Source organism: Triticum urartu, chromosome 1, assembly GCF_003073215.2.
Source record: "Triticum urartu cultivar G1812 chromosome 1, Tu2.1, whole genome shotgun sequence".
Classification (NCBI taxonomy): Eukaryota; Viridiplantae; Streptophyta; class Magnoliopsida; order Poales; family Poaceae; genus Triticum; species Triticum urartu.
Window position 1 is genome coordinate 203,180,313 of NC_053022.1, and position 144,179 is coordinate 203,324,491.

The following is a 144,179-nucleotide window of genomic DNA, read 5'->3' on the forward strand; positions in this document are numbered from 1 at the left end:
GGCATAGATCGAGATTAGGATTTGTCACTTCGATAGTCGGAGAGGTATCTCTGGGTCCTCTCAGTATTGCACATCACTATAAGCCTTGCAAGCAATGTGACTAACGAGTTAGTTACGGGATGTTGCATTACGGAACGAGTAAAGAGACTTGTCGGTAATGAGATTGAACTAGGTATGATGATACCGACGATCGAATCTCAAACAAGTAACATACCAATGACAAAGGGCACAACGTATGTTGTTATGCGGTTTGACCGATAAAGTTCTTCGTAGAATATGTAGGAACCAATATGAGCATCCAGGTTCCGCTATTGGTTATGGACCGGAGATGAGTCTTGGTCATGTCTACATAGATCTCGAACCCGTAGGGTCCGCATGCTTAACGTTTGATGACGATTGGTATGGGTGAGAAGACGCATACCAAAATACCCATTAATGTTCTTCGGTATATGCCAATCGTACCAAGACTTCAACGTCTTTTCATGGTCAAAGAGACGGCCATACAGATGACATGGCAGAAAACGGGCAAACGAAGTGAACTAGATGTAGATGGGAATGTGATGATGGTGCACACATCGGATGGTGAAGCGTGGAAGCGCTTCGATGCATTACATAAGGAAAAAATGGCAGATTCAATGCATCCTCGAGTCGCCATCAGCACAGATGGGTTCAGTGTGTTTGGTCAGATGGCAACCGCATACAACTGTTGGCCCGTGTTTGTCATTCCACTCAATATCCCCCCCGGGCAGATTATGCAAAGAAAGAACATTTTCCTGATGTTGATAATTCCAGGGCCCAACTATCCAGGGAAGAATATGAATGTGTACATGCAGCCGCTTAAGGACGAATTGCAAGAAGCTTGGGATAATGGGTTCAAGACATACGATGCCTTTAGCAAAGAGAACTTCATATTGCGTGCCTGGTACATGTACTCGACGCATGACTTGCCGGCGTATGCGCTATTCGTTGGCTGGTGTGTGCATGGAAGGTTACCGTGCCCCACATGCAAGGGAGCTCTTGAGTTTCGTTGGCTGACGGTAGGGTGCAAGTATAGTTGCTTCGACTTGCATAGACCGTTTCTACATCCTGGCCATAAGTTCAGGAAAGACATGAAGAACTTCATCAAAGGTAGAGTTGTCAAACACTTTGCACCCCCTGTGTTAACAGGCCAACAAACTCTAGATCAGTTAAACACTCTCGAGCCAGATCCAGAGCATCGAGGGTATTTCAAGGGGTATAATAAGGAACATGCTTGGACTCACAAGACATGCTTCTGGGATCTTCCTTACTTCAAAGACCTCTTTTGCCCACACAACATCGACGTGATGCACACTGAAAAGAATATTGCCGAAGCCATTTTTGGTACATTGTTCGGCATAGAGGGGAAATCAAAGGATAATACTAAGGCTAGAGTCGATCAAGAGGAGCTATGTGATAGACCATTACAAAACATGAAAGAACCGAAAGGAAAGGGGAACTAGACAAAGCAAAAGGCATGGTTCAATCTTGGAAGGCCACCTATGAAGGAAATTATTTTATGGGTGAAAATGCAGTTGATGTTCCCCGATGGGTATGCAGCAAATCTAAAGAGGGGAGCGAGTCTTCAAAAATTGAAAATATTTGGTCTAAAAAGTCATGATTGGCACATATGGATTGAGAGGATAATGCCGGTGATGTTGTGTGGCTTCATCCCTGAGGATGAATGGCTAGTACTGGCAGAGCTAAGCTATTTCTTCTGTGTTCTTTATGCGAAAGAACTATCGCCTGACCTCCTAGAAGAAATGGAACAGTTGGCACCGGAGTTGATCTGCATGTTAGAGATGATCTTTCCGCCAAGCTTTTTTAATCCAATGCAACACTTGATTTTGCATCTCCTGACCGATGCACGATTTGGGGGGGGGGGTGCAAAATCGTTGGCGCTACTCAATTGAGAGTATACAGAAGATGCTTCGAGCAAAATGTAAAAATAAACGTAGAATAGAAGCATCGATGGAGAAGGCATTCATCACTAAGGAGGCGGCAAACTTTGTGACAGCACACTACGAAGCCAAAAAAACATCATTTGCATAATCCGAAGCCTCGGTACAATGCTGACGAACCTCAAAAGGGTCAATCCAACCTCAGCATATTCAAAGGGAATCTCGCACCAGCCAGTGGTTGGAAACCAATAAGGTTGGATGTTGAAGAATGGCAGACCATTTCGCTGTATCTCTTCAACAACCTAACAGAAGTGCAGCCGTACATCGAGTAAGATCGCGGACTTCTAATTCCTTTGAACTTCTCTTATTCCTGGATATTTGATACAGTCGATACATTGCCATATTCTCGTATGGAGTGGTGATCCAAAAGGATTCAGTCGAAGAGTATGAGCTTCTGGCAAAACAACGAGCCAAATATCCCGGTTTCATCTCTTCGTTCAAAAAAATGGAATTTCCATTTGACCCTTTCATTTCTTTGCCCAATTTGTGACTAATGCAATAATCCTTTCATATTAAACTTGTAGGATAATTCATAGATTATGGATGCCGAATTGAGACAAGTAGCTAATGGTTTTGACTATAAGGTCTGTTCATTTGACAAATACGACATCAATGGGTATCGCTTTCGTACCTATGGCAAAGAGCTATCTATGCCCGACCGAAAGTCTACAAATTGTTGTGTCTCTGCTATCGGCGAAGGAGGTATCGAGTATTATGGAAGAGTTGAAGCAATTTATGAACTTGAATTCTATGGTGAAAACCCACCAAATGTCGTAGTCTTCAGATGTTATTTGTTCCAGCCGAGGGAGACTAGAAGGACTCATGAACATATAGAGCTAGTCGAACTCAAACAAAGCACCCATTTGGATGTTCCCGATGTCTATATTACGGCTCAACAGGCAACCCAAGTTTTCTATCTACCGTGGGCCTGTCAAAGTGATCCAAATCTCAATGGTTGGGACGTCTTTTATGAAGTGCCGCCACGTGTTAGACCACCTCCCCCAATGAAAAGGATTATGAACCTGACATTAACCAAGACACATATGACAAAGGAGAATTCTTCCAAGAAACACGTCTTTCCAAAAAACGTTTCAAGAACCGCTCTACACCACCCCAGAACATTGAAGTAGACAACGATAGTGAATCCGACTTCACCCCTAAGCCGGAAGAAGAAGAGCTGGAAGAAGAAGTTACTGCTGCAGGTGACCTGTCAATGCTTGAACGATTACGTAAAGGTGGCCTTCCACATGATGATGCATTTATTAATGATGATGATGAGCACGTCCTTACCGATAGTGATGATGATGATGCTTTTATTAATGATGATGATGAACACGTCATTCCCGATAGTGATTATTAGGTATTCAAATTTTTATGTTGTACTTGATTTATATAGTTATTTGTATGATTGTATGATTTATATAGTTGGTATTTATAATTCTCTTACTTTGTATGATTGTTTCTTATACATAGTGCCATGGTCCTAATGTCCGTCCCGGTCGGCCCTCGCCCGCTTTATGATTCGAATGTGGTAAATTCTCTTTCATAACTATTTGTTGCATTTCGCATTGATAAAAATTATGGCCATCAAGTTGACATAGAGATATTTTAATCTAGGAGGTATGTGAACCGGAATTTGAAATGGACCCTCTTGTCGAGAAGTTAAATTTAGTTGAAAAAATGAGTATTTGAAAGAAAAAATTAAAAGAATTGAAGATGAGAAGATGACATTGGAGTTGTATGTTGCCGATGTAATCGATGATCACAAGATGAAGATGAATGCAATGCGCCCGAAGCTTAAGAAGATTAGAAAATATGCCATTGATAATGATGCTTGGTATCATTATGCCATTGGATCAATTGTTACCTTAGTTGCGATCTTCATCACATTTGTTGTGATCAGGGTAAGTTTTCTCTAGTATTTTGCTTTACAAATGGATACTTAGCTTATTTTCCTCCTAAATGGCATAATTACCTAAGTTAGATAAAAAATGAGCTATACTTAGCTTATTCAGTTCATTTATGACATACTTAGGTAAAAATGGCGTGATAATCTTTGTTAGCTCCAAAATGATATAGATTTAGCCTATTTGATTTGATGTACCGAAGGTTGTTCAGAACCCAGGATGAGATCACGGACATGACGAGGAGTCTAGAAATGGTTGAGATGTAAAGATAGATATACTGGAAAGCTATATTCGGACATCGGAAAAGTTCCGAGCGATTCGGGTATTTTTCGGAGTACCGGGAGTTACGGGAATTCACTGGGAGAACTAACGGGCCTTATTGGGCTTTAGTGGAGAGAGGGGAGAAGCGCCAAGAGGTGGCGCGCTCCTCCCCCCTGCCCAAACCAAATTGTACAAGGGGTGGGGGCGCAGCCCCCTTTCCTTCTCCCTCTCCCTCTCTTTCCTTCTCTCCTACTCCGAATAGGAAAGAGGAGGGAATCCTACTTGGACTGGGGAGTCCTGGTAGGATTCCCAACACCTGGCGCGCCCCCTTAGGGCCGGGCACCTCTTCCCTCCCCTCCTTTATATACATGGCCAGGGGCACCCCATAGACACACAAGTTGACTATTGTCTTAGCGGTGTGCGGTGCCCCCTCCACCATAATCCACCTCAGTCATATCGTTGTAGTGCTTAGGCGAAGCCCTGTTTCGGTAGCTTCATCATCATGTCATCACATTGTCGTGCTGACAAAGCTCTCCCTCGACACTCAGCTGGATCAAGAGTTCGTGTGCAGATCGCGGAGGTGCTATACTTTTGGTGCTAGGATCGGTCGAATCGTGAAGACGTTCGACTACATCAACCGCGTTGTCATAACGCTTCTGCTTACAGTCTATGAGGGTACATGGACAATACTCTTCACCTCTCGTTGCGATGCATCACCATGATAGATCTTATGTGTGCATAGGATTTTTTTCGAAATTACTGCGTTCCCCAGCAGTTACATTATACCACTAGATTTGTGGATGGTTTGAAACCTTGTGTTCGCATGATTGTTGCGGTTGAATGACCTACTAATCTAGACTCAGCCTATCCATTGCCACTGTTCAGGAAGAAACGGGAGAAATGGACCAGGATTTCGGCAATAGAGCTCGTAAGTTTGGTCTTGGTTCCAGTTATCGTCAGAGAAAAACATACAACACCAGCAGATCCCCTGATGATCTCAAGATACCTGAAGGGGCCAAAGGAAACACTACACCTGAGAATATGTTGGCGAGACTAAAATCATATCTATAAGCCAAAGGGCTCTGTTTTATGTGTGGCGAGCATTGGAGCAGAGAGGACATGTGCAACACTACTATCCAATTGCATGCAATGCAAAGAGATGCTTGAATTTTGTGCCTTGGATCAGCTTGAGTCTGAAGATAGTGTTGTGGATTTGATGCTATTATCAAAAGATACTCAATCTCCCACCGCAGGCTCCGGTTTCATTTGTTTGGACAGTCAGATAGGGGAGCACTCTGTAGTACTACTGCTTGACTCCGTTAGTTCCTATTTCTTTGTCAGTGAATGATTAGCTGCTCACTTATCAGGGGTTGAGTCCTTCTAGAAACAACAGCGGGTCAGAGTTCCTGGTGGAGGCCATCTTCTCTGTACTCAAGTGATTCCTGGTTGCAAATGGCGAGCTGGTGACGGAGAGTTTCAGAGTGATTTTAAGTTCCTTCCTCTGCAACATTATGATGGGATAATTGGAATGGATTGGTTGTCAACAAAAGGGACTATGCAAGTGAATTGGCGAGAGCAATGGTTAGCATTTGATTACCATGGGCTTCCTGTCTTTTTGCAAGATCCCCTAGAAAAATTTAGTTGCACTATGGTGGAATTGCATTTGTTGCATGAACATTTAGATACCAAGTCTATTGTACTCTTTCGACACCTATGCAAGAGATACTGGAACTGTTTTCTTCACTATTTGTACCACCTATTGGCCTTCCTCCTCAACAGGCGTGTTACCACCATATACCTCTCATGGAAGGAGCTTCACTCGTTAATGTTTGGTTGTACCGCTATTCTCTAGATTTAAAATAGAGATTGCAAAGCAGATAGCTGATATGTTGAAAGCTGGCATTATTGAGCCTAGTACTAGCCCCTTTTCTTCTACTATTATCATGGTAAAAGAAAAAGATGGACAGTGCCGATTATGTGTTGATTACGAGCGTATGAACTTGTTAATGTTGAAGACTAAGTTTCCTTTACTTGTTATAGGGGAATTATTGGAGGAACTGGTTGGTGCTTCCTGGTACACCAAGCACGATCTCCGAGCCGGATATCATCATACTCGACTGGCCCCTAGAGACGAATACAAGACTGCTTTCTACACAAACAACGGGCAATACCAGTTTAATGTGTTAGCCTTTGGATTGACACATGGCCCGCCCACATTTCAGTCAGCCATGAATGTCACTCTAGCGCCAATTTTGCAAGTTTATGCAGTGGTTTTCATTGATGATATTCTGGATTTTAGTAAAACCCTTTAGATCATATACAACAACTATGATGGGTTTTACAGTTGCTGGATCAACACCAATGGAAGGTTAAGGGCTCAAAGTGTTCATTTCCTTAGTGGAGTGTTTCCTATTTAGGTTAGGTTATCTCTGAACAAGGTATATCAGCTAACCTACGAAGATTTCTGTTGTGACATTTGTCCTGAACCTCAAAATGTGAAGGAACTCTGTGGCTTCTTTGCTTTGTTTGGCTATTATCAGAAATTTGTTCATCAATATGGGGTCAATAGTCAGCCTTTAACTCATTTGTTGCACAAGAATGTTCCATTTGTCTGGTCCTCTAAAACTCAAAAAGCTTTCGATCACCTGATAAAAGTACTCACAATTGTTTCAGTTTTGGCACTTGCAGATTTTAGTAAGGAATTTTTAGTTCACACGGATGCTAGTATGTCGGTGCAACAAACCTACATATATGTTTCCTAGACTGTACACAGGCACAACAGTAGGGGTACAATAGCAACAAGCTCCCAAGACAAAGCCAAGCCAGAGAGATAGCTCTTTGAGGAATCAATGTGCAGATCAAGAGGACCAAGACAAGCCAAGGAAACAAGATGTCACTAAGGAAAAACCTCCCTTACCGGGCAGGCGAGCTTGGTCAGGTCAAGGCCTCACCAAGAACAAGTCCTGATATTTCCTCGACAGGCTTGCCAGGGCCTCTAAGGGTGAGTCGCCCCGCCAAGACTCCACCGCTCCACCTCACGGCGACGCAAGTCACTCTTCAGTGTGGTGTCGAGCCCCCATGTGATTAAGTGGCTGTCATTTGGCACGTAGCAACCATTTGGAAGAAATACTCCCCCTAAATGACACCCGTCTAGAGGCGTGTCATGTAGGCAGATAGAAGATGGTTAAGCGGCTCGGCAGGCTTGTCGGGCTGCATCCACAGCATGACACCTAGCAGTGCATTTAATGCACTTTGTCCTAACTGCCAGAGTTAGGTATGATAGCACTGTTAGCTATCTAATCAGTATCAATGATTGATTTTCCACTATGGTAACCCCTTAGCCCATAAAAGGAAGACCATGGTAACCTAAAAAAGGATTCGGACCCTTGTACACCCACACGCACGTAGCTGCTTTCCCCAAGGCAACCTTGTTGGGCTTGAGCATTGCGTGTCCATTGCTGTCCTTCCTTCAATCCACCAAAGAAGGAGTAGGGATTTACGCTTCACAGCGGCCCGAACATGGGTAAAAATCACTAGTGTCACCCCAGTCGTGCTGTCCCATGGCTTCCGCTCATGGTGCAATGTGCCCTCCCCCCTTGCGAAACCACAAGGGGCTGTTGGCCCTATAGGTGATCGTGTTCCACCGCGACATCTTTGGCGCGCCAGGTAGGGGGGAGCACTTGCGCCAACCTGAGGTTGTGAACGGCGCATCAATCTTCATCATCATCTTCTTTGTCACTAGCTTCACCATCCATGGCGCCCAAGAAAAAGTCTTGCACAACAGCTCACCCTTCCACCTCGAAGGCTCCCTCACATGCGGCCATTAGTACTGTGGATGCGGTGGGACGTTGCGGGACGCAGGCGCCGTAGGGGACGTGACCGGTGCAGGCGGCACGGTTATCATTCCCGCCGTGACCAAAGTGGGGGCAGGAGACGTCGGATAAGGGAGGCATCAATAGCATCCCGACAGCTGTTTTCCACAAGGTGCGGGGGGAGAATGTTCAGTCTCCGCCTGCTCACCGCGCTGGAGGGCGCAGCCGTATCGACAACGCCCGCTGTTGTGCGAGTCGCGACACCCTATTGTCCCTGTTACGGGTGCAACTATAGGGTGCGCGCCTTCCCCAGGGCAGGGTAATCAGGACAAAGCACCAAACGGGGTCATCAACCGTACCGCTATGGCGACTCGCACGCGGGGGCGAGAGCAAGGCGCTGCAACTACCTGCACCGTGAGGAGTCGAGCGACGTCGCGTGCAGTCCGCTTCGTCGTCTATGCCAAGCACCGCTTCAGAATCATGGCATGAGCCCAACTCTGTCGGATTCAAGGCTCGACAGACCCAAGAAAAGTTCCAACTCTGGGCGTGTGTGAAGAACTCAACCTATGCAGCCAACCAGCCCCTTGCCCCACGGCCTAGCTCAATTCGCGTGAGCTAGGAAGAAGATGAACACAACAGTTTACCCAGGTTCGGGCCACCTTGTGGTGTAATACCCTACTCCTTCTTTGTGGTGGATTGGCCTCATGAGGGGCCGAGGATGAACTAGTACAAGGGATGAACAACCTCGCAAGGTCTATGGGTGAGGGTGGAAAAGATCCGATCCCCCTCCATAGTGGTGGCTAACCTATATGTATAATGGCCTCAATCCTCTTCCCCCAACACGTAGTCGGGATGGGATCCCATAGTGGCCAATTTGAAAGGGGACAAGTAGAACATCTTATCCCGACTAAAGGTGGTCTTCGCCTGAAAAGCTTCTGGCCATGATTCATTGGTGGGCTCAGTGAAGACACCCGTCCCGCCACGCTGGCGGTCTTGGTCTCATTGCACCGGAATGGAAACCTTTGCCTGATTCCTCAGGAAACCACGCTTGTCGTTGCTTCCTTAGCACCAAAGAGGAAACTGTTTTCTCTGCGGCTGCTGGCGCCCACCTGCCTTGGTCATCATGGCTTGCGTCATGGTAGCCTCATCAGGATGGATACCAGCATAGAAATCTCCGCTCCTCGGGAGGTCGTCTAGGGAGGCCGCTCCCTTGCCAGGTCCTGATGTTGTCCGCCCAGCGAGGCTTGGCCCATCGTGAGGGTCTTGTCTTGGTGGCCTTCTAGATGGGCCATACCATGCCGTAGATGGAGCCATGGCACGGGCCGCAGGCAGGCAAGTCTAGCTACCCTGGTTCCGAAAATGCCGACAGTAGCCCCCGGGCACAAGGCGCGCTCGGACTTGGCTTCGAGGCAAAGCCAAGGGGCAAGGGCGATGCGCCATGGGCTCCAATCGCATGTGGGCCAAGATGACGCGTGGCGCTTGACGGGACATGGGCGTCTCCGCTTCCCCATGCTGTGTCGACAACTGATCGGGCTGACAAAATTACTGGCGCTTGCTACCGCGCCATCATTGCTTCTCTTTCACCTCACTCCAGATCCTCTTTCTCCCAGCAGAGAACATCTCCAGATCCAATCGAGCTCGACCCCTCGTCCTTCTACAACTCCGACGTGGGTGACCTCGTCGATGGCTCCCAAGAAGCCATAGCCCATGGCGCACACCACAAGCTCTTCCTCCTCTCTTGCACCCGCGCTCAACGCGTCCTCCATCACCGAGGAGGGGTACCTTGCCCTCAGCCTCCCGTATACGGCGAGCGAGGAGAACGACTGGAAGGAGACCATACTCTAGGCCGGCTGCACCGAGTGGCGGACCCTGGCGCAGACAGTTTACACCTTCTTCCTCCATGGCATCTTCACGGGGCTCATGCCCCCTCTCTTCGAGTTCTTCACTGACGTCCTTTATCACTACCAGGTTCAGGCCCTGCACTTCCAACCTGTCTCCGTCCTCCTACTGTCCATCTTCGCCTTTTATTGCGATGCCTTCGTGGGCGTGAGGCCCTCCGTGCCCCTCCTCCGGCACTTCATCTCTCTATGCATGCAGGATCCGACCCAGTGTTCCGGCCGCATGTCCTTCATCGTGGTCCATAAGAACAGCGTGCTCATGAGGTCTGGGAAGAAGGTGGAGAACTTCCGGCATCGCTGGGTCTTCATGGAGACCTGAGGCCTCAACGAGCGGTTGGAGCTGCCGACCATGCTGCTCACATGACTCGAGAGGTGGAGCCACAAGAAGTTCTCTGACCCCCAGGCGGTGCCTGTCGAGAGGAAGATGATCTCGGACGTGGATGCCAGGGCGGAGACAGGGGGCATGCTTGTGAAGGAGTTCCTGAGGCAATGGTTGGCTCCGCTCCAGTTGCACACGTGCCCTATGTGGGAGCTCCAGGACGCGGAGGATGACATCAAGCTGCGTCCGGGAAGCCTAACAGGCGAGGAGCTGTACAAGGCCATGAGCATCCTGCTCGAGGGTGAGCCAGGGGACCTCCCAGAGGCCTACGCCCCATTGTACCACCTTGCCGATAGGGAGGCGTTGGTCGGCGCCATGCCCATCTTCAACGAACTAGGGCTTGTGTCACTCGACCCCCCCAACTCCTGGTTGCTGGTGTCCTCTGGCGACGGCGCCAGCGAAGAGGGAAAGGGGGACTCGGAGGCGACCGAGGATGACATGGTGGAGATCTCTCCCACCATCACAAAGTGAGCTTCTCCGTGGCTTCTTCGCCGCCGACGACGCCGACAAGCCCCCGATCATGGAAACCACGTGCTCCATCGGGGTCCTTACGAGGTCACGGGCTCCTCCTTAGGCCCGACAGAGGTCAGGCCAGGCGATCTTGAAGAAGAATGGGGTGGCACCCCCTCAGGGCGATGCCTCTGCCTCATGAGGCGATGATGCTACCCTGAGGACAGCCACAGAGCGCCCCGCTCACCCCCTAGGCACGACGGAGACTGCGCCCTAGAAGAGTAGGGGTGCCCCAGCCTTGGTTCGGAAGAGGGCGTACATCGACCCTGAAGAGTAAGTACCATACCTTGTTTCTGTCCAGCACATGTTCACATCATGCTCACAGTGCTCCCGCCCTGATGACCAGGGTGCGAGTAGAGAAGAGGAAGGAGGGTGAACCGACTCCGAAGGCGCCACCTCTCGTTGCATCCGTGGCGGCTCCGGCGCAGGTGGGGAGGCCATCCCCCATATTCTCGCGGTGGAGCATGGCCCTCAGGACGCCAAGGTGCGGCCTCAGGAGGAGCCGGTCCCTATGGGCCTGCAGGTCGCGGAGCTGTCTGCACCCATTGCGCCCGGGCGAGGTTCTGAGCCTGCGCCAACCAAGGCCGACCTCACCAGCACCTCCGGAGCTGCGGAGCAACCCACTGTGCTCACGCCGCCTTCTTCTCCAACCCTTGCACTTGCGAACTAGGGACCCTTGGTTAGGCCTGGGGCCCTGAACAAGGCCTACGTTGCGCTTGGCCATCTCCTGGCGGACCTTCGAGATGCTGACACATGCTTTGTGAGGGAGGGCCTGGGGCTCGTCTCGGGGTGGGACCAGGCCAACTCCGCCATTGAGAAGGCCTGGAGCCGGTCTGAAGCCGCCAATGCTGAGAGCAGGAAGGAGGCCGCCGACGCTAGGTCATCTCGCGACACGGCGCAGGCTGAGGCTGCGTCCATCGCGAAGCGCTGCAGGGAGGCGGAGGAGAGCTTGAAGGCCCTTCATGAGGAGCAAGCCGCGGCTACGTCGTGGCTCCGCCAACAGGAGGAGGGCCTCAAGGCCCGTGAGGCAAAGCTCGCCGAACGAGACACCAAGCTGGCCTAGGTGACCACCGACCAGGCGACGGAAGGCGACCGCTTGGTCAAACTAAAGGCGACAGCGGAAGAGGCCTAGGCATCCCATGCCCGGTATGTGTCCAAAGCAGCAGCCTAGCTGGAGGCCAGGGAAAAGGCCCTCGTCGCCACCAAGCAGAAAGCGGCCATGGACCGCGAGACCTTCCTTGCCCTCGAGCTTGGGTCCCGCGAGGCATTGTGTTCCATCAGTGGGGAATGATGCGAGGATTCGCTAGCGACCGTTGAATATGTCCTTGTAGGGGTCCTCCCCAAGCTTGCCGAGGCGCTCAAGGGTGCCGCCACTTTAGTGGACTCGTTCCTGGAGGTGGAGTGTCGCTCATATTTCACCGTGCCTGCGACGCGCGTCTTCAGCCATCTCTACCTCTAGGACCCAAGCTTGGACCTCAGCACGCTGATCCAATCGGTAACTCTTGATTCCCGCGATGCTGCTACAAAGGCCATGAAGGATCATGTGGACTCCCTGCTCAAGAAGTTCCTCTGCGCCCCCAACCCTGAGGCTCCAGCAGGGAGGTTGGGGGTGGCGGCGATGATGGTGGCAGCAACATCGACAACAGGCTTCCAGTAGCCAGAGCGAGCGGAGGTGATGGCCAAGGAGGTGTCGACGCTTCCTTCTGACTTTCTTCCTACAATCATTTACCATGCCTCGTGGAGGCATAAACCTTCTGCTTGAATTTGTGAAACACTGTGTGTTTTGTAATAACTACTAGAACTCCGCGGTTCCCTTTTCATGCTTGGTTTCCTTCGTGTTTGCCTTAGCGTTCTGCGTCGACAGGGCCAAGCCCCGCGCATACCTCGACCACTATTCGGGCGTCCAGATCACCAGGACGAGACTAGGGGCAAGGGGCTACGTGACTAGTGAGGCCCTTCAATCACGATGCGTAGGGGTCCCCCTACATGTCCGAACAAGCTCAATGTTCTATGTCAGCAGGGACCAGCCCCACGCATACCTCGACCGTCGTTCGGGCGTCCGTATCACCAGGATGAGACCAAGGGGCGATGGGCTATATGACTAGTGATGCCCCTGACTTGCGATGCTCAGGGGCACCCCTTGACATACGAACGACCCTCATGAAGGAAAAGCGAGCACTCGTCCAAGCTAAACAGGAGTCCTCCATACCTTTGCTCACCAGCTTCCACCTAGGGGGGACACGAAAAAACAGGTGTATGTAGTTGGTAGGGTGGGGTATGCCAGGCGTGGCCTGAACACAGCCCCCGTGTCCAGCCCCCTCACGCGATCCTCCCGAGGGGAAAGTTGTGGGGTGTTACCACACGAAAAGCCGAGAGGCTTTCCTAAGGTTGGCACGGCCACAAAGGTGCCCCTAGTTGTTTATTCACCAGCGCGGAGCATTGTTCTTCCACTTTGAAGTGCGCACAGTCGCTCCTCGACTGTTTTGTCCGCCAGTGCGGAGCATGGGGCTTCCAATGGTTTGTGGGCATAGTCGCTCCTTGACTGTGTCGTCCGCCAGCGGGGAGCATGGGGCTTCCACTTGTGAGTGGGTGGGAGTTCCCTCTGGGGAGACCCCGGGGCGTGTACATCCCCGTTCGTATGAGTGGGTAGCACGGAAAAACTTAAGGAGGTGCATCTGGGCACTCATGAGCCAGCGCGGGACTCATGAGGCCCTACCTCAAGGCGGGTTGCGCCTAATTTTTTTGGTGCGGGGCGTGCGTAAGACACCTATCGGGTAAACCCAGGCAAACGTCGGGCCAGGACGGGTTTTGGGCCGGGCATGGAAAAGCCCGACCTTCATTTTTCAAGTCCGCGCCCAGCCCGAAGCCTGAAATACTCTAGGGTTTCAAGCCCGAGCCCGGCCTGAAGTCAAGCCTGAAGCCCGAAAGCCCCGGCCCGAATGTAGTTTTTTAATACACGCACGTGCAAGCCCGGCCGATGCCCAAAATTCAAAAAAATAGAAGCCCGAGCCTGACCCGAACTATCTTTCAGGCAGCAAAACAAAGCCTGAGCTCGGCCTGAATGTCAAGCCCGACCCGGCCCGGCCCGGGTTTTTCGGGCCGGGCTCGGTCCTTGCTGCCCATGCTCGGGTTTACTGTCGGGCTATGGGGGGGTCCTGCGTCGAATGCCCCTCCGGAGGTTATCGCATGAGAAGGCCAGACACCAATGACCCCAGGAGGTGACGTATACGGGGCCGGCCAGCCAGCCAGAGCTCAACCATTGTTTTTATCGACGCTCCAGCGACGGACCCGACCACAGACGCTGTGCCAAGTCTTCTCATGCAACAGTCCCACGGAAAAACAACAAGTGCACAGCTCCCGCTGCGGCAAAGCGCCGAACCACGGTTGTATGAACCGGTTCGCGCGCCCTTACTGTCCCACACTCGATTAGCTCATGCGAGAACAAGGCACCAAGGGCCACGGGAGGTGATGCACACGGGAGCGAGCCAGCGGGACAGAGCTCGGTCACTAGGATTTATCAACGCTGCAGAGACGAACTTGAGCACATACGCCGTGCCAGTCCTTAATCATGAGGCGATTCCAGGTGGGTTTGCAACAGCACGGCGACATCATAGTGACGAAGCACCGGACATGCAGTTGAAATACTAAAGGAAATTCATGAAGGCAAAGCCTGTTCTGATACATGCACAAAAACGATACAGCTGCGGGGTTGGGCCCTAGCAGGCTGAGGATGATGCAACCCGAGGGGCGTGGTCAGTTGAACAAACCAAAAAGTCACCTGACACCGTCATTGTAGAAGCATTGGAGTAGCTGAAGACGCGTGCTGCAGAGATAGCCCCTCACGAGCTAGTTGACTCCTAAGGCCTGGAAGGCTCTTGAGGCCCGGAGAGCTCCCGAGGGTCCAGCGCCTCCTCCGTCAGGACCGCCTGGCGCCTCGCCTCATGATCCGCCAATGCTACTTGCATGAAGCGCTGGTACGAGGCAGCCATGTTCAGCAGGCCGAACGACATGTATACATAGCTATAGGGGTAGCCCCCGCTCCGGCCGAATCGGGACAGCAAGAACAGGCCCTGCGAAGTAGCCCTATTGAGGCCTAGGATGTTGACGCAGACGGGCAGCTCGCCGCCCATGTTAGGGGCCGCGACTGCACCAGGTGGTGCGGGGCGACGCTCGCCATGCATAGCTCATGCCTCTAGCAGCTCCTCGATGGCCTTGGTGATGAACTCTTGAGTGCCTGGTGCCTTGGTCCTTGCGCCTTTCTAACCGAGGTGCGTGTCGAAGCACGGCCCCAAGTGGTGCCCGAACGGCTCCTTTTGCACGCCAGTCAGGTTAGAGGCCCTCCAGAGGAGAGCCCCCGAGCCCGTCCTGAGGGGGGCACCGGGCGCACATTCCTATGGGAGAGGGAATGGTGCGCCGGTAGCTGGTGCGGTGCCTGAGGAACGGTTGGCAGGTGCCTCAGCCTCCCGACGGCCCCTGAGGAGGAGTTGCTTCTTCTTCTTGGGGATGGCCTCAGGGGGCATGATGGCACCCTCATTGTCAGAGTTCTCGACCGCCGCAGCCTAATAGGCGCGCTTGAGGGAGCACACCGCATCCTTTTCGCCGCGGGCGACCGTGATGATACCACCTCTTCTTGGCATATTGAGTACATTGTAGCCGTGGTGAGTTGCTGCCATGAACTTGGCGACAGCCGAATACCCGAGGATGGCATTGTACGGGAAGTTGATGTGGGCGAAGTCAAAGTCGATGAGCTCGGTGTGGTAGTTGTCGCGCTTGCCGAAGGTGACAGGGAGGCGGATTTTCCCTATGGGAACGATGGAGCCATCAGTCACTCCTGAGAATGGCTTGGTAGGCAGAAGCTGGTCGTAGGGTACTTGGACCATCTCAAACGTCTCGACAGAAAGAACGTTGAGCCCCGCTCAACCATCGGTGAGTATTTTGGTGACAAGGACGTTGGTGATGGTCGGCGTGCATAGCATCAGGAGCGCGCGAGCGGTGGCTGAGCACTTGAGTTGGTCCGTGGAATCAAATGTGATGGCGTTCTTGTACCACATGAGGGAACGCGACGCCTCAAGCTTGGGAAGGGTCGCGTTCACCTCACGAGTGAACTGCTTGAATACACGATGAGAGGCGGGAGCCTGAGCGCCACCTAGGATCTAGGCGATTGCACGAGGCTCTTGGAAGCCCCCAGCCCATAATATTGGCGGTTGTCGTCATTTCTCCTTGGTAGCGGCGGCGGAAGAGGGAGGCCGACATTGCCCTGAGGACGATCCTCCTGAGGTTGGTCCCGCCAGGGGCCATCACAGGGCAGGCCCTGCCAGTGGTCCTCATGAGGTTGGTCATGCCAGTCCTGGTGGGGGTCCCTATTGTCCTAGCGACCTCCACGACGGCCCCCTACATGGCCTTAGCCACGGCTGGTGCGCTCAGGATGCGGATTACCCTGAGCTCCTGGCAGTCGTTGGTGTTGTGGCTGTGGAGGTTGTGGAAGACGCGGAACGTGTGTATGCCTCTCGGGGGCTCGTCGTGGTCATGGCCACCCTTCATCTCGGGCTCCGCAGCCAACATGGCGGGACCTTTACGCTTTGCTTCCTTGGCCTTGGCCTTCTTGTCTTCAGGATCGGGCTCCAGGAGGTCGAGGAAGCAGAGGCAGCCTTCTTCAGCCCTTGCGCACTTTGTCATCAAGTTGAACATCTCTAGGGAAGAGCAGGTGTCGGTGTCAAAACCAGCGGATCTCGGGTAGGGGGTCCCAAACTGTGTGTCTAAGGCAGATGGTAACATGAGGCAGCGGACACGATGTTTTACCCAGGTTTGGGCCCTATCGATGGAGGTAAAACCCTACGTCCTGCTTGATTGTTCTTGATGATATGAGAATTACAAGAGTAGATCTACCATGAGATCAGAGAGTCTAAACCCTAGAAGTTAGCCTATGGTATGATTGTCTGTTGTCCTACGGACTAAAACCCTCCGGTTTATATAGACACCGGAGGGGGCTAGGGTTACACAAGGTCGGTTACAAAAGAGGAGGTATACATATCCGTATTCCCTAGCTTGCCTTCCACGCCATGTAAAGTCCCATCCGGACACAATATGAAGTCTTCAACCTTGTATCTTCATGGTCCAACAGTCCGGCCAAAGGATATTGTCCGGCTGTCCGGAGACCCCCTAATCTAGGACTCCCCCAGTAGCCCCTGAACCAGGCTTCAATGACGATGAGTCCGGCGCACAGTGTTGTCTTCGGCATTGCAAGCCAGGTTCCTCCTCCGAATACACCATGGAAGAGTTTGAATGCAAGGATAGTGTCCGACCCTTAAAATAAGTTCCACATACCATCGTAGAGAGAATAATACTTCCATAAATCCAATCTGCTGACATGTTTTGATAGTATGACATCACTTCATGGCCCGGTGATTATTCGAACCACTTTTCTCAACCAGCTCCGCACACATCGCGAGGCGGTTTTCTCGATATGTCTTGTCAAAGCAGAGATCGTGTTCCCCTTATCACGGGATTCTCATCAATACGGATGTGGGTAACCCAACTGCGCCATCAATTACGGCGCCTGGGGAATAAGCGGTTTTGCCAGGCAAGTGGGGAGACTCATCACCTCCTCCGCCCTTATAAAAGGGACAAAGATCTACTTTTTTCACCCACGCCTTCTTCCTTCTCGCTTACCCATTCGCGCACACTCGAGCTCTAGCGCCCAGCTCATGTTCTTCTTCTCAAACCACTCAAGCATGTCTGGAGTAGGAGGCAAGTGGATGGTCTCCTCCGTCATGGAGGAGAACATCAAAAAGTTATGGGAGGCCGGATACCTACCTGCGAACATCGCGTACCGGTTGCCGAATGTGGGACAGATCGTCCCAACGCCCGAAACCCATGAGATGGTAGTTTTCCTTACCCAGTTCGTCCGCGAACTGGGATTTCCTCTCCACCCGTTTGTCCGCGGGCTCATGTTCTACTACGGGCTGGATTTCCATGATCTGGCCCCCAACTTCATCCTCAACATCTCAGCGTTTATCGTCATGTGCGAGGCCTTCCTCCGCATCAGGCCCCACTTCGGCCTATGGCTGAAAACCTTCAATGTCAAACCGAAGGTAGTGGGTGGCCAGCAAGCAGAATGCGGAGGTGCCATGGTGGGCAAGATGCCTAATGTCACCTGGCTCGAGGGCACCTATGTTGATACCATAAAGGGGTGGCAATCGGGGTGGTTTTACATCACCCAGCCGCGCGACTCCAACTGGGTGGCGGCCCCCAAATTCCGATCCGGAATCCCCGCGCGGCTCACCTCCTGGAAAAAGAAGGGCCTGTCCTCGGGCTCTCCAGCAGAGTTGACCGGACTCTAGACCTGTATCCAGAACATGACGAGCAAGAAAATCAAGCTCGTCAACGTGGTCCAGGTTATGCTCTTCCGCCGGATCCTTCCGTGTCAACGGCGGGCATTTTTTTTGTGGGAGTTCGACTCGGCCAAGCACCAGATGCTGTAAGAGCTCTATGACACGACACACGAGGACGTCTGGAGGGTGTTGTTCAAGAGCGCCAAGATCCGTCGCCCCTCAACGAGGACCGCGGACTCAGCACAAAGCGCCGCGCCAACCCGGTAAGATTTTTAAATGTCTCAAGGTATTTGTTAGCCCCAGTTTAGTTGTGTGCTGGATCTGAACTTCCATGTCATTAACAGGACTGGATGGAGACGGCGGAGCAGCTCGATAGCCCAGCCCCGCTGCCCGAAGATCCTGCAGATGCTCTTCCGACAAAGATGCTAACTCCGGCACCCTATGAGGTGCCAGAAAAGACCAAGAAGAAGGCCGCAGAGACCTGAAAGGGTCTCCGGCGCAAGGTTGTATCGGAGCCATCAGATGGTGACTCTGACGCACACTCCTCCCACGGAAAGGAGGAGGAGAGAAGTTCTCCCCCCAGCCGGAGAGACAAGAAAAGGAAGGCCGACCCATCCGGGGAGGCCGAAGGGTCGAAGAAGGGAAGGACCCTCCTTCCGGACTCTGCCACGACGGCCGCCGAAAGCGGCGACGAGTGGCTACCCACGGACAAGCCCTTGGCAAAGTCGTAAGTGTCCAGACATGGTAGTACTTCATGATATGTTTTATTGTACTGCCTTTCCTCATGCCGAACATGATTGTGCAGTCCGTCCCGAGCTCATCTCGATGTACCCTCATCAGACGGCTCTTTGGACTCGTCAGATATGAACAACGGTTCTCTTCCGACCGCCTCCACCCCTCGCCCTACGGACAACGCCGAGGTGTTGTCTAAACAGGCACCGAGCCAAGGGGAGGTGGTCCTGGGGGCGCCTCGCGGTCACTTCCCAGACACTGGGTACCAAGGGAGCGAGGCTCCTACAGACTTCGAGTTCGGGCCCCAGCCGGACACTGCGCCAGAACACTCGATGGTTCCGGACTCTAGCAGGCGGTCCCCCATTAAGGGGGGCCAACCATTCGTGCCGGTGTCCTCTGTCGAACCAGAGGCACCGGACAACTTGCTGGAAGCAGTTCACAGCGCTTCCATCGATGAAGAACACCGCACTATCATGAGTGTGGTGGTCGAGAAGGTTCAGTCCACCAAAAACAGGCTTTGAGGTGAGCAATCAAAGTATAAGAAAATATACCGCATAGATAGTAGCCCTTGATGCTCTGTTCGGCGTTCGCAAAGAAAAGCCGAATAGAGGATCAAATGATAACTCAGGTGTCTAATTAGAGTATGTCTATGTATATACGCAGGCTTCACTACTGGCCACTGCCACACGTACCGCGGAGGTTGCTGCGCTAAAGCAGGACCTGAAGCGGTCCGAGGACGAGCTCGGCCTTACCAAGAGGCAGCTGGAAGAGAGCAAAGGTAAGAAATACCCCTGTCTATGTAGTTAAAAAGAAGTTTGGTTGTGAAGTAATAGGATCATCATGGATTTGTCAGGTCCACGACCGAGGTGGCGACCCTGAGGAAGGCGTTGTCCAAGGCCGAAGACAAAGCGGCCAAAGAACGCATTGAGCGGGAGAAGCAGGAAGCCCGAGTAGGCGAGGTGCAGCAAGAGCTCGAGGCTGTCGCCAAAAAGCACGAGTCCTTGGAGCTGGACTAAGACGCGAGAGTCCAAGCTCGCGCAGGTGCTTGAAAGCGTCCGGAGCGCCAAGGCTGAAGCCCACAAAGCCCTCCAGGAGATTGACGCGGTGAAGAAGATAGCAGCGGGTAAGGCATTCATTATGCAAAACAAGCACATGAAGGATACTTTCCTTTTTCTTACCCGAGTTCGGAGCTCTCCAGGAGCATTTGGAGATCTTCCCTGCAGTGTACTGGATGCTGCAGAGTTTTAGCGGGCTGAGGAGGGGAGCTCAACGGAGAAGTTGTCCTGGTCTCAGTATACTGGGACCGAACACCTCGTGCCCTTGAGCGACCAGCTGAAGCAGTTGGTCGAGCTTCACAAGGCGGCCGAACAGGCCATGAGGGGCCTTATAGTACGGATGTGGCCTGGCGAGCCCCTGTTCAGTAGCTACTTCGGCCTGGTAAGGCGGGTTGTGGAAGCTTGCCCGCGGCTTGAAGTCATCAAGCGGTCCGTCTGCATCGAGGGTGCATGCATGGCTTTTGCTCGGGCGAAGGTGCACTGGGTGAAGCTGGACGCCGTGAAGCTGGTGAAGGAGGGGCCGCCAGAGGGCAAGGAGCATCGCCACCCCGAGAATTATTACTAGGGTGTCCAGGAGGGTTCCCGCCTAGTGGCAGATGAGTGTGCCAAGGATGTAATTTTTGAATGAACATGCTCATGTGATCATGTAATATGAAACGAGTTCATTTGTGCCATGCGACGCTTTCTTAATTTAAAATATTACCTTCTATGCGGCCGTTTATAAAATCTGAGAGTTGGCCAGTCGTCGGCTTCTGCCCCCATGTAACTAGTACTGGGGTGTTCGGGGTAAATCTGAACACTCTTTACCCCAATTTTGGGTCCTTGAAGGGAGGTGCTCAACACAACGAACCAGGCAATCGGACGATAATGCTTTAAAACTCTTACTTAGCCATAGAAGTCTATGATTTTAAATTTTCGGCGAAGCCCCTAGTATTCGGAAGGCCGAATTTGGTGCTCTATACACGCCTAAGCCGGACAAGGCCGACTCCTCGCCTGAAGCGGAAAAAGTCTTTAAGGACTTGAGACCTCTCAAACAGCGACCAGTCTCTCGCCTTTTCATGACAGTCAGTTTTTGGCTTTCTCTACTGAGGTGCTCGTCCAGAAGAACCGGGACACAATCGCAGTAGTTCTCCCACCGCTACCTTAGCCAATATAGCGGAATGTAAGGTACCAAAGCATAGGAGCCGGGCAACCCAACATTTGACCTAAGACATGATTCGGAGGTGATGCATATAATGCTATAAGTTCGGGGTGCACACTGTCGAAAGTGTTCAGACTTCTTGCTCCGTATTACAGGGTAAACGAGAGCCCCTGGCGTACTGACCGTACCCGAGCGTGCAGGTGCGGAATGTCGTAAATGGACATATAAGAGAAAGAGAAAAACTTAAATAATGCAATGACATATTAATAACATGCATTGTTATTTGAATAATATGTCGAAGAGTACTGGTACAAGTAGTGCAATAAGCTGAAAGTAGGACAATTCGAAATGTCCCATCCAATGCAAGCTACGCATAAAGAGTGAAAAGAGGGTATATCAAGTATTACTAGAGACCACCTGGTGGTTCCCGTGTTCATCTTAGCTTCTTGCCGCATCGATTGTTGCTTTCGGAATGTGTCTGGTAGTCGTACTGCCGGATACCTTCTGAAGAGTTAGGCCCTGAAAGGGAAAAGGAATGTCAAAGGTATACAGCCCCTGGTGTGGTTAACCCACAATGCGGGGCGTGTCCTGATTGTGCCCCCGCCTATGTCCATGGTATTTTCAATGCATAGTTATGTACGCGCGACACGAATTTCGTTGCTGCACGGGGACTGGGACGGGGGCCGAATTGCTAGGCGAGGGCAGATCGCGCGGGGAGATCATGTTGCAGATTATTCCAGACTCGCTTGAAGATGTCTTCTACCGCCATCTTGATCTGGTGATACCCAGAGAAGGCATCCAAGAAGCATAGCTGGTCGCATTCCGCGGTGGAATCGACGATCTGGTCGATGCGGGAGAGCGGGAACGGATCTTGCGGGCATGCTTTATTGAGGTTGGTGAAGTCGACACACATGCGCTCCTTCCCTCCCTTCTTTGGCACGATGACATGGTTGGCCAACCAATCCGGGTATCGAACCTCGCGAATGACCCCATCGGCTTCTAATTTGCGGGTCTCTTGGACGATGAAGGCCTGCTTTTCTGTGGACTGCCGCCTGGCCCTCTACTTCATAGGGCGCACGTTGGGGCACACGTTGAGGTGATGCTCAATTACACTCCTAGGGATCCCTGCCAACTGGCCAGGCTCCCAAGCGAATACCTTCTTCTTTGTGCGCAGGAACCCGACCAGGGCCTCCTCCTGCTCGGGTTTGAGGTTGGCGCCTATGGTGAATGTGGCGTTTGTGGACCCGTCCTCATCGACTGGTATCTGCTTGGTTTCTGCCTTGTCTTGGGTGAATAACTGTTTCTTCTTGGCGGGTGCAGCCCCCTTGGGCTCGGGGGTCTCCAAGTCGGCGGGCTATGCCGACGCCGCCGTCTTGAAGGCGAGCTTGAGCACCCGCAGCGCGTCTCCGGTGTCCCCGTGCACGGTGAGGACACTGCTGCTCCTGGGCATCTTCATGAGGTTGTACGCCGGGTGCGTCGCGGCCATGAACTGGGCCAGCGCTGGGTAGCCGAGGATGGCGTTGTAGGGGAGGCCGATGGGGGCGATGTCGAAGTCGACCAGCTCCGTGCGGAAGTTTTTGTAGGTGCCGAAGGTTACTGGGAGCCGGATCTGTCCCAAGGAGCTGGATGATCCGCCCCCAACGCCTGAGAAGAGTCGGCTGGGTTGCAACCATTCTAGGGGTATGTAGAGGAGGTTGAACGCCTCGACCGAGAGCATGCTGAGGCCCGCACCGCCATCAATGAGAGTTCTGGTGACTGCCACCTGGCAGATGGTGGGGGTGCACAGCATGGGGAGCGCACCCGAGCAGGCCGAGTTGGAGGGGTGGTCCTCCAAGCTGAAGGTCAGGCCGGTCTCGTGCGCCGCCCGGTCCGGGAGAGCCCCCTGCCGCGTGGAAGCGGCGCTGACCCAGCGGATGAACGGCTTGACGTGGTGACTTGTAGGCGGCGCCTGCGAGCCGTGCAGGAGGGCCGCAATGACCAGGGGTGTTGGTGTAGCGCGATAGGCGGGGAAGAGGCTGCGGGGCTCTTCCCGTGAGGCCACAAAGGCTGTCGGCAGGTGGAGCAGCCATGTGCGCGGAGCACCGGTGAGGGTCATGGGGAGCGAGTTGGCCACGACCCTATCGTCACCATCGGCTTCAAGGAGGGCCTCCTCGCTCGCCAGCAAGAAGGCCAGCGGATCTGTCGCGCCGCCGTAGCGCGCGGCGTTGTTGGCTTGAACTTGTCCGGCCACCGTACCCATTGTCGGGCTGGGGCCAAGGCTCGGAGCCCCCTGGCCCCCGTGCTGGCGCCGGCGGCCGGAGCGGGCGACGCGCTACTCATCGCGAGGCAGGCCGTGGTGGTGGTGGAAGAGTAAACTCCGGCGCACCACTACCTGGCGCGCCAAATGTCGGATTTCGGGTTCCGGCAGACCCTTAAGGTTCGAACACTAGGGTGCGCACGGAGATTTCGCGTCCTACCTACCTGCGCCCCTCCGCCTTGCTAAGATCTGAGCTATGGAAAGAATAACACGAGGGACACAAGGTTTATACTAGTTCGGGCCACCGTTGTTGTGTAATACCCTACTCCAGTGTGTGGTTTGGTGGATTGCCTCTTGGGCTGATGATGATGAACAATACAAGGAAGAACAGCCTCGCGAGGGTCTGTTCTTGGCTGGGGGGATGAACCGCTGGGAGGAGTTCAGTCACCCTTCTCTCTCCCTCTCTCTCTGCCCCCCACCTCTCGTGGGTGGCTGGTCCTATTTATAGAGGCCCTGGTCCTCTTCCCAAATATCGAGTGGGAAGGGAGCCAACAACGGCAGGCTAATTTGAAGGGGGACAACTAGTACCAGCTATCCTGACAAAAGTAGTCTTCGCCTGCACAAAGCTCTAGTGGTGATGCCGTCTTGGGCTCCAGGATGACCTCCGTCTTGCAGTCCTCCTGGTCTTGGTCTTGTTGCACCGAAATGGCAACCTTTTCCTGATGCCTCGGTACTCCGCGGCTGCGCTTGCCCCCTTTGCACCAAAGGGGAAAGGAGGACACTGCGCGGGCTGGCACCCGCCTGGCGCCCTTGGTCGTCATGGCTTGCATCACGGGCATCTCGAACCGAGCCCTGTGGGCGATTCCCGAGCACCTCCGCCGCGTCTGTCCATGGCCGGCGGCCTAACTCCGGTGAAAATGCCATTAGGCACTAACCTAACGACCCCCTGAGTCCATGACAGGTGGGGCCAGCCCCTGTTAAGTTTTGGATTAGTTTAAATCTAAACCTAATCAGCACAGTGACATGGAATGTGGGACCCACAACTCAGGTTTGACCCCGGTCAGCTGTGTTGACCTGATGACATCATCTTGACGTCATGCTGACGCTGTAACTATTTTCTAAAATTTGAATAAATCAGAAAGGTTTAGAAAATTCCAGAAAATAGTTAAAACTTCTAAAAATCATAGAAATTCAACCGTAACTCCAAATAAGATAAATAATATATATGAAAAATGGTTAGAAAAATCCAATCTACCCATCGGTACCATTTTCACGCATGTTAGAACAACTTATGGCTACTGTTTAGGACAAATCAAATGAATGGCATTTAAATAACCATATGTGGAGTTTGAATTTGAACCTTGGGTTCAAACCAACTACACTTAATTGTGTTGCTACTTGAATTAGGCCAAATCACATCATATTGCCATGTCATGATCATGTATCATATTGTTGCATTGCATTGATTGTGTTCCCTCTTGTTTGCCGGTGGTTGTTCCCCCTCGGTAGGTGTATGTTTCGGCGATGAGTTCGATGACACTGATGAAGAGCTATATCATCTTCAGAAGTGCCAGGCAAGCAAAACCCCCTTCGTCATTCCGATACAATCCCACTCTCTCGCTCCTGCTCTCTTTTACTGCATTAGGACAACAATGTTTCAACTTTTACATGTTGCGGTAGCTGAACCCCTTTCCTTTGCATGACCTCTCATTGCCACAGTAAATAGATGAAACCCACTAGCATGAGTAGGAAATGTTTGAGCCCTGATGTGCCTACTCATTCATGCTTGTTGTCATGCCTGCTACTGCTTAGAGTTGAGTCAGGTCTGATTCATCGGGAATGAATTGGAACGTGGTGAACATGTCCTACCGTTGAGAGCTAAGTGTGTGAACACGATTTGGTAAAGGTAGCGGTGAGAGGCCATGTAGGAGTACATGGTGGGTTGTCTCATTGCAGCCGTTCTCAGGAACTAAGTTCTGTGTTTGTGATCCATGAACAGTTACTACCACACATTTGGTTCCGTTAACTCGGCCCCTCTCGGCTTATTAATCAACTCGATCTCTGTCCAGGAGTTGCAACTAGTTTCTGGTGTTTGTAGGTAGTGTTAGTAGTCTACCAAGTGGCACCCGGTATAGGTGGGCTTGGGACAGACTAGGCACAGTGGCACGGTGTACCAAGTGGCACCCGGATGGTGGGCTTGGGAACCCTGCACACATCATTTGGGGCCGTGAGCGACACTCCGGCCGGATCTCCTTGCGGATGGAACCCGAATAGGCGATAAACCTGGACTAGAGACTTGTTGGTTAGTCAGGTCATGGCCGACACCCTCGCCCGGCTTCCGCTTGAAGGTTGCCTAGGTACATGACATGTACAGGGCGATAAGTGGTGAGAGCGTGTGTGAAGAAGTACACCCCTGCACGGTTATCATTATCTATTCGAATAGCCGGATTCCTCGGATATGGAAACTTGTACCCCTTTCATAGTTCATAGACAAGTGAAAGTGGATACTCTAAAACTCGCAAGATAAGCGTGAGTGCTATGGATGGCTTTCTCGCAGGGAGACGGGAGCGGATCCGTAGTGATGTATTGGTCTGGTGAATTTGTGGACTCGTGTGCGCCACCTCAAAAGAGTTACTTGCAGTCGTAGTTCAGGTTAGCCACCGAGTCAAAGCTGGCTTGCTGAAGTTAAACTCCACCACCCCTTTGTTGATACCGATGCATATGTAGTTAGTTCTGATGTAAGTCTTGCTGGGTACATTTGTACTCACGTTTGATTATTTTATGTTTTTGCAGAGAGACTTCAGTCTCGCTAGTAGTTCCATGTGGACTTCGACGTTTAGCTTGATACCTCAGCTACGATCTTGTGCCCTCGACAGGATCTTGTAGATAGTCAGGTTTCTCAGTCGTTTTCATTTTGTAGATGTCTGTACTCAAACATGTTAAGCTTCCGCATGTGCTTTGACTTGTATGCTATGAATGTTGGGTCATGAGACCCATGTTTGTAATATCTCGCTCCTCAGAGCCTAATGAATAAATACTTTGAGTCGTACAGTTATGTTGTGATGCCATGTTGTATTTAGACATATAGAGCATATTGTGTGTATGATTGAAATGCTTGGTAAGTGTGGGATCCGACAACCTAGTTGTTCATCCTTGGTAGCCTCTCTTATGAGGAAATGTAGTCTTGTGCTTCCATGAGCCATAGTAGTCCGCTACAGCCCGGTTCACCGGAGTCCTGTTAGCCCAGTGCTAGAGCCCGGATAGGCACGCTGCTGACCAACGTGCTCGATGTTGATTCATGTATGCCTGTCCCCGTAAGTTAGTGCCACTTTGGGTTCACGACTAGTCATGTCGGCCCGGGTTCTCTGTCATATGGATGCTAGTGACACTATCATATACGTGAGCCAAAAGGCGCAAACTGTCCCAGGCCATGGTAAGGTGATACACGTGGGAATACCGTGCGTGAGGCCGCAAAGTGATATGAGGTGTTACCGGCTAGATTGACGTGACTTGGAATCGGGGTCCTGACACTTGGTTTGGTAGTTGGACACAAACGAAGTACATGAAGTTGCAATGGCTAACTTTTAACTAAACAAATCCCAAGGAAAAAGCTACTAGATGGATCTACTTATATAGGAGCAAGGGGTGGCGGCCAAGGAGGTGGAAGGATGTCACAGCCTAAAACTAACCCTAGGTCCTACCAGGCTGATGGGCCCAAGTGGAGGTGATGCAACACCTTTGGACTTGTTGTTTGAATTCTGCTGCAGCGTCAGATTGTTTCATCGATATCTCAATGCTCCGGACGAATTTGAAAGTGAATCCTATTGGGTTGGAAAGAGCACAAAATCTACTTTCCAACAAAAAAAGAATCACCCAATTCGGAGTCCGTATGAAAAAGTTGTTGTTGTTTTGACTTAGGTATGTCTGTGTAGTCCGAATCTGAATCCAGAACGTGAGAGACTTGGACTCTATATTCTCTTGGGCCAAAAGTGACGTGAGAGAACTTTTTGAACAACAAGTAAACATCTCTTTTTCCATTATCTTCATATGTGGATTGTACAAATGTCCCATACACCTGCAATTAGACAAAACACAAAAGTGTGTGAAGTATTTTTGTTCTGGATAACATAAATAGATTATTGAATAGTTTGCACTAGAAATCACCTAACAAATATGCATGTATGCAATATTTTTGGTCGTATCCAAGGTAGTAATGTCCTCATCAATGAGGCCTCGTGCAGGGATGGACAAGGCACCTGACGGGCGTCTTAACAATTTTTGCAGCTCTGTGACGCCTCCCAAGGGCAATGGCTCCTGAGCCAGCAACAAGGAGGGCTCATCAGGCGCCCTCACGAGACAGGAAACTACCCTAGGCGCATTCAGCTATGTTATCCTTCCATGTCTACATAAAGCATGAACGCCATAACGCAACATAGGAATGGCAAACATAGCACAAAGCAACATAAGCACTACGGTTCATTATACGCCCTCACGGGGCCCCATACTTGTTTCTTGTAAATGCAGGAGGAAAGGAAAAGACAAGCAAAAGCGCCCCCCATGACGCAGGTGCTCATGAGGATTGGCCTCCTTACTCAGCCGGAGCCCTCCTCGCGCTTCACTGGGGCACGGCGACGGGACGACCCGCCACCATCCCCGAAGGGAGACTGGCGACGTGGCCGCTGGTCGTAGCCGCCGCTACTGGTACTTTCGTCGGAGGAGGAGCTACCGTTGCCGAATGAGCCATGGTCGTTGCCGGGGGCAAGGCCGCCCTCTTCCTCGTCACGATAGTCGCCAAGGCCAACTGCCCCGTCGCCCTCGCTGTCTTCAGGGAAGCAGCTGGTGTGGCGACCATCCTCCCCGAACACCCTCATGAAGAGGATCGCGGCCCCGTTGTATTTGAAGTGGAGGGTGCACCGCCTACCCAGGCCGCACGCACAGGCAAATTTTTGCCAGCCGTGGGCTAGGGCTACATTGCCCACGACGGACACCTCCACCGCGACCCATGAAGCTTTGCTGCAGCAGCCATCGGCCTGCAGCCAGAGGCTGCCAGGACCCGAGGTCGGTAGCTCGTAAGCAAAGGAGCGTGGAAGCTGAAGCCAGGTGCCAGCCGGGTTCTCCGACCACACGACAAACTCCGTCAACACCTCCACCAAGTGGAAGTGCGGCCGGGGTGGTCGGGCGACCATTGCACGTCTCCCTTCATGGATGGGACTGTCGCATCTTGTGCGGCTCCCGCCGCGCGAGGAGATGCCGTCGCCACCGCTAGGAACGGCGCCGGACCCTGAGGAAGTTCAGATGTGCCCACAAGGGACCACAGCGGGGGTCGCCGCATGCTTGCGAGGGCGGCCATGACCCCGGTTGGGCGGTGGCGAGTCAGGCCCCTCATGGCGTGCCTTCCCCTTTTCCGCAGCCGTGAATCTCTTCGTCGGTGCCATAGGTGTCGCAACAAGGAGGAGGAAGAAGAAGCAAGCAGGATGGAGGAAGAAATGACAAATGGGGTCTCCGCCCCTTCCTCATTTATAGCCAAGGGAGGCCAACCGCCAGCCTCCAGATCTAAGGTAATGATGATTTTCTTCTGCATGCAGTAGGGTCTCGTCAAGCTGGGCAGTTGTCGAGGCAGCATGGGGAAGTGGAGATGCCCACAACCTATCAATCTCCACGCGTCAATCAAGGCTGCAGGCGGTTGGGGCCCACGGCACTCCGTGCTTGCCCTTTGGCTTTGCCTCGTAGCCAAGTCGGAGCACACCTTGGGCCCGGGGGATATTGTTGGCGTCCTGGGAACGGGGGTACCCAGACTTGCCTGCCTGCGGCCCAGGGCATGGCGCCACCAATGTCATGGTACGACCCATCTTCACCAGCAACCACTCAAGACTGTCGCGAGGCGGACGATGCCAAGACCTCCTCCGGGGCAGCCTCGCTAGGCTGGCTCCTGAGGAGCGGAGATATCTATGCAAGGTGCACCTCGTGAGCTCCGCGTGACATGAGCCACGACGACCAAGGCCAGGAGGGCGCCAGCGGGCGCAGGGTGCCAGATTGCTCTTTGGTGCTAGGGAAGCAGGCGCAGGCGAGGAGTCCCAAGGCATCAGGCAAAGGTTTCCATATCGGTGCAACAAGACCAAGACCAGCAGGATGGCAGGACGAAGGTCACCGCGGAGCCCACGACGGCGTCACCACCAGAGCCTTTGGCAGGCGAAGACCACCTTTTGTTAGGATAACTTGTACTAGTTGTCTCCCTTCGAAATTGGCCGTTGTGGTCTCCCTTCCCACCTAAACATTTGGGAAGTGGACCAGGGCCTCTATAAATAGGCCTAGCCACCACCGTAGTCAAGGATCGACTCGTCTTGGATCGGATCCACTCCAGCAAGGCCATTTCACCAGCTCATCAAACTCAAGAACACCTTTACTTAGGAGGCTGTTCGTCCACTATACTAGTTCATACTCAGCCCTCGAGTCAATCCACCACACCACACTAGAGTAGGATATTACACCACAATGGTGGCCCGGACCAGTATAAACTCTCGTGTATCTTGTTCCTTGGGTTCGGCGAGCTAGGCCTAGAGATTGTTTCGTTAGTGAGTGAGGGAGAGAGAGATCTTCGTGTAGACCACAGTGTTCGAACCTCAAAGATTTGCCGGAACCCACAATCCAATAGAGCCACTCCGCCGACGCGGCCCGTGAGTTCACCGCCCGGCTCCGGCTCCCGACACCTTCGCGGAGGAGCTGGTGGAACCCGTGCCTCTGGGCCTATTGCTACAGCTAGATGGCTACTGCAATGGCCCTTCCTGGGTGGCGACAGACTTCACCCCCTCTGTCTCCATATTCCTGAGGCGGGAGTGGAAGTCGTTCGCCCTCTCCCGCCGCTTGAAGGAGGGGCACATCCTCCACTTCGAGTATGATGGGGCCACTACACTCTTCATGAAGATATTCAGGGGCATCGGCTGCCGCCTGAAGTGCTGCATGGAGAGCGATGACAGCGACAGCCCCGGTGACGACGATGGCGACATGTCCCCCTTCGATGGAAGCGGAAGCAGCGATGACTCCCCCAGCGTCAAGAGTGAGGACGAGGACTCGGACTAGTGCGTAGTTGGTGCCCGGGCCGACATCCTGGGAGTGGCAGCCTTCGCGAGGAGGTTTCCTTTTGTTTGTTTTTCTCTTTACCTACATCAGAACGACATGGGCCTCGTTGGGGAATGTAAGAAACCGTGGCGCTTGCGCCTTTAATTTAATACTTTTGTGGCCCGAAATTAAGTTTGATATCAGTGCCCCTCGTTTGGTTTGCCCTCTTCTTCACGATCGCCTTAACACTCTGCATCGCTTGGACCCAACCCCGAGAAAGCCTCAGTCATCGCTGGTAGGTCAGGTCGCGATGCCTGGGACAAGGTCAGGAGGTGTGGGGGCCGAGGTCCGATAAGAGCTCATGTGGCGTGATACTCAGGAGGCCCCCCTTGATGCGCAAGACGCTCACGTGAGAGAAGAAGGTTCCGCCCTGGATGAGGTCATGAAGAGAGGGAACGCTACGTGGGGCGGTTAATTTAGCTTTTTGAGGCTCAACGCAAAGCGGCCATGGCTCATGGGAAATTCATGCGACGCCAGGATGTGTTCCTCCGAAGTTGCTTCTCTGTCTGCCTTCTATCTGTGATAGATCAATGTAAGCCCCGCGAGGGGTACATGAAAAATCGATGCCCTTTGCACCTCAACTAATGCCTTCATGATTTAAACCATGTATTCCCTCCCCATGTTTGCTCACGAGGCTTGCCCTCCTTTTCCTTGGTCACCAAAAATGCTCTAGTCTTGATGGCTCGGCCCTCGTCACTACAAAAAAAGACACATCTGTGACATTTTGGGCCAAATGAATTTTTTTTTCTGTCATACTTATGACACTTCTATGACGATAATAGTGACAAAAACAGGTACCATTATAGATGTGGTGGGCTCCTACTTCTATGACAAAAAATCATGATGGAAAATGGGCTTTTCATCCTGGGTGGGCCGGAGACACAGCTGCATGACATTCTTTGGGCCGTCCATGACGGAAAAATTGTGGTAGCAGCGAGGGCGAGGAAAATATCAGGGAGTTCCTGGTTACGGTGGGTGGTCGGGGCCGAGCGATGCACGGAGGGATTGCGCATTTCTCTCGTACATGTACGTGCGTGTGTGCAAGGCATTGGGCTCTAACTGAACACGAGCAAGGCGTTCTCCTACTGAACCCGAGCGATTGCACTAGCTACACGTTACTGAATCCGAGCTATCGATCGATCCCTGCGTGTTAACTGAACCTGATCGAGCGATTGAACGTACTTCTGCTACCTGAAGCCGATCGAACCTACTTCCTCTTGATGAACAATGAGCATTGTTGGGGGTTGGATGAATAGTTCTCGGTGGGGGCTGGATGAACAGGACCCCGTGGTAGTAGTGTAACACCCCGGATGTAATTTACCTTATATGTATCCCAACTCTTGCCGTTTCCGGCGCTAAGTTATTTTATTTTCCTCGAGTTCGGGTTTTTGTCTCCGTATGTTGTTGCCTTTGTCATGCATCTCATATCATGTCATCATGTGCACTGCATTGGCATACGTGTTCGTCTCATGCATCCGAGCATTTTCCACGTTGTCCATTTTGCATTTCGGCGCTCCTATCTCCTCCGGTGCCCCTTTCTACCACTTTTCGTGTATGGGGGTTAAATATTTCCGGATTGGACCGAGACTTGTCATGCGGCCTTGGTTTACTACCGGTAGACCGCCTGTCAAGTTTCATGCCATTTGGACTTTGTTTGATACTCCAACGGTTAACCGAGGGACCGAAAAGGCCTCGTGTGTTTTTCATCCCAACACCCTTCCATTTTGGCCCAAAACCCGCCAAAAACCCTTCCATCATCTAGAGCGTTCGATCACGATCGCGTGGCCGCAAACCGTGCTCAATTTGGATCCTCCTAGCTCCCTCTACCTATAAATATAGACCCCCCTCCGAAATTCCCGGGTCAAACCCTAACCCTTTCCCTCTCCTCGCGCCGCCAGACGAAATCAGCCGGGCCGGACGTGTCCGACCTGTGCCGCCGCCGCCACGTGGCAGCCCCTCATTTGCCGCCGCGCCGCCCCACTTCGCCGGCCCGCCGAGCCCACGCAGGGCCCTCCCAGGCCCGCGCGCGCCCGCCGCTGCCTTTGCCGCGCCGCCGTACGTCACGCTACCGCCGCCCTCGCCCGCCTCGCCGCCGGCCGCCGCTGCTATCGTCGCCGTGCATCACCCCGCTGCCTCACCGGTCAGATCCGCCGTGGGAGACGCCGCTCCGCCGTCCGGTGCCCCCCCTCGACGCCGGCGCACCTCCGCCGGCCGGATCCGCCCTTCTCCAGCCACCGCCTCACCTTCCCCTCGCCGGAGCAGCCACCTTCTCGCCGGAGTCCTTGGTTCGCGCGCCCGCTACAGTAAACCCTAGATCTGGAGAGGTTGACTTTCCCTCCCGCTCAATTATTTTTCTTGCAACTTCATCATGCCGTAACTCCGCATCTGTAGCTCCGATTTGAGTGTGTAGCATATCAAAATGTTCGTCTCAGAGAGTACATCATTTCATATCATTGCATCATTTTCATTTGAGCTCATCTTGATGCCCGAAATGCTGTTGGAAGAGGGCTATGTGGTTAAATTGTCAGATCTGTTTCATCAAATAGGTATTTGTCATTTTTTCCATGATTAATGTGTGCATGATCTGCTCCTGAGCTCTACATGTGTTTTGTTATATGCCATGCCATATTTATAGAGGTGCTTACCATTAAATTTTTTGACATGTGTGGTGACTAGAACAAGCTTGCAAAGTAGTGCATTCGTTAATGCTGATTTCAGGGACTTAGAGGTGCTGACCATGCCATATTTATAGAGGTGCTTACCATGTATTTCTGATTTTGTCATTATGCCATATGTTCATGTTGTTTCCTAGTGATCCATGCCTCTTTTGTGGATGATCAGTAAGGATGATTTGTTAACATTGTGGTGCTCTATCCATCCATGTCTTTGTTTGCATTTATGGAGCAACCTAGCCTGAGTCAATCAAGCTCTACTTTTGCTATTTTGTGAATCCTGGCAGATTGTTGACTTGTTAGCGATTTTGCCGAGGATGTTGTTATTGATCCGTGCATGCTATGTTGTTGTTCTTGCAATGTCTAGCTTCTATGATATGTATTCTTGATGGGTGTATTCTTAGTTTGTCATGCCATGCTCTGTAGTGAGTGCATCGAGCTCGTGAACATGCCTACTCGTTAACAGATTTGCATGCTCTAGTTTTTCACTAAGTCTGTAATCTGATTATGTTTTTGCCATGTTCACATGCTTGCAATTGTATTTTCTGATCCCTTTTGGCTCAAGGTCACTAAGGGACTTTTCTTAAGTGCTTTGAGTAGCTTCATGCCATGCCTGTAGCATGTAGTTTTCATGCTCCAAAGTGTGCTACCTGATGTTAAATTCTAGACTTGTGTTAATTTCACAAAGTCTGAAACCTGTTATCATTTGCACTTTTGCCATGCTTGTTTGAACCTGTTAATGGATGAATTATCCATAGCTCAGTGTTCATCTTTTGTCAAGTGTCATGAGTGGATCCCTGCCATGTATTTTGTTATCATGTTTGAGTGCTGTAGCATTATTATCTTGATGCATTTAGATGTTTACTTGCTGATTATCGCAGACCAGTGCCATATTTGTTTTGCTTGCCATTTCCAAACCGTGCATCCGATTCCGGTGATCTTTATATTGATTTCAACCGAAATCACCTCACCTTTCCAGTGGCACCCTTGGATTTCCATGTTGAGGCCAGGTTCAATCATTCCTTGTCAAATCTTGCACATGCATCACATATCGCATCCCGCATAGCATACCATGTTTGCATCATGTTTGTTTGAGCATTGCATGTGGTTGATTGTGTTCCTTTTGCTTGTTTGTCTTGTTTGGGTAGCGCCGGGAGACGAGTTCGCTAATGAGGAGCTCGTTGAGTTTGCTTACGAGGATCAAGTCAACTCTGACAACTTTGCAGGCAAGATGATCATACCCTCGAAATCACTTCTATCTTTGCTTGCTAGATGCTCGCTCTTTTGCTATGCCTATGCTACGATGCCTACCACTTTCTTATCATGCCTCCCAAATTGCCATGTCAAACCTCTAACCCACCATGTCCTAGCAAACAGTTGATTGGCTATGTTACCGCTTTGCTCAGCCCCTCTTATAGCGTTGCTAGTTGCAGGTGAAGTTTGGAGATCGTTCCTTGTTGGAACATTGTTTATTGTTGGGATATCACTATATTATCTTGTTATCTTAATGCATCTATATACTTGGTAAAGGGTGGAAGGCTCGGCCTTTTTGCCTAGTGTTTTGTTCCACTCTTGCCGCCCTAGTTTCCGTCATATCGGTGTTATGTTCCCGGATTTTTGCGTTCCTTGGTTTTACCATTTGCCACCTTGCCTCTTTTTTCCTTGGGTTTCCGCAGCCCAAGGGTCATCTTTATTTTAACCACCCCGGGCCAGTGCTCCTCTGAGTGTTGGTCCACCTCGTCAGCCGCCGGTGGCCACCAGGGGAAACTCTGGGCTGGCCTACTGGAAGTTTGGACAATCTGAGTGTGCCCTGAGAACATGATATGTGCAGCTCCTATCGGGATTTGTCGGCACATTCGGGCGATGTTGCTGGACTTGTTTTACCATTGTCGAGGATGTCTTGTAGAACCGGGATACCGAGTCTGATCGGAATGTCTCAGGAGAAGGAATATCCTTCGTTGACCGTGAGAGCTTGTGATGGGCTAAGTTGGGACTCCCCTGCAGGGATTTGAACTTTCGAAAGCCATGCCCGCGGTTATGGGCAGATGGGAATTTGTTAATGTTCGGTTGTAGATAACATGAAACTTAACTTAATTAAAATGAATCAACCGCGTGTGTAACCGTGATGGTCTGTTCTCGGTGGAGTCCGGGAAGTGAACACGGTGTTGGAGTAATGTTTGACGTAGGTTGTTCTAGGATCACTTCTTGATCATAGTTCTTCGTTCGTGCTTTGGTTTCTCTTCTCACTCTCTTTTGCGAACAGGTTAGCCACCATATATGCTAGTCGCTTGCTGCAGCTCCACATATTACCTTGCCTCACCTATAAGCTTAAATAGTCTTGATCGCGAGGGTGCGAGATTGCTGAGTCCCCGTGACTCACAGATTCCTTCCAAACCAGATGCAGGGACCGACGATACCGTTCCAGATGATGCGCTTGAGCTCAAGTGGGAGTTTGACGAAGACTCTCGCCGTTACTACATGTCTTTCCCAGATGATCAGTAGTGGTGCCCAGTTGGGGCGATCGGGACCGTGTCGCATGTTGGGGTTGATCTTTTATTTTGGTACCGTAGTCGGACCATGAGTGTATTGGATGATTGTAATGTTATTCATGTATTTGTGTGACGTGGCGAGTGTAAGCCAACTATGTACCTTTTTCCCCTATTATCTATTTACATGGGTTGTAGTGAAGATTACCTTACTTGCGACATTGCTTTCAATGCGGTTATGCCTCTAAGTCGTGCTTTGACATGTAGGAGATATAGCCGTATCGAGGGTGTTACAAGTAGAAGGCCGTTGCAGCTGGATGAATAGGACCCCAATCTAGGAGGCCGGTGGAGGGTAGATGAACAAGACCCCGTGGAGGCTCCATGTACATTAGCCGGTGGAGGGTTGATGAACGTGACCCCATGGAGGGCAGGTTGAATAGTAGCCGGTGGACTCTGCATGAACAGGACCCTGTGGATGAACAGTAGCTGGTGGAGGCTGGAGGAAGTCGACGGTGGATGAACAGTAGAAGGTGGAGGCTGGAGGAAGTCGATGGTGGATGAACAGTAGCAGGTGGAGGCTGGAGCGAGGCAGTAGACGGTGGATGAACAGTAGCCCATTGAGTCCTATTTTGCGGTATGCCACATGCCTCCCGATCAAGAGGACCCTGTTTCGACTATAGGCGCTCCAACACAAGTTGGTTTCCTCTGTTTTGCGGTACGCCACACCCCTCCCGATCAACAACACCCCGTTTCGACCATAGGCACTTGAACAGAAGGTCGTTTCCTCCGTTCCAGGGTACGCCAGATCCTTCCCGATGAACAAGACCCTGTTTTGATCATACGCGGTCGAACAAAAGGCCGTTTTCCTCCGTTTTGTGGTACGCCAGACCCTGTTCCGGCTGTTTCATCCAAGCCAATTGGCTCCCGATGAACATGACGCGTTTCGACCCAGTGGCTTCGCTCTCAATGAACAGGACACGTTCCGACCCAGTAGCTTCGCTCTCGATGAATAGGATGCGTTCAAACCCAGTGGCTTCGCTCTCGATGAACAAGACGCGTTCCGACCCAGTCACTTGGTTCCTGGTGAACACGTCACTGTTTTCCTCCATTCTGACCCAACCGGTTAGCTGCCGATGAACAGGACGACGTTGTTGCCGTCTGTTGCTTCTCCATGTACATGAGCCCTGAACATAATTATGCGCACATACACGTTTGAGACCCCGCCCATATGTATGTATGTAGCCGTATTTACTTTCTTGCAGCGTGGCTATGTGTACGTGTACATGATTTATACAGGACTGCCTCAACTGCTACGTCACACGTGTCGCTCCTTGCTCGGCCATGGTTCATTCTTGCAGATAGACCGATAGACCAATATGTACGTACATGTTTGCTACCAGAGAGACAACCCTATGATGTCATGGGAAACCACGACCACCTACGGGGCCATGAGTTTGTGTTTTGGCGGGGGGATGGGTACGTTGCACAAAGAGCGGAGAAGCGTAACACAACGCGACAGAGATCACACGTGCAGTTTACCCAGGTTCGGGTCGCCGTGAGGTGTGAAACCCTACTCCTGCTTTGGTGGATTGATGGTGGATTCTAGTGGGAAATGCACTGCTCTTGACCGACAGGGTTGCCTCGGGGCGAGAGCAACTACGCGCGTATGAGTATGCGAGGGTCCGTATCCTCTCTACGGTTGCCATGGGCCTCCTTTTATAGGTCAAGGGGCCACCACAATGTTAAATTAGTCATTACACACTGATTAGATAGCAAACAGTGTTATAATACCAAACTCTGCAGGTGGACAGAGGGCATTAAATGCGCCTCTTAGTGTCACATCACAGCGTGCACGGTAAGTTTTGCCAGCTTCGCGACTGCTTGCTTGACACATTTCAGGAAGGGTGTCATTTGGAGGTGTTTTCCGTAGGAAGTGGCTGCCAAATGGCAAGAAGTAGTCGCTTAGTAACTTAGGGGCTTGACACCGCACTGATCCATGACTTGCATCATTTTGAGGTGGAGCAGTGAAGCTTTGGTGGGGCACTGCCCTTGCTGTGCCTGGCAAGCCTTCCAGGGCGGTCTGGTGGCTTGTCTTCGGGGCAAACTCGTCGTCGCCAGGCTCGCCTGCCCGACAAGGGAGGTTTTTCCCTTAGAGATATCTTGTATCTTTGCTTGACTTGGTCTTCTTGATCTGCACATTGATTCTTCAAATAACTGAAGTCTATTGCTTGGTCTGATCTTGGGTGCTGCAATCTTGTCCTTAGGCCTGTGCATAGTATGGGAAACAGACCCAGGGTTTGTTGCACTGACAGGAGCCCCGCGCCTATCCCGATCGCGCTGCCGGGCATCGTCGGGGTAGGACTAACTAGTGCATAGGTAGGAGCGTAGAAGTGGCTCGCCCTTTGAGATCTTCTTTGCTTCTTCATTAACCTAAGCCCATATTAGTTTCCGGTTCTCCTGCGTGTCGTGTAATGCCAATTGTAGTTGGGAAGATAATGGGCCAGACCTTGCGGAGTACCCACATCCCATGTTCATGGGGCGGTAACTGCCATCCCATTATTCTTCCCATTCCAAGCGCTTCTGCCACGTGTATTGCATGCATTGCACAGGGCTGGTGGTAGATGCTGAGGGTACGGGAATGGGTGCCATGGCAGAAAGCCAGGCGCCATAGATTGGAGCAGAGGGTCGGCCTTGATTCTTCGAGCCGTTAACGGTGAGGAGGTGCCGGATTGGTCGAACGGGGCGGCAACCTCCACGAAAAAATCTATCCACTTCCCTCGCTCGTGTATAAAAGGACACGCGGGGCGAGACGCTTTCCTACACCTCCTCCTGCCTCCATTCTTGGCATAGTCTTTGGTGATCATGGTGAGTGGTCGGGGGTTTGGTGTTGCTCCAGTGGCAACGACAACTTCTGCTCAACAGCGCCTCCCTCCTACTGAAGATGCGGGGGCTGCGTCCGCTACGAGAAGAGGCGGAAGGGGACGTAGCCGAGGTCATCATTGTGTACGAGGCTGAGGAAGACATGGCGGCACCTTGATTGCGCCGACACCGGACGCTCCTTCCCCGATGGAAGGCCATGTCGGAGACCAACCCTTGGAGTTCGTCATCAGGTTGTGTAAGCCTCCGCACAGCTGTCTCTGCCTCCCCACTCCATTTGCAAGGGCGATCGATCTCGAGCAGCTGCGAGCATTGAAACTGCCCATGAGGGGCTGCCGAAATGGCATCATATGGGTGGATGTAGATTTCCTCGCCCCTCATGTCAGGTACTTCCATTGAGGATGGAAGACTTTTGCCTGCGCCCACAGCTTGTCGGAAGGGTACTTCCTCCATTCTAAGTTAATGGAGGTCGGTTTCCTTTCCGTCAAGGTTTTGGGGAGCTCGGGTGCTCTCTTAGGGTGCTGCGTGGAGAGCTCGACCAACGACGAAAGCTCCTCCTCGAGCGATAGCGACAAGGAGGACAGTGATGGCGATGACGACATCGCCGACTGGGAGGGCGATGACTCCGACTCCGGCTGAACACCAGCTGCACCGTCACCGTCATGGGGCGGCAGCACCATCTGCACCCGCATCTCTTCCCTGGCAAGGTGATTTGCCGGGGAGTTGGGTGTGGTGGTGGAGATGGCGCCCCGGCTCCTCCGGCAGGCTTCCAGCTAGGCCCCGGCAGGTTTCCTCGCGGGCTACAACTTCGTTCACCCTGTCGCATCCTACTAGCCCTGGTGGTGGTGGTTGACGGGTCGTCTCAGTCGATTTCTTCACCATGACCTTCGTCTACACCCTCCCACCCTTGCCGGCTACCTCTCCTGGAGCCCGACAGGGTCAGGCTTGGCTTCTGTCCAGGCGCCCAGGCGCCCTTTTGCCCTCTTCACATCCTGCCGCAGTGCCTAAGAGGAGAGGGACAAGAAAGGGCATCCCAAGGCACTTATCTTTTTTCAATCTTAAATCTGTAGTCACTTGCCAAATTTTAGTTCAAATTATGTAATCTCTTTAATCCATGTTTGTGTCCTGTAAGGTCAGTACTTTTTTGATTAGCATATTAATGAAAAAGATAAACCTTGCCGGGGACTCAGGGATGTGATATTTCCATGTAGAGGTGGGATGCCTCTATGCTTTTAATTAAACAAGTTTCCCCGGGTAGGCTATCCTACCGGCACCCTTAGTTTTGTTGCCGCGGAGTTAGGCCTACCAGGCACAAATCATAAAGCAGGGCCAGCTCCACGCCAGTCCTTTTTCACCAAAATCCACTGCCACAATCCTGACCGAAGCAAGGTTCGAGTCAAGGGATGGGAGCACCTAAGTTTCAAAGGCAACGAGGTTTTCTTATGCACAAGTCCCTACTTACGGAACACATATGGATAAGAGAAGGAACTTATCTGTTTGGCTTGCCGGGGATCGCAATGTATGCTCATCTTCTCTTCTCCTCTTTGCGACCAAGTCCACGACAAGAGCCTGCAGTTTATGCAGATGAAACTGATGCCAGATGCGATTTGATCTAAACGAACATGCTACGCTCATGATATGCTTATGCATGCATGCAATTTGTCGGGGCCCCCCAACACTTCATTTATTTCTCTATTTCTCAGGGTCTTCACTGGCTTTGTACGAGGGGCTACACGCAACTGAGGCAAATCCTGTACAAAAGGGTGGCTGCCGGGCAGGGCCCGACAGCCGCACCTTACGGGTAGAACTTGCGGAGATGCTCAATATTCCATGAGTTTTGCAACTAAATGCCATCTCCAGTCTCTAGACAGACTGCGCCAGGTCTGGTGACTCGTACTACCCAATAAGGGCCTTCCCACATCGACATCAACTTGTTTGCACCCTTGGCGGACTGAACGCGCCTAAGGACAAGGTCACCTTCCTCAAAACATCGGGCGTGAACCCTGCGGCTGTGGTAGTGATGCAAGGCTTGTTGGTAGCATGTAGCACGCGTACAAGCCCGGAGACGGTTCTCCTCAAGATGCACATTGTCATCATGACGGTGTTGTTCCTGCGCTACTTCATCGTAGGCAATCACTTGAGGTGTAAATGAGTTCTGTGGGGATAACTGCTTCTGCCCCATACACTAGGGAGATGGGAGTCTGCTTGGTAGCTCGATTTGGTGTTGTTCTGAGGGACCAAAGAACCACCAGCAGCTCGTGGATCCATGGCCTGTCGCACTTCTGTAGCTTATCAAATGTTCTTGTCTTGAGTCCTAGCAATACTTCAGCATTCGCTCTCTCAGCTTGCCCATTGCTCCTGGGATGTGCAACACAAGAAAATGAGATCTTGCTTCCAAGGGCATGAACATATTGTTGGAAATATGCCCTAGAGGCAATAATAAAATGGTTATTATTATATTTCCTTGTTCATGATAATTGTCTATTGTTCATGCTATAATTGTGTTATCCGAAAATCGTACTACATGTGTGAATACATAGACCACAACATGTCCCTAGTGAGCATCTAGTGTACTAGATCGTTGATCAATGGATGGTTACGGTTTCCTGACCATGGACATTGGATGCCATTGATAATGGGATCACATCATTAGGAGAATGATGTGATGGACAAGAGCCAATCCTAAGCATAGCACAAGATCGTGTAGTTCGTCTGCTAAAGCTTTTCTAATGTCAAGTATCTTTTCCTTAGACCATGAGATTGTGCAACTCCCGGATAATGTAGGAATGCTTTGGGTGTGCCAAACGTCACAAGTAACTGGGTGGCTATAAAGGTGCACTATAGGTATCTCCGAAAGTGTCTGTTGGGTTAGCACAAATCGAGACTGGGATTTGTCACTCTGTATGACGGAGAGGTATCTCTGGGCCCACTCTGTAATGCATCATCATAATGAGCTCAATGTGTCTAAGCAGTTAGTCACAAGATCATGCATTACGGAACGAGTAAAGTGACTTGCCGGTAATGAGATTGAACGAGGTATTTAGATACCGACGATCGAATCTCGGGCAAGTAACATACCGATTGACAAAGGGTATTGTATACGGGATTGACTGAATCCTCGACATCATGGTTCATCCGATGAGATCATCATGGAACATGTGGGAGCCAACATGGGTATCCAGATCCCCGGGTACCGAGCTCGAATTCGCCCTATAGTGAGTCGTATTACAATTCACTGGCCGTCGTTTTACAACGTCGTGACTGGGAAAACCCTGGCGTTACCCAACTTAATCGCCTACCGAATGTTTTTCGGAGTCCCGGATGAGATCTTGGACATCACAAGGAGTTCCGGAATGGTCTGAAGGTGAAGATCTATATATGGGAAGTCATCATACGGTCACCGGAAGTATTCGGGGGTTTGCCGGTATTGTATCGGGACCACCGAAGGGGTTCCGGGGGTCCACCGGGAGCGTCCACCTGCCCCGGAGGGCCCTATGGGCTGTATGTGGAAGGTACCCAGCCCCTAAGTGGGATGGGCGCCATCCCCCCTAGGGCCCATGCGCCTAGGGTTGGGGGGAACCCTAAAGGGGCGCCCCCCTTGGCTTGGGGGCAAGCCTCCCCCCTTGGCTGCCACCCCCCTCTAGATCTCATCTAGAGGGGCCGGCCCCCTTCCCCCTTCGCCCTATAAATAGAGGGGAGGAGGGAGGGCAGCAGCACCTCATCCAAGGCGCAGCCCTCCCCCTCTCCAACACCCTCTCCTCCTCCGTTGAGCTTGGCGAAGCCCTGCCGGAGAACTGTGAGTTCCACCACCACGCCGTCGTGCTGCCGGAGTTCTTCCCCAACTTCTCCTTCCCCCTTGCTGGATCAAGGAGGAGACGTCCCCATGATGCACATGTGTTGAACGTGGAGGTGCCGTTGTTCGGCGCTTATATCGGAATCAACCGCGATCTGAATCGCTGCGAGTACGACTCCTTCATCCGCGTTCTTGTAACGCTTCCGTTTCACGATCTTCAAGGGTATGAAGATACACTCCCCTCTCTCTCATTGCTAGTTTCTCCATAGATTGATCTTGGTGATGCGTATAAAAAATTTAATTTATGCAAAGATCCACAATAGTGGCATCATGAGATAGGTCTATGCGTAGTTTCTATGCACGAGTAGAACACAAGATGTTGTGGGCTTCGATTTTGTCAATTGACTTGTCGTTACTAGTCTTATCTTGATTCCGTGACATAGTGGGATGAAGCGGCCCGGACCGACCTTACACGTACGCTTATGTGAGACTGGTTCCACCGACTGACATGCCCTAGTTGCATAAGGTGGCTAGTGGGTGTTTGTCTCTCCCACTTTAGTCATATCGGATTCGATGAAAAGGGTCCTTATGAATGGTAAATAGAAATTGGCATATCATGTTGTGGTTTTGGCGTAGGTAAGAAACGTCCTTGCTAGAAACCTATAGCAGCCACGTAAAAACATGCAACAACAATTAGAGGACGTCTAACTTGTTCTTGTAGCATATGTTGTGCGATGTGATATGGCCAAAAGGATGTTATGAATGATTTATGTGATGTATGAGATTGATCATGTTCTTGTAATAGGAATCACGACTTGCATGTCAATGAGTATGACAACCGGTAGGAGCCATAGGAGTTGTCTTAATTTATTATATGACATGCGTGTCAATGATAATGCCATGTAATCTTTATTGCTAACCGTTAGCCATAGTAGTAGAAGTAAGAGTTGGCGAGACAACTTTGTGAAGACACGATGATGGAGATGATCATGGTGTCATGCCGGTGATGATGATGATCGTGGTGCCCCGAAGATGGAGATCAAAAGGAGCAAAATGATATTGGCCATATCATGTCACTATTTGATTGCATGTGATGTTTATCATGTTTATACATCTTATTTTCTTAGAATGACGGTAGATTAAATAAGATGATCCCTCGCTAAAATTTCAAGAAAGTGTCCCCCCTAACTGTGCACAGTTGCGAAGGTTCGTTGTTTCTAAGCACCACGTGATGATCGGGTGTGATAGATTTTGACGTTCGAATACAACGGGTGTAAGCCAGATTTACACATGCAGAACACTTAGGTTGACTTGACGAGCCTAGCATGTATAGACATGGCATCGGAACACGAGAGACCGAAAGGTCGAACATGACTCGTATAGTAGATACGATCAACATGGAGATGTTCACCGTTGATGACTAGTCCGTCTCACGTGATGATCGGACAAGGCCTAGTCGATTCGGATCATGTATCACTTAGATGACTAGAGGGATGTCTTTCTGAGTGGGAGTTCATTAAATAATTTGATTATGAACTTAATTATAATGAACATAGTCTAAAATCTTTGCAATATGTCTTGTAGATCAAATGGCCCATGCTAATGTTGCTCTCAACTTCAACGCGTTCCTAGAGAACACCAGGCTGAAAGAGGATGGTAGCAACTATACGGACTGGGTCCGTAACTTGAGGATAATCCTCATAGATGCCAAGAAAGCATATGTCCTTGAAGCACCGCTAGGTGAAGCGCACATTTTCCTAGCAACTTAAGACGTTATGAATGCCTGGCAGTCGCGTAGTGATGATTAGTCCCTGGTTTAGTGCGGCATGCTTTACAGCTTAGAACCGGGGCTCCAAAAGAGTTTTGAGCAACACGGAGCATATGAGATGTTCCAAGAGCTGAAAATGGTTTTCCATGCTCATGCCTGGGTCGAGAGATATGAAGTCTCCGACAAGTTCTATAGTTGTAAGATGGAGGAGAATAGTTCTGTGAGCGAGCACATACTCAAAATGTCTGGGTTGCACAACCGCTTGTCTAAACTGGGAGTTAATCTCCCGGATGACGCAGTCGTTGACAGAATCCTTCAGTCGCTCCCACCTAGCTACAAGAGCTTTGTGATGAATTTCAATATGCAGGGGATGGAGAAAACCATTCTTGAGGTATATTCAATGCTGAAATCAGCGGAGGTGGAGATCAAAAAGGAACATCAATTGTTGATGGTCAATAAAACCACTAGTTTCAGGAAAGGCAACGGTAAGAAGAACTTCAAGAAGGACGTCAAGGAAGTTGCCGTGCCCAGTAAGCCAGTTGCCGGGAAGAAGCCAAAGGATGGACCCAAGCCTGAGACTGAGTGCATTTATTGCAAGGGAAACGATCAATGGAAGCAGAACTGCCCCAAGTACTTAGCGGATAAGAAGGCCGGCAATACCAAAGGTATATATGATATACATGTTATTGATAAGCACTCGTAGTAGCTCCTGGGTATTTGATGCTGGTGCGGTTGCTCATATTTGTAACTCAAAACAGGAGTTGTAGAATCAACGGAGACTGGCGAAGGATGAGGTGACGATGCGCGTCAGGAATGGTTCCAAGGTCGATGTGATCGCCGTCGGCACGCTACCTCCACATTTACCTACGGGATTAGTTTTAAACCTCAATAATTGTTATGCGAGCTTTGAGCATGAACATTGTATCTGGATCTCATTTAATACGAGAGGGCTACTCATTTAAATTTGAGAATACTGGTTGTTCTCTTTATATGAGAGATATGTTTTATGGTCATGCCCTGTTGGTCAATGGTTTATTCTTATTGAATCTGGAACGTGATGTTACACATATTCATAGTGTGAATGCCAAAAGATGGAAGGTTGATAATGATAGTCCCACATACTTGTGGCACTGCCGCCTTGGTCACATTGGTGTCAAATGAATGAAGAAACTCCATGCAGATGGACTTTTGGAGTCTCTTTATTATGAATCATTTTGACACGTGCGAACCATGCCTCATGGGCAAAATGACCAATACTCCATTCTCCGGAACAATGGAGCGAGCAACCAACTTATTGGAAATCATACATACTGATGTGTGGGGTCCAATGAGCGTTGATGCTAGCGGTGGCTATCGTTATGTTCTCACCCTCACTGATGACTTATGTAGATATGGGTATGTCTACTTAATGAAACACAAGTCTGAGACCTTTGAAAAGTTCAAGGAATTTCAGAGTGAGGTAGAGAATCGATGTGACAGGAAAATAAAGTTCTTATGATCAGATCATGGGGGAGAATATTTGAGTCACGAATTTGGCACGCACTTAAGGAAATGTGGAATTGTTTCACAACTCACGCCGCCTGGAACACCTCAGCGTAATGGTGTGTCCGAACGTCGTAATCGCACTCTATTGGATATGGTGCGATCTATGATGTCTCTTACCGAACTACCGCTATCATTTTGGGGTTATGCTTTAGAGACTGCCGCATTCACTTTAAATAGGGCTCCATCGAAATCCATTGAGACGACCCCGTATGAATTATGGTTTGGGAAAAACCTAAGTTGTCATTTCTGAAAGTTTGGGGATGTGTTGGTTATGTCAAGAAATTTCAACCTGAAAAGCTCGAACCCAAGTCAGAAAAATGCGTCTTCATAGGATACCCTAAGGAAACTATAGGGTAAACCTTCTACCTCAGATCCGAAGGCAAGATCTTTTTTGCCAAGAATGGATCCTTTCTGGAGAAAGAGTTTCTCTCGAAAGAAGTGAGTGGGAGGAGAGTAGAACTTGATGAGGTATTTCCTCTTGAATCGGAGAGTAGCGCAACTCAGGAAGATGTTTCTGTGGTGCTTGCACCGACTAGAGAGGAAGTTAATGATGATGATCATGAAACCTCGGATCAAGTTGTTACTGAACTTCGTAGGTCCACAAGGACACGTTCCGCACCAGAGTGGTACGGCAACCCTGTCCTAGAAATCATGTTGTTAGAAAAGTGAACCTTTGAACTATGAAGAAGCGATGGTGGGCTCGGATTCCAATAAATGGCTCGAAGCCATGAAATCTAAGATAGGATCCATGTATGAAAACGAAGTATGGACTTTGATAGACTTTCCTGATGATCGGCAAGCCATAGAGAATAAATGGATCCTTAAGAAGAAGACAGACACAGATGGTAATGTGACCATCTATAAGGCTTGGCTTGTCGTTAAGGGTTACCGAGAAGTTCAAGGGGTTGACTACGATGAGTCCTTCTCACCCGTAGCAAAGTTGAAGTCCGTTCGAATCATGTTAGAAATTGCCGCATTCTATGATTATGAAATATGGCAGATGGACGTCAAAACGACATTCCTTAATTGTTTTCTTAAGGAAGAATTGTATATGATGCAGACGGAAGGTTTTGTCGATCCTAATAATGCTAACAAGGTATGCAAGCTCCAGCACTCAATCTATGGGTTGGTGCAAGCATCTCGAAGTGGGAACATTCACTTTGATGAGATGATCAAAGTGTTTGGGTTTACACAGACTTATGGAGAAGCCTGTGTTTACAACAAAGTGAGTGGGAGCTCAGTGGCATTTCTCATATTATATGTGGATGACATACTATTGATGGGAAATGTTATAGAATTCTTGGAAAGCATAAAGGCCTACTTGAATAAGTGTTTTTCAATGAAGGACCTTGGAGAAGCTGCTTACACATTAGGCATCAAGATCTATAGAGATAGATCAAGACGCCTCATTGGTCTTTCAAAAAGCACATACCTTGACAAGATATTGAAGAAGTTTAATATGGATCAGTCCAAGAAGGGGCTCTTGCCTATATTGCAAGGTGTGAGATTGAGCACGGCTCAATGCCCTACCATGACAGAAGATAGAGAAAAGATGAGTGCCATCCCCTATGCCTCCGCCATAGGATGTATTATGTATGCCATGCCGCCATAGACCTTTCTGTAAGTTTGGTAGGAAGGTACCAAAGTAAAACCGACATGGAACACTGGACAGCGGTCAAGAATATCCTGAAGTACCTGAAAAGGACTAAGGATATGTTTCTCGTTTATGGAGGTGACAAAGAGCTCGTCGTAAAGGGTTACGTCGATGCTAGATTCGACACAGATCTGGATGACTCCATGTCACAAACCGGATATTTGTATATTTTGAATGGTGGGGCAGTCAGTTGGTGCAGTTGCAAGCAAAGTGTCATGGCGGGATCGACATGTGAAGTGGAATACATGGCAGCCTCGGAGGCAGCACATGAAGCAATCTGGATGAAGGAGTTCATTGCCGACCTAGGAGTTATTCCCAATGCGTCTGGCCCGATGACTCTCTTCTGTGACAACACTGGAGCTATTGCCCTTGCCAAGGAACCCAGGTTTCACAAGAAGACTAGGCATATCAAGCGTCGCTTCAACTCCATTCATGAAAATGTTCATTATGGAGACATAGATATTTGTAAAGTTCATACGGACCTGAATGTCACAGATCCATTGACTAAACCTCTTCCACGAGCAAAACATGATCAACACCGGAACTCTATGGGTGTTTGATACATCACAATGTAACTAGATTATTGACTCTAGTGCAAGTGGGAGACTATTGGAAATATGCCCTAGAGGCAATAATAAAATGGTTATTATTATATTTCCTTGTTCATGATAATTGTCTATTGTTCATGCTATAATTGTGTTATCCGGAAATCGTAATACATGTGTGAATACATAGACCACAACATGTCCCTAGTGAGCCTCTAGTTGACTAGCTCGTTGATCAATGGATGGTTACGGTTTCTTGACCATGGACATTGGTTCTTGTTGATAACGGGATCACATCATTAGGAGAATGATGTGATGGACAAGACCCAATCCTAAGCATAGCACAAGATCATGTAGTTCGTCTGCTAAAGCTTTTCTAATGTCAAGTATCTTTTCCTTAGACCATGAGATTGTGCAACTCCCGGATACTATAGGAATGCTTTGGGTGTGCCAAACGTCATAACGTCACTGGGTGGCTATAAAGGTGCACTACGAGTATCTCCGAAAGTGTCTGTTGGGTTGGCATGAATCGAGACTGGGAATTGTCACTCTGTATGACGGAGAGGTATCTCTGGTCCCACTCGGTAATGCATCATCATAATGAGTTCAATGTGTCTAAGTAGTTTGTCACGGGATCATGCATTACAGAATGAGTAAAGTGACTTGCCGGTAACGAGATTAAACGAGGTATTGGTATACCGAGGATCGAATCTCGGGCAAGTAACGTACAGATTGACAAAGGGAACCGTATACGGGATTGATTGCATCCTCAAGATCGTGGTTCATCCGATGAGATCATTGAGGGAGTCCTGGATTAGGGGTCTCAGGACAGCCGGACTATATCCTTTGGCCGGACTGTTGGACTATGAAGATACAAGATTGAAGACTTCGTCTCGTGTCCGGATGGGACTCTACTTGGCGTGGAAGGCAAGCTAGGCAGTACGGATATGGATATCTCCTCCTTTGTAACCGACCTTGTGTAACCCTAACCCCCTCCGGTGTGTATATAAACCGGAGGGTTTTAGTCCGTAGGACAACATACAATCATACCATAGGCTAGCTTCTAGGGTTTAGCCTCTCCGATCTCGTGGTAGATCAACTCTTATAATACTCATATCATCAAGAATAAATCAAGCAGGACGTAGGGTTTTACCTCCATCAAGAGGGCCAGAACCTGGGTAAAACATCATGTCCCCTGCCTCCTGTTACCATCCGCCTTAGATGCACAATTCGGGACCCCCTACCCGAGATCCGCCGGTTTTGACACCGACATTGGTGCTTTCATTGAGAGTTCCTCTGTGTCGTTGCCGTTAGGCTTGATGGCTCCTACGATCATCGATAGCGATGCAGTCCAGGGTGAGACTTTTCTCCCTGGATAGATCTTTGTGTTCGGTGGATTCGCACTGCGGGCCAACGCGCTTGGCCATCTAGAGCAGATCGAAAGTTACGCTCCTGGCCGCCAGGTCAGGTTTGGAAGCTTAAACTTAACGGCCGATATTCGCAGAGACTTGATCTTCGACGGATTCGAGCCCCTACCTTGTGCGCCACGCGGTCACGATGAGTACGATTTAGCTCTACCATCGGACCGTATTCAGGAGATGCACCGACAGCCGCTCCGAGCCTCAATTTGGAGCCAGTTGCGCCATCCATGGACGGGTGGATAGACCCCATCACGGAAGCTGTACCCTTAGCGGCGATCATGCCGAATATCGACCTTACCCTTCACGAGAGCCGTGTTGCCAAACTACCGGATCCTTCTCCGGCCACGGACTCCGAACCGCCTGCACTCGTTCCTATCAAATCTGATTGGGCGCCGATCATGGAGTTTACCTTCGCGGATATTTTTCAGCACTCACCCTTTGGCGACATACTGAACTCATTAAAGTCTCTCTCCTTGTCAGGAGAGTCCTGGCCGAACTACGTCCGGCAAGATTGGGATGCGGATGATGAAGAAATTCGCCACCCACCCACCACCCACTTAGTAGCCACTGTCGACGACTTAACCGACATGCTCGACTTCGACTCCGAAGACATCGATGGTATGGACGACGATGCGGGAGACGAAGAGGAACCACTGCCCATAGGGTACTGGACAGCCACCTCATCATACGATATATACATGGTGGACACACCCAAAGAAGGCAATGGCGATGAGACAACGGAGGATGACCCCTCCAAAAAGCAACCCAAGCGCCGGCGTCAGCGGCGCCGCTCTAAGTCCCGCCAAGGCAAAAGTGGTGATACCGGCACCGGAGATAATAGCACTCTGAACAGTGCCGAAGACAACAACAATCCCCTCCAGCAAGATTTAGAGCAGGAGGATGGAGGAGCCAGCCCTCCTAAGAGAGCGGCAGATGGAGAGGCGGAGGATGATAATTACATGCCTCCCTTCGAAGACAAGGAAAGCCTGGACGATGACAAATTCGTCGTGCCTGAGGATCCCGTCGAACAAGAGCGCTTTAACCGCCGGCTTATAGCCACGGCAAATAGCCTTAAGAAAAAGCAGCAGCAGCTTCAAGCTGATCAAGATTTGCTAGCTGACAGATGGACTGAAGTCCTGGCGGCCGAGGAATATAAACTCGAACGCCCCTCCAACAGTTACCCAAAGTGTAGGTTGCTACCCCGACTAGAGGAGGAAGCACCGAAACCTACATTCCCAACGTATGAAGCGGCTGATTGGCCACCTCGTGGCTGCGACAGAGAGGCATTCCAGCCAAAAGCTCAGCCCGCACCCCGACGCCATTCAAATAAAAAGGCATGGGGAAATACACCAGACCTGCGAGACATATTGGAGGACAAAGCAAAACATGCAAGATCGATCTATGGATCACGAGGGTGCGCCACTATGCGGGACGATAATCGTCACACCGGATACAGTAAAAGTAAGTCCGGCTGGGCTGAACACAGCGGCCAGGACTCATTCGAGCTGCGTCACGACATAGCCCAGTACAGAGGCGCCGCACACACACTATGCTTCACGGACGAAGTAATGGATCATCAAATCCCAGAGGGTTTCAAACCCGTAAATATAGAATCATACGACGGCACAACAGATCCTGCGATATGGATCGAGGATTTCCTCCTGCATATCCACATGGCCCACGGTGATGATCTACACGCCATTAAATACCTCCCACTCAAGCTCAAAGGACCAGCTCGGCATTGGCTCAATAGCTTGCCAGCAGAGTCCATTGGCTGTTGGGAGGATCTAGAAGCCGCATTCCTCGACAACTTCTAGGGCACTTACGTGCGACCCCCAGATGCCGATGACTTCAGCCACATAATGCAGCAGCCAGAGGAATTAGCCAGGCAATTCTGGACACGGTTCCTAACAAAGAAAAATCAAATCGTCGACTGTCCGGATGCAGAGGCCCTAGCAGCTTTTAAGCACAACATCCGCGACGAGTGGCTCGCCCGGCACTGTCGGTGTTTTGGGAACGGGGGTCCCATGACTTGCCTGCCTGCGGCCTGCGGCGTGGCTCAAAGGGGGGCCTAGCGCGGCCCATCTTCACCAACACAAACCCAAGACCCTCGCGAGGGGCCAAGCCTCGCGGAGCGGACGACACGGAGCTTCCTCAGGCACGGCCTCGTAAGGCTGGCTCGTGAGGAGGCGGAGAGATCAAGGCGGGGTATATCACGAGGTGCCCGTGACGCAAGCCATGACGACCGAGGGCGCCAGGCGGGTGCCAGCCCGCGCAGTGTCCTCCTTTCCTCTTTGGTGCAAAGGGGGCAAGCGCAGCCGCGGAGTACCGAGGCATCAGGCAAAGGTTGCCATTTCGGTGCAACGAGACCAAGACCATGAGGACTACAAGACGGAGGTCATCGTGGAGCCCGAGACGGCGTCATCACCAGAGCTTTGTGCAGGCGAAGACTACTTTTGTCAGGGTAGCTAGTACTAGCTGTCCCCCTTCAAATTAGCCCGCCATTGTTGGCTCCCTTCCTGCTCGATATTTGGGAAGAGGACCAGGGCCTCTATAAATAGGACCAGCCACCCACAGAGCAAAGAGAGGTTCAAAGGGGATAGAGGGATCAAAGGATAAAAGGATCAGAGAGAGAGAGAGAGAGAGAAAGGTGACTGAGCTCCTCCCGGCAGTTCATCGTCCCAGCCAAGAACAGACCCTCGCGAGGCTGTTCTTCCTTGTATTGTTCATCATCTTCAGCCCAGGAGGCAATCCACCACACCACACACTGGAGTAGGGTATTACACCACAACGGTGGCCCGAACCAGTATAAACCCTGTGTCTCTTGTGTTGTTCTTGCCATAGTTTAGATCCTTGCAAGGCGGAGGGGTGCAGGTAGGCAGGAGGCGAAATCTCCGCGCGCAACCCAGTGTTCGAACCTCAAGGGTCTGTCGGAACCCGAAATCTGACATTTGGCACGCCAGGTAGGGGTGCGCCGGGATTCGTCTTCCACCGCCCCGTTCTCCTCCGACCATCACGCCCATGTCTGACGCCCGTCGGGCCCGCACGGAGCGCCGGGCCGCACTCGCTTCCCGTGTCACCCAGACGGCCCCTGTCAGCGGGCGTCGTCGTCGTTCCCCGTCACCCGCCGTCAACGCCGCCACCAGCCCGTCGTGTGACGAGCAGCAAGCATCGTCCCAGCATCTGTCCGTGCGGCAAGATGGCCGCACCGCAACTCCCTCGCTCACCCGAGCTGGTTCTTCGTCCCGCGTGCTCCGCGCGCCCATGGAGCCCCGCAACCTCTTCCCCGCCCATCACGCTGCACCAACACCCCCGGTCATCGCGGCCCTCTTGGGCGGCTCGCAGGCGCCACCTACACGTCACCATGTCAAGCCGTTCATCCGCCGGGTCAGCGCCTCTTCCATGCGGCAGGGGGCTCCCTTGGACCGGGCAGCGCCCGATACCGGCCTGACCTTCAGCTCGGAGGCCCACCCCTTCAACTCGGCCTGCTCGCGTGCGCTCCCCATGCTGTGCACCCCCACCATCTGCCAGGTGGCCATCACCAGAACCCTCATTGATGGCGGCGCGGGCCTCAGCATGCTCTCGGTCGAGGCCTTCAACCTCCTCCGCATACCCCTAGAACGGCTGCAACCCAGCCGGCCCTTCTCAGGCGTGGGGGGCAAGTCGTCCAGCTCCTTGCGACAGATCCGGCTCCTTGTATCCTTCGGCACCTACGACAACTTCCGCACAGAGCTGGTCGACTTCGACATCGCCCCCATCGGCCTCCCCTACAACGCCATCCTCGGCTACCCAGCGCTGGCCCAGTTCATGGCCGCGACGCATCCGGCGTACAACCTCATGAAGATGCCCGGGAGCAGCGGTGTCCTCACTATGCACAGCCCGCCGACTTGGAGACCCCCGGGCCCAAGGGGGCTGCACCCGCCAAGAAGAAACAGCTGTTCACCCAAGACAAGGTAGAAACCAAGAAGATACCCGTCGATGAGGACGGGTCCACCAATGCCACTTTCACCATAGGCACCCACCTCAAACCCGAGCAGGAGAAGGCCCTGGTCGGGTTCCTGTGCGCGAACAGGAAGGTATTCGCTTGGGAGCCTGACCAGTTGGCAGGGGTCCCTAGGAGTGTAATCGAGCATCACCTCAACGTGTGCCCCAACGTGCGCCCTGTGAAGCAGAAGGCCAGGCGGCAGTCCACAGAAAAGCAGACCTTCATCGTCCAAGAGACCCGCAAATTAGAAGCCGCTGGGGTCATTCGCGAGGTCCAATACCCGGATTGGTTGGCCAACCCTGTCGTTGTGCCAAAGAAGGGAGGGAAGGAGCGCATGTGTGTCGACTTCACCAACCTCAACAAAGCATACCCACAAGATCCTTGGAGCTGTTCAACCTGGCAACCAAGTGTGCCAGGGCCGAGGAAGGGCGTCTCTCCCTCCTCGAGCTGCCTGCCACAGACCCAGAAAAGAAGAAGCCCAAGGCCAAGGATGTGAAGCGCAAGGGGGCTGCTGTGCTCGCAGCAGAACCAGACACCAAGCGGGGCAGAGATCAGCCCGAACCTTCCAAGGGCAGCCGGTACTGTGTGTACCACGACCTCCACACCCACAACACCAACGAATGTCAAGAGCTCCGAGCCGTGCGAGAAGGAAGGATTGGCCGTCGCCCTGACCGCGGTGACCGGGGCTACGGTCGAGGAGGAGGAAGGAACGCATGACGTTGGGAAGACCGTGGCCGGCGCCAAGGGTGGCGCGATCAACCTCGCGAGGATCGCTGGCAAGACCCGCCTCGCGAGGGAGACTGGAGGGATCAGCCTCGCGAGGATTGCTCGCAAGGCAACGCAGGCCTCCCTCCGCTGCCGCCGCAGCCAAGGAGAAACGAGGACCGCCACCAGGACGAGGGGGCTGGGGGCTTCCAGGAGCCGCGCGCGATCGCCTGCATCCTGGGCGAGGCTTAAGCCCCAGCCTCTCAATGCATCTTCAAGCAGTTCGCCCCTGAAGTGAACGCATCCCTCCCCAGGCTCGAAGCTACGCGCCCTCTCAGGTGGTCGGCGTGCGCCATCACGTTCAGCTCAGCAGATCAGCTCAAGTGTGCGGATACAGCCGGAGTCCTCCCTATGCTTTGTTCCCCAATCATCAGCAACGTGGTGGTCACCAGGACCCTCATGATGGCGGGGCAGGGCTCAACATCCTGTCCGTGGAAACATTCAACAATCTCCAAGTGCCCTACAGCCAGCTTCACCCAACCAAGCCTTTCTCTGGCATCACCGACGGCTCCACGGTCCCGATTGGGCAGGATCGCCTCCCTGTCACCTTCGGGGCACGCGACAACTACCGCACCGAGCTCATCGACTTTGACGTCGCTCACATTCGCCTGCCTTACAATGCCATCCTTGGGTACCCAGCGCTGGCCAAGTTCATGGCCGTAACTCACCACAGCTACAATGTCCTGAAGATGCCAGGAAGTGGCGGAGTCATCACGGTGCCCTGTGAAGAGAAGGACGCGGTGTGTTCCCTGGAACGAGCCTTTCAGGCCGCGTCACTGGAAGACCCGGATCACGGAAGTAGGAGGCCTCCCGAGACAGCCCGTAAGAAGAAGAAGACATCGTCCGGCCCGACCACTCAGGAGGCAGGCCCCTCTGGGCCCGTGCCTGCCCAGGGGAACCTCCTTCCATCGCATAGGAAAGCGCGCCCGGCGCCCTCCTTAGGCAGGGCTCGGGGGCTCTCCCCTGGAGGGCCACCGACCTAGCTAGGGTCATGAGGGAGGCGCTTGGGCACCACATGGAGGCGTGTTTCGAAGCACGTTTCCCTCAAGAAGGAGCAAGGCAAGGAGAGCCAGACCCTCAGGAGTTCGTCAGCAAGGCCATTCAGGAGCTACAGGAGTCAAGAGTCATGAAAGGCGGCCGCCGCCTACCAGCAGTGGCTCCCCATCCAGGCGAGGATGGTGGGCTGCGCGTCTGCATCGACATACCAGGACTCAACCGAGTCGCCTCTCTGGAGCGGCTCTGGCCCTCGCGAGTGGGGCGCTGCGGAGGTCCATCCCACAGCTACGTTCGCATGCCTTACGGCTTGCCGAACGCAGCTGCCACGTACCAGCGCCTCATGAGGGGTATCACGGAGGCACGAGAGGCCAGGCGTTCCGCAGCCCTGGCGGGGATGGAGATGGTCCGTGAGGAGCCGCCAGCGCCACCGGAGCTTCCCGAGGCCCCTAGGCCTGGGGGCTCGTGAGGATCGTCTTCCGCAGCCCACCAAGTCTGCTACACCAACGCTCCTTCGTCCTCAACGTCATCAGGTGACATCTTTCAAGTTTCATTTCCAGCTGGGAGCGCCCCCCCAGGGCTGCATTATTCCCAGGCTGCATGGGTCCGTCCCTGCAACGTGTATCCCTTTTTATTTCATGTTGTTAGCTTACCTTGTTGGGGGCGCCCCTCGGGCTGCATGATCCCCAAGTCGCTCGGGCCAGACCCAGTGATGTCCGCCTTCCCAGCTCCTATTTAAGTGAATCCACTCCTCCGCGGCTAATGTGCTTGACCTAGTTGCCCGCTCAACTGACAGAACTGCTCCCAAACGGCACGACGCTTGTGCATGGGTCCGTCCCTGCAACGCCGACAAACCTGAATGGCTGAGCTCTGGCCGTAGCAGCCCCGCATGGCGCCACCTCGTCAAAGCCTTCAGTGCCTCATTACCCCTCGGAAGCAACCAACGGCTGACTGTCAATTTTCATGGCAACCCCCTTGTTTTTTTTCTATGAGGGACTTACAAGACCTCCTGAAAGAGCTGCGTCAGGAGAGGCCCTTGCGGTGCCTCCTTCACTCTCGTCCGCATGAACCTCTTGCACGTTAAAGGGGGGGTGCCTGAGCATCGCGACTCAGGGCTCCTACTGGCTCTCCAGCCGTAACCCTCTGGCCTTGTCCACGGCATCGCGACCTGGCATACCAGCGAAGGCTGAGACTCGCTCGGGGGCCGGGACCCAAGGACGTAGAGCAGAAAGGGGACCAAAGGCGAGAGGGGAGGGACACGCGAGGACCTCGCCAAGCAACCTCATGCCTGTCGATGCACGGACCCGGCGACACACCAGAAAGCGGCCCCTGATTCTCGAGATAAGTCACCACCCGAAAGCACCAGCTACCGTGGCATCATCCCCGCACCTAATGCAATCCCATGTTAGCGACGCCGCTCTCCTTTCTCAACGAACGACGGCTGCTTGAGCGCCAAAGGGGACCTCCTGAGCATCGCGACTCAGGTGCTCTTACCGGACTCCGGGTCGCTCACCTCCTGGTGTTGACCACGACATCGCGACCTGGCATACCAGCGACGGCTGAAGCCGCCTTGGGACTGGGACCAGTCGGCGCAGAGCACCAAGCCCTCGTGAGGTTCGAAAGGGAGGACTGGGCTAAAATGGAATGAGCAACTCACACAATTCTATGACAAGGGTTATAATAACAAAACAGGATCACAGGGACCTTACAAACCCCCATGGGACGCGTCTTTGATTCCTCGTAGGGAACAGATCCTAAAGGGACACAAACTACGCGCGTCTCTGCAAAAGACGCCATCATCAATAGTGAGCCGTCAAGCACCGACGCTAACCCCATCCAGATCAGAGTCGGCGGCGGCTTGACGAGCCCGCCCTGCTCCAGGAGCGGCGCTGGCTCGGGGGCTCATAGCTGTCGTCGCTCGTCTCCGGAGTCGCGAAGAGCTCGCCAGAGTCGCTGGAACCTCCGATGCCTCCACCGCCTGAGGAGCCGCCAAGGGAGCGGTTGGCGGGCCCAGTCCTCGTCGCAGCAAGGTCCTGGCCACCTCTCCCGGGGCAGCACTCCAGCCGGCGCCCGCTCGCACCAAGGCCTCGACACCACCTAATGGGCCCCCTCATCCGGGCCACGGAGGACGAGCCGTTTCTTCGGTGGGAGCGGGTCTGGTTCCTCCCGGGGAGCCTTTCGCTTCTCTGCCGTCGAGAACCGGCGGAACGGAGCCATCGCAGCAAGACGGAGCATGGACCGAGAAGAAGGAGAAGCAAGGAGGGATGGACTGGAAGGGCGCACGTTGTTCCGTACTTATAGCCGGTGAAGGCCAACCGCTGACCTCCACGATTGCAGGTAATCATGACCTACTTTGCATGCAGGGACTTGTCCAGTCCGTGCAGTTGCCGAGGCGCCATGGGGGAGTGGAGGCGCCCACGTCCAATCAACCACCACGCAGCGCCCAAGGCCGCAGGCTGTTAGGGCCCGCGGCGCTTCGCTCTTGCCCTTCCGCCTCCCTGCACGGACAAGTCCGGGCGCGCCTTGGGCCCGGGGGCTACTGTCGGCGTTCTGGGAACGGGGGTCCCCAGACTTGCCTGCCTGTGGCCTGCGGCGTGGCTCAAAGGGGGGCCCAGTGCGGCCCATCTTGACCAACACAAACCCAAGACCCTCGCGAGGGGCCAAGCCTCACGGGACGGATGACATGGAGCTTCCTCAGGCACAGCCTCGTCAGGCTATCTTGCGAGGAGGCAGAGAGATCAAGGCGGGGTACCTCATGAGGTGCCCGTGACGCAAGCCATGACGACCAAGGGCGCCAGGCGGGTGCCAGCCCGCGTAGTGTCCTCCTTTCCCCTTTGGTGCAAAGGGGGCAAGCGCAGCCGCGGAGTACCGAGGCATCAGGCAAAGGTTGCCGTTTCGGTGTAACAAGACCAAGACCGGGAGGACTGCAAGACGGAGGTCATCGTGGAGCCCAAGACAGCGTCACCACCAGAGCATTGTGCAGGCGAAGACTACTATTGTTAGGATAGCTGGTACTAGCTGTCCCCTTTCAAATTAGCCCGCCATTGTTGGCTCCCTTCCCGCTCGATATTTGGGAAGAGGACTAGGGCCTCTATAAATAGGACCGGCCACCCACGAGAGGTTGAGGGGCAGGCAGAGAGAGAGGAAAGGCAGAGAGAGAGGGGGAGGCAGAGAGAAAAAGGGAAAGGAGAGAGAGAGAGAGAGAGAGAGAGAGAGAAGGGTGGCTGAACTCCTCCCAGTGGTTCATCCCCCCAGCCAAGAACAGACCCTCGCGAGGCTGTTCTTCCTTGTATTGTTCATCATCATCAGCCCAAGAGGCAATCCACCACACCACACACTGGAGTAGGGTATTACACCACAACGGTGGCCTGAACCAGTATAAACTTTGTGTCCCTCGTGTTATTCTTTCCATAGCTCAGATCTTAGCGAGGCAGAGGGGCGCAGGTAGGTAGGAGGTGAAGTCTCCGCATGCACCCCAGTGTTCGAACCTTAAGGGTTTGCCAGAACCCTAATCCGACAAGCACCTTGGCCAGGAAAGACGAAATCTGTGGCAGCCCTAACGACACTCATGACCCGCTTTTGTGCGGGAGAAGACAGCTAGCTGGCTCGCAGCAATAACATATCAAAGAACCATGGTACTTCGGATACTAAGGATGGCAATGGTAGGTCACATCGCAACAAACACAAGCGCCGCATTAACAACGACAATACCGAGGATACGACAGTCAATGCCGGATTCAAAGGCTCTAAACCCGGTCAGCGGAAAAAGCCATTCAAAAGAAGCACTTCAGGCCCGTCTAGTTTGGACCGTATACTCAATCGCTCGTGCCAAATAAACGGCACCCCCGACAAGCCAGCCAACCACACCAACAGGGATTGTTGGGTGTTCAAGCAGGATGGCAAGTTAAATGCCGAAAACAAAGATAAGGGGTAACATAGCGATGACGAGGAGGAGCCCCGGCAGCCGAACACCGGAGGACAAAAGAGGTTCCCCCCACAAGTGTGGACGGTGAACATGATATACGCAACCCACATCCCCAAGAGGGAGCGGAAGCGTGCGCTCAGGAACGTATATGCATTGGAGCCAGTCGCCCCAAAGTTCAACCCATGGTCCTCCTATCCGATCACCTTCGATCGCAGGGACCACCCCACCAGTATCCGTCATGGCGGATTTGCCGCACTGGTCCTAGACCCAATCATTGACGGATTTCACCTCACTCGAGTCCTAATGGACGGCGGCAGCTACCTGAACCTGCTTTATCAGGACACAGTATGCAAAATGGTTATAGACCCCTCAAGGATCAAACCCACAAAAACAACCTTTAAAGGTGTCATACCAGGTGTAGAGGCCCATTGCACAGGCTCAGTCACACTGGAAGTGGTCTTCGGATCCCCGGATAACTTCTGAAGCGAAGAGTTAATCTTCGACATAGTCCCGTTCCGCAGTGGCCACCATGCACTGCTCGGGCGAACCGCATTCGCGAGATTCAATGCGGTACCGCATTATGCATATCTCAAGCTCAAGATGCCAGGACCTCGGGGGGTCATAACAGTCAATGGAAACACAGAGCTCTCTCTCTGCACGGAGGAGCACACTGCGGCCCTCGCAGCAGAAGCGCAAAGTAGCCTCTTATGGCAATCCACTAGTTCGGCGATTAAGGACCCGGACACCTTCAAGCGCGCCTGGAGAAATCGGCAACTGGACCTCCTGGCATGTTCAGAGCTCGCATAGCAATGCGGCCCCCACCCCGGTGCCAGCCAAACGGCAAAATCTGTGCCACGAGCACATAATTACGCATTAAAAATACCATGGGCACAGGTGGGGAGGGGGGAACGACTATGGCACGCCCCAAGACACGGCTTCAGCCGCACTAGGGGCTTCCCGCTTTGTTATTTTACTATTTCAGGACTTTAATCTCTGGAAACCCTGTCTAGCAGTATGATTGCCGAACACATGATGCAGCAACCAAGGAGGCAGAAAGCTACGTCACACCACGGAACTCCTAGGTGGATTACGAAAACGAGTGAAATATTTGCTTTAATACTATTTCTCAGCTTGCCCTTGGAAGGGACATGTCAAACAGTCCTACTTTTTGCTTATCGCACTACTTGTATCATTCTGCTTTAACACACATTTTTGAATAAGCAATGCATAGCATTAAGACTATTATTGCATTCTTCCTTTCTATATATATATATATATATATGTTCATTCATGACATCTAGCACCCGTACACTCTGGTACGGCCAATACGCTAGGGGCTTAAACATACCCCAGAATACGGCGTGAGAAGTCCGAACACTTTCGACAGTGCGGCACCCCAAACTTATAGCATTATATGCATCAGCTCCGAATCATGTATTGGGTAAATAGTTGGGTTTGCCCGGCTCCCATGTTTTGGTACCTTACGTTCCACTATATCGGCTAAGGTAGCACTGGGAGAACTACTGCGATTGTGCCCTGTTTCTGCTGGGCTAAGCACCTCAGTAGAGAAAGCTAAAACTAACTGTCATGATAAGGCGAGAGACTGGTTGCTGTTCAAGAGGTTTCGAGTCCCTAAAGACTTATGCCGCTTAGAGCGAGGAGTCGGCCCTGTCCGGCTTAAGGCGTGTATTGCGCCCCGAATTCGGCCTTCCGAATACTAGGGGCTTCGCCAAAATTTAAAATTATAGAATTCTATGGCTAATTGAGAGTGATAACGCATTATATTCCAATTGCCTTGTTCGTTGTGCTGAGCACCTCCCTCGAAGGACCCAAAAATGGGAATAAGAGTGCTCAGGTTTATCCCGAACACCCCAGCACTCGTGGCGTGGGGGCAGAAGCCGACCATTAGCCATCTCTCAGATTTGATAAACAGCCGAACAGAAGGTAATATTTTAAATTCAAACAAGCGTTGCATAGCGCATATGAACAAGTTTTCATAATACAGGATTACAAGAGCAAGTTTACTCAAATATTACATCATTCGTACACTCGTCCGCTACGAGACGGGCACCCTTCAGGACACCCTCATAGTACATCTCGGGGTGGCGATGCTCCTTGCCCTGCGGCGGTCCTTCCTTCACCAGCTTCAGGGCGTCCATCTTGGCCCAGTGCACCTTCGCACGGGCGAAAGCCCGGCGTGCACCTTCGATGCAGACGGACCGCTTGATGACTTCCAGCCGTGGGCAGGCATCCACAAGCCGCCTCACCAGGCCGAAGTAGCTGTTGGGAAGGTCGTCGCCAGGCCACATCCGAACTATAAAGCCCTTCATGGCCTGTTCGGCCGCCTTGTGCAGCTCGATCAGTTGCTTCAGCTGGTCGCTCAGAGGCTTCGAGTGTTCGGTCCCAGTATACTGAGACCAGAACAGCTTCTCCGTTGAGCTTCCCTCCTCGGCCTCGTAAAACTATGCGGCATCCGACACGCTGCAGGGCAAATCTACGTAGACTCCTGGAGAGCTCCGGATTCGGGTAAGTAAAAAGTAATTTTTTTTTCACATGCTTGCTTTGCATATAGAATGCCTTACCCGTCGCTATCTTCTTCAGCGCATCAATCTCCTGGAGGGCCTTTTGGGCTTCGGCCTTGGCACTCTTTGCACTCTCAAGGGCCGCGGCAAGCTTGGAGTCTCGCGTCTTCAAGTCAAGCTCCAACACCTCGTGGTTCATCACGAGAGCGTGGAGCTCTTGCTGCACCTCGCCCACCCGTGCCTCTTGTTTTTCCCGCTCGGTGCGCTCTTGGGACGCTTTGTTTTCGTCCTCGGATAGCGCTTGCTTCAGGGTCGCCACCTCGGTCATGGCCCCTGGCACATTTACGACGATCCTATCATTTTGCAATCGCATTCTTTTTATATATATCCATAGACTAAGTACTACTTACCTTTGTTCTCCTCGAGCTGCCTCTTGGCAAGGCCGAGCTCTTCCTCGGACCCTTCGAGGTCCTGCTTCAGTGCAGCGACCTCCGTAGTCAGTGCGGCAGAGGTCAGCAGCGAAGCCTGCATACGCATATAGACATACTTATATTAGACTCCTGCGATATTGTTTAATCCTCTATTAGGCTTTTCTTTGTGAACACCGAACAGAGCATCAGGGGCTACTATCTATGCGGTAATATTTTTCCTATATTTCAAATACTTACCTCAAAGCCTGTTAGAAGGCTGGCACAGGCTTCAGTCAGTCCGCTCTTGGCAGACTGAACCTTCTGGATCACTGCACTCATAATAGTGTGGTGCTCTTCGTCGATGGAAGCGCTGCGAAGCGCTCCTCAGCAGATTGTCCGGTGCCTCTGGATGGACAGAGGTCACAGGCACAGGCGTCTTGCCCCTTTGGAAGGAGGCCGCCTGCCTGAGTCCGGAACAACTGGAGGTTCCGGCGCAGTGTTCGGCTGAAGTTTGAACTCAGAGCCCTCGGGAGCCTCCCTCCCTATGCTCCTGGAGTCCGGAAGGTCGCCTTGACGCGCCTCCAGGATTGTCTCGCCTCGACCCGGTGCCTCTTGAGACAATACCTCGGCATTTTCCGTAGGGCAAGGGGAGGTGTCGGTCGGAAGTGGATCTCTATCCAAGGAGCCGCCCGACGAAGGTACGTCGATACGGGGTTGGGGTCGTGTCATGGTTCTAAGTCTGACAGTAATGCAGGGGGGTAAGTATGGAGAGGCGAGGTCTTAGCTATGGAGAGGTTGTAAGGACGCAAGGTTTACGAGTTCAGGCCCTTCTCGGAGGAAGTAAAAGCCCTATGTCTCGGAGCCCGGAGGCGGTCGACTGGATTATGTGTGTATGAGTTAAAGAGGTGCGAACCCTTGTCTCGGAGGAGGGGGGTGGCTTATATAGAGTGCGCCAGGACCCCGGCCAGCCCACGTTACGAAGGGTTCAATGTACATTAAGGCAGGGCGTTACTGATAACGCCAGTAATAAAGTGCTATGATGACTATAAAGGCTACTTAATGACCGACCGTTGGCGTGCGGAGTGACTTTAGGTCTCCTGGCCGTCGAGTGGTTGGATCTTGGTCGAGTAATTGCTTCTTGGTCGAATTTCTTCGAGTCTGTCGAGTGGAGCACCTCCAAGTCGATTGAAAGGTGATTTACTCTGGAGGTGTCCTTGGGTAGGGCAGTTAGGACAGGTCCGTGACCCTACCCTAGGTACATAGCTTCATCATTAGCCCCCGAATGGATCGAAGTTTGAGTGGGGATGGAGTTGAGGACTTCTCCGACTCGTTTTCTATGTCGTGAGCATATCTTGTTTCGGATCGACGAACCTGAGTGATGACAGCAACTCCCTTTTCAATCGCCTTGATCCATTCTTAATTCTTCGCCGAGTGAGTTTCTTTAGTTTTAAGGCTCCGAGTGATGGTGCGGAGGAGATCTTTGGTCTGACTTGCTGCCCACGGATTTAGTGGGATCCGAATTTTGGGAAGCGCGCGGGATGGGGGAGGCCGTAGTAATCGGACGGGATAGAGCGGAGCCGCCTCGATCCCTGCGCCATCTTTTTCGCCATGTATCGCTTGCGCGGTCGTTACGGGATTTGACAGAGCCATCTGGGCCTACTTGTCAGCCACTCGGTAGCGGCCTCATATAAGGCGTTGGACCAGAGTCTCCCGAACAGTGAGCCCCATTATCTCTTCTCCTCCTCACGCCTCTCCTCTGCGCTCGCTCTCGCCCCAGCGCCACCGCACCACACGTGTCTCGTCGGCGACAATGGTGAAGGAGAAGACAGCGGCTCTGGAGCGGGCAAAGAAGGCGACGGCGAGGTCGAAGGGGATGGCGATGAGCCGGGGCGGATCTTCCTCGCGGACTGGCCTGCCAAAGGGTTGGATCCAGGGCAATTGGATCCACTCGAGGATCTCCCAAGAAGACCTCGACGACCTGGCCGAGGGAGGGCTGATCCCCTATGACTCGGCGCGGCTTCCGGGGAAGGAATCCGAGCCACAACCCCGGGAGGGTGAGCGCGTTCTTCTTGCCACCCACGTTGACCGTGGGTTTTCCTTGCCTCCTCATCCTTTCTTCCGAAGGTTTCTGAACTACTTTGGGTCTCAACTCCACCATTTTACCCCCAACTCAATCGTTTATCTTGCCGCGTTCATTTCCTTGTGTGAGAACTTCTTGGGTTGTCGACCTCTCTAGGGTCATTTCAAGCATATTTTCACTTGTCGCTCCCAGACAGTGAAAAAGGCTAATCCGAGTGACGAGAGGACCCAAGTGATCCAGATGTGTGGGGGTCTTGGTATCCAGATGAGGGGAAAAAGCTCTTTTCCGGCCATGATTCTTCCTGATTTAGTTCGCGGATGGCAGTCGACCTGGTTCTACTTCAAAGACCAGTTGACGCCAGGGCAATCGACTGGCCTCCCTCCCTTTACGATGGACCAAGTGGAAAAACCCTCCCCTTTGAAGGTGCTCCCGGAGGAGAAGGCGCACGTGAAGGTGTTGGTCAACCGAGTGGTCCAGCTCATTCGCGACGGGGTCACTGGTATGGATCTCTTGGAGGTCTTCCTTCAGCGGCACATCCAACCTCTCCAAGCCCGAGACCACCCGATGTGGATGTATTCGGGTCTAGAAGACTCCACTCGGATCCACCCGGAGGAGGTCGATGATGACACGCTGGAGAAGTGGCTGTCGAGCATTACCGGGAACAAGGACAATCCCAGAGGAGCCAGGAGAGTTCCCCCATTCGACCAATCGCGTGCACTAGAGCAGGTCTGATTCTGAGTTTTTGCTTGTAACCTGAATTCACTCGCGTAGCTATCTGTATTGCGTCGACTGACTTTGTTCTCCCTGCTTTCTTTCAGGCCATTATTGAAATGTATTCAATGCCCAACGGGGAGCAAGAGCAAGCTCTGGAAGGCGAGGCGAGTGGTGGCGAAAGTGGCGAGTGGACTTCCGATGGTGAAGGGGATGGAGGAAGCGACGACTCAAGTGATGGGGAAGAAGTCGAGTCGCCTCCTCGCATAGAGAGACGATCCAAGCTTGACCAAGAACGGTCGAGTGCCCGCGCCAAGGCAACTGCCCAGGCTGGTCAGTCTTCGAAACGTCCTCGGATCTCTTCACCAACCCTGACTGAGAAGGCGCCAAAGCACCCCAATGTTGCAGAGCCGAAGACTTGGAAGGCCCTGCCAAAAATCAAGATCGATATCCCTGTCGCCTCCACTTGAGTGTCTCTCCTTGTATTCACTCGATGCTCCGCATTGTTTGTTTTTCTTGTTTTAACTGGGCGAACTTTGGAATTGTCAGCGCTGCCACTTCCGGGACCTCAGCTTAAAGGGATGATGATGAGGTGATGGAGGATGTGGTCACTTCTAATCCGGGTATGATTTCTGCCATACTATCTTTCTTCGGTCGATTCAACTGCATCGTGCATCATTGGGTGATGTGATTTTGGCAATTTGAACTTTGCACAGCTCCCAACATTATTGACCTCCCTGATGATGATGAAGAGCCCGAGAGGCCTTTGATGAGGAAGAGTAGGCGAACTCCTGTATGTGAGGCGCTACAGTCGACGCCGAGGGCGAAACCAGTCGTTCAGGACACCGGTGACGTCAATCGTGGTTCTGTTACCTTCGCGGAGCCCCTGTCGAGTGCCTTGCCTTCTTCTTCGACTGCTCAGGCCCCTGTCGACCCGCCTTCAATTTTTGTGACCCATCATGTCCTAGAGGACGAGTTGAATGCTGCTAGGGAAGCCATACACCAGGCGGGCATTATGATGGAGAAGATGAAGATGGTGCGGGACGCTAGCCAAGCCGCCTATGATGCCAGCTCGGCTCTCCCGAGCAACGTTCAGGTTAGTCGGCTATCTGAAGATTCTTTCCATAAATCTTTGCATCTGTACACCCACTAGGTGCGTCGATTGAAGTTTTGGACTAGTGGGGGCACGCTGAGTGCACCCACTGGGTGTAGTCCCCGAGACTACGGTGGACTGCTGGCAGTCGACTGTAGTCTTTTTTTTGCCGAATGTATAAACCAAACTAGTAGTTTGTCTCTTCCACTCGACTTCGGCGGGTTGGTCGAGTGGAATCAGAACCGGTGGGGGCATGCTAAGTGCACCCACTGGGTGTAGTCCCCGAGACTACGGTGGACTGCTGGCAGTCGATTGTAGTCTGAGTTCCACTTTTTTTTTCTCTTTTTTTTGGACTCGAATTCGGCGGGCCGGTCGAGTGGAATCAGAACCGGTGGGGGCACGCTAAGTGCACCCACTGGGTGTAGTCCCCGAGACTATGGTGGACTGCGGGCAGTCGACCGTAGGCTTAGTATTTATTGCCTTTGTTGTTTTTTGCTGTAAAAATAACTTCTCCCCTTTGATTTTGGAAATCTTGCGATCTTGGAGCTCGCTTTGCTTTCATGGAGAAGCAGCAGATTCAACTGAACCTTGATTTGGAGATCGCCAGGACAGAGCTGCAAAAGGTCAGAGACGGCGCCGCAGGTAAGACGATTTTGTCGACTGGTTAGTTTTAGCCTTGAGTACCCTTCTGCTATTTCCGAATCAATCATCATTTCTTTGCAGAAAAACTGAGAGAAGCTCTGGTGAAGAAGGATCAGGAATTGGCTGCTGCTCGTAAGGAGGCTGACGACAAGACCGCTCTGGCCGAACAGAAGCTGGCTTCGGTCGGCCAGTTAGAAGAAGAGAATACCAGGCTGAAGACCGCTCTGAATGAAGCCAACAGGGAGTGTACACGCTGGAAGAAGGATAACCTCAACCTGAACGAAAAGATGGAAGGCATCGCTCGCAGGAGGGACGATCTGGAGAGCTACCTGAGGAGCCTTGCCAAGAAGTTGTACATCAAGCTTGAAGGTGCACATTTAGTTCCGACCGTTTTTTTTTGTGTCGACTCAGTGTATGAAAATTGACTTATCCTTGGATCGTGAATGCAGAGTTTTGCCAGAACTTTGGAGAAGAGACTGGGCGGATCGAACCAGGTTTGGATCCAATCAACTCTCCCGTGAAAGATGAAACTGCCATGAATCTGCTCCGACTGGAATCTCGTATCGACGGTGCCGTGGACTACTTGGCTCGACTGAAGGTCGCCATGTCACGGATCGACCCGGCACTTTGGCCAGAGGCTTCGCTCCAAAACGATCTTGAGTCTCTGATGACTCGACTTCACGGAATCCCTGACCGAGTGCAGGAGTGGAAAAAGTCTTCTGCTCATTGTGGCGCTAACGTGGTTCTATCCTTGGTTCGTGTCCACTTCAAGGAGGTGTGACAAGATAAGCTGGCCGCAATCAAGGTCGCAAACACCCAGAAGCACGACTTCCGAACTTTTATGGAGACCTTCATAGCTGCCGCCACTCGGATTGCCGATGGCGTCGACCTGGATGAGTTCGTCGAGCCTTCCAGCCCTCCTCCCGCGGAGTGAACAAACTCATATGTCCTACATTAAATTTGCCTCGGAATGCCGAGTGGTTTTTGTAACCATTAAACTTTTTCGGGATGCGTGCCCGAGTACTTCGATCTGTGATGCGGAACCTTTAGAATTTATCTGAACTTGGTCTATCGTTGAATATCTTTATGAATCTCCTGCTGAGTGAACCCATTCTTTATTCGAGACAACTTTCTGTATTCGCAGCGCAGCTCCGAAGGAGGGGGAAGCAGTCGACCCATGTCTTGTATTTGTGGCGAAGCTCTCCAGGGGAAGGTGGCGGTCGACCCACACCCTGTTACTGCAGAGTGGGACGGAGCGCACATTGTATTTGTGGCGAAGCTCTCCAGGAGAATGTGGCGGTCGACCCACACCCTATTATTGCAGAATGGGACGGAGCGCACATTGTATTTGTGGCAGTCGACCTGCCCCTCGTCGTTCTTGAGGATTGAGATGTGTTTCGAACTTAGGCGAGTACTGGACTACAGCTAAGCCCCCGAGTGGGAGGATAGCTCTCCACTCGGTAGGATTTTTTCAAACTTAGGCGAGTGCCGGACTGCAGCTAAGTCTTCTAGTGAGAGAACTTAGGCGAGTACTGGACTGCAGCTAAGCCCCCGAGTGGGAGGGTTGCTCTCCATTCGGTAGGATTTTTTCAAACTTAGGTGAGTGCCGGACTGCAGCTAAGTCTTCTAGTGAGAGAACTTAGGCGAGTACTGGACTGCAGCTAAGCCCCTGAGTGGGAGGATTGCTCTCCACTCGGTAGGATTTTTTCAAACTTAGGCGAGTGCCTGACTGTAGCTAAGTCTCAAGTGAGAGAACTTAGGCGAGTGCTGGACTGCAGCTAAGCCCCCGAGTGGGAGGATTTCTCTCCACTCGGTAGGATTTTTTCAAACTTAGGTGAAACGGATTCGCAACTAAGCCCCCAAGTGGGAGGATTGCTCTCCACTCGGTAGGATTTTTTCAAACTTAGGCGACTGCTGGACTGGAGCTAAGTCTTCTAGTGAGAGAACTTAGGCGAGTACTGGACTACAGCTAAGCCCCCGAGTGGGAGGGTTGCTCTCCACTCGGTAGGATTTTTTGAAACTTAGGTGAGTACTGGACTGCAGCTAAGCCCCCGAGTGGGAGGGTTGCTCTCCACTCAGTAGGATTTTTCAAACTTAGGCGAGTGCCGGACTACAGCTAAGTCTTCTAGTGAGAGAACTTAGGGGAGTACTGGACTACAGCTAAGCCCCCGAGTGGGAGGGTTGCTCTCCACTCAGTAGGATTTTTCAAACTTAGGCGAGTCCCGTACTGCAGCTAAGTCTTCTAGTGAGAGAACTTAGGCGAGTACTGGACTGCGGCTAAGCCCCCGAGTGGGAGGGTTGCTCTCCACTCGGCAAGATTTTTTCAAACTTAGGCGAGTGCCGGATTGCAGCTAAGTCTTCTAGTGAGAGAACTTAGGCGAGTACTGGACTACGGCGAAGCCCCCGAGTGGGAGGGTTGCTCTCCACTCAGTAGGATTTTTCAAACTTAGGCGAGTGCCAGACTGCAGCTAAGTCTTCTAGTGAGAGAACTTAGGAGAGTACTGGACTGCAGCTAAGCCCCCGAGTGGGAGGGTTGCTCTCCACTCAGTAGGATTTTTCAAACTTAGTCGAGTGCCGAACTGCAGCTAAGTCTTCTAGTTAGAGAACTTAGGCGAGTACTGGACTATAGCTAAGCCCCTGATTGGGAGGATTGCTCTCCACTTGGTAGGATTTTTCAAACTTAGGCGAGTGCCGGACTGCAGCTAAGTCTTCTAGTGCGAGAACTTAGGCGAGTACCGGACTGCAGCTAAGCCCCTGAGTGGGAGGATTGCTCTCCACTCGGTAGGATTTTTTCAAACTTAGGCGAGTGCCTGACTGTAGCTAAGTCTCAAGTGAGAGAACTTAGGCGAGTGCTGGACTGCAGCTAAGCCCCCGAGTGGGAGGATTTCTCTCCACTCGGTAGGATTTTTTCAAACTTAGGTGAAACGGATTCGCAACTAAGCCCCCAAGTGGGAGGATTGCTCTCCACTCGGTAGGATTTTTTCAAACTTAGGCGAAACGGATTCGCAGCTAAGCCCCCGAGTGGGAGGCTGGCTCGCTACTCGGTAGGAAACTGTTTTTACAAACTTAGGCTAAGCGGATTCGCAGCTAAGCCACCCACTGGGGGATTTGTTACGCAAACAAAAACAATAATAATCACTGGGAAAATTATAACGCTATTGTCTTTGATAAATAAACTACAGGAGTTTTTCTTATTACATCTCATCCGAGTGAGAATTCAAGTATAAAAGGGGCGGAGTAGCTCCGCATTCTAGGCTCGTGGCTCATCAATCTGGCGATCGACATTGTAGAGGTGGTATGCTCCATTGTGGAGGACTCTGGTGACTATGAAGGGGCCTTCCCACGTAGGAGCGAGCTTGTGTGGTTTCTGTTGATCCACTCGAAGGACTAGGTCTCCTTCTTGGAAGGCTCGGCTCTTCACGTTTCTGGCATGGAATCGACGCAAGTCTTGCTGATAGATGGTCGATCGAATTAAGGCCATTTCTCTTTCTTCTTGTAGGAGGTCAACTGCGTCCTGCTGGGCTTCTTCTGCTTCCTCTTCTGAGTAGAGCTCGACTCTGGGAGCGTTGTGAAGCAGGTCACTCGGTAAGACTGCCTCGACTCCGTAGACCAGAAAGAATGGGGTTCTTCCGGTCGATCGATTTGGGGTTGTCCTCAATCCCCAAAGGACTGATGGGAGCTCGTTGACCCATGCACCTGCTACGTGCTTGAGATCGCGCATCAATCGGGGTTTCAGTCCTTTGAGAATTAGGCCATTTTCCCTTTCTGCTTGCCCATTCGACTGGGGGTGAGCGACCGAAGCATAGTCGACCCGAGTGCCCTGAGAGGCGCAAAAGGCCCTGAACTTGTCGGAATCGAAGTTTGACCCATTGTCCGTGATGATACTGTGCGGAACTCCATATCTGAATATCAACTCTTTGATGAAACTGATAGCGGTGCAAGCATCGAGATTCTTGATAGGCTTGGCTACAATCCATTTGGTGAACTTGTCGACTGCTACCAGCACATGAGTGAAGCCGCTCCTGCCTGTTCTAAGTGGCCCAACCATGTCCAGCCCCCAAACGGCGAAGGGCCAGATGAGTGGAATGATTTTCAGGGCTGACGCGGGTTTGTGTGGCATATTGGAGTAATACTGGCATCCTTCACATTTGTCGACTATCTCTTTTGCCATCTCATTGGCCCTTGGCCAGTAGAACCCCGCTCGGTATGCTTTAGCCACAATGGTCCGAGAGGACGCATGATGACCACAGGTCCCCGAGTGGATATCGTTAAGGATCATCTGACCTTCTTCTCGTGTAATACACTTCTGGCCGATCCCAGTCACGCTTTCTCTATATAACTGCCCCTTTATGACTGTGAAGGCTTTGGATCGACGGACGATCTATCGAGCCTCTTCTTCATCTTCTGGGAGTTCTATCCTTAGGATGTACGCGATGTACGGTTATGTCCAGACGGGAGTGATAACCAACACTTCCATGATCAGATCGACCAGAGCTGGAACTTCAACTTCAGTCGGATCCGTGGCGCTTTTTGGCTGTGGGGCCTCTTCAGTGAAGGGATCCTCCTGGACTGAAGGTGTGTGGATGTGTTCCAGAAACACATTGCTGGGAATGGCTTCTCTTTTGGAACCTATTATTGCCAAATCATCAGCTGCTTGACTTTTCAGTCGGGGTATGTGGTGAAGCTCTAACCCCTCGAATTTCTTCTCCAACTTCCTCACTGCATTGCAATAACCAGTCATGGCTGGACTTCTGACATCCCATTCCTTCATCACCTGATTAACCACCAAATCTGAGTCACCATAGACCATGTGGCGATGGACGCCGAGTGAGATGGCCATGCGCAACCCATATAAAAGTGCTTCGTATTCTGCCTCATTATTCGAGGAATCGAAGTGGATTTGAAGAATATATCTGAGTTTATCTCCTCTGGGGGAGACCAACACCACTCTGGCACTGGAACCACTCAGCATCTTGGAGCCGTCGAAGAACATAGTCCAATGCTCCGAGTGAATCTGAGTCGGTAGCTGCTATTCAATCCACTCGGCGACGAAATCTGCGATTGCCTAGGACTTGATTGCTTTCTTTGCCTCAAACTTGGTATATAGGGGAAGGAATTCAATCGCCCATTTTGCCACTCGACCGGTTGCATCCCTGTTATGCAAGATCTCTGACAATGGAGCATCGCTGACGACTGTAATGGAATGATCAGAGAAGTAGTGAGCAACTTTCTTGGTGGTCATATAAATCCCATATACAAGCTTCTGATAGTGAGGATATCTTTGCTTTGATGGGGTCAAGACTTCAGAAATATAATATACTGGGCGCTGAACTTTGAAGGTTTTCCCTTCCTCTTCCTGCTTAACCGTAAGTACCGTACTGACGACTTGTCCTGTGGCTGCAATGTAAAGCAGCAAAGGCTCCTTGCTGATTGGGACAGCAAGCACCGGCTGGGTGGAGAGCAGAGCTTTGAGCTCTGCAAATGCTGCATCAGCTTCAGGAGTCCACTCGAACTTGTCGGACTTCTTCATCAATCGGTAAAGAGGCAATGCCTTTTCACCGAGATGAGATATGAATCGACTTAGGGCGGCCAAGCAACTAGTAAGCTTCTGGACGTCGTGCACTCGCACAAGGATTTTCATGCGGAGTATAGTGCCAACTTTTTCTGGATTGGCGTCGATTCCCCGTTCAGAAACGAGAAAACCGAGTAACTTTCCGCCAGGGACTCCGAATGTGCACTTTGATGGATTAAGATTGATATCATACCTCCTGAGGTTGGCAAAGGTTTCAGCAAGGTCAGTCAGCAGGTCAGAACCCTTCCGTGACTTGACCACGATATCATCCATGTATGCTTCTACGTTTCGACTGATTTGAGTGAGTAAACTCTTCTGAATCATCCTCACGAATGTAGCTCCGGCATTCTTGAGGCCGAATGGCATGGTAACATAACAGAAGCACCCGAATCGAGTGATGAAAGCTGTCTTGATCTCGTCAGGTCCATACAGAAGGATCTGATGGTACCCAGAATAGGCGTCCAAGAAAGACAGTCGCTCACATCCCGCGGTCGAGTCGACTATCTGGTCGATGCGGGGGAGAGGAAATGGTCTTTCGGGCAGGCCCGATTGATATGTTTAAAATCAATGCACATGCAAAGTGACTTGTCCTTCTTGGGGACCATGACAACATTGGCGAGCCACTCGGAGTGGTAGATTTCTCGGATGAACTCCGCTGCTAAGAGCCAAGCCACCTCCTCGCCAATAGCCTCTCTCTTTTGGACGGCGGACCATCGGAGATGTTCCTTGACAGGTTTTACTTTTGAGTCGACTCTCAGGCGATGCTCAGCCAGCTCCCTGGGAACACCTGGCATGTCAGAAGGCTTCCATGCGAAAATGTCCCAGTTCTCACGGAGGAACTGGATGAGCGCTTCTTCCTATTTGGAGTCGAGTATTGTCGAGATATGAGTCGGAGCAGCGCTGGGGTCGGTCGGGTGGATGTGAGGTGTCTTCGTATCACTATTCGACTGGAAAGCTGACTCTGTAGCGGGCTTCTTGGCTGGCAACAAATCACTTGGGTCTGCAGTCTTATGGCATTCCTGCAACTCCACCACTGCCATCTGCGCGTCGGCGATCTTCGAACCTTTCTGAAAACATTCTTCCGCTTTCTTCCGATTGCCCGTAATGGTGGTCACACCTATGGGGCCAGGCATCTTCAATTTGAGATACATGTAACATGGTCGGTCCATGAAGCGTGCATAAGCCGGCCTGCCTAGAATAGCGTGATAGGCACTCTGGAAGTCCACAACTTCAAACAGCAGCTTTTCTTTGCGGTAATTCTTGGAATCACCGAAAACCACATCTAGAGCAATCTGGCCGAGTGATTCAGCCTTCTTCCCAGGAATTACCCCATGGAAACTCATGTTGCTGGCACTGAGTCTGGACATCGGAATGCCCATCCCTTTCAACCTCTCAGCGTATAATATGTTCAAACCACTGCCGCCATCCATCAGGACTTTGGTCAGTCGAGTGCCTTCAACAACTGAGTCGACCACCAAAGCTTGCCTCCCAGGGGTGGCGATGGGTATTGGGTGGTCGGACTGGTCGAATGTTATGGCAGTCTGAGACCATTTCAGGTAACTAGGTGTCGCCGGAGCGACCATATTCACCTCTTGGTTAATAACTTTCAGTCAACTTTTGCTCTCAACATCAGCAAAAATTATAAGGGTGGAATTGACTTGAGGGTATCCGTCATCACTGTCCTCTTTATCCTCGACCTTGTCTGACTCCTTTTCCTTACCCTTGGGCTGCTTGCCCTGGAACTGCTGGATCAAGAGCCGACACTGCCGAGTGGTATGTTTCGGGTAAATGAAATTACCCTCTTCATCTTTCTTTGTGTGGACGAGACATGGTAAGTCCAACACATCATTCCCCTCCTGGTCTTTATCCTTTTTGGGATTCCAAGGCCCTTTAGGTTTCCCTTTAGACTTTCCTTGGGCCAAAGCTAAGGCTTCCCCGGGAGCCGCTGGCTCGGCTTTCCGCTTCAGTTTCCGATTGGAATTGCCTCCGGTTTCTTGGGCGACTGACTTGATCTTGCCACTTCTGAGTCGATCCTCATCGTCACCATTAGCGTACTTGGTGGCAATCTCCATCATCCGATTCAGGGACATATCTCCGGTTCGACCGAATTTCAAATTCACCTCTCTGTACTTGACGCCTTCCTTGAAGGCACAAACTGCTTGGTGGTCGGGCACATTCTCCACCGAGTGATGTAACGTGATCCATATCTGGATGTAATCCCTCAAAGTTTCATTCGGCTTTTGCACACAAGACCACAGTTCTGTCAGTCCTGATGGTCGCTTGCATGTGCCCTCAAATGTGGTGACGAACACTCGGGAAAGATCTTCCCAATTGTAAATGCTTCTAGGCGCTAACTGGTTTAGCCACGCTCTGGCCGAGCCCTCCAACATGAGAGGCAGGTGCTTCATGGCCACTTCATCATTGCCGCCGCCAATCTGGATGGCCACTCGGTAGTCCTCAAGCCATCTATCGGGCTTGGACTCGCCAGTGAACTTACTGACTCGAGTCGCCAACCTGAAATTGGGAGGAATCACAGCAGCCCTGATGGCTCTACTAAAGCACTCTGGCCCAGAAACATGTACTCTGCTGCTGGCAGGCACATCTCTGTCATGGCCTTGTCACACCCTAGCTAGTCCATGCATTAGAGTGTGCATCATGTTTATTTTTCATCAGAAACTTGAAATGGGGAAGGCAGAACCCCCAGCACCCCTCTTGAAATCAACTAGGGTTTACTAAAAATAATTTCAATGAACCTGAAATGCCCTTCTAAAATGTTCACCCTCTTTGCCTTGGGTTAGAACCTCTGGCAAAATAGGTGCACAATTTTCTAGGTCAACAGAAGGTCATTGAATTAAATCATAAGTATTTGAATTTGGGCATTTAAATGCTATAAAATAATTTAAATGCTCAAATAATTCTAGGAGTAAATGTTTCCTGTTGGAAATAAACTAAACAGAGGCCACATTTATTTTCAGGATTTTTGTAAATGTTCTAGTATTTCAAATAAAGATAAACAGTTGCAGTTTAATAGAAATCAGAAAAAAAAGAAAAGAGAAAGAAGCCCACCTGGGCCTTACCTGTGCTGGCCCAGCCACCTGGCCCGGCCCAGCCTGCTGGCACTGCCAGTCGTCGTCCTCCTCGTGCCAGAAGGACGCGGAGCGCGTGCTCGCGCGCGCCGGCCACGCGCCGGCCACCTCCTGCTTCCGACGACGCCCGGGAGACGCCCTGAAGTGCCACGCGACCCCCACGTCTCCCTCTCATCCTCTCGCACTCTCCCCCTCATCTCTCTCACTCTCCCCCCGCGACGGCCGAGCACGTCCCTCGCCGCCGATCGCCGTAGTCGCCACTACAATCACTCCCTCGCCCCTCCGACGAGCCCATTAGCTCTGCCTCGACTCCCTCGTCCGCCCCACCGAGCCACGCATCGCCGCCTTCGCCCTCGTCTTCAACCTCGGGCACCCGAGCCATCTCCGGTCGATTCGCCGCTGCCAGGACCTCCCCGAGCTCGCTGACCCCCTCTCCGACTTCGATGTGAGCTCCTCTTCCTTTCCCCCTAGCTCCCATGCTCGATTACGCCCCGTAGCCACCGCCCCCTTTGAGCCCGAGCGCTCCTCGCCGCCGGCCATGGCGCAGCCGTGGCCACAGCCGTGCAAGCCCACAACGGAGTGCCTCACCGTGCTCAGTGCAGCACCAGGAACCCGTAGCCACCCCCAGTTCTCCCTCCCGTGCACCGTAGCGTCAAAACCGACCTCGCCCGAACTCCGGCCACTGCCACGAGCTCGATTCCAGCGAGCTCGCTCCACCCCAGCTCCTCACACTTGCTCCTTTGGATGCGCGAGAGCCTGGGCTTCGCATGGGTGGTCTCCGCGCGTCGATTTGGTCGCCTGAGGGCGTTTTCCGAGCCGTGCCGCCGTCTCGGGCCTCGCCGGCGTCGAGCCGCCGGCGAGTTGACCCAGTTTGACCCTTGGGTGGGCCCAGGTAGGCCCCCCCTGAGTCTATGATAGGTGGGGCCAGTCTGTTAACTAATTTAGGTTTAGTTTTAATTAATTTTAATTAAATCAGTCACTGACATGTGGGCCCAGGCCCCACTAACCACTAATTAGTGTTAATCTAATCTTGCTAATTAGCTGAGAGGCTGACAGAAGGGGCCCACCAGTCAGGTTTGACCTGGGCTGGCGCCTTTGACCTGCTGACGTCACCCTGATGAATTGCTGACGCAGTAATTGATTTTCTGGATTTATTTTTATACAGGAAATTCCAGAAAATAGTTCAAACTTCAAAAAATCATAGAAATTCAACCATAGCTCCAAATGAAATAATTTATATATGAAAAATTATCAGAAAAATTCAATCTATCCATCTGTAATGGTTTCATGCATGACAAAACAAGTTTACCTTGCTGTTTAGGCAGAATAAGGAAATGCACTATTAAGGCCATGTTTAATGAGCTAATATTTGAATCTTTGATTCAAATGAGTTCATTCCTTCCTATTATAACTTGCATTAGGCCAAGACACATTCATATTGCCATGTCATAGCATGCATCATATTGTTGCATATCGTCATGTGTTGATTGTGTTCCGATGTGTTCTTCGTGGTAGGTTCTGCCTCCGAGGATATTCACGAGTATCCAACTGAAGGGCAGTATCCCACTACCACTCCATCAGGCAAGCAACCATTGATCATTCCGATACAAACCCATGTTCTCGCTTCTGCTCTTGTTTACTGCATTAAGACAACGCGATTCAAACTGCTGTGTGCTACGGTAGTTGAACCCTTATCCTCTGCATGACCTGTCATTGCCACAGTAACTAGATGAAACCCACTAGCATGTGTAGGAGTTGATTGAGCCATGTATGTGATTCCTACCTTGCTATGCCTGCTATGCTTAGAGTTGTGTCAGGTCTGGTTCATCTGGGTGATGGGCCAGAGTGAAATGCTTATGCGTAATGTGAGGGATGTGTTGAACATGTTTTGGTAAAGGTATCGATGAGAGGCCATGTAGGAGTACATGGTGGGTTGTTTCATTGAGGCCGTCCCTAAGAACTGAGATCTGTATGTGTGATTTAAGATTCAGCGTACTACCATGCATTGGGATCCTTAATTGACCCTCTCGGCTTCTTAATCACCCTAGTACTCTGTCCAGGAGTTGCAAATAGTTTCTGGTGTTTGTAGGTTATGTGTTGGCGGCCGTGCGTAGCGCTGACCCTAGGGGTGGGCTATGTTGCGGTAGATACACCATGGCCGGGTATGCGGGCGCCCGTTTGGCGTCTCGGGACCCTGTTCACATCGTTCGGGGCCGTATGTGGAAACCTTGGCCGGACTCCTGCGGATGGAACCTGGATAGGCGATAAACCTGGACTAGAGACTTAAGTGTTTAGGTAGGCCGTGGCCGACACCCTCGCTGGGCTTCCGCTTGAAGGTTGCCGAGTACATGTCGTGTAAACGGCGGTAAGTGGTGAAAGCGTGTATGACGAAGTACACCCCTGCAGGGTATAATATTCGAATAGCCGCGTCGCGTGGTAAAGGACTACTTGGTTGCCTATACAGTTCATAGACAAGTTAATGGATACTACTAAAAGACTCAAGATAAGTGTGAGTACCGAGGATGGCCCTCTCGTAGGATGACGAGGGAGGATCCCCGGTGGAGTATTGTGTTGGTGAGTAGTGGACTCGTGTGCGAAAACTATTTTACTGGTGGAGTTCCGTAGGATAGCTTAGCCAAGAGTCAAAGCTGGCTTGCTGCAATAACCCCACCACCTTCTTGAGAATAAGCATGTATAGTAGGTTCTGATGTAAGACTTGCTGAGTACCTTTGTACTCATGTTTGCTTAATTACTGTTTTCAGACGACAACACGCCCCCTCCGATGGGTTTTATAGACCTTGATGTCGACGAGTGACTAGCCACCCAGGTGGTGATCCTGGCCATGGAGGGCCCTATGTAGATAGACAGGCTTCGAGAAGCCTTCTTTCTTCTAGAGTCTGTACTCAGACTAGTTGCTTCCGCATGTGCTTGTATGATTGTATGACTTGAGTGTGTCATGTGACCCCTATTGTATGAACATGTTATGTATGGCTCTCTGGAGCCTTTTAAATAAAGTACTTGAGTTGTAGAGTTTTGTTGTGATGCCATGTTGTATGTACTCATATCGGGCATATTGTGTGTATGATTGAAATGCTTGGTATGAGTGGGATCCGATAATCTAGTTGTTTATCCTTGGCAGCCTTTCTTATGGGGAAATGTAGTTTAGTGTTCCTCGAGCCATAGTAGTCCGCTACAGCCCGGTTCACCGGAGTCCTGCTAGCCCAGCACTACTGTTCAGGACACTTGACTGGCCGGCATGTGTTTCACTTCGTCCCTATGTCTGTCCCTTCGGGGAAATGTCAAACGGTGACTTCCGGAGTCCTGTCTAGCCTGCTACAGCCCGGGGTTCCCCGGAGTCCTGTTAGCCCAGTGCTACAGCCCGGAATCACTCGTTGATGACCGACATGTTCGATGTGATTCATGTATGCCTGTCTCCATAGGTCTGTGCCGCTTTGGGTTCACGACTAGCCATGTCGGCCCGGGTTCTCTGTCATATGGATGCTAGCGACACTATCATATACGTGAGCCAAAAGGCGCAAATGATCCCGGGCCATGGTAAGGCGACACCCGTGGGATACCGTGCGTGAGGCCACAAAGGGATATGAGGTGTTACCGGCTAGATCGATGTGATTTGGAATCGGGGTCCTGACAGCGTTGGTATCAGAGCCGGACTGCCTGTAGGTTCGTTGAGCCAAACTGGTCGATGTCGAGTCTAGAAATGCTTTAGTTATATGTAGGGGAATTGATTGTGGGAGGGAACGTAAGGTTCTTTTACTCCTTTCCCTATGCCTCTGATCTGAGTCATTCTCTCCTCATTCAACGTGGGTTAAGGACTAGGCTTCTCTTCCTCTATCAGGTTCACGTGTTACTAATCCATAGCAGCTTATAGGATTGTTGTTACAAGTCCCAGTTCTGTTTCTACTATTCTCAGTAAGTTGCTAATTGAATCAGAACCTTGATATGATGTTGTTGAGTGGTATTGTGAACTGTTGTGGATGTCTCAAATCTTTTTCTGAGCATTTACAGCCGTTATGCTGTCCAATTTTCCCTAGAAATTCTAATGTCTTTGCATTGTGGTTGTGCTTTCAGATGGCCAACCATGTTCAAAACCAAGTGGTTCACCTGACCCGGTGCCTCGACGTGCCCGGTCATACTGCTATGCTAGTTCGGGTAATGATCGAGACGGGCTACCGTTGGTATCCCGAATACACCGTCGAAGAGCAGTTCCACGACTTTAATCAAAGCCAATATCTCTGCACCGTCAGGATATTTCCTTCTTATCCTGGATCTACCGAGCCCCTTCACTGTTCCTATGGACTCGGGGTTACTGTTGAGATGGCTGTGCAGGATGCTGCCTATTCCATGATGACCATCTTGTGAGTCCGGACTGGCCTGCTTCGGAACACCGACTTCCGTTACATGCCAGCTTCACTTCCGGGAGCGCAAGGGTATCTTTAGGCTATCTATGCTGACTCCACTTAGGAGGACTCATTAACTCGTACCACTGCCGAGTTGCTCGAGGATAAGGACCGAGAGAATCGGGCCTTGAGGCTAGAGCTTTTCAATACCCGTGCTGATCATTGGGCCACATTGACGCGGTTTGCACCTGCGGTGCAAGCTGGATGTATTGATACAAGGGATCTGTATCCTGTGAGATCAGCTCTGCCAGACATGGTGGATTGGCATGATGTAGGAGGCATCACCCCACCCCGTGGTCCCCACAGGCCACCGTTTGTTGGTCCAAGACCTCATCCTAGCCCTTTGGTCCACAGGCTTCTCAGGACTGTCTGTTCCCGGATGGTCATGTTGAACTTCCAGGCTACAGAGGTGACTTCTATGAGAACTACTACGGAGCTGTCTGAGTTAGTAGTAGTACCACTAGTATTGTAGTAGTTGTATTTCCACTGTCCTGCGTGACTTGTGGAATACGACTTAGTGTATAGTCAATTCCGGAGGTGTAGGCAAATAATGTATAGGAGCTTGGAATGCCTCCGATGAGATGTAATGTCTTTCATCATAGTTGTACTGCAGCCTGGGCTTGTACTGAACTATGTATGATGTGTATGATCGTTGGTATATATATGGCAGTTTTATATTACCATGACATACGGATGAACATCTCCGCATTCCGTGTTGTCCATTACATTCTGCACTCCCTTGCTAAGTTTGAGCCATCCTTGTCTAAACCATTGTCTTGTTTTCTCCTAGGATGGTCAACACCCGCAGCAACCCTGCTGTCCCGGAGCAGGGGGAAGCCAGTGCAGCTAGAGGTGAAAATCTGCCTCACCCGCCTTCTCTGGCCGAAGTGATGCTAGAGGTGGAAAGAAACAAGCGTGAGACTAACCGCCTGCTGGAGCAGATTGAGCAGAATACTGTACGCCACCCGCGAAATGACTTGGTGTCAATCAATGACTTTATCAAGCTGTACCCACCAAAGTTCAACCATTCCGTCGAGCCCCTCGACGCGGATGACTGGCTTCGCCGCATCACCCACAAGCTATGTTCTGCCAACGTAGCCGAAGCCGACAAGGTTACTTATGCTGCCTATCACCTCGAAGGCCCTGCTAGCCTTTGGTGGGAAAACTTTGAAGCTATGCGCCCGGTCGGTCAAATCACTACTTGGGCTGAATTCAGTGAGGCTTTCCGTGAGCATCACATTCCGGAAGGTCTCATGGATCGCAAGAGGGAGGAGTTCTGCAACTTCACCTACGGAAGACTGACTGTGCATGCTTACAGTCGTGAATTTGGGAATCTGGCACGTTATGCTCCTGAAGAGGTATCTACTGACGCTAAGAAGCAGGCAAGGTTCCGCAAGGGACTTAGCCCTGAGCTTCGCCGCAATCTCTGTCTGCACGAGTGCACATCCTTTCAGAAGTTGGTCAATAAAGCCATCAGTGCTGAGACAGGCCAGGCTGATTATGACGCTTCACGCAAGCACTCCCGTGATTTTGGCTCTTCATCCGGCTCTGGAGCTTAGAAGCGCCGGGTGTGGATTCCAAGCACGACACTGCCACCTAGGTTCATTCCGAGGCCATCCTTTGAGGCGCCTCGTCCCAACCAACAATTTGCACCGCCCAAGCCCTATGGTGGCCCCGCTGCTAATGCTGCTCCTCGCCCCAATGTGGTGACATGCTTTAAGTGTGGAGAGCCGGGTCACTATAGCCGAGAGTGTCCCCAGAACAAAAACCCCAATCAAACTGGAAAGTCCGTTAGCCGTGGTAAGCCAGCGGGGAAGACTTTCTACGCCAAGCCGGCCACCACTGCACGTGGCCATGTCAATTATGTTTCAGCCGAGGAGGCTCATGAGGATCCTAACGTCGTCCTTGGTACGCTCCTTGTTAACTGCCATCCGGCATCTGTTCTTTTCGATACTGGAGCATCTATTTCATTCATATCCGAGAGCTATGCTCGATTGCATAACACGACATTCTGTGACATGCCTTCTACCATGGAAATTCAAACCCCTGGCTCTAGATGGCAAACTTCTAAAGTAAGCCATGGGAACGAAATTCTTGTCGATAGACTTGTCTTCCTTGCATCCTTAATAGCTCTCAAGTCCACGGACATAAAAATCTTCTTGGGTATGGACTGGATGTCAGCTCATTACGCTAAGATTGATTGTGCCACTAGAACCGTTCAACTTACTCACCCATCGGGCAAGACAATTAATATCTTAACTCGAGTGGCCAAGCGCCAGCTTTACTCCCTAAATGCCAACCCCCTTCCAGACCTTGAAGATGTTCCGATAGTCCGAGACTTTCCGGATGTCTTTCCAGAAGAACTGCCAGGTGTTCCACCTAACAGGGATGTAGATTTTGTGATAGATCTTGTTCCAGGAACCGTTCCAATTTCTAGAAGACCCTACAAGATGGGACCCTTAGAACTAGCCGAGATTAAGAACCAACTCGATGAGTCCTTGAAAAAGGGTTTCATCCGTCCTAGTTCCTCTCCTTGGGCTTGCCCCGTCCTCTTCGTTAAGAAGAAGGATGGAACGGATCTAATGGTTGTGGACTACCGACCTGTCAATCTGGTCACCATCAAGAACAAATACCCGCTTCCCAGGATCAACGATCTGTATGATCAGCTCGTTGGATCCTCAGTCTTCTCCAAGATGGATTTGAGGTTGGGCTACCATCAAATCGAAATCAAAAATGGGGACATTCCCAAAACGGCCATTGTTACTCGTTATGGCCAATACGAGTACACCGTCATGTCCTTTGGTTTAACCAATGCCCCGGCTACCATCTCCCGGTTAATGAACTCAGTCTTCATGGAGTACTTGGATAAATTCGTCGTAGTATACCTCGATGACATACTCATCTACTCCAAGAATGAAGAGGAACATGCCGAACATCTAAGGCTGGTATTGATGAAACTTCAAGAGCATCGCCTTTATGCCAAATTCTCCAAGTGTGAATTTTGGTTTCCAGAAGTGACCTATCTAGGCCATGTAATCTCTGGTAAGGGTATTGCTGTCAATCCCGAGCGAGTTCATGCCGTCCTTGATTGGACTCCACCTGAGACGGTCAAGCAAGTTCAGAGCTTCCTTGGCCTAGCGAGCTATTGCCGCCGCTTCGTCGAAAATTTCTCCAAAGTTACTAAACCTCTAACTGAACTCCTCAAGAAAGATAAAAAGTTCGAGTGGACTCCATAGTGCGAGTTCAGCTTTCAGGAACTGAAAAGATGCCTGACATCTGCTCCCGTACTGGTACCACCAGACTTCTCCAAGGACTTTATTATCTATTGCGACGCCTCGCGACAAGGACTAGGTTGCATACTCATGCAAGATCGTCAGGTAATTGCCTATGCTTCACGGCAATTACACCCACATGAGGAAAATTATCCTACACATGATCTAGAGCTTGCAGCTGTAGTCCATGCACTTAAAACCTGGCGACATTACCTTCTCGGTAATCGTTGCGAGATCTTCACCGATCACCAAAGTTTGAAATATATCTTCACTCAACCAGATTTGAATCTCAGGCAAAGACGTTGGGTTGAGTTGATCTCGGATTACGACTTAGGAATAACTTACATCCCGGGCAAAGCCAATGTCATGGCTGATGCGCTAAGCCGTAAGTCCTATTGTAACAACCTGATGTTACAACAAAGTCAACCATTTCTCCATGAGGAATTTCGTAAGCTAAATCTTCACATTGTTCCTCAAGGATTCCTATCCACCCTGGTGGCGAAACCTACCCTCATGGATCAAATCATAACCGCCCAGCGGTATGATAAGGGCATAGCCCGGATTAAGGAAAACATCGCTAGCGGAGTTGCTAAATGTTTCTCCATGGATGAGCGAGGTGCTGTTTTCTTCGAAAACCGTTTGGTGGTTCCCAAGAAACAACATATGCGCCAGTTGATCCTTAAGGAAGCTCATGAATCCCCTCTCACCATTCATCCCGGTAGTACTAAAATGTATCAAGACCTACGCCAGAGGTTTTGGTGGACTAGGATGAAGAGAGAAATCGCTCAATACGTTGCTAGCTGCGACGTCTGTCGTCGTGTTAAAGCAGAGCACCAACATCCTGTTGGCACGCTTCAACCTTTGGCTATTCCTGAATGGAAATGGGATAAAATCAGTATGGATTTCATCACCGGGTTTCCCAGGACCAAGAGAGGGAATAATGTCATCTTCGTCGTGATCGACCGACTTTCCAAAGTAGCCCACTTTCTACCTGTTCGTGAGAGTATCACCGCTAGCCAGCTAGCCGATTTATACATCTCCCGAATAGTGGCTCTTCATGGTGTTCCATTGGAAATTAACTCAGACCGTGGGAGTCTCTTCACCTCTCGATTTTGGGAAAGTTTCCAAAATGCTATGGGAACTCGTCTCTGTTTTAGTACAGCCTTCCATCCTCAATCAAGTGGTCAAGTAGAGCGAGTCAATCAAATCCTGGAAGATATGCTCCGAGCTTCTGTTATCTCGTTTGGAATGAGTTGGGAGCAATGCCTTCCATTCGCGGAATTTTCTTATACAATAGTTATCAAGCTAGCTTGGGCAAAGCTCCTTTCAAAGTTCTTTATGGACGAAAATGTCGAACGCCTCTTAACTGGTCAGAAACCAGGCAAATACAACTCTTTGGCCCGGATATGATTCAGGAAGCAGAAGAGCAGGTTCGCGTTATTCGTGAGAAATTGAAAACAGCCCAATCTCGTCAAAAGAGTCAATATGATCGTAAACATAAGCCTATGACTTATGAAGTCGACGAGAAGGCTTACCTTCGGGTTACTGAATTAAAGGAAACCCATCGTTTCGGTATCAAAGGCAAATTGGCTCCTCGTGACATTGGACCCTTTCGCATTCTTGCTAAACGAGGAGAAGTTGCCTACCAATTGGAACTACCTCCGCATCTTTCTAGAGTTCACGATGTCTTCCACGTTTCACAACTCAGGCGTTGCTTCGTGGATCCCATCTGTGGAGTGGATCATGAAACGCTTGATCTACAAGATAACCTTTCCTATCGGGAATGTCCCGTTCGTATCCTTGATCAAGCCGAGCGTACCACTCGACGTCAGAATATCAAGTTTCTCAAGGTTCAATGGTCACACCACTCCGATAAAGAAGCCACTTGGGAAAGGGAGGATCGTCTTCGACTCGAGTACCCCACCTTCTTTCCAGAGGATCCTAAATCTCGGGACGATATTCTTTTGAGTGGGGGTGAGTTGTCACACCCTAGCTAGTCCATGCATTAGAGTGTGCATCATGTTTATTTTTCATCAGAAACTTGAAATGGGGAAGGCAGAACCCCCAGCACCCCTCTTGAAATCAACTAGGGTTTACTAAAAATAATTTCAATGAACCTGAAATGCCCTTCTAAAATGTTCACCCTCTTTGCCTTGGGTTAGAACCTCTAGCAAAATAGGTGCACAATTTTCTAGGTCAACAGAAGGTCATTGAATTAAATCATAAGTATTTGAATTTGGGCTTTTAAATGCTATAAAATAATTTAAATGCTCAAATAATTCTGGGAGTAAATGTTTCCTGTTGGAAATAAACTAAACAGAGGCCACATTTATTTTCAGGATTTTTGGAAATGTTCTAGTATTTCAAATAAAGATAAACAGTTGCAGTTTAATAGAAATCAGAAAAAAAGAAAAGAGAAAGAAGCCCACCTGGGCCTTACCTATGCTGGCCCAGCCACCTGGCCCGTCCCAGCCTGCTGGCGCTGCCAGTCGTCGTCCTCCTCGTGCCAGAAGGACGCGGAGCGCGTGCTCGCGCGCGCCGGCCACGTGCCAGCCACCTCCTGCTTCCGCCGACGCCTGGGAGACGCCCTGAAGTGCCACGCGACCCCCACGTCTCCCTCTCATCCTCTCGCACTCTCCCCCTCGTCTCTCTCACTCTCCCCCCGCGACGGCCGAGCACGTCCCTCGCCGCCGAGCGCCGTAGTCGCCACTACAACCACTCCCTCGCCCCTCCGACGAGCCCATTAGCTCCGCCTCGACTCCCTCGTCCTCCCCACCGAGCCACGCATCGCCGGAGGCCCTGCATCGCCGCCTTCGCCCTCGTCTTCAACCTCGGGCACCCGAGCCATCTCCGATCGATTCGCCGCCGCCAGGACCTCCCCGAGCTCGCTGACCCCCTCTCCGACTTCGCTGTGAGCTCCTCTTCCTTTCCCCCTAGCTCCCATGCTCGATTACACCCCGTAGCCACCGCCCCCTTTGAGCCCGAGCGCTCCTCACCGCCGGCCATGGCGCAGCCGTGGCCACAGCCGTGCAAGCCCACAACGGAGCGCCTCACCGTGCTCAGTGCAGCAACAGGAACCCGTAGCCACCCCCAGTTCTCCCTCCCGTGCACCATAGCGTCGAAACCGACCTCGCCCGAACTCCGGCCACCGCCACGAGCTCGATTCCGGCGAGCTCGCTCCACCCCATCTCCTCACACTTGCTCCTTTGGATGCGCGAGACCCTGGGCTTCGCACGGGTGGTCTCCGGTGTCGATTTGGTCGCCTGAGGGCGTTTTCCGAGCCGCGCCGATGTCTCGGGCCTTGCCGGCGTCGAGCCGCCGGCGAGTTGACCCAGTTTGACCCCTGGGTGGGCCCAGGTAGACTCCCCTGAGTCTATTACAGGTGGGGCCGGTCTGTTCACTAATTTAGGTTTAGTTTTAATTAATTTTAATTAAATCAGTCACTGACATGTGGGCCCAGGCCCCACTGACCACTAATTAGTGTTAGTCTAATCTTGCTAATTAGCTGAGAGGCTGACAGAAGGGGCCCACCAGTCAGGTTTGACCTGGGCTGGCGCCTTTGACCTGCTGACGTCACCCTGACGCATTGCTGACGCAGTAATTGATTTTCTGGATTTATTTTTATACAGGAAATTCCGGAAAATAGTTCAAACTTCAAAAAATCATAGAAATTCAACCATAGCTCCAAATGAAATAATTTATATATGAAAAATTATCAGAAAAATTCAATCTATCCATCTGTAATGGTTTCATGCATGACAAAACAAGTTTACCTTGCTGTTTAGGAAGAATAAGGAAATGCACTATTAAGGCCATGTTTAATGAGCTAATATTTGAATCTTTGATTCAAATGAGTTCATTCCTTCCTATTATAACTTGCATTAGGCCAAGACACATTCATATTGCCATGTCATAGCATGCATCATATTGTTGCATATCGTCCTGTGTTGATTGTGTTCCGATGTGTTCTTCGTGGTAGGTTCTGCCTCCAAGGATATTCACGAGTATCCAACTGAAGGGCAGTATCCCACTACCACTCCATCAGGCAAGCAACCATTAATCATTCCGATACAAACCCATGTTCTCGCTCCTGCTCTTGTTTACTACATTAAGACAACGCAATTCAAACTGCTGTGTGCTACGGTAGTTGAACCCTTATCCTCTGCATGACCTGTCATTGCCACAGTAACTAGATGAAACCCACTAGCATGTGTAGGAGTTGATTGAGGCATGTATGTGATTCCTACCTTGCTATGCCTGCTATGCTTAGAGTTGTGTCAGGTCTGGTTCATCTGGGTGATGGGCCAGAGTGAAATGCTTATGCCGGTAATGTGAGGGATGTGTTGAACATGTTTTGGTAAAGGTATCGATGAGAGGCCATGTAGGAGTACATGGTGGGTTGTTTCATTGAGGCCGTCCCTAAGAACTGAGATCTGTATGTGTGATTTAAGATTCAGCTACTACCATGCATTGGGATCCTTAATTGACCCTCTCGGCTTCTTAATCACCTTAGTACTCTGTCCAGGAGTTGCAAATAGTTTCTGGTGTTTGTAGGATATGTGTTGGCGGCCGTGCGTAGCGCTGACCCTAGGGGTGGGCTATGTTGCGGTAGATACACCATGGCCGGGTATGCCGGGCGCCCGTTTGGCGTCTCGGAACCCTATTCACATAGTTCGGGGCCGTATGTGGAAACCTTGGCCGGACTCCCTGCGGATGGAACCTGGATAGGCGATAAACCTGGACTAGAGACTTAAGTGCTTAGGTAGGCCGTGGCCGACACCCTCGCTGGGCTTCCGCTTGAAGGTTGCCGAGTACATGTCGTGTAAGCGGCGTTAAGTGGTGAAAGCGTGTATGCAGAAGTACACCCCTGCAGGGTATAAAACTATTCGAATAGCCGCATCCGCAGTAAAGGACTACTTCGTTGCCTATACAGTTCATAGACAAGTTAATGGATACTACTAAAATACTCAAGATAAGTGTGAGTACCGAGGATGGCCCTCTCGTAGGATGACGAGGGAGGATCCCCGGTAGAGTATTGTGTTGGTGAGTAGTGGACTCGTGTGCGAAAACTATTTTATTGGTGGAGTTCCGTAGGATAGCTTAGCCAAGAGTCAAAGCTGGCTTGCTGCATCAACCCCACCGCCTTCTTGAGAATAAGCATGTATAGTAGGTTCTGATGTAAGACTTGCTGAGTACCTTTGTACTCATGTTTGCTTATTTATTGTTTTCAGACGACAACACTGCCCCCTCCGATGGGTTTTATGTAGACCTTGACGTCGACGAGTGACTAGCCACCCAGGTGGTGATCCTGGCCATGGAGGGCCCTATGTAGATAGACAGGCTTCGAGAAGCCTTCTTTCATTCTAGAGTCTGTACTCAGACTAGTTGCTTCCGCATGTGCTTGAATGATTGTATGACTTGAGTGTTGGGTCATGTGACCCCTATTTGTATGAACCTGTTATGTATGGCTCTCTGGAGCCTTAAATAAAGTACTTGAGTTGTAGAGTTTTGTTGTGATGCCATGTTGTATGTACTCATATCGGGCATATTGTGTGTATGATTGAAATGCTTGGTATGAGTGGGATCCGATAATCTAGTTGTTTATCCTTGGCAGCCTTTCTTATGGGGAAATGTAGTTTAGTGTTCCTCGAGCCATAGTAGTCCGCTACAGCCCGGTTCACCGGAGTCCTGCTAGCCCAGCACTACTGTTCAGGACACTTGACTGGCCGGCATGTGTTTCACTTCGTCCCTATGTCTGTCCCTTCGGGGAAATGTCACACGGTGACTTCCGGAGTCCTGTCTAGCCTGCTACAGCCCGGGGTTCCCTGGAGTCCTGTTAGCCCAGTGCTACATCCCGGAATCACTCGTTGATGACCGACATGTTCGATGTGATTCATGTATGCCTGTCTCCATAGGTCTGTGCCGCTTTGGGTTCACAACTAGCCATGTCGGCCCGGGTTCTCTGTCATACGGATGCTAGCGACACTATCATATACGTGAGCCAAAAGGCGCAAACGGTCCCGGGCCATGGTAAGGCGACACCCGTGGGATACCGTGCGTGAGGCCGCAAAGGGATATGAGGTGTTACCGGCTAGATCGATGTGATTTGGAATCGGGGTCCTGACAGGCCTTCTCGGTGAGCTCTGTTCCTGTCGACCAGGCCCTGGACGAGGATGGATCTCGTGTCAAAGCCTGGCCCTCTGGGGTCGACTGGAATCCTTCGCCCACCACTATGAGGGTGTAACGCCCTCAATGCGGCTATATCTCCCACGTGTCGAAGCACGACTTAGAGGCATAACCGCATGGAAAGCAATGTCGCAAGTGAGGTAATCTTCACACAACCCGTGTAATACAATAGGGGAAAAGAAACATAGTTGGCTTACAATCGCCACTTCACACAATTACATGAATAAAGCATTACCATCCAAATACAAACAAGGTCCGACTACGGAACCAAAATAAAAGAAGAACCCCAAATGTGACACGGTCCCCGATCGACCCCAACTGGGCTTACTGATCAACTAGAACGAAACAACACAAAGGACAAGATCTTCATCGAGCTCCTCCTGAGCTTGGTTGCGTCATCTGCACAGACTCAACGGCACCTGCAAACTGGTTTTGGAAGTATCTGTGAGTCACGGGGACTCAGCAATCTCGCACCCTCGCGATCAAGACTAGTTAAGCTTATGGGTAAGGTAAAAGGTATGAGGTGGAGCTGCAGCAAGCGACTAGCATATATGGTGGCTAACATACGCAAATGAGAGCGAGAAGAGAAAGCAATGCACTGTCGATAAAAGTATGATCAAGAAGAGATCTTAAAACAACCAACGTCAAGCATAACTCCAACACCGTGTTCACTTCCCGGACTCCGCTGGAAAGAGACCATCATGGTTACACACGCAGTTGACTCATTTTAATTAAGTTCAGGTTCAAGTTATCTACAACCGGACATTAACAAATTCCCATCTGCCCATAACCGCGGCCACGGCTTTCAAAAGTTCAAATCCCTGCAAGGGAGTACCAACTTAGCCCATGATAAGCTCTCACGGTCAACGATGGAATAGACCTCCTCTCGAGACGTTCCGATCAGACTCGGTATATCGGTTCTTCAAGACACTTCGACAGGTTAAAACAAGACCAGCAACACCGCCCGAATGTGCCGACAAATCCCGATAGGAGCTGCGCATATCTCATTCTCAGGGCACACTCAGATGAGACTAGCTACGAGTAAAACCAACCCTCAAGTTTCCCCGAGGTGGCCCCGCAGGCAGCTCAGTCGGACCAACACTCAGAGGAGCACTGGCCCGGGGGGGGGGGGGTTAAAATAATGATGACCCTTGGGTGCGCGACCCCCAAGGGAAAATAAAAGGCTAGGTGGCGAATGGTAAAACCAATGTTGGGCATTGCTGGAAAAGCTTTAATCAAGGCGAACTATCAAGGGGTTCCCATTATCACCCAACCGCGTAAGGAACACAAAATCCGGGAACATAACACCGATATGACGGAAACTAGGGCGGCAAGAGTGGAACAAAACACCAGGCATAAGGCCGAGCCTTCCACCCTTTACCAAGTATATAGATGCATTAATTAAATAAGATATATCGTGATATCCCAACAAGTAAACATGTTCCAATAAGGAACAACATCTCCATGTTCCAACAAGGAACAAACTTCAATCTTCACCTGCAAGTAACAACGCTATAAGAGGGGCTGAGCAAAGCGGTAACATAGCCAAACAATGGTTTGCTAGGACAAGGTGGGTTAGAGGCTTGGATCAACAATATAGGAGGCATGAAGCAAGTGGTAGGTATCGAAGCATAGGCATAGAAAAAGAGCGAGCATCTAGCAAAGCAAAGATAGTAGTGATTTCGAGGGTATGATCACCTTGCCTGAGATCCCGCCAGGAAGAAGAATGAGTCCATGAAGAAGACAAACGGAACATAGACGAATGGGTCCTCAAAACGCGACGTTAACGGAACCAACCCGAAGAAGCAAACACCGGAAAAGAAGCACACAACATAGTAAACAACCAACACATGAACATGAGATGATATGCGGGATGCGGTATGTGATGCATATGCATGATTCGACAAGGAATGAACGAACGTGGCCTTAACTTGGAAAAACCAAGTGTGCCACTGGAAAGATGAGATGAAATCGCTTGAAAACAATATAAAGATCACCGGAATCGGAGTTACGGTTTGGAAATGGCAAGCGATTCAAATATGACACCGGTCTGCGATATACAGCAAATAGCCATCTAAATGCAACAAGATGAATATGCTACAACACTCAAACATGACAACAAAATACATGGCAGGGATCCATTCAAGAAGCTTAACAAAAGTCTAGCACTGAGCTACGGCCAATTCATCCACTAACAGGTTCAAACAAGCATGGCAAAAATTCATATGGTAAACAGATCTCAGACTTAGTGACATTAACACTCGTCTGGAATTTCAGATCAGGTAGCGCTCTTTGGAGCATGAAAACTATAAGCTACAGGGCCTGAACATGGCAAAGTAAAGCATGGCATGGAGCTACTCAAAGAGCTTAACAAAAGTCCCTTAGTGACCTTGCGCCAAAAGGGATCATAAAATGCATTTACAAGCATGTGAACATGGAAAAAACATAATCAGTTCTCAGACTTAGTGAAAACTGGAGCATGCTGAAACAGATATCAAGTAGGCATGTTTACGAGCTCGATGCACTCACTACAGAGCAATCCATGACAATCTAAGCATACACCCATCAAGAATACACAAAATTCAAGCTAGACATGGCAAGAACAATAACATAGCATGCACGGATCAACTACAACATCTTCGGCAAAATCGCTAACAAGTAGACAATCTGCCCAGATTCATGAAGTAGCAAACGTTGAGCTCGATTGATTCAAGCTAGGGTGCTCCAAAATTGCCAACAAAGATATGGATGGATAGATCACTACAATATTAACAAAACATCCTTACTGATCATCCTCAAAAGAGGCACGGATCGCTAGGAAACAACATGAACATATGGCAATATGAGATAAACAGGTCAAGGACTTAGTGGAAATGCTAAGTCCTAGAAATCAGCATTACCAAGTGCCTCACTTTGCAAGCTCGTGCTAGTCAACACACACATCACAAAAATACATGGGTTGCACCTCTGGATAGATGGCAAAACCCTTAACAAAACAGATGTAGAGCTCATGGGCATATGATGCACACAATAATCATGGCAAAAATGACAAATAACTAAATGGAGCAGCAAATCTGACAATTATCTCAAGTAGCACTCTTCTAACAGCATTTCGGGCATCAAGATGAACTCAAAAGAAAATGATGCAATGGAATGAAATGATGTACTCTCTGAGACCAACATTTTGATATGCTACACGCCCAAAACGGAGCCACGGGTGCAAAGTTATGATGCGATGAAAAATGCTAAAATAATCCGGGACTTGGCAGAAAAACGACCTCAGATCCAGGGTTTGTCGGGCACGCGAACCGAGGCGGCGACGGATCTCACCGGAGTTGCCGAGGACGCCAGAGTTGAAGTCACCAGAGTGAGGGGGGATGGATCCGGCCGGACCGTGGCCGGATCTGGCCGGAGCAGAGGTGGCCGGCGTTGGGCAGCGAAGCTCCGGCCGGATGCGGGACGGTGGAGGCGCGAGCGGCGGAGCTTGACGACAGCGGCGGATCGCCGGAGGAAGGCGAGAAGCGGCGTGGCGGCGGGGAGGCGTGCAGCGGCGGAGATCCAGCGGGCGGCGGAGCTTCGGAGTGGGAGGCGCTCGGGACCAGGCGGCGGCGGAGCGGTCAGTCCCGATGGGCTTCGCGGGCTCGCCCCGGGCCTGGGCGGGCCGCGCGGCTGGGAGGCGTCGGGAGGACAGGTGGCGAGCGAGGAGTGGGCGAGGGTGGCTGCTGCGGTGGCGCCGGCCTGTGGCGGCGCGACAATTGGCGGTGGTGAGGTGGAGGGGAGCGGTGGACATGTCCGGGCACGGTGGGGATTTCGTCCGGCGGCGCGAGGAGGAGGAAGTTAGGGTTCATCCGCGAATTTTGGGAGGGGAGCACATATTTATAGGTAGAGGGAGCTAGGAGAGTCCAAATGAGGTGCGGTTTTCGGCCACGCGATCATGATCGAACGACCGAGATGATGGAGAGGGTTTTGGTGGGTTTTGGGCCACTTTGGAAGGGTGTTGGGCTGCAACACACACGAGGCCTTTTCGGTCCCTCGGTTAACCGTTGGAGCAACAAACGAAGTCCAAATGGTACGAAACTTCACAGGCGGTCTACCGGTAGTAAACCAAGGCCGCTTGGCAAGTCTCGGTCCAATCCGGAAATGTTTAATCCCCACACATGAAAGAAAGGTAGAAATGACCACCGGAGGAGAAGGAGCGCCGGATTGCAAAACGGACAACGGGGAAAATGCTCGGATGCATAAGATGAACATGTATGCAAATGAAATGCACATGATGACATGATATGCGATGCATGACACGCAAGCAATAACAAGGCAACAGCAGCGAATAACTGGAGGACACCTGGCACATCGGTCTCGGGGCGTTACAACACTCCACCACTATGAGAGGATCTCGTCCCGAGATCTAGAATGGCACCGGAGGGACAACGGAAAAGAAAAGAAGAGGTAAAACTAAGTTGCTTCATTGACAAACGAGTGAAGGCACGAACCTTGAAGAGGTTATGCAAATATGAGAAAAGAATACAACGGAGATGAACAAAATTGAAAACACACCGATAGAGAGGAGGAACAAAGAAGAACAATTTCGTATAGCGCTCCGGTTGAAAGAGATGCAAGACTTGATAAGATGAAAAGAACTTGATCTTGACAAGAACAAAAAGAAAAAAATAGAAGAGAGCCACATCAAAATGCCTCTGGAAGAAAAGAGAGAATGAAAAAGAGTGAACGAAGGGGAACACGATCTTGAGGGAGCACACTTACAACAAATACTAGAACGGAGTTGTTGAAAATCCAACAACGAAAAGAATAAGCTTGATATGGTGTTATGGAATACATCTCAAATTATGAGGTGACAACCTGCCATTCACGGGAAAAAGAATTGGATTGATAAGAACAAGGAGACGAGAAGCTATCTCACCGGGAGGATAAAGAAGAGCTTGGGTCCTTTATAAGCACCATAATTAGCAACAATCCTTAGGGAAAGTTTTAGGTGAAATATAACCCAAGATAACTCCAATGACGAGATGATGGATTTAAAATATCTCATTCTTAACAACATGTGAATCGTGAAAACATGAACTCAAATATCAAGAATGATGTAAAACCACCTCCAATGATATGGTAGAAAGAATTGCACTCCGGATTGCAAGATGAAGAAAGCTTGAGCTCCTTAGAAAAGAAACTCAATGAAAAACTTCTAGACGGAAATAAATCCTTGATGAACCATCATGAATAGCCTCCATGAAGAACTCCAGTAACAAAAGAATAAAAAGAAAGAGAAATTGAAAACACAAGGTGAAACACAAGGTGAATCCTTGCAATGGTTTAGATGGATCTCCGTGATAATTAGAGCTTGGAACTCCGGGAAAGGAAAGATAAAGCATCTCGAACTGAGAATATGATATGATGAACCACTCCGGAAAAAGGAATTAATCACTTGGATGGAACAAGAATAAGAATTATGTTATGCGTATCCTTCAACAATTTAATTGCTAACAAGCAACGGATTTGGCATACTACTTATCCTCGTAGAAAGATTAAGATAGATATAGCGCAAACTTGAGAAAGTCTTCAACGATCCACCGGTAGAATTGAAACCATGAATGAATTGATACGGAAGAGAAATCTTGAACGAACCACTGTAAGAATTAAAAATGAACGAAGAGAATATAAATTAACACCGGGAAAAATTAGCAAGCGAATGAAGATGCTTGAGAGGATGGCAATAAGCTGGAATAACGAATCTTGAAGAGAATGGAGCAATATATGGAGGAACAAATCTTCTTCGGTCTTCAAAATCTAAGAATGACAACGAGAAACACCACCAAGAATTGTTGGGACACTCCGGGATAAAAATGGAAAAGGTTGAGCCAACGATGAAAGAATTTGACAGATCTTGGAGAAAGACATATGACTGCTGAAAATTTAAACTTACATCAAAATTTGAAATGAATTTGAGGATAACTCCGGAAAAATTAGAAGAGTCAGGTAAGACCCTGGGAAAAGACCTGTGGGTTAGGGCCCACTCAAAAGAAACACCGTTGACCGATTTAAAAGAGAGAATGCACCAGTTGAATTAAAAGGCTTGAATGAGATAGCATCCTCGAAAGAGCTTGAACGAAAGCAGAGTGGAAAACACGAATCTTCGAAATATCTTGAGCACTCCGGAACAATAGAATAGCGAGAGGTGAACGATTAAGAATTGCACCGGCATGAGAAAACATTGAAATTCGGAAAAGAATATGATCAACACTGAAAGCTTGAATTGGTTCCACCGGAGAAGAAAAAGAATGGATAATGGTGAACTAGAAACTTCATTAAAATCTTCATGAGCATCACCGGGTACGAACATGAAGGAAGAAGAATGGAGAGACTTCCATAATAAAATGGATACTTGATAAAGAAATCCGAGTCCTAGGAGAAAAAACAAAGGGAGGGAGGGTGGGAAAAACAAAGCCAACTTGGAGATGGATGAAACAAACAACATTGAGAAGAACTGATACTTGATCTTGCAGATGTTGCAATGATCGGATCCACTTGACGAGAAACACGCCAGTTGAAAAGAAATTGAAATGACAAACTCGATGATCGAGAAGGATTGGTATTCACATAGGAATATGAGAACACCACTTGGAAAAGGTATGGAATCAACATTTGACTTCGAAGCAACTCGAATACCACAACTCAAAACAAAAACAAAGGGTTGGCTTGCAGAATAAGCCGGAACAAACATATGATAGAGATTTCGTCCGAAGTTTTCATGGTGGGGCCTACACGGGCTCGATCGTATAGCACCATCATGTATAAGGCAGTGCACATGACATACGAAGCGTCCCCGAGTTGGCATAGCCAAGGACTCTTTAAGACACAAGGAGGCCACTGTAAAACCGACCGCGAATAGGCGGACCACTAGACAAGAGCTACTTGAATTCCCACTTATAAACTCCCGAAACTTTTCGGTTATGCAATCAGGTGTTGGGGATACAGGGGAAGCATAATATCTCATCCAAAACTAGCAAATCCTACATCCAGCTGTATCCATCCTTCAACACATAAGCAAGAAACCTTCGGAAATCGTCTACCTCAACCTTCGAAAAGCATCCGTTATACAAGTTATGGCAATACTCCCGAACTCCCGCCCCAGTACTGGGTGGCGTCGAGGTTATCTCACCAATGAAATGCATAAAAGAGATTTTCGATGTCGGCGTACTAAACTCAGGTATTCCAGAACTGCAACGATAAAATTATGACGACAACACCTCAGAGCTCAAATCCCCGGGACACTTCCACAAAACCCCTGACATGAGGGACCAAGACAATGTTCTCGTCACAAAACCCTCGGAACGATTCCAAGATACCCGCGTGATCCTAAAATTTTTTTTGGTGAAATTTGAGAAGATAAGAGTCAAAACTCTACGTCAGGATGCCTTACCAGAGTGATGAAGAGACTGGGAAATAAAGAGAATTCCTAAACTCTCCGATATATAATTCCTAAATGACTCAAAACATTTTTCTAGACACAACTCCACCACTAAAAACGATCAAGCAATGGGGCTCCTAAGGTCGGGGAAGGCTCTGATTACCAACTTGTAACGCCCTCGATGAGGCTATATCTCCCACGTGTCGAAGCATGACTTAGAGGCATAACCACATGGAAAGCAATGTCGCAAGTGAGGTAATCTTCACACAACCCATGTAATACAATAGGGGAAAAGAAACATAGTTGGCTTACAATCGCCACTTCACACAATTACATGAATAAAGCATTACATCATCCAAATACAAACAAGGTCCGACTACGGAACCAAAATAAAAGAAGAACCCCAAATGTGACACGGTCCCTGATCGACCCCAACTGGGCTCCACTACTGATCAACTAGAACGAAACAACACAAAGGGCAAGATCTTCATCGAGCTCCTCATGAGCTTGGTTGCGTCATCTGCACGGACTCAATGGCACCTGGAAACTGGTTTTGGAAGTATCTGTGAGTCACGGGGACTCAGCAATCTCGCACCCTCGCGATCAAGACTATTTAAGCTTATGGGTAAGGTAAAAGGTATGAGGTGGAGCTGCAGCAAGCGACTAGCATATATGGTGGCTAACATACGCAAATGAGAGCGAGAAGAGAAAGAAATGCACGGTCGATAAAAGTACGAGCAAGAAGAGATCCTAAAACAACCTACGTCAAGCATAACTCCAACACCGTGTTCACTTCCCGGACTCCGCCGGAAAGAGACCATCACGGTTACACACGCAGTTGACTCATTTTAATTAAGTTCAGGTTCAAGTTATCTACAACCGGACATTAACAAATTCCCATCTGCCCATAACCGCGGGCACGGCTTTCGAAAGTTCAAATCCCTGCAAGGGAGTCCCAACTTAGCCCATGACAAGCTCTCACGGTCAACGAACGAATAGACCTCCTCCCGAGATGTTCCGATCAGACTCGGTATCTCGGTTCTTCAAGACACTTCGACAGGTTAAAACAAGACCAGCAACACAGCCCGAATGTGCCGACAAATCCCGATAGGAGCTGCACATATCTCGTTCTCAGGGCACACTCAGATGAGACTAGCTACGAGTAAAACCAAGCCTCAAGTTTCCCCGAGGTGGCCCCGCAGGTAGCTCAATCGTACCAACACTCAGAGGAGCACTGGCCCGGGGGGGTTAAAATAATGATGACCCTTGGGTGCGCGACCCCCAAGGGAAAATAAAAGGCTAGGCGGCGAATGGTAAAACCAATGTTGGGCATTGCTGGAAAAGCTTTAATCAAGGCGAACTATCAAGGGGTTCCTATTATCACCCAACCGTGTAAGGAACGCAAAATCCGGGAACATAACACCGATATGACGGAAACTAGGGCGGCAAGAGTGGAACAAAACACCAGGCATAAGGCCGAGCCTTCCACCCTTTACCAAGTGTATAGATGCATTAATTAAATAAGATATATAGTGATATCCCAACAAGTAAACATGTTCCAATAAGGAACAACATCTCCATGTTCCAACAAGGAACAAACTTCAATCTTCACCTGCAAGTAACAACGCTATAAGAGGGGCTGAGCAAAGCGGTAACATAGCCAAACAACGGTTTGCTAGGACAAGGTGGGTTAGAGGCTTGGCTCAACAATATAGGAGGCATGAAGCAAGTGGTAGGTATCGAAGCATAGGCATAGCAAAAGAGCGAGCATCTAGCAAAGCAAAGATAGTAGTGATTTCGAGGGTATGATCACCTTGCCTGAGATCCCGCCAGGAAGAAGAACGAGTCCATGAAGAAGACAAACGGAACGTAGAAGAACGGGTCCTCACAACGCGACGTTGACGGAACCAACCTAAAGAAGCAAACACCGGAAAAGAAGCACACAACATAGTAAACAACCAACACATGAACATGAGATGATATGCGGGATGCGATATGCGATGCATATGCATGATTCGACAAGGAATGAATGAACCTGGCCTTAGCATGGAAAAACCAAGTGTGCCAATGGAAAGATGAGATGAAATCGCTTGAAAACGATATAAAGATCACCGGAATCGGAGTTACGGTTTGGAAATGGCAAGCGATTCAAATATGACACCGGTCTGCGATATACATCAAGTAGCCATCTAAATGCAACAAGATGAAGATGCTACATCACTCAAACATGACAACAAAATACATAGCAGGGATCCATTCAAGAAGCTTAACAAAAGTCTAGCACTGAGCTACGGCCAATTCATCCACTAACAGGTTCAAACAAGCATGGCAAAAATGCATATGGTAAATAGATCTCAGACTTAGTGAAATTAACACTCGTCTGGAATTTCAGATCAGGTAGCGCTCTTTGGAGCATGAAAACTATAAGCTACAGGGCCTGAACATGGCAAAGTAAAGCATGGCATGGAGCTACTCAAAGAGCTTAACAAAAGTCCCTTAGTGACCTTGCGCCAAAAGGGATCATAAAATGCATTTGCAAGCATGTGAACATGGCAAAAACATAATCAGTTCTCAGACTTAGTGAAAACTGGAGCATGCTGAAACAGATATCAAATAGGCATGTTTACGAGCTCGATGCACTCACTACAGAGCAATCCATGACAATCTAAGCATACACCCATCAAGAATACACAAAATTCAAGCTAGACATGGCAAGAACAATAACATAGCATGCACAGATCAATCCATGACAATCTAAGCATAGACCCATCAAATCGCTAACAAGTAGACAATCTGCCCAGATTCATGAAGTAGCAAAAGTAGAGCTCGATTGACTCAAGCTAGGGTGCTCCAAAATTGCAAACAAAGATATGGATGGATAGATCACTACAATATTAACAAAACATCCTTACTGATCATCCTCAAAAGAGGCACGGATCGCTAGGAAACAACATGAACATATGGCAATATGAGATAAACAGGTCAAGGACTTAGTGGAAATGCTAAGCCTAGAAATCAGCATTACCAAGTGCCTCACTTTGCAAGCTCGTGCTAGTCACCACACACATCACAAAAATACATGGGTTGCACCTCTGGATAGATGGCAAAACCCTTAACAAAACACATGAGCTCATGGGCATATCATGCACACAATAATCATGGCAAAAATGACAAATATCTAAATGGAGCAGCTGATCTAACAATTATCTCAAGTAGCACTCTTCTAACAGTATTTCGGGCATCAAGATGAACTCAAAAGAAAATGATGCAATGGAATGAAATGATGTACTCTCTGAGACGAACATTTTGATATGCTACACGCCCAAAACGGAGCCACGGGTGGAAAGTTATGACGTGATGAAAAATGCTAAAATAATCTGGGACTTGGCAGAAAAACGACCTTCTCAGATCTAGGGTTCGTCGGGCATGCGAACCGAGGCGGCGACGGATCTCGCCGGAGTTGCCGAGGATGCCGGAGTTGAAGTCACCGGAGTGAGGGGGGATGGATCCGGCCGGACCGTGGCCGGATCTGGCCGGAGTAGAGGTGGCCGGCGTTGGGCGGCGAAGCTCCGGCCGGATGCGGGACGGCGGAGGCGCGGGCGGCGGAGCTTGACGGCAGCGGCGGCTCGCCGGAGGAAAGCGAGAAGCGGCGCGGCCGCGGGGAGGCGCGCAGCGCCGGAGATCCAGTGGGCGGCGGAGCTTCGGAGTGGGAGGCGCTCGGGACCAGGCGGCGGCGGAGCGCTCGGGTCCCGATGGGCTTTGTGGGCTCTCCCCGGGCCTGGGCGGGCCGCACGGCTGGGAGGCGTCGGGAGGACAGGTGGCGAGCGAGGAGTGGGCGAGGGTGGCTGCTGCGGTGGCGCCGGCCAGTTGCGGCACGTCAAGTGGCGGTGGTGAGGTGGAGGGGAGCGGTGGACATGTCCGGGCGCGGTGGGGATTTCGTCCGGCGGCGCGAGGAGGACGAAGTTAGGGTTCATCCGCGAATTTCGGGAGGGGAGCACATGAGGGAGCTAGGAGAGTCCAAATGAGGTGCGGTTTTCGGCCACGCGATCGTGATCGAACGACCGAGATGATGGAGAGGGTTTTGGTGGGTTTTGGGCCACTCTGGAATGGTGTTGGGCTGCAACACACACGAGGCCTTTTCGGTCCCTCGGTTAACCGTTGGAGCATCAAACGAAGTCCAAATGGTACGAAACTTGACAGGCGGTCTACCGGTACTAAACCAAGGCCGCTTGGCAAGTCTCGGTCCAATCCGGAAATGTTTAATCCCCACACATGAAAGAAAGGTAGAAATGACCACCGGAGGAGAACGGAGCGCCCGATTGCAAAACGGACAACGAGGAAAATGCTCGGATGCATAAGATGAACATGTATGCAAATGAAATGCACATGATGACATGATATGCAATGCATGACACGCAAGCAATAACAAGGCAACAACAGCGAATAACTAGAGGACACCTGGCACATCGGTCTCGGGGCGTTACACAGGGCGCCTGTCATCCTGATGGCGAGGCACATATGACCCGCTCCTCGGGGGAGGCGTGGGCACTCGACGTCGACCGTCACGATCAACTCGGTGATCATACTGCTCATGGTTCCCATACTGGTCATGCCGGTCTCCACGTCCCTCACGCCTCAGGGGCGATGTCGGGCTGTGAGCCGACTGGACTGTGTCCGCGGCAACGGATCTGCTGTGAATTCTGTTCCGTGACTAAGAAACTGCGGAATTCTGATCTCCTGCTGCCCGGAGTAACGCTCTGATCTACAGCAAGCCTCTGCCAGCCTCCGACTGGGAAGGCTGAATCGACTCTGCTATACGGGCCGTAGCTGCTAAATTCGGAATCGGAGTCTGATATACTTGTGGGGCCGGGAAGAGCTGACGTCGACTGGATTCGGGAACCCGTTGTCGCGCACACTCGTCGAGTGCTCGCTGGAGGTTCTCCAGTCGAGTGCACTCGGCCAAGTTTTCCAGGCGCGCGTCCTCCAAGGCGCGAGCCTCGGGGGTTTCTCCAACGATAGGAGTGTGCAGCGCATCCATGTTCCAGCGGCGAAGTTCTTCTCTCTGCAGTGACGTGAGAGGCTCGGGAAGATACTCATGGGGACGCGACGGCTCGCCTCCTCCCGCGCCTCCGTCGGTGCGGGTAAAACCGGGGGGACTGGGCGGCCCATCGACCATCAGAACCTCCGCCACCGGATCGCTACTGTCGCACTCGGATGCAGTCTCTTCGGAGCCAGTCGACAGGTCGAACAGGCCGTAGAGGGATTCGTCGGGCTCGATCGCCGCGACTTGAGGGGTGGCCGACTGACGGGCCACCGCGTGTCTCACCCACCGCTGTAGTCTCGACCGACCAGAGCACTTGCGCCGGCGGGAAACGGGGAGGGAGGACAGCATAGGAGCCGACCGGTAGGGGGTCGACAGTTGCCGCAGGAGAACACCGTGGACGCACACGCTAAAGTGCGTTGCCCCGCGGACAGGGAGCGCGTCCACGTCGAGCGGAGCCTCCTGAAGCCAGGCGAAGTCGTCGGCGATGAACGTGAGCGCGCCGAGACGGATCTCGCGGCCCTCCACCAAAACTCTGTTGAAAACCATGATGATTCACATTGGAAAAGATCGCAACTCCTCCAACAAAACGCTAAAACACCGGCCCCACGGTGGGCGCCAACTGTCGTGGTTCTAAGTCTGACAGTAATGTAGGGGGGTAAGTATGGAGAGGCGAGGTCTTAGCTATGGAGAGGTTGTAAGGACGCAAGGTTTACGAGTTCAGGCCCTTCTTGGAGGAAGTAAAAGCCCTACGTCTCGGAGCCCGGAGGCGGTCGACTGGATTATGTGTGTATGAGTTACAGAGGTGCGAACCCTTGTCTCGGAGGAGGGGGGTGGCTTATATAGAGTGCGCCAGGACCCCGGCCAGCCCACGTTACGAAGGGTTCAATGTATATTAAGGCAGGGCGTTACTGATAACGCCAGTAATAAAGTGCTATGATGACTATAAAGGCTACTTAATGACCGATCTTTGGCGTGCGGAGTGACTTTAGGTCTCCTGGCCGTCGAGTGGTTGGATCTTGGTCAAGTAATTGCTTCTTGGTCGAATGTCTTCAAGTCTGTCAAGTGGAGCACCTCCAAGTCGATTGAAAGGTGATTTACTCTGGAGGTGTCCTTGGGTAGGGCAGTTAGGACAGGTCCGTGACCCTACCCTAGGTACATAGCTTCATCAGGTGGTCTACATAATCATATTCGGCGTTAGGAGAAGCAGTGCGACAAAGGTATACTATGAGTTACTCTGGTATCCGAATACTTACGACTTTGCCAGGGGCTTGGCCCTGAGCAGCCACTCGTCTTCGCCTTCAGCGGCGGTGGTGGAGTAATCCGGAAGGAGGGTCCTCCCCTTCTTGGACCATTCGCCCCCCCCCCCCGGTCGGGGCGGCCTTCCTTTTCTTGTCTCCCCCGACTGAAGGGGGAGCATCTTCATCTTCCTCCTCATCTTCGGGGGAGGAGTGCATCGCGGAGTTACCGGACAATGAGTCCGATAGCACCTGGCGTTGGAAACTCTTTCAGGTTCCCTTGGCCTTCTTGGTCTTCTGCGGCACCTTGTAAGGAGCCAGAGTCAGCATCTCCATCAGAAGAGCGTCCGCAGTGTCTTCGGGCAGAGGGGCCGGACAGTTAATCTGCCCCGATGTCTCCACCCAGTCCTGTCAAAGGCATGGAGCTCAGACCCTGCACATGATTAAGCTAGGGGAAATAAATATCCTACTAGATGTATAGAACTCACCGAATGGGCTAGGCGCTTCGCGCTTAGCCCGCGGTCCTCGGTGAGAGAGGGAGGGACCTCAGCACCCTTGAACAGCACCCTCCAGACGTCCTTGTGCGTCATGTCGAAGAGCTCGCTCAGATTCTGGTGCTGGGCTGGGTCAAACTCCCACAAGTTGAAATCCCGTTGTTGACACGGGAGAATCTGGCGGATGAGCATGACCTGGACTATGTTGACAAGCTTGAGCTTCTTGCTTGCCATATTCCGGCTACATTTCTGGAGTCCGTCCAGTTCCACCAATGAACCCTAGGATAGGCCCTTCTCTTTCCAGGAGGTGAGCCGCGTGGCGATTCCGGATTGAAACTCAGGGGCCACCACCCAGTTGGTGTCGCGCGGCTCGGTGATGTAGAACCACATTGATTGCCACCCCTTTATGGTCTCCACGAAGGAGCCTCCAAGCCATGTAACATCAGGCATCTTGCCCACCATGGCTACGATGGGTGGTCGGGGGCCGAGCGACGCGCGTTTCTCTCGTACATACGCGGGTGTGTGCGAGGCGTTGCGCTCTAACTCAACCCGAGCGAGGCGTTGGGCTCTAACTGAACCCGAGCAATTGCACTACAGGCTACGCGTTACTGAACCTGAGCGACCAATCGTTCCCTTGCTATTAACTGAACCCGAGTGATTCCTTCGCTACTACTGCTAACTGAAGCCGATCGATGCTTCCTCTTCATGAATAGTGAGCATTGTTGGGGGTTTGGATGAACAGTTCCCGGTGGGGGGTTCGATGAACACTGCTACCTCTTGAGCACTGCATTGGATTTCCCTGAAGAAGAGAGGATGATGCAGCAAAGTAGCCTAAGTATTTCCCTCGGTTTTTGAGAACCAAGGTATCAATCCAGTAGGAGGCTACGCACGAGTACCACGTACCTACACAAAACAATAGCTCAACGCAACCAACGCGCTTAGGGGTTGTCAATCCCTTCACGGTCACTTACGAAAGTGAGATATGATAGAGATGATAAATAATATTTTTGGTATTTTTGGTATAGAGATGCAAAGTAAAAAGTAAAAGCAAAGTAAAAGAAAAGCAATAATAAAGTGATGGAGATTGATAGGATGAGAAAGAGACCCGGGGGCCATAGGTTTCACTAGTGTCTTCTCTCAAGAGCATAAGTATTCTACGGTGGTTGAACAAATTACTGTTGAGCAATTGACAGAATTGAGCATAGTTATGAGAATATCTAGGTATGATCATGTATATAGGCATCACGTCCGAGACAAGTAGACCGACTCCTGCCTGCATCTACTACTATTACTCCACTCATTGACTGCTATCCCGCATGCACCTAGAGTATTGAGTTAAAAACAGAGTAACGCCTTAAGCAAGATGACATGATGTAGAGGGATAGTTTCATGCAATATGATAAAAAAACCCCATCTTGTTATCCTCGATGGCCACGATACAATACGTGCCTTGCTGCCCCTTCTGTCACTGGGAAAGGACACTGCAAGATCGAACCCAAAGCTAAGCACTTCTCCCATGGCAAGAACAACCAATCTAGTAGGCCAAACCAAACTGCTAATTTTAAGAGACTTGCAAAGATAACCAATCATACATAAAAGAATTCAGAGAAGATTCAAATATTCTTCATAGATAGACTTGATCATAAACCCACAATTCATCGATCTCAACAAACACACCGCAAAAACAAGATTACATCGAATAGATACCCACGAGAGAGGGGGAGAACATTGTATTGAGATCCAAAAAGAGAGAAGAAGCCATCTAGCTACTAACTATGGACCCTAAGGTCTGAAGTAAACTACTCACACTTCATCGGAGAGGCTTGGATGATGATGTAGAAGCCCTCTGTGATCGATGCCCCCTCCGGCGGAGCTCCGGAATAGGCCCCGAGATGGGATCTCGTGGATACAGAAAGTTGCGGTGGTGGAATTAGGTTTTTGGCTCCGTATCTGATCGTTTAGGGGTATGAGGATATATATAGGAGGAAGAAGTACGTCGGTGGAGCTTCGAGGGGGCCACGAGGCAGGGGGCGCGCCCTCCACCCTCATGACCGCCTCGTGGCTTTCTTGACGGAGGGTCCAAGTCTCCTGGATCTTATCTGATGAGAAAATCACGTTTCCAAAGGTTTCATTCCATTTGGACTCCGTTTCATATTCCTTTTCTTAGAAACCCTAAAACAGGCAAAAAACAGCAATTCTGGGCTGGGCCTCCGGTTAATAGGTCAGTCCCAAAAATAATATAAAAGTGGATAATAAAGCCTAATAATGTCCAAAACAGTAGATAATATAGCATGGAGCAATCAAAAATTATAGATGCGTTGGAGACGTATCAAGCATCCCCAAGCTTAAGTCCTGCTCGTCCTCGAGTATGTAAATGATAAAAACAGAATTTTTGATGCGGAGTGCTACTTGGCATAATTTCAATGTAAATCTTCTTAATTTTGGTATGAATATTCAGATTCAAAAGATTAAAGACAAAACTTCATATTGACATAAAAATAATAATACTTCAAGCATACTAACAAAGCAAATATGTCTTCTCAAAATAACATGGCCAAAGAAAGCTATCCCTACAAAATCATATAGTCTAGCTATGCTCTATCTTCACCACACAAAGTATTTAAATCTTGCACAACCCCGAAGACAAGCCAAGCAATTGTTTCATACTTTTGACATTTTCAAACTTTTTCGATCTTCACGCAATACATGAGCGTGAGCCATGGATATAGCACTATATGTGGAATAAAAGGGTGGTTGCGAAGAAGACAAAAGGAGGGGAAGATAGTCTCACATCAACTAGGCGTATCAATGGCTATGGAGATGCCCATAAATACATATCAATGTGAGTGAGTAGGGATTGCCATGCAACGGATGCACTAGAGCTATAAGTATATGAAAGCTCAAAAGAAACTAAGTGGGTGTGCATCCAACTCGCTTGCTCACGAAGACCTAGGGCATTTTGAGGAAGCCCATCATTGGAATATACAAGCCAAGTTCTATAATGAAAAATTCCCACTAGTATATGGAAGTGACATAATGAGAGGCTCTCTATCATGAAGATCATGGTGCTACTTTGAAGCACAAGTGTGGTAAAAGGATAGTAACATTGTCCCTTCTCTCTTTTTCTCTCATTTTTTGTTTGGGCCTTCTCTTTTTTATGGCCTCTTTTTTTCGCCCGGAGTCTCATCCCGACTTGTCGGGGAATCATAGTTTCCATCATCCTTTCCTCACTTGGGACAATGCTCTAAAAATGATGATCATCATACTTTTATTTTTCTTACAACTCAACAATTACAACTCAATACTTAGAACAAAATATGACTCTATATGAATGCCTCCGGCGGTGTACCGGGATATGCAATGAATGAAGAGTGACATGTATGAAAGATTTATGAACGGTGGCTTTGCCACAAATACGATGTCAACTACATGATCATGCTAGCAATATGACAATGATGGAGCATGTCATAATGAACGGAACGGTGGAAAGTTGCATGGCAATATATCTCAGAATGGCTATGGAAATGCCATGATAGGTAGGTATGGTGGTTGTTTTGAGGAAGGTATTTGGTGGGTGTATGATACTGGCAAAAAGTGCGCGGTATTAGAGAGGCTAGCAAGGTGGACGGAAGGAAAGTGCGTATAATCCATGGACTCCACATTAGTCATAAAGAACTCATATACTTATTGCGAAAATCTAGAAGTTATCAAAGCAAAGTATTACGCGCATGCTCCTAGGGGGATAGATTGGTATGAAAAGACCATCGCTCATCCCCGACCACCACTCATAAGGAAGACAATCAATAAATAAATCATGCTCTGACTTCATCACATAACGGTTCACCATACGTGCATGCTACGGGAATCACAAACTTTAACACAAGCATTTCTAAAATTCACAACTACTCAACTAGCCTGACTCTAATATCACCATCCTCATATCTCAAAACAATTATCAAGCAACAATTTTTTCTTAGTATTCAACGCACTCAAAAGAAAGTTTTACAAATCTTGAATACCAAGCATATTATTATTAATAAAATTACCATGCTATTAAGACTCTCAAAATAATCTAAGTGAAGCATGAGAGATCAATAGTTTCTAGAAAACAAATCCACCACCGTGCTCTAAAAGATATAAGTGAAGCACTAGAGCAAAATTATATAACTCAAAAGATATAAGTGAAGCACATAGAGTATTCTATCAAATTCAAAATTATGTATGGCTCTCTCAAAAGGTGTGTACAGCAAGGATTATTGTGGTAAACTAATAAGCTAAGACTCAAATCATAAAAGACGCTCCAAGCAAAACACATATCATGTGGTGAATAAAAATATAGCTCCAAGTAAAGTTACCGATAGAAGTATACGAAAGAGGGGATGCCTTCCGGGGCATCCCCAAGCTATAGATTTTAGGTGTCCTTAGATTATATTTGGGGTGCCATGGGCATCCCCAAGCTTAGGCTCTTTCCACTCCTTGTTCCATAATCCATTAAATCTATACCCAAAACTTGAAAACTTCACAACACAAAACTCAAAGTAGAAAATTTCGTGAGCTCCGTTAGCGAAAGAAAACAAAAGACCACTACAAGGTACTGTAATGAACTCATTATTTATTTATATTGGTGTTATACCTACTGTATTCCAACTTCTCTATGTATTATAAACTATTTTACTAGCCATAGATTCATCAAAATAAGCAAACAACACACGAAAAACAGAATCTGTCAAAAACAGAATAGCCTGTAGTAATCTGTAGCTAGCGAAAGATCTGCTACCCCAAAAATTCTAAAATAAAGTGCTGGACGTGAGGAATTTATCTATTAATCATCTGCAAAAATAATTAACTAAATATCACTCTCCAAATAAAAATGACAGCAGTTCTCGTGAGCGCTAAAGTTTCTGTTTTTACAGCAAGTTCAATAAGACTTTCCCCAAGTCGCACAAACACTAATTAAACACAAAAAACACAACCAAAACAAAGGCTAAATAATTTATTTGTTACTAAACAGGAGCAAAAAGCAAGGAATAAAAATAAAATTGGGTTGCCTCCCAACAAGCGCTATCGTTTAACGGCCCTAGCTAGGCATAACAAGCAATAATAGATCTAGGTATTGCCATCTTTGGTAGGCAATTCTTCAATGAGGAATCTATCTCCCTTAGGAATTTCTTTATTTCTAGTGATTATCAAACTCTTAGGCATAAGATCGAAAAATTCATTTGTAGCAATTGGTTCCTTAATGATAGCAAAAAGATTGTGATGAATACTTATAGATTTAAGATCCGAAGTTTCCTTACTAGAAGATTCACCCTTATTTTTAGGAACATACATGAGCTTGGAAATTTTATAGGAGGACTAGGAGTATTCTTTACGGAAGAAAAAGCGGTTCCCAAGTTTGTAATGATACCCTCAAGTTTATCGATTCTAGTAGAATCTAAGTTTATTTTCTCATTGACTATGGGTTCCTTTTCCTTAATATTTTTCAAAGTCATTCTTACCTTAGATCCATATTTGGTAATATGATTGTGGATCTTTTTATCTAGATTTTCAATTAATTCAATAGTAGCAACTTTATTTTCAATAATTTCAAGTCTTTGCATAACATGCTCCAATGTTAACATAGTTCCATTAACCAAAAGAGGTGGTGAGCCAAATAAATCTAACATAGAATTATAAGAATCAAAATTATGGCTACCCAAGAAATTCCCTCGAGTAATGGTATTAAGGATATATCTATACCAAGGACTAGCACCTACATAAAAATTGCGGAGAAGAACTGAAGTAGATTGCTTCCTGGTAGATCTATTTTGAGCATTGCAAATTCTATACCAAGCATATTTTAGATTTTCTCCCTCCCTTTGTTTAAAATATAGAACTTCATTCTCGGGAGACAATGGAGAAGATATGAGACTAGCCATGACGACAAGCAAAAAAACTAACACACGAGCAAACAAAAAGCAAACGGGCAAAAAGAGGCAAATAGAGAAAGAGAGGGAGGATAGAGAGAGAGGGCAAATAAAACGGCAAGGGTGAATTGGGGGAGAGGAAAACGAGAGGCAAATGGAAAATAATGTAATGCGGGAGATAGGGATTGTGATGGGTACTTGGTATGTTGACTTTTGCGTAGAATCCTCGGCAACGGTGCCAGAAATTCTTCTTGCTACCTCTTGAGCACTGCGTTCGATTTCCCCGAAGAGGAGAGGATGATGCAGCAAAGTAGCGTAAGTATTTCCCTCAGTTTTTGAGAACCAAGGTATCAATCCAGTAGGAGGCTACGCACGAGTCCCTCGTACCTACACAAAACAATAGCTCAATGCAATCAACATGCTTAGGGGTTGTCAATCCCTTCACGGTCACTTACTAAAGTGAGATCTGATAGAGTTGATAAATAATATTTTTGGTATTTTTGGTATAGAGATGCAAAGTAAAAAGTAAAAGCAAAGTAAAAGCAAAGCAATAATAAAGTGATGGAGATTGATATGATGAGAAAGAGACCCGCGGGCCATAGGTTTGACTAGTGGCTTCCCTCAAGAGTATAAGTATTCTACGGTGGGTGAACAAATTATTGTTGAGCAATTGACAGAATTGAGCATAGTTATGAGAATATCTAGGTATGATCATGTATATAGGCATCACGTCCGAGACAAGTAGACCGACTCCTGCCTGCAACTACTACTATTACTCCACTCGTCGACCGCTATCCAGCATGCATCTAGAGTATTAAGTTCAAAACAGAGTAACGCCTTAAGCAAGATGACATGATGTAGAGGGATAGTTGCATGCAATATGATAAAAACCCCATCTTGTTATCCTCGATGGCAACGATACAATACGTGCCTTGCTGCCCCTTCTGTCACGGGGAAAGGACACCGCAAGATCGAACCCAAAGCAAAGTACTTCTCCTATGGCAAGAACAACCAATCTAGTAGGCCAAACCAAACTGATAATTCGAAGAGACTTGCAAAGATAACCAATCATACATAAAAGAATTCAGAGAGGATTCAAATATTCTTCATAGATAGACTTGATCATAAACCCATAATTCATCGATCTCAACAAACACACCGCAAAAAGAAGATTACATCGAATAGATCTCCACGAGAGATGGGGAGAATATTGTATTGAGATCCAAAAAGAGAGAAGAAGCCATCTAGCTACTAACTATGGACCGGTAGGTCTGAAGTAAACTACTCACACTTCATCGGAGAGGCTTGGATGATGATGTAGAAGCCCTCTGTGTTTGATGCCCCCTCCGGCGCAGCTCCGGAACAGGCCCCAAGATGGGATCTCATGGATACAGAAAGTTGTGGTGGTGGAATTTGTTTTTTTGGCTCCGTATCTGATCGTTTGAGGGTACATGGATATATAGGAGGAAGAAGTACATCGGTGGAGCTTCGAGGGGCCCACGAGGCAGGGGGTGCACCCTAGGGGGGCGCGCCCTCCACCCTTGTGACCGCCTCGTGGCTTTCTTAACGGAGGGTCCAAGTCTCCTGGATCTTATCTGATGAGAAAATCACGTTTCTGAAGGTTTCATTCCGTTTGGACTCCGTTTGATATTCCTTTTCTTCGAAACCCTAAAACAGGCAAAAAACAGCAATTCTGTGCTGGGCCTCCGGTTAATAGGTTAGTCACAAAAATAATATAAAAGTGGATAATAAAGCCCAATAATGTCCAAAATAGTAGATAATATAGCATGGAACAATCAAAAATTATAGATACGTCGGAGACGTATCAAACACCATGCCATGGTGTTGCTGCTAGATGAACAATACCCCATCGATCGGGCCGATGGAGGGGTGGATGAACAAGACCCCGTGGAGGGCTGGATGAACAGGACGACCCCGTGGAGGGCTGGTTGAACAGTAGCCGGTAGAGGGCTGGATGAACAGTAGCCCATGGAGGGGTGGTTGTACAGGACCCCGTGGAGAGGGCTGGTTGAACAGTAACCAGTGGAGGAACTCGTGGTGGAGGCTGGATGAACAGGAGCCAGTGGATGAACAATCTCAGGTGGAGGCTGGAGGAGGTCGACGGTGGATGAACAGTAGCCCATGGAGGCTGGAGGAGGTCAACGGTGGAGAAGAACATTATCCCGTAGAGTGCTGTTTTGTGGTACACCACACCCCTCCCAATGAACAGGACCCCCGTTTTGACTATAGCGCTCCCACACAAGTCCGTTTCCTCCATTTTGCGATACGCCACAGCCCACTCGATCAAGAGGACCCCGTTTTGACCGTAGGAAGTCCAAGAGAAACCTGTTTCCTCCGTTTTGCCGTACGCCAGACCTCTCCTGATGAACAGGATCCCGTTTCGACCATGGCTGGTCGAACACAAGGTCGTTTCCAACGTTCTACGGTACGCTAGGCCTCGTTTCCATTGCCTATTCCGTCCAAGCCGGTTGGCTCTCGATGAACAGCACGCGTTTCGTTTCCCCCTGATGAACACGACGCATTCCGTTGCCTCCCCATGAACACGATCCCTGGCCGTACGTATACGCGAGTAGGTGTTCGAGACCCTGCCTGTATGTACGTACGTGTACATGCTACGTGCGCGCCTCTACTACGCCACTTGCATGCCTCTACATCGACCAGTATGTACGTACATGTTCATGGCCAGAATGACAACGCTACGTACGCTTCGACCAGGTGGGTCCTGACTATCAGGCACTTCCTTCCGTGCGAAGATGTAGCTGGTGGGTCCCAGCTGTCAGCAAGGAAAAGTTTTTTTCGTCAAATATGTTGGCCCGTTCGGTGGGTCCCTGCTGTCAGGTGGAGGAACAATTATTTTTGCGCGTAATAAGGAGGCACTTCCTTGCTGCTGCCGGGGACCCAGTTGTCAGCCTCTCCACGTACAATACTCTTCTGATGAAAGTCGTTCCTTGACCACGTTGACCATGCCGCATCGAGAGCACCAGGGCGGTGGACGACAACAAGGCCTAGGAAGGGGACGACACGGAGCCGAGGAAGATGTGCCAGTGGATGCCCACACAGAGAGGAGTACGAGGGTTCACTAGTTAGGCTTTGGTATGAGGCTGCCATCACCGCAGGGCCTGGCCAACGGTGGGAGTAGTAGGAGGTGATGAGGCCTCCGTGGCATCACAGCCGGCCACGGGAGGCAGGAACACGCGGCCCGAACGGCGCTGCTTTGGGCGGCTGGAGCAAGAAGACCAAAGGTTGAAGAAGCACTATGGCTGTTGGATGGACATCGTACGGTCACTGTAGCAAGAATCGTTCATATTGAATAAGTCAACAAAGCCCTCCATTCGCGTCAACTTAGTAGGCCCACAATTCAGCCTCCCACTATGGTGGGTCCCAGCCAGTAGGGGGGGTATTCATTTTTTTTGTGGGTAATAAGGAGGCACTTCCTTGTGTGCGAACATATAGCTGGTGGGTCCGAGATGTCAGTAGGAGTATTCATTCTTTTTGGCGTAATAAGGAGGTACATGCTTGCGTGCGGCTATGGACCATGTGGGTCCCAACTGTCAGCCTCTCCATGTACATCCATCTTTCGATGTTGTCATTTGTTGACAACGTTGACCACGCCGTGCCGAGAACACCAACGCGATTGACGACGGTGAGACCCAGGAAGGGAATGACCCGGCAGCGGTGAAGCCACAACAATGGAGGGATGTGGGTGAGTAGAGGGATGGCTTGGCCAGCGGTGGGAGTAGTAGGGGGCGGTGAGGCATGTGCGGCAGCACAACTGGCCACGGGAGGCGGGAGCAGGCGGTCCCGCTGGCGATGGATTTGGCAGCCGGAGCAAGAAGATCAGAGATTGAAGAAACACGATGGTCGTTGGATTCACATCCAACGGTTACTTCTGCTAGAATCATTTGTTGACGTATATAATAAGTAAAAAAATCTTGCATACGCGTCAACTTAATAGGCCCACAAGTCAGACCATTCCCTAATTTTTTAATAATTTATATATAGCTCATTGCAACTTCTTATGAAATTTATTGCAGTCCATTTTTTGTTTGCTAGGGCCAGGGTTAAAAATTTAAACGAAAATTCGCATATTTCTGTGGGTTCTAAACTATTTAGGACTCACCACACACCAAAAGCGGCAGTACTAAACAATATAGGGTTCACAAACACAAATCAAGTACTGAATAATATTACTTACAAAAGACAAGCAAAGTTGCACTAATTAAGCTCTGCAAACTATTTCTTGCCACCGACCTACGGGATGAACCCTGCATAACTGACTAGGCCATGGACTTCGTGAGAGATGTCTACCTGCACCATCACCATCTCTTCAACCTTGGAGAACCTAACAGAGTGGTCTTTCCACTCATAAACATGACAAGGAAGACAGGCCGCATCAGATTTGTGGGGAAGCTTTACAAGAACCACACCCTTCGTAATCGAAGGTGTCGGTGTCAAAACCGGCGGATCTCGGGTAGGGGGTCCCGAACTGTGCTTCTAGGCCGGATGGTAATAGGAGGCAAGGGACACGAAGTTTTACCCAGTTTCGGGCCCTCTTGATGGAGGTAAAACCCTACGTCCTGCTTGATTAATATTGATGATATGGGTAGTACAAGAGTAGATCTACCACGAGATCGGAGAGGCTAAACCCTAGAAGCTAGCCTATGGTATGATTGTTGTTCTGTATGTTGTCCTACGGACTAAAACCCTCCGGTTTATATAGACACCGGAGAGGGTTAGGGTTACACAAAGTCTGTTACAATGGTAGGAGATCTACATATCCGTATCGCCAAGCTTGCCTTCCATGCCAAGGAAAGTCCCTTCCGGACACGGGACGAAGTCTTCAATCTTGTATCTTCATAGTCCAGGAGTCCGGCTGAAGGTATAGTCCGGCCATCCGGACACCCCCTAATCCAGGACTCCCTCAGTAGGCCCTGAACCAGGCTTCAATGACGACGAGTCTGGCACGCAGATTGTCTTTGGCATTGCAAGGCGAGTTCCTCCTCCAAGTACTTCATAGAAGATTTTGAACACAAAGATATTGTCCGGCTCTGCAAAATAAGTTTCCACATATTGCCATAGAGAAAATAATATTTACACAAATCTAATCTGCTGACGTATTTCGTAGTGTGACGCACCACAGCCAAGCCTTTATTCGAATCGTTTTATTGTCCCACCTCAGGGTGTCATGCGAGGAGGTTTCCTTGGCACGTCTTGTTAAAGCAGAGATCGTGTCCCCTTGTTCCGGGAGTCTCATCAATACGGGCGTGGGTAACCCAACCGCTTCTAGGACTCCTAGACTACAGGCAAGTCCAAACAGCCACGGAGAGGACGCTTGATATTCACCCTCTTTATAAAGGGACAAGGCTTTTACTTTTTTCCCTCCCGTGCTCAATTGAATCCTTCCCCCACCTCAAGCTCAAACACCCAAAGTTCAGGTGAGGTGCTCCGAACCTTTAATCATGTCCCGATCTAGCCTTCAAGGCCGATGGGTGCCTTCCTCCGTCACAGAAGAAGACATCAAAAAGTTGAGGGAGGCTAGATATCTGACCGCCGAGGTTTTGCATTGGATGCCTGCCCGAGGGCAGGCCGTCCCCTCTCCCGAACCCAACGAGAACGTCGTGTTCGTCTCCCATTTCCTCCGAGGTCTAGGCCTTGCTCTGGATACTTTTGTCAGGGGTTTGATGTTTTATTACGGGCTAGATTTCCATGATCTAGCTCCGGACTCCTTTCTTCATTTCACGACATTTATTGTCGTGTGTGAGGCCTTCCTCCGGGTTACCCCTCACTTTGGCCTGTGGCTCAAGACCTTTGAAGTAAAGCCGAAGATGATCGAGGGGCAACATGCAGCGTGTGGAGGTGCCTCAATACGCAAGATGACGGGAGCTCCATGGCCCAAAGGTTCCATTCCAGAGGTGTCTGAATTGTGGCAACAGGAGTGGTTCTGCATCACGGCTCCTAGAAGTGCCAAGTGGGTGGCCACCCCTGTTTTCCGCTCGGGCCCTCCACCACAACTGATGTCATGGATCAGCAGAGGTCTGAGCTGGGGTCCAGCCAAGGACGTGCCTATACTGCAAAGCCACATTCAAGATCTCTTAAATGGAGATTTTAGTTTGGTTGCGGTAATACAAGTTATGCTGGTTCGTCAAGTCCATCCTTGCAAACGCCGGCCTTCGCTTGTGGGAGTTCAATCCCGAGGGACCGCGTGTCATTCAAAATTTCCTCGGCCTGACGCATGAGGAGATGTACAAGTCATTCTTCGGACCTCAGGTAGAGTGTCTGGAAATCACAGAGGACATGGGCCTCAGCAGTAACCGCGCCGCCGAACAGGTAAGGAATCTTCCGGCCGAACATACTAAGTTATTTCTGAGAGTTTGCTTTTTGACCAGGACTGGATAACAAAGGAGAAGTTGATTCGGTGTTCGGCCCCCCTCCCTGAGGGTGTCAATCCGGTATTGGGAAAGATGCTCCAGGTCGCACCTTGCCCGGAGCCCTTGAAGGAAGATACTGGGGAGGATAATACGGGCGGACGCGGGCCCCCAACACTGCCCACTCTAACCGAGGGAGCAAGCATCTCCATGAAGGAAGACGACCGGGGGAGGAAAAGGACTGCGCCCGGGGATTCGGATGTCGAAGCTTCCAAATGGGAGAAGAAGTCTCCCACAGAGGGTCCTACCTTGGGGGTGCTTTTGCCGCACAAAGTTCACGGGGGGATCAATTCTCCAGCGAGTCGTAAGTGACCCGAAATACTTTAATAGTACAGGTATGCCATCTTTTTCCTCTAAGAAAATAACCACCGCATATAACTTTGCAGTTCGGGCCTTAGCCCCTCTCAAATGTGCTCGTCTTCGGGGGATCTTCTTCCAGAGATGATGGAGAGCGAAACGCCCCCTCCGGACTCCTCCGCTCCGGAAGCGGGCGACCCCGAAGTGTCGTCGCGGAGGGCCTCTCCGGGTCCGGTGAGGCCAGAAGATAATCCCATTGACCCCCGAAGCTCCCAATGTCCGGCTCTCGAAGAGAGCGAAAAAAAGAGTCTGGCACCGTCTGGTGTGCGATCAGATGTTCTGAGGGAGTTCGTGGGGCGAGCGGCCATCTCAAATGAACATCGTATGCTGATGAATACGGTGATGGAGAGAATCTTATCCGCTGAAAGCGGATTGCATGAAGCTTTTATGACTCTACTGACAGGCTTTGTGGTACGTAAAATAATGTATGATAGTCCTGCACATGCTAGGTGTGCCCTGTGTAGATAGTAGCCCCTGAGACTCTGGTTGTCATCGGAAACGACGACGAATAGAGGATCATATTCCCAGGTAATAACCATACTACCTCTATGTGCAGGTGATGGAAGCTCCGGTGGCTAGCCGGACTAGCAAGTTTGCCCATTTAAAACGGCAGTTGGATGCGGCAGACACCGACATCGAGCTTGTTAACAAAAGGCTTGACGAGGCACAGGGTAAGTGTCATTATCTGGTAAAAGCCACATAGTAAGAGCAGCATGATGCCAGTATCTTTAATATGTTGTGACTGCAGATGGAGCTGCCACTGTTGAAGCCTTGCGGGCAGAACTTGCCCGAGCCAAGGAACAAGCGAGGTTTAGTAATGCGGCTGCTTTAAAGGCGGCCGAAGAGTTGAAAACCGAGAAGGCCGCGCATGGCGAGAGCCGAGATAATATGGCCAAGATGGCCATAGAATTAAAAGCCGCCGCCAACCGTTGCCGGGTTCTTGAAAAGGAAAACCTCGCGAAGGCATCGGACCTTGAGAAGGCTCCTGCGACGAGAAAAGACATCCGCTCTGCTATGAGGGCGAAGAAGAGGAGCTACGGGAAGCCGGGGATATTGTAGCTGGGAAATCCTTTATGTTGCGGAGGAAGTTCCGAGATCCACGGTATGCCTCTTTGGATCGGCTGTGGAGTTCGGAGGATGTGTATATGGATTTGGCAGCGAGCGCTGCCGATGCGGCCAAGTACTTCCAGGGTCAGACGGACCGTGAACTAGACGAGGTGTTTTGGACACAATTCCATTCTCCCGAGCGTCTGCTTTCATTGACTGACCAATTAGCCGAATGGGCCAAACTGAATAGGTTGTCCAGACTCGCTATGAGGTCTGTTGTGGATCAGCTATGGCCGGAAAGGCTAAAACCGAACAACTATTTCAGCTTGGTGCAGCAGCTCCTTGACGTGGTGCCGTGCATTAATGCGATGAAGAGGTCGGCGTGCATAGAGGGCTCACGGATGGCCTTTGCCCGTGTTAAAGCATACTGGGCGGAGATGGATGCTACCACTGTTGCAGCGCGGGATTCGTCCATAGGTCGAATGGCTGCTGAGCACTGCTTTGAAGAAGTTCTTGAGGGTGCTCGTTTGATAGAGACCCAATGCTCAAAAAATATTATGTTTGAGTGATATGTAATCTCATTGTAAGCGAAATGCTTTTATAAATTTTTATGAGGCTATTTTTATACTTTTGCCTGAAAGTAATATGATGCCTCCTAGGCGGCCGTTTATGTATACATGTGTATAACCTGAAAGATTGCAGCTGTCGGCTTCAACCCCCACGCATATAATGCGGAGGTGCTCGCAAAAAACACACGTTCACACTTAACCCAACGTCTTGGTCCTATTAAGGAGGTGATAGCGGAGCGAGCGAGGCAACCGGACTATAATGCTTTAGCAGTTTCACTTAGCCATAGGAGTTTGACAGTGGGGCTACTAGATAGCACCTGGTGGCTCCGCACTCCCCCGATTCCGGGGTGCGTGCATGCCTGGCCGGAAAACGTCCCTTTGTTAAGGCGGAGGAATTCTAACATTCCAACAGGTCATCAAGTGGTTGACCAGTCTCACGCTATATCATGACAGTCAGTTTTCAGCTTTCTCTACTGAGGTGCTCGTCCGGATGAACCAGGGCACAATCGCAGTAGTTCTCCTGGTGCTACCTTAGCCGGTAAAGCAGAACATAAGGCACCAAAACACAGGAGTCAGGCAAACCCAACATTTGACCAAAGACAATGATTCGGAGCTGATGCATATAGGGCCAAACTCGCAACGTCGAACACTCCCTAAGGTATTCGGTCTTTGTGGTGTACCTTAGGTCTTTGTGGTGTAAACCGGGCCTAAATAATGGCCTTTGTAAGAAGCCCCTTGTGTCCATGTACGTGCATTGTTCTGGCGTGGCCACATGCCAAGACGTCAGCATCCTTCTCAATGGTAGATATGTATCAACAAGAGACAGTAAAAAAGGTTTACGCAGGGTCTTAATCTAAAAAGAATCCTTGGAGCGGGTCCCTGCTGCACGTCTGCGCCTTTGTCTGCGTTGTGTTGTATCCTGGATGGGTGTAGCACGATGATCGTCTGTAAAAGAGAGGAATTTAGGTGAAAAAGTTGTCGTGCGAAAAGATAGTTTTTAGAGAAACCATGTATAATTCAAGATGAGAAGAAATTGCCACTTGTCTGCGCGCGTTGAGCCCCTTGTATTGACAAATAGGGGTGTGACCATTTATTCGGTATAAATAGCGGTGCCGGACTTGATTAGTTGTGTCTGAGGTCTTGACGACCTATTGGATGCTTTCGTTGGTCCGGGCGCCTTTAGTGTGCGGCTGCCAAGGCAGCCGCACTCTCTTTGGCGCGCAGAGATCGCTTGATATTTCCTTTCACTAAAATGATGCCACGTGGACCGGGCATCTTGAGTGTGAGGGAGGCATAGTGTGGTATTGCATTAAAGCGAGCGAAAGCTTCGCGTCCGAGCAGTGCTTGATAGCCACTTTGGAACGGAGCGATGTGGAAGGTTAAATGCTCGCGACGGAAGTTATCGGGGGAGCCGAATATAACTTGTAGTAGGAGGGAGCCCGTACAACGAGCCCCTGGGCCTGGCGTTACTCCTTTAAAGGTAGTATTGCTATGGCGAATTTTTTTTGGGTCTAACCCCATCCCACGGATTGTATCCTGATATATTAGGTTTAGACTGCTGCCACCGTCCATCAAGACTCGTGTGAAGTGATAATCGCCAATTACTGGGTCTAATACCAGGGCAACCCATCCTGTGTGTCGGATACTTTCTGAGTAATCGCGATGGTCGAAAGTGATCGGTTGAGACGACCAGTGGCAGGACTTTGCTGTGACAGGCACTTGGGTATATTTTCCTGGGAGTGCCGCGTTGTTGTTTTTCTTGATCACGTGTAACACGTTTACTGTTTTGACTTATTCTGGAAATTTCTTTTGTTCCCCAGTGTCTTGCTTGGGAGGCTCGTCTTCGTCTTCACTTGGTGTATCCTCCCCCTTGTGTACAGCGTTGAGTTTGCCGGACTGCTTGAAGACCCAACATTCTCTGTCGGTATGATTAGCAGGTTTACCAGGGGTACTATGGATCTGACATATTTGGTCCATAATTTTGTTGAGGCTGAACAGTTCATCCCTGGTGTCTTTAGAGGGCGGCTTTTGCTGACCTGGCCGAGAACTTTTAAATCCGGCGTTTACTGTCGTGCCCTTCGTGCTGTCTTCTTTATTCCGACATTTATTATTGCTGTTGCATCGTGATTTCCCGTTTCCATCTCTTACTTCATATGTACTGGGGTTGCTGGTGCTGCATCTGGCTAGCCAGCTATCCTCACCCACGCAAAAGCAGGTCATGAGGTTTGTTAATGCGGCCATCGTTCTCGGCTTATTTTGGCCGAGGTGTCTGGCGAGCCATTCGTCACGGACGCTATGCTTAAAAGTTGCCAAGGCTTCGGCGTCCGGACAGTCGACAATCTGGTTCTTTTTAGTAAGAAACCTGTTCCAATGCTTTCGGGCTGACTCTCCAGGCTATTGAGTTATATGACTCAAATCGTCCGCATCCGGAGGTCGGACATAAGTCCCTTGAAAATTTGCCTGAAAGGCGTCTTCGAGCTCTTCCCAACTTCCAATGGAGCTTTTGGGGAGGCCTTTAAGCCAGTGACGAGCTAGCCCTTTGAGCTTGAGGGGTAAGTACTTGATGGCGTGGAGATCATCTCCTCGAGCCATATGGATATGAAGGATGTAGTCCTCAATCCAGACCCCAGGGTCTGTTGTTCTGTCGTATGCCTCTATGTTTTTGGGTTTGAATCCCTCTGGAAATTCATGGTCCAGCACCTCATCGGTGAAACATAGGGGGTGTGCGGCGCCCCTGTAGCTGGGTGTACTGCGTTGTTCGGATGTTTGTTGTGTTGCATTGTATGCTGGGGCACGCTTGCGTGGTCCATTGATGGATCTTGTTGCGCCATCCTTTGGGTGCGAGCCCTCGCATGGTGTGACGCCCCCGATTTGATCGTACACTATTCCTGCACGCAAATGTGTACGATCAAGATCAAGGACTCACGGGAAGATATCACAACACAACTCTACAAATAAAATAAGTCATACAAGCATCATATTACAAGCCAGGGGCCTCGAGGGCTCGAATACAATAGTTCGATCATAGACGAGTCAGCGGAAGCAACAATATCTGAGTACAGACATACGTTAAACAATTTTGCCTTAAGAAGGCTAGCACAAACTGGGATACAGATCGAAGGAGGCGCAGGCCTCCTGCCTGGGATCCTCCTAACTACTCCTGGTCGTCGTCAGCGGGCAGCACATAGTAGTAGGCACCTCCCGAATAGTAGTAGTCATCATCAACGGTGGCGTCTGGCTCCTGGACTCCAGCATCTGGTTGCGACAACCAGAAAGAAAGGAAAGGGGGAAAAAGGGGGAGAAAGCAACCGTGAGTACTCATCCGAAGTACTCGCAAGCAAGGAGCTACACTACATATGCATGGGTATCAAATGGAATAAGGGTATCATATGTAGACTGAACTGCAGAATGCCAGAATAAGAGGGAGATAACTAATCCTGTCGAAGACTACGCTTCTGGCCACCTCCATCTTGCAGCATGTAGGAGAGAGTAGATGGTAAGTTCACCAAGTAGCATCGTATAGCATAATCCTAACCGATGATCCTCCCCTCGTCGCCCTATGAGAGAGCGATCACCGGTTGTATCTGGCACTTGGAAGGGTGTGTTTTATTAAGTATCCGGTTCTAGTTGTCATAAGGTCAAGGTACAACTCCAAGTCGTCCTGTTACCGAAGATCACGGCTATTCGAATAGATTAACTTCCCTGCAGGGGTGCACCACATATCCCAACACGCTCGATCCCATTTGGCCGGACACACTTTTCTGGGTCATGCCCGGCCTCGGAAGATCAACACGTCGCAGCCCTACCTAGGCACAACAGAGAGGTTAGCACGCCGGTCTAAATCCTATGTCGCAGGGGTCTGGGCCCATCGCCCTTTGCACACCTGCACGTTGCGAACGCGGCCGGAAGCAGAACTAGCCCCCTTAATACAAGAGCAGGCTTACGGTCCAATCTGGCGCGCGCCACTCAGTCGCTGACGTCACGAAGGCTTCGGCTGATACCACGACGTCGAGTGCCCATAACTATCCCCGCGTAGATGGTTAGTGCGTATAGGCCAGTGGCCAGACTCAGATCAAATACCAAGATCTCGTTAAGCGTGTTATTTTGAAATAACCGCGAACGCCGACCAGGGCCAGGCCCACCTCTCTCCTAGGTGGTCTCAACCTGCCTTGTCGCTTCGCCACAAAGATCCACACAGAGGGCCGTTGGGACAAAGGTCCTTTCAGCCCCCAATCCGTGAATCACTCGCGGGTGCTCCACAAGCCGACCCGTCTTTAGTCACCACATGTATCCTGTATAAAGTATATAGTATATACCCGTGATCGCCTCTCGAGTGATCACGGCCCAATAATATAGCATGGCAGACGGACAAGAATGTATGGCCACTGATGATAAACTAGCATCCTATACTAAGCATTAGGATTGCAGGTAAAGGTATCAACAGTAGTGGCAAGGACAGGCTATGCTTCAGAATAGGATTAACGGAAAGCAGTAACATGTTACACTACTCTAATGCAAGCAGTAGGGAGAAGAGTAGGCGATATATGGTGATCAAAGGGGGGGCTTGCCTGGAAGCTCTGTTGTACAGGGAGAAGGGTCGTCGGTGACGTAGTCGTACCCGGTGGCATCAGTGCCAGTCTCGGGGTCTACCGGAGAAGAAGAGGGGGGAAGAAACAGTAAATAATAAGCAAACAGATGCATAGCGATGCATGACATGACAAGTAGCGGTGCTAGGGGTGCCCTAACGCGTTATGAGGTGGTACCGGTGAAGGGGGGAACATCCGAGAAAATATCCTCGGTGTTTTGTGTTTCCGGACAGATGAACCGGAAGGGGAAAGTTGTGTGTTCACTATGCTAGGGATGCGTGGGGGACGAACGGGCCATGTATCCGGGTTCGTCTCAGTCGTTCTGAGCAACTTTCATGTACAAAGTTTTTTCATCCGAGCTACGGTTTATTTTATATGATTTTTCAAATTTTTAAACAATTTCTAAATTTTTCTGAATTTATTTATTATTTCAAAATTAAAGGCGAAATTGCTAAGTGTACCCACAGCTTGTACACAACAATGTACTAAAGGGGCTGACAGTTGGGGTCCAGTTGACATCCCAGTCAACAGCCAACTGGGACCGTTGGCTGGTCAAAGGGGTCTAGTGGGACCCTCCTGTCAATGACTAGGCTAGTCCAGTCAGCAGTTTCACTTGGTCAAACTGGACAGCAGGCCCACCTGTCATTGGCTATACTGTTAATTAACAGTAGTTAATTAGGTTAAGTAGTTAATTAGGTTAATTAAATTAGGATTAATTAAGTTAATTAATTCTTTAATTAATTAATTTAATTTTTTTACCACACATTTTTTTTCGTTCTGGGCATGGGGCCCGTTGTCCAGTGGCCCCTGGGCCTAAGCGAATCGGGCGTAACGGGCGAAGGGCGTGTGGGAGCCCGACCACAGACCTCAGGCGCGGCGGCGCGGCACGCCGGGCGTTGGGCGCTGCCCAAATGGCGCATCCACGGGCTACCGGGGTACGGCGCCGGCGGCGGCTATGGCCGCGGCCACTGCTTGAGCAGCAGCACCAAGGGGGGGCACGGTGAGCGGCGGGCCAGCGAGCGTGGTGGCTCCGGCGGAGGAAGGCAGCAGGCGGAGCCCCGACAAGCGCGGGCAAGGGGGGCGCGGCCGAATGCGCGGCTGCAGGCGCTGGCGTGGAAGGGGACGCGCGGACGCGGACCAGCGCTCGGGGCAAGGCGCGTGCAGGGAGTGTGGGAGCGCGGCCAGAGCGCGGGATGCGGCGGTGGGGCGCGGCGAGTGTGGGCGCAGGACGCGGCGGTGGGGCGCACGTGAGCTCGGGCGAGGGGATGTGACAGCGGGCGCGGCAGCAGAGACCGGGGAGAGGGAAGGCAGTTGCGCGGGCGTTTCGGCCGGGGCGCGCGGCCGATGCGGTGAGCGCGCGCGGGGGCTTGCGGCAACGAGCGCGAGCGGCGAGGGAGAGGGAGGAAGCGAGGCGCGTGCTCACTGGGGCCGTAGGGGAAATGGCAGCGGGGGTCGAGGGGGATGTCGGGGACGACGTGGCGGAGAGGGGCAGGCCGGCGAGGGAGGTCCGGGCGGCGTCGAGCGACGGGAATCGGCGACGTGGTCGGGGTGTCGTTCCCCGATCCAGATCTAGTGGGGGGGGACGAGCGGGGTGGGGCGAGTGGGGGTCTCGTCCCCGATCCAGATTGGATCGGGAGGGGGGAACGGCGTGGGGGGGGGGGAGTGGGGTGGTGGGTGGGGTGGGGTTTCGGGAGTGGGGGTTATGGGGGGAGTGGGGTGGCCGGCTGGGCCTTTGTCCAGTTGGGCCGGTGGTCGAATGGGCCGGCCAGTTGGGTCGGCTGGCCCGGGGGGGGGTTCTTTTCCTTTTCCCTTTTTTTTGTTTGTTTGTTTTCTGTTTTCTTTTATTATTTCTTTCTTTTCTGTTTAAATCATTTTAAACCATTTAGCCATTTTATAAAAAGGTGTTTGTGGCCCCATAATTACCCTTGTAATATTCGGCAACCACCGAACATTTTTGTTTTAATTTTTGAAAACTTTTATTCTTGTCATAAATTTGAATTTGAATTTTGAACGGTTTTGAATTATTGCGAGGACAGCAACAGTAACCGAGGTGTCATGGCACGATTAGCGTGGGATTACTGTAGCCTAATTACCCGGGCGTCACAATTCTCCTCCACTACAAGAAATCTCGTCCCAAGATTTAAGAGGTGGTGTAAGGGGGAAATTTGTGGTTGTGAAATTCTAACGGATCTTCTCGGTCTTGGTTGCTCTTCTCGAAGAGGTCGATCCCTTACATGGACGTCTTCATTTCTCTGCTTCATTGCATCATGATGAAATTGTCGTCCTTTCTTCAGGATCTCCATCGTTCTTACGAAAGAATAAAGGGTGGTTATTCCGAGAGAGCAGACCTCTACAAGGTTGACTACCTGGTCGATAACATCGGGGAAGGTGGTAGAAAGTAACTCTCGAATTGAAACTGAAGAAAATATCGAGAGCAAGGTACGAAGGTGCAATAAGAAGTTTCAAGTGGATAGGCAGTCATTTGTTGCCTGATACGAAATGTGAAAGGGGTTCAGAGCATGGGAATAAGTATTGCGCCTGATACCAGAATAGATCACTAGGCAGGTGGCCCGTGAATTACATACGAAGTCAAGCGTGGGGAATAAGTTTGACAACAGGGTGTACAGGGAGTCAGGTTTCGATCCTGTGGAACTGTGGGTTATGGGCCCACCATGTGGGTTAAATGTAGGAAAGGTGGTGACATCTTGCGCGATCATGTAAGCAAGGCATGTCAGAGGATAGCCTGCCAGTTGTGTTGGCAACAGCGTCGGTACCAAGGGCGAGGGACGAAGAGAACCATTTTCCTGCTCGTTGAACGAGGCGGACCAATAGGCAAAGTTCTCATCCATCGATGGCTACCGAAATATCATAAACAATAGTAACAGGGCCTTGCTGACAGAATTGTACACTGATGTGTTTACATGAGCAGAAGAATCTTACTGTTTAGATCATATAGATCACAAGAAAGGTTAAACAAACCAATGGAAAGGAAAATGTGATCCTCAGGTTAAACAGAACAATGGAAAGGAAAAATGTGTTTAAACACATCTTTCAGGGGTATATCTTTCCCAAGGACAAGCAGAGCATGATATCCACGATAGGATATAACGTAGAAAAACTCTTTAGGTAGGGGAGAGAAATTTCATGACATTACCCATATAGCAGTGTTTGGATAATTTAGTAGGAAACATTTAGCATTGGCTTCAAATGTCCTTGTTGAAAATCGGAGTACCACAAACATGCTTCGAGATAGCATTGCATGGTCTTCAAGCAAGTTCCGACTTTGGAAACAAAAAGGGTCCATCAGGAAGAACTTATATAATAAGTCTTACAATTTCCTCATGGAAGAAAGGATAGCCTGGCTGAAAAGGGAAACTATAACAATTGGGCCTCCGGCCAGGTGGGCTAGGCATGACATCACCTTACCGGGTCACATAAGGACCATTGTTGTAACTCTCGGAAATATGTTCCAACCATCATATCTGACCTAGATTCAGATCTGATTAGTGCCAGGATACCTCCGACTTAGTAAGCCTGAGAAGAGAAGGTGCAACACAATTGACGAGATGACAATGTAAGATTCTCGGGAAATGAACTATGAGGTGATTTCCGTTAACAAGAGTTCATCATTAATCCAAGGAGAGGACAAGGAGGTGTCTCGTGAACTCAACGGCAATTCATCGAGATTTCCAAAAGATGGATTTCCACAATTAAGTGAACAAGGAGATAACATTTGTCAGATCAAATGATATAAGGAAGTATGCTCGCGGAAAACATACACAATTAAACATTGGTTGAAAGGTGCGCCCAAAATATGGGTTGGGTTGCACGACCAATGTCAGAATGGTGATTCAATAATCAATAGTCTAAGAACGAATGGCCGACCATTATCTTCAAGCAATAGGGTTGCTAGAAGTGCAGAATCCAAACAACACCGTTCACTTGTTGGTACCCCGGTTGGAATCAACATGAGGACCAAGAAAGAATGGTGATGGTGAGAAGTATCACGATACCAAGAATTCTTAAGAGGTGGTGAAATTCCCACGACATTCTTGACATAAAAGGTGGTAATTCTCCAAGGTAAAGAAGAACGATGCTGGGTAGCAAGGAACTCAAGGTATAACACAAAATATGAACAGTTTGTGTTGGAGGGAAGGCAATAAAGTGGCCGATGATAACACAACTCATCGACAGCAAGGATGGTATTTCTCTTCATGAATTCAATTGATATCCTGGAAGAGCTCAGAATGTTGATGATGATCATGACACATTTGTCGAGAGGTTTCATGAAGATATAATCGCTCATCGACGACATCAAGCAAAAGGAAGGATGGAGCGAAAAGTTATTGAAACCACGGATGCGACACAAACTCGGAATAAAGCTTGTTGTTTGAGGTGAAACGGTAGGACAAGGAAGATCAACGTAAGCTTAGCTCATCATCGAAAGTTGTGCTCTGGGAATAAGAACCAGGTAGCACAGTTTAAAATCAGCATGATAATGATATAGCCAAGCAGGCCAGGAATGACATGGTCGAGGACAAACTCGTGAGTAAAGGAGATTACTAAGAGTTGTTTAATCGTGGTGCGGACCCAATTTAGTTATCGGAGTCCTCGAGTGTATAACAACTCGGAACTAGGAAACATTGGAATCAGCAAGAATAATAGTTGATGAAGAACTCCTAAGAAGTTATGCGGTTCCATGATAATCTCGAGATACCAGGGGTAATACTCGACGACAGATCAAAGTAGAGGTAGGACTGGGGTATTGCTCTATAGAAGACAAGTGCTTAAACTTGCACAGGAAATTGGTATTTAAAGGAGAACATGGTCGGAACCATGATTGCAACGGATCAATTCACCGATACCAAAGGATATTATATCAAGGAAATAGTTACAAGAAGCTTCCATGCTAGGATCTACATCATGTCCATGGGCATGGACACAAGGTTCAAGGTCGACTCCCACTTCTCCAATGCATAACCTTTCATTTACTTCTCGTGTTCGATGAAGTTGTAGTGTTGAAATTTTATCTGGCAAAATACCAGATGAGTATGACCCGTGAAAACTTCCGAGTTCACACATAGTAAGGAAAGTATAGGTTCAACCCATCCGGGCATCTTAGGAACATATACCACAAACTTCGGGGTAAATAATACAAGCTTGAAAGTAGAGCATTATTCAAAAGCAGATGATACAATTTACCAAAGGCATTATATACCAATGGAAAGGCTCTCAAGGTTATTCAATATGAAGGACACTGACGGATAAAATCCAACAAAGGAACCGATGGTCCACAAGGGATATGATGTGAGCATCGATACTCAATCAGAGGAACAAGAATGCACGGGCATCATATTATAGAAACAACTGACTAACTCAATTGTCAAATGGAAAGAAATTATGATTTCCAAATCAAGGGATCAGATGCAATGCTCTGATTAGGGATGGATAAGTTGAATAGCCTTAGGGTACAATCAACGATAATTAGATTGGTCGAGAACCAATTCCAGTTAAAAGAATGGCAGCTCAGCCGGAAAGGTAGTTTATAAGGATCAATGATGATTGCATGTATTCGCAAACCTATTGAGTCAACAGACTCAAAATGATAATGACAAGGAATGTCAATAAGACTACGAGACTTATGGGATTAACCATAATGCAAGCAAGCAAGAATTTCATGAGCAAAAGGCTCCAGAGGATTTTTGGAAGATCGAATATTATTTTGAAGACTTTTGTGAAACACATGAACAACTGGGGATGAGTGGATACTCGACAAGTGCGAGGATTTAATTGAAGGGGTATTCATGTGGCAAGGAACTGCTAGGCAGTAGGCACAAAGTATTCTCGGAATAATAGAGAAGACTTCGGGGTATCTTGTAATAACAAGATCAATGGGGGATGATCGTATGAATGGCAAGTGTAAGTAGTTATCCATAAGGATTTATCGGTGGTCGGGAATAGCAAAAGTGATGGGCACAAAGTGTTGAGAGGAATAGCAAAGAGTATCTTCGGAATTTTCTGGTGAAGCAGGCCATCATCTGGAATGAAGGGGCTCTCCAGGAGAAAGTATTTACGAGAACCTAGAGTTAGAGTTAGCAAAACCATTTAACCCGAATAGAAGAGAGATCAGGGTCCCAGAGTAAAGGCGAGGAATAAAAGATCCTAATACCACCCAAATGGCGACGTGGGCCCGTAAGCCGCACAGCCATGTTAGTAAAAGTTTTGTAATGTCTAGACTCGACTTCGGGCAAGGAGTGTGGAAGGGGGATTCCTACAGGCAGTCAGCTCTGATACCAACTTGTGACGCCCCCGATTTGACTGTACACTATTCATGCATGCAAATGTGTACGATCAAGATCAAGGACTCACGGGAAGATATCACAACACAACTCTACAAATAAAATAAGTCATACAGGCATCATATTACAAGCCAGGGGCCTCGAGGGCTCGAATACAAGAGCTCGATCATAGACGAGTCAGCGGAAGCAACAATATCTGAGTACAGACATACGTTAAAGAATTTTGCCTTAAGAAGGCTAGCACAAACTGGGATACAGAACGAAGGAGGCACAGGCCTCCTGCCTGGGATCCTCCTAACTACTCCTGGTCGTCGTCAGCGGGCAGCACATAGTAGTAGGCACCTCCCGAATAGTAGTAGTCGTCATCAACGGTGGCGTCTGGCTCCTGGACTCCAGCATCTGGTTGCGACAACCAGAAAGAAAGGAAAGGGGGAAAAGGGGGAGAAAGCAACCGTGAGTACTCATCCGAAGTACTCGCAAGCAAGGAGCTACACTACATATGCATGGGTATCAAATGGAATAAGGGTATCATATGTAGACTGAACTGCAGAATGCCAGAATAAGAGGGGGATAACTAATCCTGTCGAAGACTACGCTTCTGGCCACCTCCATATTGTAGCATGTAGGAGAGAGTAGATGGTAAGTTCACCAAGTAGCATCAAGTAGCATCATATAGCATAATCCTAACCGATGATCCTCCCCTCGTCGCCCTGTGAGAGAGCGATCACCGGTTGTATCTGGCACTTGGAAGGGTGTGTTTTATTAATTATCCGGTTCTAGTTGTCATATGGTCAAGGTACAACTCCAAGTCGTCCTGTTACCGAAGATCACGGCTATTCGAATAGATTAACTTCCCTGCAGGGGTGCACCACATATCCCAACACGCTCGATCCCATTTGGCTGGACACACTTTTCTGGATCATGCCCGGCCTCGGAAGATCAACACGTTGCAGCCCTACCTAGGCACAACAGAGAGGTCAGCACGCCGGTCTAAATCCTATGGCGCAGGGGTCTGGGCCCATCGCCCTTTATACACCTACACGTTGCGAACGCGGCCGGAAGCAGAACTAGCCCCCTTAATACAAGAGCAGGCTTACGGTCCAATCCAGCGCACGCCACTCAGTCGCTGACGTCACGAAGGCTTCGGCTGATACCACGACGTTGAGTGCCCATAACTGTCCCCGCGTAGATGGTTAGTGCGTATAGGACAGTGGCCAGACTCAGATCAAATACCAAGATCTCGTTAAGCGTGTTATTTCGAAATAACTGCGAACGCCGACCAGGGCTAGGCCCACCTCTCTCCTAGGTGGTCTCAACCTGCCCTGTCGCTTCGCCACAAAGATCCACACAGAGGGCCATTGGGACAAAGGTCCTTTCAGCCCCCAATCCGTGAATCACTCGCGGGTGCTCCACAAGCCGACCCGTCTTTAGTCACCACATGTATCCTGTAGAAAGTATATAGTATATACCCGTGATCGCCTCTCGAGTGATCACGGCCCGATAATATAGCATGGCAGACGGACAAGAATGTATGGCCACTGATGATAAACTAGCATCCTATACTAAGCATTAGGATTGCAGGTAAAGGTATCAACAGTAGTGGCAAGGACAGGCTATGCATTAGAATAGGATTAACGGAAAGCAGTAACATGTTACACTACTCTCATGCAAGCAGTAGGGAGAAGAGTAGGCGATATATGGTGATCAAAGGGGGGGGCTTGCCTAGAAGCTTTGTTGTACAGGGAGAAGGGTCGTCGGTGACGTAGTCGTACTCGGTGGCATCAGTGCCGGTCTCGGGGTCTACCGAAGAAGAAGAGGGGGGAAGAAACAGTAAATAATAAGCAAACAGATGCATAGCGATGCATGACATGACAAGTAGCGGTGCTAGGGGTGCCCTAACGCGGTATGAGGTGGTACCGGTGAAGGGGGGAACATCTGGGAAAATATCCCCGGTGTTTTGCGTTTCCGGACAGATGAACCGGAAGGGGAAAGTTGTGTGTTCACTATGCTAGGGATGCGTGGCGGACGAACGGGCCACGTATCCGGGTTCGTCTCGTCGTTCTGAGCAACTTTCATGTACAAAGTTTTTTCATCCAAGCTACAGTTTATTTTATATGATTTTTCAAAGTTTTAAACAATTTCTAAATTTTTCTGAATTTATTTATTATTTCAAAATTAAAGGTGAAATTGCTAAGTGTACCCACAGCTTGTACACAACAATGTACTAAAGGGGCTGACAGGTGGGGTCCAGTTGACATCCCAGTCAACAGTCAACTGGGACCGTTGACTGGACAAAGGGGTCTAGTGGGACCCTCCTGTCAATGACTAGGCTAGTCCAGTCAGCAGTTTCACTTGGTCAAACTAGACAGCAGGCCCACCTGTCATTGGCTATACTGTTAATTAACAGTAGTTAATTAGGTTAAGTAGTTAATTAGGTTAATTAAATTAGGATTAATTAAGTTAATTAATTCTTTAATTAATTAATTAATTAATTTAATTTTTTTTACAACACATTTTTTTCGTTCTGGGCGTGGGGCCCGTTGTCCAGTGGCCCCTAGGCCTAAGCGGATCGGGTGTAACGGGCGAAGGGCGTGTGGGCGCCCGACCGCAGACCTTAGCCGCGGCGGCGCGGCACGCAGGGCGTTGGGCGCTGCCCAAATGGCGCATCCACGGGCTACCGGGGTCCGGCGCCAGCGGCGGCTATGGCCGCAGCCATTGCTTGAGCAACAGCACCATGGGCGGGGGGCACGGTGAGCGGCGGGCCAGCGAGCATGGTGGCTCCGGCGGAGGAAGGCAGCAGGCGGAGCCCCGACGAGCGCGGGCAAGGGGGCGAGGGGGGGCGCGGCCGAACGCGCGGCTGCAGGCGCTGGCGTGGAAGGGGACGCGCGGACGCGGACCAACGCTCGGGGCAAGGCGCGTGCAGGGCGTGCGGGAGCGCGGCCGGAGCGTGGGATGCGGCGGAGGGGCGCGGCGAGCGTGGGCGCAGGACGCGGCGGTGGGGCGCGCGCGAGCTCGGGCGAGGGGATGTGACAGCAGGCGCGGCAGCAGAGACCGGGGAGAGGGAAGGCAGTGGCGTGGGCGTTTTGGCTGGGGCGCGCGGCCGATGCGGTGAGCGCGCGGGGGGGCTTGCGGCGAGGGAGAGGGAGGAAGCGAGGCGCGTGCTGAAAGTGCAACTATCCCTAGGTGGTTTTGGTAATTCATAACAAGATATAGCTCATTGAGCTAATGCTATTCCAAGATGATTATTTCAGGAAAGCTCAATGATTGGCATGGCATGGATGTGAAAGTGGAACCCTCAAAATGCTAAGGACAAAGGATTGGCTCAAGCTCAAAAGCTCAAGACTCTTCATTTCATATTTTAGTGATCCAAGATCACATTGAGTCTTTAGGAAAATCCAATACTATCAAGGAGGGATGAGGTGTTGTTTAATGAGCCTCTTGCTTCATGTGCTTAGTGATATGCTCCAAAACCCTCAACTACTCTCCCATATCCAAATATGACCTAAACCCTAAGCCAAACTCGGTCCTACCGATTCTTTCTATCCGGCGCCACCGAGTTTCACTTGTCATAAGCCACTGCCAAATCCTAGCAATTCGGTTCTACCGATAGGGATCTCGGTCTCACCGAGATGGGATTGCAAACTCTCTGTTTCCCTTTCGTAACTTTTCGGTCTCACCGAAAAGAGCGGATCGGTCCCACCGAGATTGCAATGTAAATTCAGTGTTTCCTTTTTGTAATTTTTCGGTCTCACTGAAAGAGCAAATCGGTCCCACCGAGTTTGCCTGACCAACTCTCTGGTTAGCTAATTACCAAATTCGGTCTCACCGAGTTTGTATAATCGGTCTCACCGAGATTACGTTATGCCCAAACCCTAACCATATCGGTTCCACCGAGTTGCATGTCAGTCCCACCGAAAATCTCTAACGGTCACTAGGTTTACATTTTCGGTCCGACCGAGTTTGTTGATTCGGTCCCACCGAGATTGGAAAATTGTGTGTAACGGTTGGATTTTGTGTGGAGGCTCTATATACCCCTCCACCTCCTCTTCATTCGTGGAGAGAGCCATCAGAACACATACACAATTCCAACCCATATGTTCTGAGAGAGAACCACCTACTCATGTGTTGAGACCAAGATATTCCATTCCTACCATATGAATCTTGATCTCTAGCATTCCCCAAGTTGCTTTCCACTCAAATCTTCTTTCCACAAAATCCAAATCCTATGAGAGAGAGTTGAGTGTTGGGGAGACTATCATTTGAAGCACAAGAGCAAGGAGTTCATTACCTACACACCATTTGTTACTTCTTGGAGAGTGGTGTCTCCTAGATTGGCTAGGTGTCACTTGGGAGCCTCCGAAAAGATTGTGGAGTTGAACGAAGGAGTTTGTAAGGGCAAGGAGATCGCCTACTTCGTGAAGATCTACCGCTAGTGACGCAAGTCCTGTGTGGTCCATGGCCATGGTGGGATAGACAAGGTTGCTTCTTCGTGGACCCTTTGTGGGTGGTTGCTTCTTCGTGGACCCTTCGTGGGTGGAGCCCTTTGTGGATTCGCGCAACCGTTACCCTTTGTGGGTGGAGCCCTTTGTGGACTCGCGCAACCATTACCTTTTGTGGGTTGAAGTCTCCATCAACGTGGATGTAGGATAGCACCACCTATCCGAACCACGGGAAAAACATCAGTGTCTCTAATTGCGTTTGAATTCTCCAAACCCTTCCATTTACATTCTTGCAAGTTGCATGCTTTACTTTCCGCTGCCAATATACTCTTTGCATGCTTGCTTGAATTGTGTGATGATTGCTTGACTTGTCCTAAAATAGCTAAAATCTGCCAAGAACTAAAATTGGGAAAAGATTAAGTTTTTATTTGGTCAAGTAGTCTAATCACCCCCCCTCTAGACATACTTTCGATCCTACATGTGCTCACTGGGGCCGTAGGGGAAATGGCAGCGGGGGTCGAGGGGGATGTCGGGGACGACGCGGCGGAGAGGGGCAGGCCGGCGAAGGAGGTCCGGGCGGCGTCGAGCGACGGGAATCGGCGATGGGTCGGGGTGTCGTTCCCCGATCCAGATCTAGCGGGGGGGAGAAGGGAAACAAGAGAGAGAGAGTGGGGGTCGTGGGGGTCTCGTCCCCGATCCAGATTGGATCGGGAGGAGGGACGGCGTAGGGGGGGGGGAGTGCGGGTGGTTGGGTTAGTTGACCAGGGGTGGGGGTTATGGGGGGGGTGGGGTGGCGGCTGGGCCGTTATCCTGTTGGGCCGGTGGGCGAATGGCCGGCCAGTTGGGTCGGCTGGCCTGGGGGACTGTGAAATATGCCCTAGAGGCAATAATAAAGTTGTTATTTATATTTCCTTATATCATGATAAATGTTTATTATTCATGCTAGAATTGTATTAAGGAAAACAGATACATGTGGATACATAGACAACACCATGTCCCTAGTAAGCCTCTAGTTGACTAGCTCGTTATCAATAGATGGTTAAGGTTTCCTGACCATGGACATTGGATGTCATTGATAACGGGATCACATCATTAGGAGAATGATGTGATGGACAAGACCCAATCCTAAGCATAGCACAAGATCGTGTAGTTCGTATGCTAAAGCTTTTCTAATGTCAAGTATCATTTCCTTAGACCATGAGATTGTGCAACTCCCGGATACCGTAGGAGTGCTTTGGGTGTGCCAAACGTCACAACGTAACTGGGTGGCTATAAAAGGTACACTACGGGTATCTCCGAAAGTGTCTGTTGGGTTGGCACGAATCAAGACTGGGATTTGTCACTCCGTGTGACGGAGAGGTATCTCTGGGCCCACTCGGTAGGACATCATCATAATGTGCACAATGTGATCAAGGATTTGATCACGGGATGATGTGTTACGGAACGAGTAAAGAGACTTGCCGGTAACGAGATTGAACAAGGTATCGGGATACCGACGATCGAATCTCGGGCAAGTATCGTACCGCTAGACAAAGGGAATTGTATACGGGATTGATTAAGTCCTTGACATCGTGGTTCATCCGATGAGATCATCATGGAACATGTGGGAGCCAACATGGGTATCCAAATCCCGCTGTTGGTTATTGACCGGAGAGTCATCTCGGTCATGTCTACATGTCTCCCGAACCCGTAGGGTCTACACACTTAAGGTTCGGTGACGCTAGGGTTATAGAGATATTAGTATGCAGTAACCCGAAAGTTGTTCGGAGTCCCGGATGATATCCCGGACGTCACGAGGAGTTCCGGAATGGTCCGGAGGTATAGAATTATATATAGGAAGTGCTATTTCGGCTATCGGGACAAGTTTCGGGGTCACCGGTATTGTACCAAGACCACCGGAAGGGTCCCGGGGGTCCACCGGGTGGGGCCACCTGCCCCGGGGGGCCACATGGGCTGTAGGGGGTGCGCCTTGGCCTATATGGGCCAAGGGCACCGGCCCCAAGAGGCCCATGCGCCAAGAGAAGAGGGAAAGGAATAGTCCTAAAGGGGGAAGGCACCTCCGAGGTGCCTTGGGGAGGAGGGACTCCTCCCCTGGCCGCACCCTTCCTTGGAGGAAGGGCCAAGGCTGCACCTCCCCCCTCTCCCTTGGCCCTATATATAGTGGGGGGAAGGGAGGGCAACCAAACCTGAGCCTTGGCGCCTCCCTCTCCCTCCCATGACACATCTCCCTCCTCCCGCAGCGCTTGGTGAAGCCCTGTTGGAATCCCGCTACTTCCACCACCACGCCGTCGTGCTGCTGGATCTCCATCAACCTCTCCTTCCCCCTTGCTGGATCAAGAAGGAGGAGACGTCGCTGCTCTGTACTTGTGTTGAACGAGGAGGTGCCGTCCGTTCGGCGCTAGGATCATCGGTGATTTGGATCACGACGAGTACGACTCCATCAACCCCGTTCTCATGAACGCTTCCGCGCGCGATCTACAAGGGTATGTAGATCCACTCCTCCCTCGTTGCTAGATGACTCCATAGATAGATCTTGGTGACACGTAGGAAAATTTTGAATTTGTGCTACGTTACCCAACAGTGGCATCATGAGCTAGGTCTATGCGTAGTTTCTATGCACGAGTATAACACAAAGTAGTTGTGGGCGTTGATTTTGTTCAATATGCTTGCCGTTACAAGTCTTATCTTGATTCGGCGGCATCGTGGGATGAAGCGGCCCGGACCAACCTTACACGTATGCTTACATGAGACCGGTTCCACCAACTGACATGCACTAGTTGCATTAGGTGGCTGGCGGGTGTATGTCTCTCCCACTTTAGTCGGATCGGATTTGATGAAAAGGGTCCTTATGAAGGGTAAATAGCAATTGGCATATCACGTTGTGGTTTTTGCCTAGGTAAGAAACGTTCTTGCTAGAAACCCATAGCAGCCACGTAAAACATGCAAACAACAATTAGAGGACGTCTAACTTGTTTTTGCAGGGTATGCTATGTGATGTGATATGGCCAAAAGGATGTGATGAATGATATATGTGATGTATGAGATTGATCATGTTCTTGTAATAGGAATCACGACTTGCATGTCGATGAGTATGACAACCGGCAGGAGCCATAGGAGTTGTCTTAATTTATTTATGACCTGCATGTCAATATAAACGTCATGTAATTACTTTACTTTATTGCTAACCGTTAGCCATAGTAGTAGAAGTAATAGTTGGCGAGACAACTTCATGAAGACACGATGATGGAGATCATGATGATGGAGATCATGGTGTCATGCCGGTGACAAGATGATCATGGAGCCCCAAGATGGAGATCAAAGGAGCTATATGATATTGGCCATATCATGTCACTATTATTTGATTGCATGTGATGTTTATCATGTTTATACATCTTATTTGCTTAGAACGACGGTAGTAAATAAGATGATCCCTCATAATAATTTCAAGAAAGTGTTCCCCCTAACTGTGCACCGTTGCGACAGTTCGTTGTTTCGAAGCACCACGTGATGATCGGGTGTGCTAGATTCTAACGTTCACATACAACGGGTGTAAGACAGATTTACACATGCAAAACACTTAGGTTGACTTGACGAGCCTAGCATGTGTATAGACATGGCCTCGGAACACAAGAGACCGAAAGGTCGAGCATGAGTCATATGGTAGATACGATCAACATGAAGATGTTCACCGATGTTGACTAGTCCGTCTCACGTGATGATCGGACACAGCCTAGTTGACTCGGATCATGTAATCACTTAGATGACTAGAGGGATGTCTATCTGAGTGGGAGTTCATAAGATGAACTTAATTATCCAGAACATAGTCAAAAGGTCTTCGCAAATTATTTCATAGCTCGCGCTTTAGTTCTACTGTTTAGATATGTTCCTAGAGAAATTTAGTTGAAAGTTGATAGTAGCAATTATGCGGACTAGGTCCGTAAACTGAGGATTTTCCTCATTGCTTCATAGAAGGCTTATGTCCTTAATGCACCGCTCAGTGTGCTGAACCTCGATTGTTGTCTATGGATGTTGCGAACATCTGACATACACATTTTGATAACTACGTGATAGTTCAGTTAAACGGCTTAGAGTTGAGGCACCGAAGATGTTTTGAAACGTCGCGAAACATATGAGATGTTTCGAGGGCTGAAATTGGGATTTCAGGCTCGTGGCCACGTCAAGAGGTATAAGACCTCCGACGATTTTCTTAGCCTGCAAACTAAGGGAGAAAAGCTCAATTGTTGAGCTTGTGCTCAGATTGTCTGAGTACAACAATCATTTGAATCAAGTGGGAGTTGATCTTCCAGATGAAATAGTGATGGTTCTCCGAAGTCATTACCACCAAGCTGCTTGAGCTTCGTGATGAACTATAATATATCAGGGACATATATGATGATCCTTGAGATATTCGCGATGTTTGACACCACAAAAGTAGAGATCAAGAAGGAGCATCAATTGTTGATGGTTGGTGAAACCACTAGTTTCAAGAAGGGCAAGGGCAAGAAGGGATACTTCATGAAACAGCAAATCAGCTGCTGCTCTAGTGAGGAAACCCAAGGCTAAACCCAAACCCGAGACTAAGTGCTTCTGTAATAAGGGGAACAGCCACTAGAGCAGAATTACCCTAGATACTTGGTAGATGAGAAGGCTGGCAAGGTCGATAGAAGTATATTGGATATACATTGTGTTGATGTGTACTTTACTAGTACTCCTAGTAGCACCAGGGTATTAGATACCGGTTCAGTTGCTAAGTGTTAGTAACTCGAAATAAAAGCTACGGAATAAACGAAGACTAGCTAAAGGTGAGCTGACGATATGTGTTGGAAGTGTTTCCAATGTTGATATGATCAAGCATCGTACGCTCCCTCTACCATCGAGATTGGTGTTTGCGTTGAGCATAGACATGATTGGATTATGTCCATCACAATACGGTTATTCATTTAAGGAGAGAGTAATGGTTACTCTGTTTATTTGAATAATACCTTCAATGGTCTTACACCTAAAATGAATGGTTTATTGAATCTCGATCGTAGTGATACACATGTTCATGCCAAAAGATAGTAATGATAGTACCACCTACTTGTGGCACTGCCACTTAAGTCATATCGGTATAAAACGCATGAAGAAGTTCCATGTTGATGGATCTTTGGACTCACTCATTTTTGAAAGGATTGAGACATGCGAACCATGTTTGTTGGTGTATATGCATGAAGAAATTCCATGCAAATGGACCGTTTGGACTCACTTGATTTTGAATCACTTGAGAAATGCAAATCATACCACATGGGCAAGATGACTGAAAGCCTCGTTTTTCAGTAAAATGGAACTAGAAAGCAACTTGTTGGAAGTAATACATTTTGATGTGTGCAGTCCAATGAGTGCTGAGGCGTGTAGTGGACATCGTTATGTTCTTACTTCACAGATGGTTTGAGTAGATGTTGAGTATATTTACTTGATGAATCATGAGTCTGAATTATTGAAAGGTTCAAGTAATTTCAGGGTGAAGTTGAAAGATCGTCGTGACGAGAGGATAAAAGATCTATGATATGATCATAGAGATGAATATCTGAATTACGAGTTTGGCACAGAATTAAGACATTGTGGAAATTGTTTCACAACTAATACAGCCTGGAACACCATAGTGTGATGGTGTGTCCGAACATCATAACTGCACCCTATTGGATATGATGCATACCATGATGTCTCTTATCGAATTACCACGATAGTTTATGGGTTAGGCATTAAAGACAACCACATTCACTTTAAATAGGGCACCATGTAATTCCGATGAGATGACACCATATGAACTATGGTTTAGGGAAACCTAAGCTGTCATTTCTTAAAAGTTTGGGGCTGCGACGCTTATGTGAAAAAGTTTCAGGCTGATAAGCTCGAACCCAAAGCGGATAAATACATCTTCATAGGACACCCAAAATAGTTGGGTATACCTCCTGTCTCAGATTCGAAAGCAATAAGGGATTGTTTCTAGAATCGGGTCCTTTCTCGAGGAAAAGTTTCTCTCGAAAGAATTGAGTGGGAGGATGGTGGAGACTTGATGAGGTTATTGAACCGTCTCTTCAACTAGTGTGTGGCAGGGCACAGGAAGTTGTTCCTGTGGCACCTACACCAATTGAAGTGGAAGCTTATGATAGTGATCATGAAACTTCAGATCAAGTCACTACCAAACCTCGTGGGATGACAAGGATGCGTACTACTTCAGAGTGGTATGTAATCCTGTCTTGGAAGTCATGTTGCTAGACAACAATGAACCTACGAGCCATGGAGACGCGATGGTGGGACCGGATTCCGATAAATGGCTCGAGGCCATAAAATCCGAGAGAGGATCCATGTATGAAAACAAAGTGTAGACTTTGGCAAAACGGCTCGATGGTCGTAAGGCTATTGAGTACAGATGGATTTTAAAAGGAAGACGGACAATGATGGTAAATGTCACCATTAAGAAAGCTCGACTTGTCGTTAAGATGTTTTCCGACAAGTTCAAGGAGTTGACTACGATGAGACTTTCTCACTCGTAGCGATGCTAAGAGTCTGTTGGAATTATATTAGCGATTACTGCATTATTTATGAAATCTTGCAGATAGGATGTGAAAACATTGTTTCCTCGATGATTTTCTTGAGGAAAGGTTGTATGTGATACAACCGGAAGGTTTTTTGTCAATCCTGAAAGATGCTAATAAGTATGCAAAGCTCCAGCAATCCTTCTAGGGACTGGAGTAAGCATCTCGGAGTTGGAATGTATGCTTTGATAAGATGATCAAAGTTTTGGGTGTATACAAAGTTTATGAGAAACTTGTATTTCCAAAGAAGTGAGTGGGAGCACTATAGAATTTCTGATAAATATATGTTGACATATTGCTGATCAGAAATGATGTAGAATTTCTAGAAAGCATATAGGGTTATTTGGAAAGTATTTTTCAATGGAAAGCCTGGATTAAGCTACTTGAACATTGAGCATCAAGATCTATAAGGATAGATCAAAATTCTTAATGGTACTTTCAAATGAGCACATACCTTGACATGATCTTGAAGGTGTTCAAGATGGATCAGTTAAAGAAGGAGTTCTTGCCTGAGTTGTAAGGTATGAAGTTAAGACTTAAAGCTCGACCACGGCAGAAGAAAGAGGAAGGACGAAGGACGTCCCCTATGCTTTTAATCATAGGCTCTCTACAGTATGCTATGTACCGCACCTGAAGTGTGCCTTGCCATGAGTCAGTCAAGGGGTACAAGAGTGATCCAAGAATGGATCACAAGACAACGGTCAAAGTTATCCTTAGTAACTAGTGGACTAAGGAATTTTCTCGATTATGGAGGTGGTAAAAGAGTTCGTTGTAAAGGGTTACACCGATGCAAACTTTGACACTAATCCAGATTATTCTGAATAGTAAACTGGATTCGTATAGTAGAACAGTTGTTTGGAATAGCTCCAAATGTAGCGTAGTGGTTGCATCTACAAGATGACATAGAAATTTGCGAAGTACATACGGATCTGAAAGATTCAGACCCGTTGACTATAACATCTCTCACAAGCATAACATGATCAAACCCAGAACTCATTGAGTCGTAATCACATGATGATGTGAACTAGTTTAGTGACACTAGTAAACTCTTTAGATGTTGGTCACATGGCGATGTGACCTGTGAGTGTTAATCACATGACGATGTGAACTAGATTATTGACTCTAGTGCAAGTGGGAGACTGTTGGAAATATGCCCTAGAGGCAATAATAAATTGATTATTATTATATTTCCTTGTTCATGATAATCGTTTATTATCCATGCTAGAATTGTATTGATAGGAAACTCAGATACATGTGTGGATACATAGACAACACCATGTCCCTAGTAAGCCTCTAGTTGACTAGCTCGTTGATCAATAGATGGTTACGGTTTCCTGACCATGGACATTGGATGTCATTGATAACGGGATCACATCATTAGGAGAATGATGTGATGGACAAGACCCAATCATAAGCATAGCACTAGATCGTGTAGTTCGTATGCTAAAGCTTTTCTAATGTCAAGTATCATTTCCTTAGACCATGAGATTGTGCAACTCCCGGATACCGTAGGAGTGCTTTGGGTGTGCCAAACGTCACAACGTAACTGGGTGGCTATAAAGGTACACTACAGGTATCTCTGAAAGTGTCTGTTGGGTTGGCACGAATCAAGACTGGGATTTGTCACTCCGTGTGACGGAGAGGTATCTCTGGGCCCACTCGGTAGGACATCATCATAATGTGCACAATGTGATCAAGGAGTTGATCACGGGATGATGTGTTACGGAACGAGTAAAGAGACTTGCCGGTAACGAGATTGAACAAGGTATCGGGATACCGACGATCGAATCTCAGGCAAGTATCGTACCGCTAGACAAAGGGAATTGTATACGGGATTGATTAAGTCCTTGACATCGTGGTTCATCTGATGAGATCATCATGGAACATGTGGGAGCCAACATGGGTATCCAGATCCCGCTGTTGGTTATTGAACGGAGAGTCATCTCGGTCATGTCTGCATGTCTCCTGAACCCGTAGGGTCTACACACTTAAGGTTCGGTGACGCTAGGGTTATAGAGATATTAGTATGTGGTAACCCGAAAGTTGTTCGGAGTCCCGGATGAGATCCCGGACATCACGAGGAGTTCCGGAATGGTCCGGAGGTATAGAATTATATATAGGAAGTGCTATTTCGGCTATCGGGACAAGTTTCGGGGTCACCGGTATTGTACCGGGACCACCGGAAGGGTCCCGGGGGTCCACCGGGTGGGGCCACCTGCCCTAGGGGGCCACATGGGCTGTAGGGGGTGCTCCTTGGCCTATATGGGCCAAGGGCACCAGCCCCAAGAGGCCCATGCGCCAAGAGAAAGAGGGAAAGGAAGAGTCCAAAAGGGGGAAGGCACCTCCGAGGTGCCTTGGGGAGGAGGGACTCCTCCCCTGGCCGCACCCTTCCTTGGAGGAAGGGCAAGGCTGCGCCTCCCCCCTCTCCCTTGGCCCTATATATAGTGGGGGGAAGGGAGGGCAACCAAACCTGAGCCTTGGCGCCTCCCTCTCCCTCCCATGACACATCTCCCTCCTCCCGCAGCGCTTGGTGAAGCCCTGTTGGAATCCCGCTACTTCCACCACCACGCCGTCGTGCTGCTGGATCTCCATCAACCTCTCCTTCCCCCTTGCTGGATCAAGAAGGAGGAGACGTCGCTGCTCTGTACTTGTGTTGAACGAGGAGGTGCCGTCCGTTCGGCGCTAGGATCATCGGTGATTTGGATCACGACGAGTACGACTCCATCAACCCCGTTCTCATGAACGCTTCCGCGCGCGATCTACAAGGGTATGTAGATCCACTCCTCCCTCGTTGCTAGATGACTCCATAGATAGATCTTGGTGACACGTAGGAAAATTTTGAATTTATGCTACGTTACCCAACAGGGGGTTCTCTTCCTTTTCCCTTTTTTTGTTTGTTTGTTTTCTGTTTTCTTTTATTATTTCTGTCTTTTCTGTTTAAATCATTTTAAACCATTTAGCCATTTTATAAAGAGGTGTTTGTTGCCCCATAGATAGAACATTTTTGTTTTAATTTTTGAAAACTTTTATTCTTGTCATAAATTTGAATTTGAATTTTGAACGGTTTCGAATTATTGCGAGGACAGCAACAGTAACCGAGGTGTCATGGCACAATTAGCGTGGGATTACTGTAGCCTAATTACCCGGGCGTCACACATGGGTCGCATGTTGTATTGTGAGTGGCGTTGTATGCCGCTCTCTGTTGGTAGAGGGGTCGTCTATCCGGCCAGGTGGCTGCTTTGATATTTGGTTGTGGGGGGGGGGTCTGAGGCCTCCTCATCGAATTCAGGTAGCAGCTTCCGCTTTGGGTAGCTCTTGGAGGGGCGATTGTCGCCGTACCTCGCTGCTGTGTTGAGTATTTTACTCCATCTGATTTGGAGTGTGTCTTGCGCAGCCTTGAGCCTTTGCTTCTGCTTTTTAAGACTCCTCGGGGTGGCAACAAGCCTTTTACGGGCATTCTGCTGCTCCGGGTGCCTGTCCGGTGTTATGTCGTCTGGACTATTATCCTTGATAGAATTTGTTTGTTCGGTTTGATTATCCGGATTGCCGTTGTTCGGCAGCGGTTCGCCCTGCTCCAGCGCTGGGTCTGTGTGATCGTTATTTCTGTCGAGGCGGGATTTGGGGCGGCGCTTGTGTCCCCGCTTTGACTGCTTCTTGAGGGAACAAGCCTTCGGTGCGTCCTTCCGCTCCTCGTCATCATCTTTTGGTGCGTCCACCATGTATACATCATATGATGAGGTGGGCGGTGGTTCTTCTTCGCCTCCCGCATCGTTGTCCATACCGTCGATCTTTTCAGAGTCAAAGTCGAGCATGTCGGTTAAATCGTTGACAGTGGCTACAAAGTGGGTGGTGGGTGGGCTTTGAATTTCTTCATCGTCTGTATCCCAACCTTGCTGACCGTAGTCCGGCCAGGGCTATCCTGATAAAGAGAGAGACTTTAGTGTCTTCAGAATATTGCCGAAAGGCGAGTGCTGAAAGATGTCCGTGTCAGTAAACTCCATGATCGGTGCCCAGTCGGATTCGATCGGCAGGGGCACGGAGGGTTCGAAGTCCGGAGAGGAGTCCGGCTCCTTGGGGTCACGAGTCTCGCGGAATGCGGGGCTGGTGTTCAGATGGATCGCCGTTTGGATCGCAGCCCTCGAGGCGGCGTCCAAGCACCCGTCCTCGATCTGTGCAGTTGGCTCCGACTTAAGGGTCAAAGCCGATGCGGGTGCGGCCTCCAGGGCCCTGTTAGGCGGCAGAGCTAGATCATGCTCGTCGTGACAGTGCAGCGCGCTCGGCAGTGGCTTGAATCCGTCGAAGATCAAGTCCCCGCGGATGTCAGCCGTGTAGTTTAAACTTCCAAATCTGACCTGACGGCCAGGGGCATAGCTTTCGATCTGCTCCAGATGGCCAAGTGAATTAGCTCGTAGTGCGAAGCCACTCAAGACAATGATCTGTCCGGGGAGGAAGGTCTCACCCTGGACTGCATCGCTATTGATGATCGTAGGAGCCATCAAGCCTCACGGCGAAGACATAGAGGAACTCTCAATGAAAGCACCAATGTCGGTGTCAAAACAGGCGGATCTCGGGTAGGGGGTCCCGAACTGTGCGTCTAGGCCGGATGGTAACAGGAGGCAAGGGACACGACGTTTTACCCAGGTTTGGGCCCTCTTGATGGAGGTAAAACCCTACGTCCTGCTTGATTAATATTGATGATATGGGTAGTACAAGAGTAGATCTACCACGAGATCGGAGAGGCTAAACCCTAGAAGCTAGCCTATGGTATGATTGTTGTTCTGTATGTTGTCCTACGGACTAAAACCCTCCGGTTTATATAGACACCAGAGAGGGTTAAGGTTACACAAAGTCGGTTACATTGGCAGGAGATCTACATATCCGTATCGCTAAGCTTGCCTTCCACGCCAAGCAAAGTCCCTTCCGGACACGGGACGAAGTCTTCAATCTTGTATCTTCATAGTCCAGGAGTCCGGCCATGTGG